At 36.4% G+C, this 141,617-nt stretch overlaps 11 protein-coding genes and 1 pseudogene across 15 annotated transcripts; 5 read left to right on the top strand and 7 right to left on the bottom strand.

The window, feature by feature from the left end:
• The first annotated feature begins 12,935 nt into the window (after nt 1-12,935).
• LOC132634174 (lysine histidine transporter 2-like) lies at nt 12,936-16,333 on the top strand. The gene is made up of 7 exons (XM_060350469.1): nt 12,936-13,221; nt 13,971-14,354; nt 14,889-15,282; nt 15,450-15,555; nt 15,645-15,736; nt 15,861-15,929; nt 16,025-16,333. The coding sequence occupies exons 1-7, from the start codon at nt 13,034-13,036 to the stop codon at nt 16,121-16,123; spliced, it is 1,332 nt and encodes a 443-aa protein (XP_060206452.1). The 5' UTR covers nt 12,936-13,033; the 3' UTR covers nt 16,124-16,333.
• Nucleotides 16,334-16,720: 387 nt separating this feature from the next.
• Nucleotides 16,721-22,051, bottom strand: LOC132632494 (uncharacterized). The gene is made up of 8 exons (XM_060348456.1): nt 21,299-22,051; nt 19,076-19,246; nt 18,791-18,889; nt 18,597-18,698; nt 18,433-18,507; nt 18,097-18,186; nt 17,648-17,992; nt 16,721-17,156 (listed from the first exon to the last, which is right to left on the bottom strand). The coding sequence occupies exons 1-8, from the start codon at nt 21,824-21,826 to the stop codon at nt 16,881-16,883; spliced, it is 1,686 nt and encodes a 561-aa protein (XP_060204439.1). The 5' UTR covers nt 21,827-22,051; the 3' UTR covers nt 16,721-16,880.
• Nucleotides 22,052-52,186: 30,135 nt separating this feature from the next.
• LOC132632493 (glyceraldehyde-3-phosphate dehydrogenase, cytosolic) lies at nt 52,187-55,241 on the bottom strand. The gene is made up of 11 exons (XM_060348455.1): nt 55,106-55,241; nt 54,967-54,990; nt 54,766-54,866; nt 54,569-54,684; nt 54,372-54,471; nt 53,650-53,796; nt 53,482-53,542; nt 53,146-53,386; nt 52,832-52,915; nt 52,600-52,689; nt 52,187-52,484 (listed from the first exon to the last, which is right to left on the bottom strand). Exons 1-11 carry the CDS (start codon nt 55,107-55,109, stop codon nt 52,439-52,441), a joined length of 1,014 nt encoding a protein of 337 aa, XP_060204438.1. The 5' UTR covers nt 55,110-55,241; the 3' UTR covers nt 52,187-52,438.
• Nucleotides 55,242-74,503: 19,262 nt separating this feature from the next.
• On the top strand, nt 74,504-77,431 carry LOC132632492 (uncharacterized). Its single transcript, XM_060348454.1, has 2 exons — nt 74,504-74,669; nt 76,829-77,431. The coding sequence occupies exons 1-2, from the start codon at nt 74,567-74,569 to the stop codon at nt 77,230-77,232; spliced, it is 507 nt and encodes a 168-aa protein (XP_060204437.1). The 5' UTR covers nt 74,504-74,566; the 3' UTR covers nt 77,233-77,431.
• A 5,765-nt stretch (nt 77,432-83,196) lies between these two features.
• On the top strand, nt 83,197-87,919 carry LOC132632489 (GDP-mannose transporter GONST3-like). Its single transcript, XM_060348451.1, has 3 exons — nt 83,197-83,747; nt 84,016-84,105; nt 86,320-87,919. Exon 3 carries the CDS (start codon nt 86,326-86,328, stop codon nt 87,457-87,459), a length of 1,134 nt encoding a protein of 377 aa, XP_060204434.1. The 5' UTR covers nt 83,197-83,747; nt 84,016-84,105; nt 86,320-86,325; the 3' UTR covers nt 87,460-87,919.
• Nucleotides 87,920-88,512: 593 nt separating this feature from the next.
• Nucleotides 88,513-92,398, bottom strand: LOC132632490 (nucleoside diphosphate kinase 2, chloroplastic-like). 2 transcript variants are annotated; one of them, XM_060348452.1, is made up of 7 exons: nt 92,114-92,395; nt 91,970-92,026; nt 91,749-91,835; nt 90,945-91,025; nt 90,689-90,801; nt 90,518-90,567; nt 88,513-88,782 (listed from the first exon to the last, which is right to left on the bottom strand). In XM_060348452.1, exons 1-7 carry the CDS (start codon nt 92,354-92,356, stop codon nt 88,715-88,717), a joined length of 699 nt encoding a protein of 232 aa, XP_060204435.1. In that variant the 5' UTR covers nt 92,357-92,395; the 3' UTR covers nt 88,513-88,714. The 2 variants fall into 2 exon arrangements, with proteins under 2 accessions (XP_060204435.1, XP_060204436.1); XM_060348453.1 differs by lacking the exon at nt 91,749-91,835 and having other exon boundaries at nt 92,114-92,398.
• Nucleotides 92,399-93,246: 848 nt separating this feature from the next.
• Nucleotides 93,247-95,091, bottom strand: LOC132631346 (GRAS family protein RAD1-like). The gene has a single exon (XM_060346928.1). The coding sequence runs from the start codon at nt 95,089-95,091 to the stop codon at nt 93,508-93,510; it is 1,584 nt and encodes a 527-aa protein (XP_060202911.1). The 3' UTR covers nt 93,247-93,507.
• A 98-nt stretch (nt 95,092-95,189) lies between these two features.
• LOC132631344 (F-box/FBD/LRR-repeat protein At2g04230-like) lies at nt 95,190-107,011 on the top strand (annotated as a pseudogene).
• A 619-nt stretch (nt 107,012-107,630) lies between these two features.
• LOC132631343 (F-box/LRR-repeat protein 13-like) lies at nt 107,631-109,990 on the bottom strand. Its single transcript, XM_060346927.1, has 3 exons — nt 109,962-109,990; nt 108,468-109,222; nt 107,631-108,050 (listed from the first exon to the last, which is right to left on the bottom strand). Exons 1-3 carry the CDS (start codon nt 109,988-109,990, stop codon nt 107,962-107,964), a joined length of 873 nt encoding a protein of 290 aa, XP_060202910.1. The 3' UTR covers nt 107,631-107,961.
• LOC132632487 (uncharacterized) lies at nt 109,657-119,551 on the bottom strand. Its single transcript, XM_060348447.1, has 12 exons — nt 119,075-119,551; nt 118,845-118,973; nt 117,855-118,049; nt 117,506-117,553; nt 117,308-117,436; nt 116,042-116,166; nt 114,111-114,221; nt 113,783-113,891; nt 113,556-113,674; nt 112,178-112,331; nt 110,429-110,573; nt 109,657-110,066 (listed from the first exon to the last, which is right to left on the bottom strand). Exons 1-12 carry the CDS (start codon nt 119,189-119,191, stop codon nt 110,008-110,010), a joined length of 1,440 nt encoding a protein of 479 aa, XP_060204430.1. The 5' UTR covers nt 119,192-119,551; the 3' UTR covers nt 109,657-110,007.
• Nucleotides 119,552-120,527: 976 nt separating this feature from the next.
• Nucleotides 120,528-126,242, bottom strand: LOC132632488 (small ribosomal subunit protein bS21c-like). Of its 3 annotated transcripts, none has more exons than XM_060348449.1 (2): nt 125,669-126,229; nt 120,528-120,960 (listed from the first exon to the last, which is right to left on the bottom strand). In XM_060348449.1, exons 1-2 carry the CDS (start codon nt 126,091-126,093, stop codon nt 120,846-120,848), a joined length of 540 nt encoding a protein of 179 aa, XP_060204432.1. In that variant the 5' UTR covers nt 126,094-126,229; the 3' UTR covers nt 120,528-120,845. The 3 variants fall into 3 exon arrangements, with proteins under 3 accessions (XP_060204432.1, XP_060204431.1, XP_060204433.1); XM_060348448.1 differs by lacking the exon at nt 120,528-120,960 and adding an exon at nt 120,969-121,698 and having other exon boundaries at nt 125,669-126,242; XM_060348450.1 differs by lacking the exon at nt 120,528-120,960 and adding an exon at nt 121,725-121,973 and having other exon boundaries at nt 125,669-126,232.
• A 9,276-nt stretch (nt 126,243-135,518) lies between these two features.
• On the top strand, nt 135,519-140,839 carry LOC132632485 (HVA22-like protein k). 2 transcript variants are annotated; one of them, XM_060348446.1, is made up of 9 exons: nt 135,519-135,631; nt 135,730-135,764; nt 137,523-137,581; nt 137,731-137,828; nt 138,578-138,629; nt 138,768-138,831; nt 139,626-139,721; nt 140,210-140,282; nt 140,490-140,839. In XM_060348446.1, the coding sequence occupies exons 2-9, from the start codon at nt 135,732-135,734 to the stop codon at nt 140,588-140,590; spliced, it is 576 nt and encodes a 191-aa protein (XP_060204429.1). In that variant the 5' UTR covers nt 135,519-135,631; nt 135,730-135,731; the 3' UTR covers nt 140,591-140,839. The 2 variants fall into 2 exon arrangements, with proteins under 2 accessions (XP_060204429.1, XP_060204428.1); XM_060348445.1 differs by having other exon boundaries at nt 135,624-135,764.
• Nucleotides 140,840-141,617: the final 778 nt, after the last annotated feature.

Here is a 141,617-nt window from a genome sequence, read left to right as displayed (position 1 = left end):
CACAAATAACTCTAGAGTTACAACAATCAACAATGTTAAATATATTTTAAAAAATAAAAGGGCATGAAGAGAATATGTATATTTCTTTCTTTTTCTTCACGCAATAAATGTTTCGAAATATATAAAACCAATAACGTACATAAAAATTATAAATACTATACTTATCAAAAGAAGAAAGAACTACAAATATATAATGGTAGTTTGGTATAAGACAAAAAATAACAAAGGTGATTCTAAGTTAACTGCAAATGTTATATATTCATACTTTGTAAGCAAAAATCATTATTGAAGTATGCGATGAGATAGTTCTTTCATAATAAATTAAAGATTTCGAATGTGAACCTTAAAATTAATGAATAAATCCCTAAAAGAAGCTAAATGGAAAAATATAACACCATAAAAAGTATTTAGAAAAAAACTTCAAGCCAAAAAAACACTTGAAATAAGCCATCTCAAACACCCTTTTATTAAGGTGACCATAGATTTTTTGGCAGTTTGCCCTATGCACTTTGCAATTGATGAGGAAGACAGAAAGAGCGGAATAGTGATTTTGTACATTGCAACTTACAATTTCACCTGCCTCAATAGGGTTTTAATCTCATTGAAGATCCTCCCTTCTTTCATTATTTCTGCCTAATATATATATGCAATACTTCAAGGAAACAAAATTAAAAAGAAACTAATGAACCGCGTCCCCGAAAATTATTTTCTTGTCCTTTTCGACAGTTCTCGAATCAATCCAGTATAATATATACCTAACAAAGGAGGATATGAAAATAAATGAACTATTTAAAGGGTAAACTGATATGAATTTGAAAAGAACCAACCCATCGATATAAACAACTACGCATTACAATAGTATCAACATATACTAAACAATTATAGGAGAAAAGGAAAAATAAAGATACGATAATCCATAGAATAATGTAAAGAACGTGAAGAGGTAGAAAAAGATATTGAAATACATTTCGGGACTTAATCAAGCTGGTAAAAAAATACTTACAAAAAAACTGTAGTCGGATCCAAATCACAATCAATGACGATAAACAAAAACAGAAAAGCAAAACCCCATTTTAGTTGATACCAAATTAACCTCTCATGGTTAGTAAAGCAAGTTAATTCAATGTATAATATGCTAGAACTCATTTGAGAATCAACTCCAAAATTGATATCATATATATTATTTTATTGAAAAATATACATATGAGCATTATGACGTAGAAAACAAACCTGAACATGATTATTGATGTGAATTGTGGCTGTTGCATCCTTTCACCCATTTATGCGAAGATAGAAATGAGAGAGGCCGATTTTACGAAGTTAATTTTTTTTTGAAATTAGCTAAGGTATAAGCAATAATTTTGTTATTCTCCAGACCATTTGAACATATTACATGAATAAATTATTTAACCACCATTATTAGACATCAAAAGAAAAACAAAAACCTCTTAGAAAATATACAAAATCTCAAGATTGTGCACGTTAAAATTCAAACAACAATGAACTGAAAATTACCTCTGCAGAAAGAAAAGAGAGGGACATTCTTAGTGTTGCTGATTGTGCTCATATTCTTAGGTCATATTTCAACGTTTTATGAAGTTTTATTTTAGTGCATAATTGATCAGTAATTGCAAAATTAATAGTAGCAGTGACTATCACTAATTGCAAAAGCAATGGCAGTGACTTTCGGACTTTGTAAACTGAAAAAAAGAAGAAGCAATTAATAGAATGTAATTAATTAAGAAATGAATTTCCTATTTTTAATATATCCTATAAATAGGAAAAAAGTCAAAAAGATGAGAAAAAAGATAAATATGAATGGTGGTCATAGAGAGGTGCCACATCACCTTGTCTATGCCTAGCTTTATAATATATATAGATGCTTCCCATGTATATTTTGATGTTGTCTCCTTTGTGTATTTCTAATTTATGATTTTGCCTCAATGTTGTTAGATATTTGAGAGAACATTTTAAAAGCATGCCTATCATTGTGTTCAACTATCCAAAAGGGATTAAAGCATTTTCATGAAGGTAATAGATAAGAAAATAGTTGACGTCATGGGTCTGCTTATACCATAAGTGGGCTTTTTGAATCTGCTTGAAGACACTTCAACAACACTCTTCCCTTTCTCGCCTTCTCTTCACTCTATTCTCTTCATTTTTTTTTATTTGACTAAATTTGTTTCTCTTGTAATATTCATAGTTTTTATATATGCTTCTTTTGTAATATTCATAACTCTTTATTTTCTACTCACTCAAATGGCATCAAATTTTGGTGTCCATTTAATTGTTTCTATTATCGCGTAGGCTCCTATTAGTTGGTGTGTATTCCTATCTTTCACTGCATTTATTTTGTATCTAAATATTTTGATGTCTTCTTTTTTCAGCCAGGGGTCTTTCGGAAACGACCTCTCTACCTCGTAAAGGTAGGGGTAAGGTCTGTGCCTCTCCGGATCTCATTTATGGGACTACACTGGGTATGTTGTTGTTGTTGTTGTTGTTTATCTTTGTACAAGCAACTCTTATGAGTTGAGGATATTTTGAGGCGTATCCATTGCATTTCAGTAAAACCATTCAATTGTATGATCTAAATTCTTTTGTTGCATATATCTTACTGTGTCATTAGCTTTTAGTAATGAGATATTATCTGATTGTATATTGGCTGCTATGATTTTGGGACTGCGCGAAGCGAGGACAATTTCACTAGTAGAGTATACAGAAGAGATAATAAAGGATCTTTAAAGGAGGGGAAGGGCAACTAGAAAAGAGAGAAAGAAAGGGTACAAAAACATAAACAGTGTTGTTGAATGTACAAATTCCAACCTAAAGAGTGTTGGGGAGAAAAAATTGAGAGGACAATTGGAGAAAATGGTCAGAGGGAAGAGAAGTAAAAGTTCTGAAACTAATTTAAAGAACAATTTTTTTCATTATAAGATACCAAATTTTAAGATGAAAAGTGATTGTGGCTACTGAATGCTAATTAATAACTACAAGTTGAGTTGTTTTATGTCATTCACGGGGTCATACTCTCATGCATTGCCAATATTTTTTTGTTTGTTGTACAATAGTTTTTTTAGAATTTATAGCAATTGAAATATGCTATGCTTTGAATATATTCCAAATAGAAAAAAAACGAGTTTAAAGTAAATGGGTCTTGAAAACAATGGCAAATCACCATTATTGCAAAATGGGTTTGTTAGATTTGTTGTTCTTTTGATAAATTGATGATTAGGGTTTGTTCTTAGTGATATATATATGAAACTTATGATTCAAATTTTTATTTGGAGTAGATTTTGATGTGAATTGTGTGTTGGATTGGTGAAGTTCGAAGAACAATAATAAAAAAAAAAAAGTGGCAAAAGAAATTCAGACCTACGTTACTGATATTTAAGCCAATTTTTACGTGTACAGTTAGTCATGTATCACTAAAGTGCAGGCACACGTGAAAAAATTAAACAGTGTTGTATGGGCTTGTTAGATTTGTTATTGTTCCAAAAGTTGCAAGAGTGAGGGAAGGTACCCGAGCTCATAAACAAATTACAGATGGCTAATTCAACCAAGCGTTGTAGTACGCCAGAACATAACAATGTCTCATGATGAGGAAGGGACATTGTGGTGTCATGCCATTCGTGTATGGCAAAGCGCCACAGTTCATGGTGCCATGTTGTCCAATCCATGCTCGGAACTACTCGTCCTAATCCTTTTCCCGATCCTCATGCCAATATTCCCATCATTTTTTATAAGTGTGTATATTATATATTAGTGACTAAACAGGATACACACTCATAACTCCATAAATTTATTTTAGTCTTTAACATACCTTTTTTTTCTTTGGTTTAGTTTGATTCATAGGTGAATGGTGGAAGAAGGATCTAAAAGAGATTGTACTTGAATATGTTGCCTCTGGCGGCAAGATCATGAATTCTGATGCTTTCACTATAAACGGTCAGCCTGGAGATTTTTATCCTTGCTCAACTAATGGTACATATAATTACGTAATACTAAGAAAAAACTTTGTTGTGATATTATTTACATTAAATCAAATTAATTTTTCTTATTGTTATTTAATGGACAGGAACTTTGAAGATAGTACTGGACATGGGAAGACTTATCTTCTCAGAATTGTGAACGCGGCAGTGGGTAAAACTCTTTACTTCGCGATCGTGGAGCACAAATTAACAGTAATCACTATGGATGGGTGCCTTATTGCATGCAAAGAGAAATACAAGCGACTACATCGAGTTAAGAGTACAACAATCGATCGACTGCATTTGGAGGCGAACCAACAATCAAATTATATTATATGGATGCCAACGAATAAGTCAGTACTATTAGTGTGCAATACAATAATACAACTACCACATCCGTTGTAGAATATCACTAGGACTAGGCAACAAAGATTACCCTTTCATGATAGCACAATTCACTCAACAACTCCTTTTCAACTGATCCACGTAGACACTTGGGGACCATATAACACTAGGACTTATAATAGGTTTCTGTATTTTTTGACTCTGGTAGATGATTACACAAGAATAACCTGGACTCACCTCCTTTCTTGCAAAAGCAATGCTCTTGCAGTTCTCAAAGCCTTTACCTCCATGGTTACTGTCCATTTCAAATCTAAAGTCCAGACCTTTAGGTCAGACAATGCTTATGAGCTTGGTAGTAGCACTGAAGCTGCTGCTTTCTTTTCCAGCAAAGGGATACTTCATCAAACTACCATTCCACACACCCCACAACAAAATGGGGTTGTAGAAAGGAAACACAAACATCTTCTTGAAGTGGCTAGAGCTTTACTTTTTCAATCAAACCTTCCTCTCAAATATTGGGGTGATTGTGTCCTTACTGCCACATACTTAATAAATAGAATGCCTTCCTCTGTGCTAAACCAGATCTCTCCCTTTGAAAAACTTCATCATCTTCCACCTACTTATGACCACCTTAGATCCTTTGGTTGTCTCTGTTTTGCCACCTCTCCTAAGGCTGGTAGAGATAAATTTCAACCTAGGGCAATCAAATCTCTCTTCTTAGGCTATCCTTGTGGTAAGAAAGGCTACAAACTTCTAAATCTCAACAATCACTCAATCTTCTACTCTAGAGATGTGATTTTTCATGAACATATCTTCCCTTACTCTTCCCCTTCTACATCTCTGTTCCCTCCACCACCTGCTCCTCTATTTGTGGATTCCCCACCCAAATCCTATGCTCCAGTTCACCCTCAAGCTCCTTTTTCACCTCCCACATCACAACCTCCAGCTTCTTCATCTCCTCCTACACAAACTACACCTGTTTTCCCTCCTGGATTTCCAGTTTTACCAACTCAACCTCCCATTGTTCCTCCTGTCCCTCCACCTAGGGCTTCTACCAGAACCAAGTCCCAACCATCTTACCTTTCTGATTATATATGCTCTTCAGTTTCTGGTCCATCCAAGGTTCCCGGTAATGCTCTTCATGTACATGAACCTCAGTTTTATCAACAGGCTGCCTCTCAGCCTGCTTGGCAAGAAGCTATGTTGAAAGAATTTCAGGCCCTAGATGCAAATCACACCTGGGATATTTTCCCTCTCCCCTCTTACAAAAAGGCCATCCCCTGTAAATGGGTTTACAAGATTAAGCAGAGGGCTGATGGTTCTATTGAAAGATACAAGACTCGCCTTGTCATTAGGGGGGACACACAAAAAGAGGGCATTGACTTCACTGAGACTTTTTCACCTGTCATCAAACTTACAACTATCAAATGCTTACTCACTCTTGCTGTTAAAAAGGGTTTGACTGTTTTCCAATTAGATGTGAATAATGCTTTCCTTTATGGTGATCTCCATGAAGAGGTTTATATGAAGATCCCACCTGGTCTTACTGTTTCTTCCTCCAACACTTCTACTGTCCCCTTGGCTTGCAAGCTTCGCAAATCATTATATAGTCTTAGACAGGCTTCTAGACAGTGGTTTTCCAAACTGTCCGAGGCCTTGATTTCACGAGGTTACACTTCTAGTTTGAATGATTATTCTTTATTTACAAAGCAGTCCTCTGGTTCCCTGATAGTGTTGGCCGTGTATGTTGATGACATTCTCCTGGCTGGGGATGATCTAGTTGAGCTTAATTCCTTGAAGCAATTTTTGGATGCTCAATTCAAAATCAAGGATTTGGGTAATGTGCATTACTTTCTTGGCCTGGAAATAACTCCTACTTCTGCTGGATATTTTATGAGTCAAACTAAGTATACCACTGATTTGTTACGCGAGTTCAACTGCCATCATTTTTCCCCAGTGATTACTCCCTTGGATCCTTCTACCAAGCTCAATTTGGACATAGGGGAACCTCTCTCTGATCCTAGTGTATATAGAAGGCTGGTTGGCAAGCTCAATTTTCTTCAACATACAAGGCCTGATATTGCCTTCTCTGTCCAACACTTAAGTCAGTTTCTCCAGCAGCCCCAAGTCCCACATATGATGGCTGCTTTGCATGTTCTTCGATATCTCTCCCACAGTCCAGATCAGGGTATTTTGCTTTCCAGTATCTCTGATTTTTCTCTTCAAGCATACTCAGATTCTGACTGGGCTGCTTGCTCCATCTCTCGCAAATCTGTTTCTGGTTACTTTATCAACTTGGGTGGCAGTCCTGTGTCTTGGAAAAGCAAGAAACAACCCACTATTTCCTTATCATCTGCCGAGGCTGAGTATAGAGCTCTTCGAAAAGTGGTTGCTGAACTTTCATGGCTTGTCAGGCTGCTGGCTGATCTTGGATTGCATATTCCTGATCCTGTTCCTATTTTTTGTGATAGTCAATCTGCCATACACATGGCCAAGAATCCAGTCTTCCATGAGCGTACCAAACACATCGAGATTGATTGCCACTATGTTCGTGAATGTTTGTCATCTGGATTGATCACCTTACACTACATCTCCACTGCTGATCAGTTGGCTGATATTATGACGAAACCTCTTCCTGGTGCAATCCATCATGGCATCTTATCCAAGTTGGGTGTGTCCCCACCCTCCAGCTTGAGGGGGGGGGGGGGGGTGTGAAGACCAACACAGAAGGCCCAATCACTTAAGCATGACCCGGCCCAATTATATTTCTTTACTGTGTTATTTTAATTCACTTTAGTCTCATATTTTGTATATACACAAATATTTTGGGAATGACAACAACAAGAAGTTCATTTCATTATCTGACTTTCTCTCTCTTCTCTAACCCGTTAGGGCTTCTCCTTATTTCTCCGCCATTGTTGTTTGATTAAGCTCGATTGAGCATCTCAACAGGAACTACTCGTCCTAATCCTTTTCCCGATCCTCATGCCAATATTCCCATCATTTTTTATAAGTGTGTATATTATATATTAGTGACTAAACAGGATACACACTCATAATTCCATAAATTAATTTTAGTCTTTAACATACCTTTTTTTCTTTGGTGTTGTTTGATTCATAGGTGAATGGTGGAAGAAGGATCTAAAGGAGATTGTACTTGAATATGTTGCCTCTGGCGGCAAGATCATGAATTCTGATGCTTTCACTATAAACGGTCAGCCTGGAGATTTTTATCCTTGTTCAACTAATGGTACATATAATTACGTAATACTAAGAAAAAACTTTGTTGTGGTATTATTTACATTAAATCAAATTAATTTTTCTTATTCTTATTTAATGGACAAGAACTTTGAAGATAGTACTGGACATGGGAAGACTTATCTTCTCAGAATTGTGAACGCGGTAGTGGGTAAAACTCTTTACTTCGCGATCGTGGAGCACAAATTAACAGTAATCACGATGGATGGGTGCCTTATTGCATGCAAAGAGAAATACAAGCGACTACATCGAGTTAAGAGTACAACAATCGATCGACTGCATTTGGAGGCGAACCAACAATCAAATTATATTATATGGATGCCAACGAATAAGTCAGTACTATTAGTGTGCAATACAATAATACAACTACCACATCCGTTGTAGAATATCAAGGAGATTATATATACTCTTCAGGGTGGCCTCAATACAGAAGCCACTAAGGGCTTTAGGCCCCTAAATTTTGGGGCCCATTTTTCAGTAGTTACTAAAAGTAAAGTTAGATAAATACAAATTTTTATATAAGAAAATATTAAATTAAATTAGAAAATAGTTCATAGTAGTAGTCTCTTATGCTCAATAAATTATCCAAAGAAACAATCGTCTCAAATTTAAAAAATGTCCAACAATTTTGAGTTTAACTATCAAGTCTGTTGAAATAGGATCGTTCTTCATCATTTTGAGCTGACACTAATTTCTGTTTTACTTATACCTCACACACATGTTTAACAATAATATATATGTGATTTTAAAATATTTTTACTAATTAACATGAGATGCACGTGGAGCGCAAGGGATGCACGTGCGACGCACGAGATGCACTTGTCTCGCACGCAAAAGCTAGTTAGATATATAAGCTTATGATGTGAATGGAAAAGACAAAGAATAACGTCGACGTACGAGTATTAAATATAGACAAGTGCTCATTTTCTGAAAAGTTTGACTAATTATTTTTAAGAGATTGTGTAACAAATAACAACCATCCTCTAATTAATTAGATTATAGGTCGCCAAGAAGTTTAAGAGACTTGACAAATAATCGCATCTAGTATGTAGTAATTAACCACCTTTTGATTAGATTATAAGTTGCGGCAAGTCGCTAAGAGACTTGATCGTAAATACTTAATATGTAGTAAATCCCTTCTTTCTTTCAAATGGCCTGCTCCGGAGTCCGGACTTGGCTCCCCTCTGTTAGGGGAGCTGTCCAGTTGCTCTATTATCCCTTTAAGATTATGACATTTGTCCTCTCAATAATTTAGTAGGTCAGATTTACTTTGTTAATTAAAAGAGTTTAATCACGGTATAACATTTTTCTCTTCTCACGTTTGCTTTAATTATTTCTTTCCTCCCAAATCTTTCTAGAATAATTATCAACTTCTTGGTTCAAATCTTTTTTGCTGCAGTAACAAAATCATCTTCAAACTTTTCGTCTACTAATTCTTCCATTTCTCTACATTCCTGATTGCTGCTCCTTTCATTCTTAATATGTAGAAGAATGCCTGCTGATCCTCTTCTTCATCATATTTTCTCACATTCACATATTCCTCTTATTTGACTCGATTTTACATTGAAAATAGACATAGAACATTTTGATATATAAATCTTGAATGATCCAGCGAAAAAGATGAAAGCGAGGTCGCCATTTACGAAAGAAGGCTTTCAAAGAAGCTAGATTTGGAAGATATCCATCACTGAAATTTGAAATGAAGAAAACTAATTACCCAAATCGTTTCATAAAATTTGAAAAGGCACCGTATAGAAAATCCAAACTAAATAAAAAAATTATTGTTTTCTTTCATGTTTGGTGGGTTCGTCGTGTATTCTTACATTCACTATCCTCCTTTTATTTTTAAAATTCCATTGCTTACATTCACATTTGGTTGCTCTATGGTGTATGTTTCTATATTTAATATTTTCAAATTCTTGCTTGATTTTAGGTCAATTGTATCAATTTACTTTGCATCTTTTATTTATTATGTTGTCCACTTTGTGAGACTCAATTAACCTTGAATTTCAATAACAAATTGTCGGATGACTCAAACTATGTTGCAATTTTTTTATTTATTACGATGTGTTTCTGCCTTTTTGGGTGTTTTGCCATTGAAATAAAGCATAAAGGTAGCTTATTCGATGATCAATTTTTATAAAATTCTAGTTAAATTTAAGCTGATTAATATAGTCTTTCACATGCTTATATCTTCGTAATACAACTTATCTTTTATCATACCAGGCCAGATTTTGACAATGGATTAAAAAAATTATAGATCATGCATAGCAAATTTCTTTGAATAATTTCAAGGTAAATTTTTATGTGCCACGTTTTAACAATTTTATTACTTTGGTGTTTAACATAATTATTACATTTATCTTTTGTTACAGGTGTAGCTTAAGAACCTGAGATCTCCATAGATGTGATGTATACGAAAATCTCACAAATGCGGATTGAATATTTTGAAAAATGAACAAGTATAACAAGGAACCAAATTATATTAAGGAGTTTTACCGGATCATTAATGCAAATATATTAATGTATCTAAAATATTATGTTATCACATTTATGCCTTGCATATTACATCGTTACAGATAGTTTTAAATGTCATCTTCTCCATAATGTTTCTTTGTTACAAACAATTCGCAAATCTATTTAAATGTATTACAGAAATAAAGAGGAGAGAGGAAAACGCTCATCTCCCTTCTTTCCTGGAAGTAAAACCTATCAAAGCGTTCTGTTTTTATTTTATTTTTTTCTGGTTGAGAGATAATAATTAAAAGTTAGAGTGATTTTTCTCAAAGAACATAATTTCGTCTCCACAAAAATGTTTCGACAAAGTCATTAAGCACTTCAAATACTTTCACTATTTGACATATGTCCATAGCATGTCAAAATGGTCAGGAAATCACACCCAACAACCTTAAAAATGGATGATCCTGTACTTTTGACTCCTGCTTGTCCCATAGACCATAGCCAGACCTTCAAGGTCAAAAGATAAAATTTAAATTTTTGTAGTCAACGTGTCACAAGCTTTGTCCTATTTTTTATTTTTTATTTTTTTGTGTGTGTGTGTTGTAAAAATGAAGAATTAAAGTCGAATTTTCTCTATTCACTACATCGATGAAGAATCAAATTTTCACTATATTTGTTCCTCCTCCTTCTTCTTCTTCCTGCAAGGTAATCCTAGGGGGTTGTGGATTCCATTGTACCAATTGGTGCTCCCCTTTCAACACCTCTATAGGGATGATCTACAGGCTTCATAACTATACTGGCGATTACCCAGCCAACACTTAGATTCGGCTCTACCAAAATTTTTTGGTTCACCCCAACATTTTCCACTTGTCTGACTGTTGGTGAGCAGTTTTTGTATATATAAAACGAACCACCCTATAAGGTAATTTTAACGTGGTCGATTTCTCCTCTTTTGCAATCACTTTCGTTACAACACGTCCACCCTTTTCAAGTGTGATTTCTATGTTATGTATAGTGGTGCCGCCTAGGGCAGATCAGTTAAATTAAATTCACCTGCAAGATTCTTGTAAATCATCTCTGCTTCTTAATATATAAAGATAATAGAGACTTATTTCGGAAAGCCACAAAGTAATGGGAATCAGCAAATTCCTGATGCAACGTCCAATTGATAGTTTAAACTACAAAAGAAAATATTGAAGAAGAAATTAATAATATGACAATGAAAACTATTGTTTTGACCCTCCTCGCCCATCCGTTTTTAGATTTCCCCTTTTACCCCGTCTGCCATCTCTGAATAAATTGTACGTAGTAAGTGATTAACTTTTCGGTGCATCTTTATTTTCTAGATATCTTATAGGAGTACTCAAGAAAGTTAACATCCTATTTTAATTCAAATGAAACTATTAGAAACTAGAACTAACTATGTTTGAGTGTTCTAATCATCCCACCATATTTTCCTTGGTAACAGTTAGATGATTTACTTAGTTCTGTGCTAATTCGTGTGGGGTTTCCAATGCGGCAATGCCATTTCCCTCGAGCAAGAAAACCTTGAGTTCTTATTCAATATGTTATGATCATGATTAAACTCTTATTGCCTACTATCTCATTCACCTGTCATATATAATTTTTACTCTTAAAGGATATTTCAGAAAAAGTGTTTGCGAAATTCATAAAACAAAAACAATACTATATTAAAGAGCGCAAATTAGTATATAACAATTTCTTAAAAAGTAATACTAAATAGGCTAAAATTTGTACAAGGAAATTATAATAAAGGAGTTAAGCGTAATATCATAAACTACAGAAGAGGTTTGTGTGGCGAAGCCAAACCTGAGAGTATGATGTCTCCGAAATTATAAAGTGTGTTGCTGATTTTATCCCTGTGGATAAGGTATTTTGGGAAGAATATATAGGGTGTATTGGTAGGTTCCGATTTTTATTTTATTTTTGTTTACTACTTGCCGCCAATATTATACGTCTTAAAATTTATAATAAATAATATACATAGGAAATTACTGATCTTATTTTTATCTAAATATAGATTTTCCATTAAGCGTGTTAGCTAGTTAATTCTAACCGTAATTATTTGCATGAAGCGTATTTTTTGGCAAAAAACAATAAAAATATTAAATTTATATACAGTCAAACCTCTCTATAACAGCATCGTTGGGTCCGAAATTTTTCAGTTGTTATACACCTATAACAGCATTGTCATTTAAATAATATTTAGCTGTTATAGGCAAAAAGGATACATAAAATATAATTTTCATTTTTAATTGCTAAATTCTAAGCTTAATCACACTTTGTATAACGAAGGAAAATCATTTAATGATGAAAATATATATATTCATATAATATTTTTTTGTTGTAATAGTGTATGAAATGATCAAATATTTTTTCAAAATCTCTACACTTATTATTGGTAATCATAGATATTCTATTTTTTTAAAGATGGTAAATATTATATTACCAAAAAAAGAAGATAGTTGTTATATGGGGGGTAATTTTACAAAGGGCGTACTGTTATAAAGTTGGTTGTTGCTGTTATAGGTGAAATACTGCTATAGAGAAGTAAAATATAACATAAAAAATCGGTTCCGAAAAAAGTTGACTCCTATAGAGAGGTGCTGTTATATGCCAGCGTTGTTATAGAGAGGTCGGAGTGTAGTATCCCACTCCGAGTATGAGCATCTTTATATGTCTAATCCAAAGTAATGAAAGCGGCAGAGTTTGGATAGAATGCGAACAACTTTTAATACTATCTTATAACAATAAAACAGAAACGCAAAAAGGTCATGCAATAATCCAGTTAGAATTCTAAAAGGAAACGAACTCTTTTTCCTTATTATAAAAAAAGAGGGGTCACACGCTCTTCCCACTTTCAAACTTATATATTCATGAGAACAACATCTTTTGCTCAATCGTCTAACAAGCTAAGGAAGTAATCAGAAAATTGAGATTGAGAAGAAGAAAACAAAAGGAAAAGATTGAGATCAATCAGTATGTCAGAACTGGGGAACAAGAGAGAATCATCGTCTCAGGAAGGAAGCAAAAATACTAGTATTAACGATTGGCTCCCCATCACATCATCAAGGAATGCAAAGTGGTATTATTCCGCTTTTCACAATGTCACGGCTATGGTTGGTGCTGGTGTTCTTGGCCTCCCTTATGCCATGTCTCAGTTGGGCTGGTATGTTACGTGTCTCTACTACTTTTTCACTCTATATGCCTAGAGGTCAGGATCGCATAGATATTATATTGTGCGTTCAACTTAATTCATTGTTTTCGATTCAAACTATGACGTTCAGTTTTGTTCCTTTTCCATGCAAGGGTTAATTACTTTGTTTGTTTGTTTGTAATAAACGGACAACATACATATATATGTATAGTACTATTTGATTTGGCGTGGCAGATAAAATTGAACATATCATCGTTTTGACACTTGTATATATTTGACAGCTTGTTTACTAATTTTATTCTCTGTGGTACTTAGCGTTCATATATATCGAGCAGATCATTAGATTCATATAAATTAAGTATAGCTTGTTTAATTTACTGATCTGATTCTTCAAGTGTTTTAACACTAACAATATATTAATCTAGCAGATACATAAAAATTTGGTGTAGCTTGTTTACTTACTAATTTGATTCTTCCAAGTGCATGTGTCATTAATTTTTACACTATACAGTGTACTTTATATCTGGCCTTGTGTATTTATCATATAATTTGTTATAATTAACTTATTATAAATTAAATATCTTACACCATAAACAGTAGACGCAAAAATACTTTCAATAAAGATGCACCTTTCTTTCCTTGTACTGTGTATGTACTTCTTTAGCATGAAGTGCTGCGCTGCTTATTGCTACTTCCAAATTGCTACATAAATATGTTTTCTAAGCGGAGTATTAATTTCTTATATACAATATTTATAACAGGGGTGCTGGAGCCACAGTAATGGTACTATCATGGGTGATAACACTATACACCTTATGGCAAATGGTGGAGATGCATGAGATGGTGCCAGGTAAAAGATTGGATAGATACCACGAGTTGGGCCAGGAGGCTTTTGGGGAAAAGCTCGGGCTGTGGATTGTGGTTCCTCAGCAACTCATGGTGGAAGTTGGAGTGAACATAGTGTACATGGTCACAGGTGGAAAATCTCTCCAGAAGATTTATGAGACTGCTTGTCCTGGTTGCAGGCCTTTGAAGACCACCTATTTCATCATGATGTTCAGCGCTGTTCAGTTCGTCCTTTCATTTTGTCCCAATTTCAACTCCATCGCTATAGTCTCCTTCCTTGCTGCTGTCATGTCTCTCAGGTTCTTTCACTTGACTGTTTTTTTTTTTTTTTTTTTTTTTAAGTTTCACTATAATTTCTATGAGTTTTATACTATTGGGTCATCTAACTAATGCGATGAGACTGATAGATAGTCTGAAAAATAGGTAAGATTTCAATGATAGTATACGAGTTCTTTACACTTTCAATATACATACAAACATAATTCTTTTAAGATTTTTATTCACTTGACAATAGAGGAAAAGAATAACAATTTGTTCCTACAGAATATCCAGTAGTAAAAGAATTTTTACACAACCAGATTATTGCCAAGATAATGACATGTAAATGTCAATAATAAGTGAGGTTATTAACCTTAAAAATAAGATGGATTACCTCATACAATATGGTATTCTAAGCAACCCTTAACTATATATGCATCTTATCATACATATATAGAAAAAGGAGATTTCTCAATGCAAGATCTAAAAACATCTCTGGGTGGCATTAAGTACGCTATAGTTTGGTGCTTTAGCAGGTCTACTAATAGAGATTGATTATTTTTTTCATTGTGCAGTTATTCAACCATAGGTTGGGGAGCATCAGTACACAAAGGAATAGCTCCAGAGGTTGATTACAGTCCAAGGGCTTCAACAAGCACAGGAAGAGTGTTTGGATTCTTGAGTGCTTTGGGGGATGTTGCTTTTGCATTTGCTGGCCACAATGTGGTCTTGGAAATTCAAGCCACTATGCCTTCAACTCCTGAGAAACCGTCCAAGAAACCCATGATGAAAGGAGTCATTATTGCTTACATCGTCGTGGCTATGTGTTACTTTCCTGTGGCTTTTGTTGGTTATGCAGTTTTTGGAAATAGCGTGCAGGACAACATCTTGATCTCCCTACAGAAACCTGCTTGGCTTATTATCATGGCTAACGCCTTTGTTGTCATTCATGTTATTGGAAGCTATCAGGTCAAACTTCATTAATTACCCTTGTACTTTTTAATCATTCGACATTTGAAATTCACTAGTCTGATTAATTCGGACACTCGCACTGTGTAGAGTCACTAAAAGGAGAATCGCCCTTTATCAAGTCTTTTTATCTCAAATCTGAGACTTTGTTTGCTTGATGTTTTTAGGTGTTTGCTATGGGCGTGTTTGACATGATTGAATCTTACTTGGTGAAGCAAAGGAACTTCAGTCCAACTAAACTGCTACGAGGAATTGTTCGGACTAGTTATGTTGGTATGTCACCATTATTCCACTATTTTTATGTTGATTACTTGCTCAATATATCCATCACTTATGTTTTTCTTATTTTGCGTGTTGTGCAGCCCTTACAATGTTCCTTGCAGTAACATTCCCATTCTTTGGTGGCTTACTTAGCTTCTTCGGAGGATTTGCATTTGCTCCTACTACCTACTTTGTAAGCCAAAGATCTTCGTGTTATTTTTACATAATCTCATGTAAAAAATGTCACATAACTAAAATAATATTTATGACGGGCTACAGAACCAAATATTTGACATGCCTTTTCTTGGTTGTTTCAGCTGCCTTGTATCATGTGGCTAGCCATCTACAAACCTAAAAGATTTGGGTTCTCTTGGTTCACAAATTGGGTATGTTACATAAATTTGCAAACTCCTTTGAGAAATTGGTAAACTTTATTGGTTGTATTGCTAAAACTATATTGTGTTTTCATTTTTTTACGCAGATATGCATCATACTTGGTGTTCTTCTTATGATTTTAGCTCCCATTGGTGCCTTGAGGCAAATCATACTGCAAGCCAAGGGTTACAAGTTCTATTCTTGATTGAAGGGTTCTCGTCACAAATTAAGTATTTGGCAGACGATATTTTAGATGTCTAGCTATATAGTTTTATTGCTGTATTAATATTTAGTTTAATACTCCATATCAGACCATCGTTCTTGGTGGAAATTTGATTGATATTTGGCTGTTACGTAAAACAGCTTCCATTTGTAGATACATATATGATTATTTAAGATCAACTATTTCAGCGACTTTGCGGCAACTTATATTCTTGGTTATTACACATTACATTTTGATTATTTTCTCTGTTGAGCGACTTTGCATCAGTTAAGATCAATGCCCATTGATTTCATATCCGGATGACATTGAAGGTTTAACTAATTGGGCAAGACTTTGAAGGTTTAATTCACATTGATATGAAGTTTAATATTAAGTTGTTTTCAAGAACCATTGGATTCTTCTGAATAACTACTCTTATTAGAATACACAACTTACAAAGAGGTCTCACTTGTATATGGAAGATTTTTTGGGGGGGTAATTTGCCCGTCATAAGTATGTTCTATATAAAAGCATTGATCAGAAAAAACATGAATCGGGAAGGATAATCTTCCAGAATTGCAAGGACAATGGACAGGATGCTCGTGGTTGGTGACTTGGCGTGTCCAATCATTATTAAGTTACCGACCAAAACCCAAGATGGAGTGTATTCCAACTCCAAGACTGACTACATGTAAATTTTTGGTACTCCGACTAAATTGCTCAAGTTATATACTTTACTAGCTGCAAATGAGTATCAGCACTAGAGAAAATGACCACAAAGTAAAAGACCACCTGAACTAATTCTATTTCGTTCTCTGTACCTTTCAAACAACAGCTCTTCATTTCGTTTAAGCTTGTTATATTCCGCCATATCAAATCCTGAACTTTGGCTACTTTCAAGTTCTCCGGATATGTTTCCCCCATCTTCAATCGTATAGATTGCTCTATTCTTCTGTTGACTCTGCAGAATTGCTGGGCTCCAACTCCCATGGCTGCTGATGGAATAACTACTATCATTCTGAGGGGAGGTGATGTCCTACAAAAAGGAAAGTTGGGGCCAAGTTACACTAGATATCATAAATAAGGGAAAAGAATGAGATTTCTAATACTAGAGAAGTACAACTTATATGGCTACCACACTACCAAAGTGCACATGTAAACGCAAAACTAATGGCACGGCGGGAAAAGCAACTTCCAGCCATTTGTGTTAAATAAAGGAATTCGTTTAATGTCTAGCCGTTTTAGGCAAAATGAGAGGTACTTCCTCAACGGACCAGAGTGAGCCAACATCCTCCTAGTTTGACCACTTAAAGCCAACCAAAGAAATTAATTCCTAAAAGATTCCAATCATCTGGCAAATATAGCTAAACCTAGTTCATAAACCTAATAAGTATCAGAGACGATGTTATCCAATCAAGAGCGCACTTGCTAGTATCCCATACCACAAGCAGCACCTAATTTTTTAGATGTCACAACACAAGCATGCAAAATTTAATTCTATTAGAGGAAAACAAAGTATCACTTTACCTGTCTTGCATCACATATTGACGTTTTCCTACTAACAGGAGTTTGCATTTCTTTTGTGGGAGTGAAAGAACCATCATTGCTTGTCTCCCACTGTAACCAGGGTAAGATAACCCCATCCGTTCCCACAGGATGACAATTAGATCCTGCTGGACTCTGATTAACAGCTTCCCCATAAGTTATACTATCCCTTGGCTTAGCTATTCCTCCTAATGTGGAACTAGCATCACTTCTTTCTCCATCAAATGAAGAAAAATCTGTATCTTCTATATTTGCAATGAAATCCTCAAAAAACTTCTCTGCCTCCTCATTCAATTGTGTTGATGTCCTGCTTCTATCATTGCTTCTCTGGAAATTTGTAAAAAGCTAGTTATAACGGATCTATTACAGAGGCGAATAAAAGCCAATCAAGAAAGTCATAAATTGATCGCTCAACTAAAAAAGGGAGGGACCTTTCTACGTGGTTGTTTCTGCCCAGCAGCAGAATTTTTTGTATCAGGAAGATCTTTGACAATCCGTCGATCCCTACCTCTCTGGTCTTCCTGCAGAATTTCATCAAGAAGATCTTGCTTACGCTTCTAACTTTAATATTAAAGAGAGTTAAGGCATTCAATTTCCGAGAATTAAATCACATAACATAGTGATTGCCAAAGAAGAATCAGAACCACGGTGCAAAAGGAGGCAAAAGTATTAGACTGAGAGAAAGACCGCATAAATAGTGATTACCAAAGAAGACTTCAACCCTATGTGCAACAAAACGGGAAAATGAAAGCATGGACAAAACTTACCTGCTCCAATTTCGTTACATAATTCTTTCTGGCCACATGACCTGACTTGGAGCCACTAGTTTTCTTCCCCATGGTCTGCATGAGTCAACATAAAATAGTAAGCTAGCTCATAAACTGTGCGGAAGTAAGTTTTTCTTATTTCATGGAACACATAAACCACACACTTGTTCAAGTTCAGTTTTGATTTCTTCAACAGCATGCCTGAGTTCTTTTCTCATTGCTTCGTACAGTTCACCATTCACAACATCCCCAGTTGGGTGCTCACCCTGAAGAACAATAATATAATGTGTAAAGAGTCAAACCGATAAGGCATAAGAAAAAGTCAGAGTGTACTACTTCAACAGAAAAACAAGTAAACCTTTTTCTGCGCATAAACTGCTCGAATGGTTTTCTCGATGCTATTTTTACCGGTACGAGCATCCTTTGTGTCATCATCAGTCAAGGCAGAAGAGTGACTCTAATATGATTGAAAGAGGTGCATAAATTAGTAACATTGCAAGAAGACATGTAATGATATACAAAAAAAGCAGAACATTATGACAACAACAGGCAAAAGCAACTATGATGTTTGTGAGAAATGATACATTAACCCAATAAGTTCCCTACAACTTAAAGGAAGCAACCATAAATTGTTGTGGCTTACAGAGTAGCCATCATGTGACAGTGACATGTCTTTTTGGCTAAAAGACCTCTTTAATTGTGGATTATTTACAGCTGTTGGCTTCAGTGATGAAGGAAAGTCACTAATTCTGTTGCTCTGGTTCTTCTTAATGTCCATTTGGCTGCTGGAATTTCGATAATGATCTGCATCACTCTGTCATAAAATAAAGAAAATTCTTGATCAAAAAGTGCCCTCACTGCACATTTTATTTGCTGATACCTTTGTCTTTATCTTATTTCTTATTTTTAAACAGTGATCTTAAGAACTCATTAATAATGAATACTTAAAACAACCCAAAGCTTTCTGGAAATACACCCATATAACATGTACATGTGCCAGGAGTTGCATTTCACTCTAGTGTCTTTTCAATCAGTATTGAAATTTTTATAACCTATTATGGTATGCCCCATCACTGTTTGGAGATAGAGACCTTTTCTTAGTAAAAGAAAGAACTGGGACATTTAAGTCGAGGTGAGATTTATCACAGAACTAATTGTGTCAGAGTCAGCTCCTCCTTTAAATTAATCAGAAACTTGAATAGTAAGAACTGAAATTATTAAAGATGGAGGACATCATGAATTAGTACGACTTTTATAGCCTAAAAGATTCATTAAGTCTGCAGAATAACACGAGAAACTAGGAGATGTTACACACCACATATAGTTTCACTTTTATACTCATCCAATCCAATAGGACAATAATACCACTCTCCGAATAGTGTATATAATTGCAATCCAATTTCAACACTTAAAACCACTGTTAACTCCCTCTTATTCTTTTCACAACAAAACGTAACGCTGAGTCACTGATAATTCGCCAGAGAGAACTTACATCAGAAGAAACAGCACTATAAACAGAGTAAGAGGAAAAACACTTTTTTTGGACGGTGATAGCTTGCTCACATGTCGATTACTCCACCGGCTACCTCCCACGGACACATGTAACGGATAACTCAATTCACCAAAACTTAACAAATTAAAAGAAGTCTCCTACTTTTTATGTCTCTATTGGAACCCAGTAACAAGAAAAACACTTCCGAAGGTGACAGAATACCATTTGAGAGATGCACGGCAAAGATAATGTATTGCTAGAAGTCAAGCATTTATTTTTTTGTTTTCAGCTATTTCTACCTTCCAAAGCACTTGCAATCCCAACTTCTTAACTGAAGTTATGAAAAGTTCAAAGTTTTTGGAAGAAAACATTACCCTCACAACTTTTTATTTAGTTAATGGTATTACACTCACACAATGGCAAACATCCTAAGTTGCATACACATCTGAGATTTAGGGTAGAAACTAATAAATAAATTAAAGGGGGTGACCGTTACCTTTGAAGAAATTTCCCCATAAAATAGGGTATAATGTACAAATATAGACCTAATAAATGACGGCATGCCAACTTAATTTAATTTTTCGTTATTTTTACAAGCACTAAAAATTCCATTTGTTAGTTTCTTGTTATAGGATTTCATGCACTGTTTCTCTTTCATGATACAGGGCAATTATACATTGAAGGAATTCACTCACGCTGTCTTTATCATTGATAAATTATAGTCTAACCCAGTAGCATGTACCCAACAAAAGCAGTTTTGGTGAATAAGGATCCTTCTTTCTTGGACTTCAGAAAGTGTATATGTCATAGCCAATTTGGTTTCATATATTTATGCGTTTATAGATTTGCATATTACATTTTCGTTCTTCTGAACAGTAAAAGAAAATTTATATACTACTATTACATAGTCCATTGGAGCTAAATTCATCACACACCCCCCTCCCCTCCCAACCCCCAAATCCACCCACACACAAAAACTAATAAAGCGAGCAAGAGAAGTGAAAGACATCCATATAAATAGTTTCCAAAGTTGAAATGCTCCTAGTTTAGCAGTTTACAACAACATACCCAATATAATCTCACCAAGCGGGGTATGGGGAGGGTAGAGTGTACGCAGACCTTAGCCCTACCTTGTAAAGGTAGGAAGGAGGCTGCTAGTTTAGCAGTCTTTTTGGAGAAATACATTGAAATGTTCATTCCCGAAAAATTTAATTAAGTGAAGTTCAGTAGTCAATTTACAATAACATAAACCTACATAAAATCCATAAGCTACAAGTCTCAGCTATCGGAAATTGCTTGAACCGTGTAGAGGTATACTCCAGTTCTACTCCCTAATCAAAGTTTTGAACGAACGAAAAGGTAAAGAAAAGTCACCTCGGAATCGCTAATCTGATATCGAACAGCAGAAACCGACCTCCTCCTTCTCGAACTAGCATCTGACGTGGCTACCTTACTCCGTGAACGATCAGCAGCAACGCTCTTCCTATCACCAGCAGTGACGCCTTTCGAACCCTGCCTCGATACTGACCTACCACGCCTCCTCGACGACGCCGTTTCACTCGCCCAATGCCCAATCGACGCACGCCTTCCTAAACTACTACGGTCACTGTTTTCTCTCTCCTCTTCCTGAGAGAAGAATTCAATAGCGAGATCATCAAGGCTGATTTCAGGAACTCCTGATCCTCTAGTCGTATTTACGAATTTGCCACGTGGACCTGCATTGTACCCTAAGTCAGCCGGTGTAGACTCCGGCTCCTCATAGCGCCGTGGACCGTGGGCAACTCGGCTGAGACTCCTGGAACGGCGATGAGCTTTGTTGTTACTGGAGTTGTTGCCGGAGGAGCCGTCACTTCCACCTAAGGTGGTTCTCCGAGTCGTCGATTTGAACGCTGATGACGCCATCAGTAATGAAGAACCATTCAAAAACGATTTTGGTAGAAAAATATCAATTGTTTAATAGTTAGGGTTTGAATTTGGGAGGGGATTTCTGGAGAATGGAGTTAAATGCTGTTGTATTGATGAAACAGCTCAGAGAGATGAGAGAGAGAGAGAGTAATGTGATTGGGAAGAATGAAGAAGAAGATTTGGCGGAGGTATCGAAATAGGAGAAAATTTGAAATGGAAACAGTTAGAATGACTTATTAGTCCACATTAAATAAGATATTGTGTCATTATTAATTTATTAATTCACAATAATTTACAATAAACAGACGGAAAACACGGAAAGGAGTAATATTTGAGAATCTAGTAATTAATTGAATTGCAATTATATTGTTATCCCACGTTTTTACACCTTTAAGTGTAATCTTATATCCTATTGTGATATTTGACCAACTAATATATAAGTTTGACCAAGAAATGTCAGTACTGAGTATTAGGCTTAATACCCAGATGGACCCTTAAACTTGGCATGTTTTGTAAGATAGGCATATAAACTTATAAGGTGACCAGATAGACACTTAAACTTACTCAAAGTGTATTTTTCAAGTTTTTCAATTGTTTTGAAAACAAAAACTATATTTTTCAAACACTCACAATTTTCATGGCCAAACAAGCCCTAAATATATCACAAAATATTTTTTTTAAAATGCAAAAATAAGGCAAACGCATATACATGAGACTATAAATGTGCACTTAAACCAATAAATACTCGCTAATCGCAATTTTGCAGCTTTCAATTAACTCGGATTTTTTTTTACACTTGAATAATTAAAAAACAATAACTTTAACCAATAAAAATCCTTAAAAAAAGAAATTTCAAATTAAGAAATTTCTTTTTTTTAAGGATTTTCTTCTCGGCTTTACAGTTTTCTTAATTTGAAATTTCTTTTACACTTGAAATACTGAACTTAGAAATTTCTTAATTTGAAATTTCTTTTTTTAAGGATTTTTATTGGTTAAAGTTATTGTTTTTTAATTATTCACGTGTAAAAAAAAAATCCGAGTTAATTGAAAGCTGCAAAATTGCGATTAGCGAGTATTTATTGGTTTAAGTGCACATTTATAGTCTCATGTATATGCGTTTGCCTTATTTTTGCATTTTAAAAAAAATATTTTGTGATATATTTAGGGCTTGTTTGGCCATGAAAATTATGAGTGTTTGAAAAATATAGTTTTTGTTTTCAAAATAACTGAAAAACTTGAAAAATACACTTTGAGTAAGTTTAAGTGTCTATCTGGTCACCTTATAAGTTTATATGCCTATCTTACAAAACATGTCAAGTTTAAGGGTCCATCTAGGTATTAAGCCTGAGTATTATTATTCCATATAATATAATTACATGTGTAAGCTACTTTAAACAAGATTTTTGGGGCGGGTGACGCGGGGGTGTGTGTGCGCGGGCGGGGTGACGGGGTGGGGGGGGGGGTGTTTCCTCAACAGTTAGAGAAGTGTTCTGGTCCAACAGGAAACTTAAATGTTCTCATTTTTCAAATTCGAAATTGAAATGGATCATGCTACGTATGAAAATTTATTTAAGAGATTTCTTGTTTTTTTCTACTGTTTCTGGTCCTATAGAAATATAATGTACTCCTCGTTCAAATTCGAAATTCAAATGGATTCCTCTGAAAATTATTTTGGAACTTCTTTTATTACAACTATTTAACTTAATATTGCCGTCAGAAAAGTTTTGGAGAATCAGCTATAGGACCATACATAATGAAGGAGTCCGCGACTTTTGTGGTACACAAAAAAAAAAAAAAAAAATGTTTCACGCACAAATTATATGCGTGAAAGGACCAAACTGTAAAGTTAAAACTTTGGTCCTTTCAGCCCCTTCTCCTTCCCCACCTAGGTCCCCCCATTTTTAAAAAAAAAAAAAAAAAAAAATCAAAACGCCATTAAAGGCGATTTTGTGGTCCCCTAAGTAGAGAAAATGTCATTTTCGTATTGTTTTTCAACCCGAAAATCAATATTCTTGGGATATTGAAGTGTAGGAACAAGTTTCTAAGGTTGGATTTCAGAATAGAGCGGCGTAGAACTCATTTCAAAAACTCAAAAAAAACTTCAGTCTAGTTATTTCACTACGAATTTTCTATTACATTGTTAAATATATTATTACCCTAAGCATGATTATTGTGTAATTGTTACGGATTTCAGAAAAAAAAAAAAAAAAAAACTTTTACGCAATTTTTTTTTTTGCGTTATTGGGGGCTGTTTGGACTGCCCAGTTTTTTCTTTTTCTTTTTTTATTTTTTTATTTGTTTATTTGTTGTTAATTATTTATTAATTGTTTATTTAGTACTCGTTAATTGTTAGATTAGCGACTTAAGTATTTGTTAATTGTTAGATTAGCTATTTCAATTGTTAGACGAGCTAATTATTTATTTAGTTTTTGTTAAGCCAATTGTTTATTTGTTAATAATTTGTTAATTGTTTGATTAGTTAGTTAATTGTTTATTTATTAATTATATGTTAATAATTTGTTAATTGTTTGATTAGTTAGTTAATTGTTTATTTATTAATTATATGTTAATTGTTTGCTAGCTAATTGTTAATTATTTGACTTATTAATTATTAATCTTTATATTTTAATTGTTAATTTATTTATTTTCTAATTAGAATTTGAACATCCGTGGTTTAGGATTGAAAACCCTTAGTTTAGGATTGATAACCCGTAGTTTAGGATTGAAAACCCTTATTTTAGGATTGAAACCCCTTAGTTTAGGATTGAAAACCCTTAATGTAATTTTCGATAAAAGATTACATAACTAATAATACTTGTTAATGATTGATTTAAAATGCGTAAAACAGATGGATCACCACAATCCTTAATATAATTTTCGATAAAAGATTACATAACTAATATTACTTGTTAAGGATTGAAAACCCTTATTTTAGGATTGATAACGCTTAGTTTAGGATTGATAACCTGTAGTTTAGGATTGAAAACTCTTAATATAATTTTCGATAAAAGATTACATAACTAATACTACTTGTTAATGATTGATTTAAAATGCGTAAAATAGATGGATCACCACAATCCTTAATATAATTTTCGATAAAAGATTATATAACTAATATTACTTGTTAATGATTGATTTAAAACGCGTAAAACAGATGGATCACTTCAATCCTTAATATAATTTTCGATAAAAGATTACATAACTAATATTACTTGTTAATGATTGATTTAAAACGTGTAAAACAGATGGATCACTTCAATTCTTAATATAATTTTCGATAAAAGATTATATAACTAATATTATTTGTTAATGATTGATTTAAAATGCGTAAAACAGATGGATCACCACCCTCTTGATCTGGGGCCCTTCGACCGAGAGGTACTATATCTTCAGCGGGAGCATAGGTCGCAGCATCTATGGACATCCGAGCTAGAAGCTGAGGCTCAGGTTTGTACCCTGTTGGGGGACTCAGCATGGGAGATCTTAACTGCTTACCCCCCACATCCTTGCGCCCTAGATATAATACGTCGGGGCAGTATCTACCGGTGCGTCGATGTTGGTCGGGTACAACACGATAGATCGCTAGTGATGGCCTTGATTGAGAGATAGCGACCAGAGACGCACATATTTCATCTCCGCACCGGTGAGGCTACCATTACCCTCCAACATGTGGAGGTCATTTATGGGCTACAGGTTGATGGACGCCCATTGTATATTGAGGAGCCCCAGGAGTTGTCGCCTTACCGGGATGAGTTGACTAGGCTCACCGGTTTCGAGGCTCAGGCTAATTATTTTTCGGGCCAGAGTCCGGTTTTGATGTCGGCCCTTCATGCTCACTTGCGCCTCATAGACATGGAGCATCCGATTAGAGTGGACACGCCTCAGGCTCATGTTAACTGACATGCGCGTCTATACCTACTCATCATATTCGGGGCATCCTATTCCCGAACACTTCGGGTTAACATGTGAGCTTGAGGTATCTTCGGTATATCGACGATCTCGCCAAGTTAGGATGTTATAGTTGGGGCGCTGCTGTGCTGGCCTACATGTATCGAGGATTCTACCGATGTTCTATGGGCACGAGGGTAGAGGTCCCTGCATTTTGTTCACTCCTTTAGGTAATATATTTAAGTGTGTGTAATTAAATACAAAATATATATTTTTTGAAACGACGACTGATAAAACATTTTTTTAATGACTATATCAAATATGGGTGTGGACTAGGTTGAGACCTTTTCAGCCCACACCTGCTCACTCTCCCGCTGACTATCTTACTGAGCTAATGCCATACGCGCAGAGATAGTCGCGAGGCATACACCGACTTGAAGAGACGCACCACAGCCTTCTCCCGTTTAGGGATCAGCTAGATCGCATGACGACGCAAACGGTATGTTCATATTTTGGATCCACACGCTAGACCACATAGCTATTATTTTAGTCTTCTATTGTTAACTAGTTCAATTCTTTTTACAGGCTTTTATATGGACGTCGTATGATCATATTTTGGATGAGCTGCGGGCATTTTATAGGGCTGGTCAGCACATGTGGATGCCGCGGTGTCCATTGATACATATGGATATCATTGAGTATCACGCGCCCGACCGCGTGTTACGGCAGTTTGGGTATGTACAGAATGTTATACCCCATTTTAACCCGGGAGTCGAAGCGGAGTACAAACATATTGGAGATTCCTATATTGCTTTGTTTTAAGGAGTCGCCACCTAATTAATTTAACGGTGAATTAGGACACCTAGAGGTTAACTAAGGCAAAGTTAAAAACTAAACCTCAATTGATAGTCTGCTTAACCAATGTGATTCCAGGTAAGGGCTCTATATTATCCTAAAGCGAAGGGATTAGGCATCCTTTAGAATCCGTTAACTTACGGTTATCCAACCAAACTTAGGTTAATCAATTAATGCTTAAATAAGATGCCTGAAAAAAAATGAGGCTAGGAAATGTTGTTAAGATTTTTAAGAAAATATAAGAATGTTGCTTAAGATAGGATTTACAAAGAATATAATAATCTGCATAAAAGAAAATTTTAAATGCCTTTTAAAAATAAGACTTATAAAAGTTGCTAGGGCTTTAAATAAAAATACTATTTAGAGTGGGATTTGTAGAAATTATAATAATTTGCATAAAACGAAACTTCAAATGCCATTTAAAATAAAGTTATAAATGTTGCGAAACTTTAGATAATAATGCTATTTAAAAAAAATATGATTGCTTAAAACATATAAGTAGAAAAAATGTGAATTTGTGCAATGTTTAATAAATATTTGAAATAACTGAAATGCCAGGATATTGATTAATTTTAGGAGTATAAAAATACGAAAATAGCTAATAAAAACTCTCTTTATCCTTTTCATTACTTCTTATTAACTGTGCTTCGCTAAAATTTTATGATTGATTCAAACTTGAAGAGCTATTTATAAAATATACTTGAATTCATGTTTACATATTAGTGACGTTTTGGAATTTTCTAGGATAATAAGAGTAAAAATATGATTCTCTTAACTCGAAATATAATGTCGTGCTATTTTGCAAATCAATCATTCCAAATAAAATAATATTAGACATTATAAATAGTCTTAACATAAAAAAAAAGACTTATGGAATTGATTGTTAATCTTCTTTAATCTAACTACCCATTGCTAAACTATCCATACTAATTTCCAATAATTCATCTAAGCCAAGGGACAACAGAATAAGGAAAAAAAAGTGTTAGTCAAATAATATACAAGTTGAAGGCATAAAATAAAGTAGAGGCATAAATAAAGTTAAATGGGCTCAGCCCATTTTTTAGGACTGCTGCTGTTGGGAATGGGCTCAGCCCATTTTAAAGCTGCTGCGAACTGTTCATGCTTATTGGGCTTTGGCCCAAAATTTCTTTTTCCGCTGTAGACTGTTGTTGTCGTATGGGCCTCGGCCCAACATTATTTTTTTATGCAACTGATGGGGCTGACTCGATAAAGAGCTTCGTTGGGCTTTAGCCCAACATTGAATACGGAAGAAGACGAGTCCGAGGGACTCGTATGCGATGGTCATGCACAAAAATGGAAAGAAAAGGATTAGTATAGTGAAAATATACGAGACATGTTAAAAAAAAAAGAGAAGAGAAAACAAGTAATCGAAATAAAATAAGCCATTCACATAAATAATAAGAGTAGAATCTTGACGTGCCAACATAATAGAGCAATCTCAATAGATAAGTGATTTAGATATATGCATAATGTATATACGTGTACGTAATAAAACACAACATGCTTGCAAATGCACAGACCTATATGAATTTAAACAAGGATGAACTCATCACAGTATTCATATAGATTTGAACTTTTATTCCTTCACTACTTAACACATTTTCAAGGTATCAGCAGCTAACAAATGAACCAGGCGATGACCACTTTTGTTTCAACAAATCGCACACTTAAAAGGACACGAAACATGTAGAAAACAAGTCATGTGCAACTGAGATTACAGGAGCCAAAGAGCAAACAAATCACTATCATTTCTTCTTAAATCATAAATGGTTTAACAAAGAGCAAACATTGCTTTTCATAGCTGCAAGGCAGCTAACTCCTAATGCTAACACAAGATTCAAGTGAGACCTTGCTTAGATGTTGCTTGAAGAGATGATGCTACACAAACAAGCCCTAAATCAAGGTAAACATACATGGATGGTAGAGAAGCAGGCCAGCAGTTAAGCAATTTGAGCAATGCGGGATATGATAAAATTAATTATCCACTACTCGTTTCATAAGAGTGCAAGGAAACTAAATCAACCATTTCAACACCTTAACTGTGAGATGCCAGCCAGGTAGTCTACAAGCAACGTAACAACAAAACTGACTCAGAAAGAAAGCCTTGAGACCAATTATCCAACAAATTTATATGCTGGACATAGATGGAACTTCATAAGCCTAATATGAACAAGAAACTGTCCTAACACCTATTAATACTAACAGCTATTAGACTAGTTTATCAGCTAACTAATCAAGTATATAAAACACATAGAACACATAGCATGAACAAAGATACTGGATCCACTGATAAATAAATAAAAGAAGAGATGTTTGCTGACAAGTTTGCTTAATATGCGACTAATCTTGCAAGGCAAACAGAGGGACCCTTAAGATAAGCAGACCTAGTTATATTAAGGTTCACTAAGGCTAAGCATGTGTGTAGCCAGAGAAATGTCCATCATTGAGGCATAGTTCACAGACTACAATTCTATGCCCAAAGACATGTATAGCTAAGGCCAATCAGTCACTAAACACTGAAATTCTAAACTAATCACATAACTAATTTTAGACATTTTACACATATAATTCAAATGGAATCTGGATGGCCCAAGCCTTGTTAACATGCAAGCATATAGGATCATGTTCACATCTTAACATATCATCTGTCGTTAACTACTTAACCAAACTTCAAGTTTCAGTTTAAATGAGACAAGAACATAGCACATTTTTTATCTAATTAGCGGAACTCTTTACAAACAGATCTTATACTAGTCATGCCATGGCTCAAGAACCCCTCTAAATGCTCTTTAAACACGACTAAACTTGGTAACTAGGACAATATAACCAAACGAGACTAAGACTTAACACATATCTGCCTAATTTGTACTAACGCTTATCCTGACCCCTCGATTTAGTACAGATAACAAGGAAAGAAATCATTAAAATACGAAAAAATATATGAAAGGAGAGAAGTATGCTGACCTTCTTCGGGTGCAGCGAAATGAGGTGCGGAGTCTCGATTCAACCTCGAAATAACACGAATCCCAAATTTGTTCACACTCGAATCCAAACGAGTATCAAGGGCAAACAGAACAAGAGAAAAAAAATGATGTAGATCTTTTGCTTCGAAATCAACAACACCGTTAAAGGAACTGATATTTTCCAAGAGGGGTTTCGTCTATTGAAGAACTTATTATCTTCAAAGGATTTTTTTGATTTCTTGATTTTTCTGGGGATTTTTGATTTTAAAGTTGAGATTCTTGTTCAGGGGATCTTTTTGGTACCTTTCTCTTCGTTCCCCCCCCCCCCCCCCCCCCCCCTTTCAACTCCGATTCTTCCTCCTTTTATAGGTTTTTGCTTGCTTTTTCTTTGTGCTTGTGCTTGAAGACAGAGTGAAGGAGAAGCGGAGGGAGACAAGGTTAAGTGGGGAACAGGGATGAGTGGAGGAAGCGGAGAAGAAGGAGGAAAAGGGGGGAAGTGGGAGCGGCGGCGAGGGAGCGGGAAAGGAGGAGAAGGGGAGAGGAAATGAAGAGCGGCGGAGGAGATGAGGAGATGAAGGGGAAACCCTAAAAAGGGTTTCCCTTATTTGGACGAAAAAAATGGATCGGACCCGGTCCATTTGTGGACCGGGTCAAATTTTAGACTAGGTATTAAAAAGATGGACTAGTGAATTTAAACGTGGACTGGTCTAAAATTGAGATAAAAAATATGGTCTAGTCCAAAAAATATTAGGAGTTAATTGGACTTTGATTTGGGGTCCGGTAAGTCAAAATACGGACCGAGTGCAAGAAATAGTTTGGCTTCTAAATTTGCATAAGAGGCCCATTTTGATTAACGATGTACTAAGGGTGCCAGAATATCACCTAATACGGAAATATGTAATTATAAAAGATCCGGATAATAAAATTATATGATGTTGCAATGACCGTGCAATAATATTTAATAACAAACGCTATCATTAAAATGTGCGAAATAAATGCGATGTGTATGCGCCAGTTGGCAGAACGTTGAGAAATGCAAGTTTCAATAATACTAGATAATAGCAGCAAATAAATAGCGGTAGTAATACTGCTAATAATGATAACAATAATGATAATGGTAATAATGATAATGCTGATGATAATGGTGATAAAAATAATAATAGATATAATAATAATAGTAGATAACAAATATTGATAATTAATAACAAATAACAATAAGAATAATGATAATAATTAATAGTAATAATAAATATGGTAGTAATTAATAATAAAAAAAAATGACAATTATTGATAATAACAAAAAATGATAATAAATTAATAATAATAACAGTAATAGTGTTAATAATAAAATAATAATGATAATAATAATAAGAAATAATAATGATGATAATAATAATAATAAATAACAATTATTGATAAAACAATGATAATAATTAATAATAATAAATAACAATTATTGATAAAACAATGATAATAATTAATAATAAAAAATAACGATGATAATGATGATTAGTAATTAATAATAATAATAACAATAATAATAATAATAATAATAATAATGGAAATAACAAGAATAATAATAATTAATGACAATTAGTAATAAAATGATAATTTAAGAATAATAATAACAATAATAATAATAATAATAGTAATAATAATAATAATAATTATTATTATTATTATTATTATAATAATAATAATAACTGCAGCGGAATAATAAAACGTGGGTGTTAATAAAAGACTAATAATTATAGTAAAATTTAAATGCATATTCTAATTTCTCAAAACACTAGAAGTATTAATAGGTATTTCGGGGGAGAGGCGGGACAAAATTGGGTGTCAACAACTTGTCCCTCTTTGCCTGATAATGATGAAAGAATTTTCGGGCAAAGACGTTGACTTAGTAGCCTATTTTGTCCCGGCTAGAGGATTATGAAGGACTAAGGGTAAATAAAATTACGGCCGAACTCTGGTTTCTGAATCGCCTACATATCTCGGGTTGCACGAGAATCAGGCCGTGTGTAGTTCTGGGAAGGCTACGACACCTATGACTGGCAACTCATGATTTGATGCGAATCTTCGCAAAAAATATTGTCCCAGTGTCGAATTATGATGACACTGGGTATTGTGATAGAACCCTAAAAATTGATTGTGCTGGAATGTGAACGGGAAATTTGAATTTGGAGCCGAGTGTTCGAGGTAGATCTTTGACCCTTGTCGAGAAGTCTGCTTGTCCTTCCCGACGTATTGCCCCAGTTCGCTGCCGAAGAAATAGTTCCACATTGCGCTAAAGCTCCTGCGAAACTAAAAACTAGATGAAAATGGTCAGTAAGAATAAATATTGAAATATAGCGACGCAAATGCGGTGCAATGTCCTTATGCTTTAATTTGAAAGGGCGGTGCATGGCCCATATAATGTATGAAAGGCGGTGCTAAGGGCGGTGCGCAGCCTATGCAGAAATTTACAAAGGGCGGTGCATGGCCCATGTAATAGATGAAAGCAATGCAAAGGGCGGTGCGCAGCCCATGCTGAAATTTAAAAGGGCGGTGCATGGCCCATGTAATGTATGAAAGGCGGTGCGAAGGGCGGTGCGCAGCCCATGCATCATATGAAAGGCGGTGCATGGCCTTATGCAGAAATTTAAAAGGGCGGTGCATGGCCCAGGCAATATATATGAAAGTGGTGCGAAGGGCGGTGCGCAGCCCATGCATCATATGAAAGGCGGTGCATGGCCTTATGCAGAAATTTAAAAGGGCGGTGCATGACCCAGGCAATATGAAAGCGATGCGAAGAGCGGTGCGCAGCTCATGCATCATACGAAAGGCGGTGCATGGCCTTATGCAGAAATTTAAAAGGGCGGTGCATGGCCCAGTAAATATGAAAGCGATGCGAAGAGCGGTGCGCAGCTCATGCATCATATGAAAGGCGGTGCATGGCCTTATGCAGAAATTTAAAAGGGCGGTGCATGGCCCAGGCAATATGAAAGCGATGCGAAGAGCGGTGCGCAGCTCATGCATCATATGAAAGGCGGTGCATGGCCTTATGCAGAAATTTAAAAGGGCGGTGCATGGCCCAAGCAATATGAAAGCGATGCGAAGAGCGGTGCGCAGCTCATGCATCATATGAAAGGCGGTGCATGGCCTTATGCAGAAATTTAAAAGGGCGGTGCATGACCCAGGCAATATGAAAGCGATGCGAAGAGCGGTGCGCAGCTCATGCATCATACGAAAGGCGGTGCATGGCCTTATGCAGAAATTTAAAAGGGCGGTGCATGGCCCAGTAAATATGAAAGCGATGCGAAGAGCGGTGCACAGCTCATGCATCATATGAAAGGCGGTGCATGGCCTTATGCAGAAATTTAAAAGGGCGGTGCATGGCCCAGTAAATATGTGAAAGCGATGCAAAGGGCGGTGCGCAGCCCATGCATCATATGAAAGGCGGTGCATGGCCTTATGCAGAAATTTAAAAGGGCGGTGCATGGCCCAGTAAATATGTGAAAGCGATGCAAAGGGCGGTGCGCAGCCCATGCATCATATGAAAGGGGGTGCATGGCCCAGTAAATATGTGAAAGCGATGCGAAGAGCGGTGCGCAGCTCATGCATCATATGAAAGGCGGTGCATGGCCTTATGCTGAAATTTAAAAGGGCGGTGCATGGCCCAGTAAATATGAAAGCGATGCGAAGGGCGGTGCGCAGCCCATGCATCATATGAAAAACGGTGATTAATGCAGGTGCAGCGCAATGCGGCTGTAAGCACACGCAGTGGCAAAAAATAAAAGCAATGTATTCGAAAGCAATACAAAATATTTGTGCGTTGATATATATTTGAAGAAAAATAATTTGCAAGATTAGCTTATGGTGATCGCCGAAAGTTATTTATATTTGAAGACATAATTGATAGAGGAATGCTCAAACCGTCTGACGCGCCATCATTTCAAGGTCGTGCCTATTTCGCTCCTACAACTTGGCAACCTGCATCCAAAGAAAATTTGTAAGTTTGGGGAGGGGGTTGATTCGCGTTGACTTGGGGATCTGGCTCTTGCGCTTCGTGCCTCCAGCTTCGTATGAACTTGTAACCTCCGCTCATTTTAAGTCTTGGCCGACTAGTAAACAGTCTGATTAGAATCACATTATTTCGAAAAAAAAAAAAAAAAAAAAAAAATAGACATAGTAAACTATATGTATGGTGATAAATGATTTTGCTGAACTCGGAACTGTGACACATTGTGAAACAAAGCGAATGCCCCTTTTCCGAAGTTTTCTTCTGCCCGAAGACTCTGTCGAACAATATTCTCCCGAGTCTGTCGATGTTGTCTTACGGTGATCCCTTTTTAAAAAAAAATTGTCCCAGTTTCTGGTGCAAGGGATGTTGATCTTTTCAAAATGGCGAGACCGAGCCTACATAGGCTGCCTACGTATCCCACTAGGGGAATCAGGTCGAGCGTAGTTCAAATTACAAGCGGAAATAAAATTGGAATTTTGAAGTGATTGACCGAGGCCTATGCGGGCCGCCTACGTATCCCCCATGGGAATCAGGTCAGGCGTAGTTCATATTACAAGAAAAAATAAAATTTGAGAGAAATTCTATCTTAAAGACCTAACCCGATATAGGTTTGTCATGCGTCCCGCTACGGGAGAGTAGTGCTATTACATGGAAAAGTGTTGAAGAATATTTCATGCAAATAAAAGAAGGTTTCTAAATATAATATCTCTTGACGGCATCTGCGTTGATAGCTTTCGGCCAAATTTCGCCATCCATTTCTGCTAGGATTAATGCTCCTCCAGTCAATACCCGATGAACCATATAAGGTCCCTGCCAGTTAGGTGCAAATTTTCCTTTGGCTTCATCTTGACATGGGAATATGCGTTTCAGTACCAATTGCCCTGTTTTGAATTGCCTCGGTCTTACCTTCTTGTTGAAAGCTTTGGCCATTCTATTCTGATAAAGCTGTCCATGACAAACGGCATTCAATCTCTTTCCGTCAATGAGCATCAATTGTTCGTATCGATTCTGCATCCACTTAGCGTCACTTAACTCAGCTTCTTGGATGATTCTCAAAGATGGTATTTCTACCTCAGCAGGTAACACCGCCTCTGTCCCATAGACCAAAAGATAAGGTGCTGCCCCCGTTGAAGTTCTCACAGTAGTGCGATAACCGAGGAGAGCTAACGGCAGTTTTTCGTGCCAATGCCTGTAATTATCGATCATCTTCCTCAGTATTCTTTTGATGTTTTTGTTCGCTGCTTCGACTGCCCCATTCATCTGAGGGCGATAAGGAGTGGAATTGCGATGAGTAATCTTAAATGTCTCGCAAATCTCCCGCATTAGATCACTGTTAAGATTAGCTCCATTATCTGTTATAATTGACTCTGCGATTCCGAATCGGCAAATAATGTTGCTCCGAACGAAATCTGCTACCACTTTCTTTGTTACCGACTTGTGCGAAGATGCTTCCACCCACTTTGTGAAATAATCAATGGCTACCAAAATGAACCTGTGTCCATTCGACGCGGCTGGCTCGATAGGACCAATGACATCCATACCCCAAGCTGCGAAAGGCCACGGAGAACTTGTCACATTTAATTCATTTGGCGGAACCCGAATCAAATCACCATGAATCTGACATCGATGACATTTCTGCACGAAACGGATACAATCTGATTCCATAGTCATCCAGAAATAGCCTGCGCGAAGGATTTTCTTGGCCAGATTAAAGCCATTCATATGAGGCCCACATGTACCGCCATGCACTTCTTCAATCAACCGAGCCGCTTCTTTAGCATCAACACATCTTAATAATCCTAAATCTGCAGTCCTCCTATACAGGATTTCTCCACTTAGGAAGAAATGGTTTGCTAATCTCCGAAGCGTTTTCTTCTGAACACTGGTTATGCCTTCCGGATAGTCTCTTGTCTTAAGATATTTGTTAATGTCATAGTACCAAGGTTCTCCATCAGGCTCTTCGTCCACATAGAAGCAATATGCCTGTTGATCGTGCACATTTATCTTGATAGGATCTATGCGATTCTTGTCCGGGTGCTGAATCATAGAGGACAGAGTGGCCAAAGCATCAGCGAACTCGTTCTGTGTCCTTGGAACGTGTTTGAATTCCACCCTGATGAATCTCTTACATAAATCTTTCACGCAATGCAAGTATGGCAGTATTTTCCCGTTCTTAGTGGTCCATTCGCCTCGCACTTGATGAACCAGTAAGTCTGAATCGCCTATAACCAAAAGTTCCTGTATATGCATATCAGCGGCCATTCTGAGGCCAAGAATACAAGCCTCATATTCTGCCATATTATTGGTACACGGGAACTTGATTTTGGCTGAAATGGGATAGTGCTGTCCTGACTCTGAAATCAAAACTGCTCCAATGCCGACCCCTTTAGCATTTGCCGCCCCATCGAAAAACAGTCTCCACCCTGGGTACTCTTCTGCGATATCTTCCCCGATGAACAACACTTCTTCATCCGGGAAATAGGTTTTAAGGGGTATGTATTCCTCGCCCACAAGATTTTCCGCAAGATGATCAGCTATCGCCTGCCCTTTGACAGCCTTCTGAGTAACATACACAATATCAAACTCGCTCAACAACATTTGCCACTTAGCTAGCTTCCCCGTAGGCATAGGCTTCTGGAAGATGTACTTGAGTGGGTCCATCCTTGAGATGAGGTAAGTAGTATATGCAGACAAATAATGTCTCAACTTCTGTGCAACCCAAGTCAAAGCACAACAGGTGCGTTCCAATAACGTATACCGTGCCTCGTAAGGTGTGAACTTTTTGCTCAAGTAATATATTGCTCGCTTTTTCCTTCCTGTTTTGTCATGTTGACCTAATACACATCCAAACGCGTTCTCCGATACGGACAAATACAATAGCAAAGGTCTTCCAGCTTCTGGAGGCACCAAAACAGGCGGGCTAGACAAATATTCTTTGATTTTGTCAAAGGCTCTTTGGCAATCTTCAGTCCATTTGGTAGGAGCGTCCTTCCTCAATAACTTAATTATCGGTTCGCATATCACCGTTGATTGCGCTATAAATCGATTGATGTAGTTGAGACGCCCGAGGAAACTCATCACATCTTTCCGACTCTTTGGGGCAGGCAAATCCTGAATGGCCTTTATCTTCGAGGGGTCTAACTCTATGCCCCTTCTGCTCACAATAAAACCCAACAACTTCCCTGCAGGAACACCGAATGCACATTTTGCGGGGTTCAACTTCAGATTGTATCGCCTCAACCTGTCGAAGAACTTTCTCAAATCCGTCAGATGGTCTGAGCTCTTTCGCGACTTGATGATGATATCATCCACATAGACTTCAATCTCTTTATGGATCATATCATGGAAGATGGTGGTCATGGCTCTCATGTACGTGGCCCCTGCGTTTTTGAGCCCGAAAGGCATCACCCGATAATAATACACCCCCCAAGGTGTGATGAATGCTGTTTTCTCTGCATCTTCCTCGTCCATCAGGATTTGGTGATATCCCGCGTAGCAGTCAACAAAAGACTGCAACTCATGCTTTGCACAATTATCAATGAGCATATGGATATTTGGAAGGGGAAAGTCATCTTTCGGACTGGCTCTGTTGAGATCCCGATAATCTACGCATACCCTAACCTTGCCATCCTTCTTTGGCACGGGAACGATATTGGCTAGCCAAGTGGGGTACATCGTAGTTCGAATGACCTTGGCATCAAACTGCTTGGAGATCTCTTCCTTGATTTTTAAGCTCAAGTCTGATTTAATGTTTCTTTTCTTTTGCTTTATCGGAGGACAGGATGGATCAAGAGACAACTTATGCGAAACAATGTCAGTGCTCAATCCGGGCATATCATCGTAAGACCAAGCGAACACATCTATATATTCCTTCAGGAGTTTGATCAATTCTTCTCTCTGCGACGGGGTCAAATGGACACTGATTCTCACTTCCATAATGATTTTTGAATTACTCAAATTTATAATTTCCGTTTCATCCAAATTTGGTTTCAGCTTATTTTCAAAATACTCAAAATCCTTAGTTAATCCCTCAGGTTGCATATCCCCTTCATATTCTTCAGAATCTTGCTCGGCATTTTCTACGGGCTTGCTTGTTTCATTATGTGTCACATTCACAGTATTGGCAGATTTGTTAATTTGATTGCTGAAAAATAAAAGAAAATTAATTAAGCAAAGACGGAAAAATATAAATAAAAGCATGGCTTGAAAATTGCATTTGAACTTCAAAGTTTAGAGGCAAAAAATAACAAAAGCATAGACACGATTCAGGCCTCAATTTCAAATCGTGTCTGTTTCATCAAATGCTGAATACAATTAGTCTACCAAGACTCCCGGAGAAACGGGGGCGGGTTACAAATCCAATTGTTCAAACGACATCCTGGCTCTGCATCCCGGATAGTCGGGTCTTCAGAATACCCATCCGAAACCATACTGCATTCAGTTTCTTCTTCGGTGATGAATAAGTGTTTAAAACTTTCCAGGAGTTTGTCTTCAAGCGTTTCCTCTGGTGCTTGGGCAGCGGAAGCCTTAAGAAATGACTGATTCAGGCAAGGAACAGGCTTTGGCAAGGGAATGTCACTTCTTCTTTTGAGACTAGCCGAAGCAATCTCTTCGGGGGTGGGCTCATATCCGAGACCGAAAGTATGCTTATGCCCGGGCAGTTGAATTGGTTAAACAATTCCATTCAAGTTCGGACCAAGGTCTTGACCGGGTCGGAAGCCATTCTTCAGCATCTCCCACGCCACCATCATAAGTACTTGTGGCAATTCCATTCTCTTCGCTTGAGCAGTGCACACATTCTCCTTAATATGAAAACACGATCCGTCTAGCCTTTCCACACTTTGAATAGGAGGAATTGAACATTCCGGGTATAAAGAATTGTTGCCTTCTCCGTGGATCACTATTTCTTGGTGATTCCACACAAACTTCAGGCTCTGATGCAAAGTGGAAGGAACCGCGCCAGCCATGTGGATCCATGGTCTCCCGATCAGCAGGTTGTAACAAGTAGATATGTCCATCACTTGGAACTTCACAATGAACTCCACAGGCCCAATCTCCAGAAACAAATCGATCTCTCCAACAACATCTCTTTGGGCTCCGTCAAATCCTTTGACACTGACTTGACTGTCACGGAGTTTCCCGACGTCTATCCCTAATGCTCGTAGAGTGGCAACAGGACATATATTCACAGCAGAGCCTCCGTCGACCAATACTTTGGAGATGAACTTATCCCTGCATTTGATGGTGATGTTCAATGCTTTGTTATGCCCCAAACCTTCAGGTGGCAACTCGTCGTTATGAAAAGAGACCCGGTGGGCCTCAAGGATCTCCCCTACCATAGCCGATAATTTCTCACTGGAAGTCTCGGCCGGAACGTAGGCTTCGTTCAGTATTTTCACTAGAGCGCTCCTATGAGCTTCAGAACTCATCAATAATGCGAATAAGGAAATCTGAGCTGGCGTTTTCTTCAATTGTTCTACAACAGAATATTCCTTCGTTGGCATTTTTCTCCAGAATTCTTCGACTTCAGCTTCTGTAACGGCCTTCTTCGGACCATTTTCCTTGCTTGACGCCCCTCGTGCTATCTCTTCGGGGGCATAGCACCGTCCAGACCTAGTCATTCCGGTGGCAACGGCTTCCACGACTACTCTTCCTTTCCCTTTGTCTCTTTCACCAGATTGATAATCCCAGGGGACTGCTTTGGTGTTGTGAGAAGGTGTTGGGGCAACGAAAGCTGTGATCCTGGGCCTTGGGGTGAGCACTTCGAATGGGGCCCTCTTTTGAACCGTGATTATTGGAGCAACACAAGCCGACGATTCAAACTCCTTCCTTTCTTTAATTGGCACGATAGTCCCCTCCAGATTGCAATCTTCATCAAGGGTGATCATGTGCACATTTGCATCGCCATGATTCGGCAGCGGATTGTTGTTTATGTTCGGGGGAGCTTCCTTAAGCTGTATGACCCCTTCCTTGATCAACGTCTCAACTCTATCCTTGAGAGCAAAACAGCTTCCGGTATCATGCCCTGCAATTCCTGAATGATATGCACAATGTTTAGTCCCGTCATACCATCCCGGGATGGGATCAGGAGTTCTTCCTTGAATCGGTTGGAGTATCCCTGCCATTTTCAGCCTCTCGTACAGTTGGGCTAAAGGTTCGGCTAATGGTGTGTAAGTTTTGGTTGGTCTTCTTTCGACATTTGGGCGTGGTCTAGGGGTGTTTTGTGGGTGGTTTGGTGAATGGTACTGGGGTTGCATTGCGTAGGTTGGACGGTGTTGTGGTGGGTTTTGGTAGGAAGGTGACCGGGGTGAGTAATATGTTGGTTGAGTATGATAGACCGGAAGGGGGGTAGGTGGGGGTTGGTAATAAGGCTGAGGTATTTGGGTGTACTGGCTGTAGTGCGAGGGCTGGGGTGAAGAATATTGGCGGGTTGATTTTGGGGTGGGTCTTTGATCTTGGATGGCCATGACCGGGGATACTCCGTCTCTCTTCTTCTTAGCAGGGTCTGCCTGAATGGCCTTACTTGTGGCCTGCAAGGCCGCAAGATTTGTAACTCTTCCTGTTTTTATCCCTTCTTCTATGAAGTCCCCCATCCTGATGACTTCAGCAAACTTCTGCCCAATGACACTTAACATTCTCTCATAATATGTAGGGTCCTTTAGAGATTGTACGAAAAGCATCGTCATTTCACTCTCTGCCATTGGAGGCTGGACTTTTGCTGCTTCTGCTCTCCAGCGCATAGCGTATTCCCGGAAAGTTTCTGTTGATTTTCTCTCCAGCTTCATCAAATAAAACCGGTCCGGGATAGTCTCAGTGTTGAACCTGAATCTGTCCATGAATTCCTGGGCCATATCTCCCCAACTGTGCCACCTCTGCGGGTCTTGGTATGTGTACCAATCGAGTGCCTCTCCAGTTAAGCTCCTTATAAACAGTTTCATTCTGATAGCTTGATTTTTACCCACTCCGACAAGTTTATCGCAATATGATCTCAAATGAGCCCGAGGGTTTCCCTTCCCGTCGAACATGTCAAACTTCGGCACCTTATATCCAGCAGGTAACTCAATGTCCGGGTGAATGCACAGATCTTCATATTCAAGTCCTTCACATCCCCTGTTGGTTTGGATGTTCCTGACTGCTTCCCTCAGACTGCGAAGCTCTTTTGCCACATCTTCGTCCGCTCTTGCCCTAGCTTCCCTTTCCAACTCTTCATAGGGGTCAACTTCTGGATGTTGCAAGGCCTGTGCCTCGGTAGTGAAAGGATGAGCTTCTGCCGCATACTGTGTGTTATGGCTGGCAATATGCGCCAATGGTGTATGGTGAACTGCTTGGTAGTTTTGGGTATGTGGGCTAATTTGGGTAACTGCAGGTTGAGAAATGTAAGGAGTAGCGAAAGGTTGTGAATTGGTTTGTTGGAAGTTAATTTGCTGGAGGTTGGCTTGTTGCTGGTCATTTGGTTGTGAAGTAGTTTGTTGTATGTTGGCTTGTTGCGGGATGGTTTGTCGTTGGATAGTTTGTTGCGGGATGGTTGGTTGCGGGTGGATCTGGTGTGGAATGGTTTGTTGTGGATTTGACTGTTGTGAGGCGGATTGTTGGTTAGTTTGTTGGGGGTTGGAGGTATTTGGATGGACTGCGTAAAGCGGAGGGTTTGAGGGAGAAGGTTGTGGTGCGGGTGAATCGACAGGCGAAAAGGATGGTGGAATTGTTGTGTTTGTTCTTTGCTCAGGGTGAGGGGCGTTCAAAGTGATGGACAGATTGGTGAGATTCCGCAGTCGCTCAATTTCGGTCTGCATATTGGCCATTTGCTGCAACAATTGGGCAATGAGTTCATCATTTCCCCCTCCTGAAGCCTCAGGTTCCTCTCTTGGAAGAGTGACGAGTCCCAAGCCAGTCTGTTCGGATGCCCCTGAATCATTCATATTACCGGACGTTCGTGCTTTTGATCTCGTGAAGTATGGGTGGTCCGCCAGTTCACAGTCAACGCGAATCAACCTCTGGGGGATAGTAAAAAAAATAAACCTTCTAAGAATGAAGAAAGCTGTGTTAGTATGGTCCGAATGATTGCTGTTTAAAATAATATGGAGATTTAGCAGATAATGTTGAAATAAGCACATGTTGCATAGCAAATAAGCACATATTGCGTAGCAAACATACATTGAATAGCAAACAAACATATTGCAAACAAACATATATTGAATAGCAAACAAAACATATTGGAAGGAAATCAATGCGTCCTATTATGCAAGGGACCTTTTGTGCCAAAGGTAGGCCTAGCGTGGATTTGAAGGATAACATATGTAGTCATGTGTCATTCCAGTGTGCTATTAATTGAAAGCCCAAAACGAATACAATCCCAATGCAAAAGAAATTATTACAATCGCTATTGAACAAGTTAACTAAAATGAAGATGGCCCTTCGTCGCTCTTGAACCTCTTGGTTGCCCGAATTGACTGATCGATCTTTCGGCGATTCTGGGCAAGGTATGACATAGCTAGAACACCCCCTGTTTTGATGCCTTCTTTGATACAAGTATCGCCCTGTTCAGCCAGAAGTGTATCCAACTCTTGCATACTTTGCTCGTAACTAAGTGCTTGCTGCTTCCAATTCTCTGCTTCCCTTTCCTTTTCCTTAAGTTGCGCATGATGCTCGGCTTCAGAAACAAGACTTTTCTTACGCAATTGTCGGAGTAATATGCATGCTTCGGCTTCCCCATCCTTAATCCGATCTTTCAAACTAACACTGGGTTTGATTGATTCCTCCAAATCAGCGGCCAGCCATTCCACATAGTTGTCCTCGCACCCAGCTTGGTATCTATTTGGCTCAACTGAATCTGTTTTTGTGGTCTCTTTCAATTTCCACATGCGAATAACCTCTTTTGCAAAAGGAATTTTCCCTTCTTTGTAGTCAACACGGTAATGACTCATATCTGCCACTAAAGGTATGTTTTGCTTCCTCCCTGATTGTCTCAAAACTCTCAGCGGGGCGTAAGGCTGCAAACCTCGAAGTCCTATCAAGACCAAAAATGGTACGATCTTCGTTCGAAACACCAAAACCTCAGACGGAAACCAACTGAACATCCATTGCATCGAGTCATCGTTCAAATGGCTAAGAAATTCTACCCACTCTTTCACACACTTTGGTTTCTCAAATGATTTTGCTGTCAAGATAGCGCCTGGAACATGACCCAGAATGTGATTCTCACCCGTCGGCTTCTGGAATGCTAGACCCCCGTTGACTTTCTGAAGATGTTCCATCAGCCAAATTTGCAGAAGTAAGTTGCATCCTTCAAAATGCTTATACCCGCGCTTACAACGCCCTAATGCTCGGTAGATATCTGCCACGACCATAGGGACCAGAGTGTAGTGTTTCCCGTCGATGCCACCAAAAAGAGCCTTAGTTACAATAACAAGATGGGTGTGAATGTCTTTTGTGGTTCCTTTAGGAAATACTATAGTCCCTAAAAAACATACTGCGAAAGCGAAGCACCGTTTCTGCTTCCAAGAGTCATATGAGAAGAATTCATCCTGATGATCGACGAAACTCCTTTGATAACCGAATCTGTGATACAAATACTCGAGTGGTATCATAGACTTCTGCAAACATTCCACCCCTTTACCCTCTCTGAACCCGAAGTTGTCAGCAAATTCTTTTGGTAAAGGTTGCCTCGGAATAATCATGCCACAATTTTGCCATTTTCTTGGTTTACGTAATAATGCCACATTTTCTATATAGCCTCCTATTTCCTCTAACAACGGAGTCATCTCAATGTTGCCAAATCTAAACACGACCCTCTTTTCATCCCAAAACACAGTTGCAGCCTCGATGATGTCTCTGCAGGGCTGGATATCCATCAAAGACGGTAAGTGTCCCAATGCTCCACGTACAACCCGCTGTCCGTAATCCCCCAAATCAACCCACCATGCTGTTAGTTGGGAAGGGACGCTCAAAACCATGCTGAATCTCGGGTAGGCATTGTGTTGACTCATGGTTACCTGTGTTCACAAATGGTTAGTTCTACCTAAATAGCACATGGTCCACATAACGCACATTCATCCTTCAAATTAATGCACATAACGTGATAACCGTCGCTCGGGGTCGTAGACCCACCTGGACATTTTGGAAGAGGTTGACTAATGGACTTAATACACCCTGGGTATTAAGCCTCCTAGGTTCGTGCATGCCCTTAAAGGGTTTTGGCTTAGCTCTATCTTAGGCTGACTAGGAGTTGTTTTCCTATGACGCAAGGCTCCCCCAAGCGGACAACTTGGGAGTGGAAAGTCCGTGGCCGTCGACTGCACCGCTGATCGACTAAATCCACTAGACCAATCCAACTAAAGGGGTAATTTAGTAGTGCACGGGCGCAAACTGCGAAGCCGCTTTAAGTGTGTGAATATGTGTGAGTTTTCCAGGAGTGGAAGAAATATGAGCGGAATGCCAATTTAAGGAAAGCGATAACATACATATTACATAGAAAATTTACATAATAAAACAATCACTTAAGAACATAAAAGAAAAAAATAAAGCAACAATAAAGGCAAAAATAAAGAAAACAACCAGACATCCAATAAATTTAATTATTAACCTAAGTTGTTATGATTAAGAACCTAAAGGTTTCCCCAGCAGAGTCGCCAAGCTGTTATACCCCATTTTAACCCGGGAGTCGAAGCGGAGTACAAACATATTGGAGATTCCTATATTGCTTTGTTTTAAGGAGTCGCCACCTAATTAATTTAACGGTGAATTAGGACACCTAGAGGTTAACTAAGGCAAAGTTAAAAACTAAACCTCAATTGATAGTCTGCTTAACCAATGTGATTCCAGGTAAGGGCTCTATATTATCCTAAAGCGAAGGGATTAGGCATCCTTTAGAATCCGTTAACTTACGGTTATCCAACCAAACTTAGGTTAATCAATTAATGCTTAAATAAGATGCCTGAAAAAAAAATGAGGCTAGGAAATGTTGTTAAGATTTTTAAGAAAATATAAGAATGTTGCTTAAGATAGGATTTACAAAGAATATAATAATCTGCATAAAAGAAAATTTTAAATGCCTTTTAAAAATAAGACTTATAAAAGTTGCTAGGGCTTTAAATAAAAATACTATTTAGAGTGGGATTTGTAGAAATTATAATAATTTGCATAAAACGAAACTTCAAATGCCATTTAAAATAAAGTTATAAATGTTGCGAAACTTTAGATAATAATGCTATTTAAAAAAAATATGATTGCTTAAAACATATAAGTAGAAAAAATGTGAATTTGTGCAATGTTTAATAAATATTTGAAATAACTGAAATGCCAGGATATTGATTAATTTTAGGAGTATAAAAATACGAAAATAGCTAATAAAAACTCTCTTTATCCTTTTCATTACTTCTTATTAACTGTGCTTCGCTAAAATTTTATGATTGATTCAAACTTGAAGAGCTATTTATAAAATATACTTGAATTCATGTTTACATATTAGTGACGTTTTGGAATTTTCTAGGATAATAAGAGTAAAAATATGATTCTCTTAACTCGAAATATAATGTCGTGCTATTTTGCAAATCAATCATTCCAAATAAAATAATATTAGACATTATAAATAGTCTTAACATAAAAAAAAGACTTATGGAATTGATTGTTAATCTTCTTTAATCTAACTACCCATTGCTAAACTATCCATACTAATTTCCAATAATTCATCTAAGCCAAGGGACAACAGAATAAGGAAAAAAAAGTGTTAGTCAAATAATATACAAGTTGAAGGCATAAAATAAAGTAGAGGCATAAATAAAGTTAAATGGGCTCAGCCCATTTTTTAGGACTGCTGCTGTTGGGAATGGGCTCAGCCCATTTTAAAGCTGCTGCGAACTGTTCATGCTTATTGGGCTTTGGCCCAAAATTTCTTTTTCCGCTGTAGACTGTTGTTGTCGTATGGGCCTCGGCCCAACATTATTTTTTTATGCAACTGATGGGGCTGACTCGATAAAGAGCTTCGTTGGGCTTTAGCCCAACATTGAATACGGAAGAAGACGAGTCCGAGGGACTCGTATGCGATGGTCATGCACAAAAATGGAAAGAAAAGGATTAGTATAGTGAAAATATACGAGACATGTTAAAAAAAAAAGAGAAGAGAAAACAAGTAATCGAAATAAAATAAGCCATTCACATAAATAATAAGAGTAGAATCTTGACGTGCCAACATAATAGAGCAATCTCAATAGATAAGTGATTTAGATATATGCATAATGTATATACGTGTACGTAATAAAACACAACATGCTTGCAAATGCACAGACCTATATGAATTTAAACAAGGATGAACTCATCACAGTATTCATATAGATTTGAACTTTTATTCCTTCACTACTTAACACATTTTCAAGGTATCAGCAGCTAACAAATGAACCAGGCGATGACCACTTTTGTTTCAACAAATCGCACACTTAAAAGGACACGAAACATGTAGAAAACAAGTTATGTGCAACTGAGATTACAGGAGCCAAAGAGCAAACAAATCACTATCATTTCTTCTTAAATCATAAATGGTTTAACAAAGAGCAAACATTGCTTTTCATAGCTGCAAGGCAGCTAACTCCTAATGCTAACACAAGATTCAAGTGAGACCTTGCTTAGATGTTGCTTGAAGAGATGATGCTACACAAACAAGCCCTAAATCAAGGTAAACATACATGGATGGTAGAGAAGCAGGCCAGCAGTTAAGCAATTTGAGCAATGCGGGATATGATAAAATTAATTATCCACTACTCGTTTCATAAGAGTGCAAGGAAACTAAATCAACCATTTCAACACCTTAACTGTGAGATGCCAGCCAGGTAGTCTACAAGCAACGTAACAACAAAACTGACTCAGAAAGAAAGCCTTGAGACCAATTATCCAACAAATTTATATGCTGGACATAGATGGAACTTCATAAGCCTAATATGAACAAGAAACTGTCCTAACACCTATTAATACTAACAGCTATTAGACTAGTTTATCAGCTAACTAATCAAGTATATAAAACACATAGAACACATAGCATGAACAAAGATACTGGATCCACTGATAAATAAATAAAAGAAGAGATGTTTGCTGACAAGTTTGCTTAATATGCGACTAATCTTGCAAGGCAAACAGAGGGACCCTTAAGATAAACAGACCTAGTTATATTAAGGTTCACTAAGGCTAAGCATATGTGTAGCCAGAGAAATGTCCATCATTGAGGCATAGTTCACAGACTACAATTCTATGCCCAAAGACATGTATAGCTAAGGCCAATCAGTCACTAAACACTGAAATTCTAAACTAATCACATAACTAATTTTAGACATTTTACACATATAATTCAAATGGAATCTGGATGGCCCAAGCCTTGTTAACATGCAAGCATATAGGATCATGTTCACAGCTTAACATATCATCTGTCGTTAACTACTTAACCAAACTTCAAGTTTCAGTTTAAATGAGACAAGAACATAGCACATTTTTTATCTAATTAGCGGAACTCTTTACAAACAGATCTTATACTAGTCATGCCATGGCTCAAGAACCCCTCTAAATGCTCTTTAAACACGACTAAACTTGGTAACTAGGACAATATAACCAAACGAGACTAAGACTTAACACATATCTGCCTAATTTGTACTAACGCTTATCCTGACCCCTCGATTTAGTACAGATAACAAGGAAAGAAATCATTAAAATACGAAAAAATATATGAAAGGAGAGAAGTATGCTGACCTTCTTCGGGTGCAGCGAAATGAGGTGCGGAGTCTCGATTCAACCTCGAAATAACACGAATCCCAAATTTGTTCACACTCGAATCCAAACGAGTATCAAGGGCAAACAGAACAAGAGAAAAAAAATGATGTAGATCTTTTGCTTCGAAATCAACAACACCGTTAAAGGAACTGATATTTTCCAAGAGGGGTTTCGTCTATTGAAGAACTTATTATCTTCAAAGGATTTTTTTGATTTCTTGATTTTTCTGGGGATTTTTGATTTTAAAGTTGAGATTCTTGTTCAGGGGATCTTTTTGGTACCTTTCTCTTCGTTCCCCCCCCCCCCCCCCCCCCCTTTCAACTCCGATTCTTCCTCCTTTTATAGGTTTTTGCTTGCTTTTTCTTTGTGCTTGTGCTTGAAGACAGAGTGAAGGAGAAGCGGAGGGAGACAAGGTTAAGTGGGGAACAGGGATGAGTGGAGGAAGCGGAGAAGAAGGAGGAAAAGGGGGGAAGTGGGAGCGGCGGCGAGGGAGCGGGAAAGGAGGAGAAGGGGAGAGGAAATGAAGAGCGGCGGAGGAGATGAGGAGATGAAGGGGAAACCCTAAAAAGGGTTTCCCTTATTTGGACGAAAAAAATGGATCGGACCCGGTCCATTTGTGGACCGGGTCAAATTTTAGACTAGGTATTAAAAAGATGGACTAGTGAATTTAAACGTGGACTGGTCTAAAATTGAGATAAAAAATATGGTCTAGTCCAAAAAATATTAGGAGTTAATTGGACTTTGATTTGGGGTCCGGTAAGTCAAAATACGGACCGAGTGCAAGAAATAGTTTGGCTTCTAAATTTGCATAAGAGGCCCATTTTGATTAACGATGTACTAAGGGTGCCAGAATATCACCTAATACGGAAATATGTAATTATAAAAGATCCGGATAATAAAATTATATGATGTTGCAATGACCGTGCAATAATATTTAATAACAAACGCTATCATTAAAATGTGCGAAATAAATGCGATGTGTATGCGCCAGTTGGCAGAACGTTGAGAAATGCAAGTTTCAATAATACTAGATAATAGCAGCAAATAAATAGCGGTAGTAATACTGCTAATAATGATAACAATAATGATAATGGTAATAATGATAATGCTTATGATAATGGTGATAAAAATAATAATAGATATAATAATAATAGTAGATAACAAATATTGATAATTAATAACAAATAACAATAAGAATAATGATAATAATTAATAGTAATAATAAATATGGTAGTAATTAATAATAAAAAAAAATGACAATTATTTATAATAACAAAAAATGATAATAAATTAATAATAATAACAGTAATAGTGTTAATAATAAAATAATAATGATAATAATAATAAGAAATAATAATGATGATAATAATAATAATAAATAACAATTATTGATAAAACAATGATAATAATTAATAATAATAAATAACAATTATTGATAAAACAATGATAATAATTAATAATAAAAAATAACGATGATAATGATGATTAGTAATTAATAATAATAATAATAACAATAATAATAATAATAATAATAATAATAATGGAAATAACAAGAATAATAATAATTAATGACAATTAGTAATAAAATGATAATTTAAGAATAATAATAACAATAATAATAATAATAATAATAATAGTAATAATAATAATTATTATTATTATTATTATTATTATTATAATAATAATAATAACTGCAGCGGAATAATAAAACGTGGGTGTTAATAAAAGACTAATAATTATAGTAAAATTTAAATGCATATTCTAATTTCTCAAAACACTAGAAGTATTAATAGGTATTTCGGGGGAGAGGCGGGACAAAATTGGGTGTCAACACAGAATATACCCGCGGCTACGGATTGGGAGCACGACCACTATGTGAGGGACGAGCGTTCGAGCGTCAATGATGCATGGTGGCTCCATATGCAGCAGCAGGTCCAGAGTTGGGATGTGAGGATGACGAGCCTAGCGGTGGTCGGACATGACACTCCGATCCATATGTACATGGAGTGGTACATGCGAATCACTGGCATCATTATTGGCAATCCCGCTAGGCGTCGTCCAGATGGCTTAGGATATGTAGCTCTCGCAGGAGCGTATGAGGCGCTGGTAAGTTTTATTGGTCTTAAACTTAATCCATCGTCTTATGTACTAATTACAAATTTATTCAATTGTTAATATTTGCAAACATAAGCAGGTACGGACCGTTCAGACGATGCACTATGAGAGCACTGCCCGTACGGAGGCCCCCGAGATAGCGAAGTATGAAGCACGGATGATTGAGCTTGCCGAGACTGGTATGCTACAGGCACATGACTTTGAGTGTCTCGGTGAGCGTGTTACCAGTGCCCCACCTCAGGCAGCGAGTGGTCGTGGTTGTGCTGGAGGTGGTGGTGGCCGAGAGGGTAGGGCCAGAGGAGTTGGTGGCCAAGGTGGTCGGGCTGGCAGAAGTGATGAGGCTCTGTCAGCTTCAGAGATCCCATCGACTTCTTCTTCCCGGCCGTCTACTTCACAGACACCTCTGTATACGCCGGACCCTTTGTTAGATTATGTGCCCTGGCCTTCATTTCCACATCCACCAGTTCGTGATCCACAAGGTGAGCGGCCGGTTCATGATCTACAAAGTGGCCTACATCTGAACTTCGACGCCATGTTTGATCTGGCACCATCTGCATCTCCTGCTCCGGGGGCCGCTCAGGAGCCCTCTCACTAGCCATCTCAAGAGGCCGTCGAAACACAGGTTTGATTTTTAGAATAAAATAATTTATTAATTATTTTTTTATATGTTATTTCATGTTTAGTTTAGAATAAATCCAAACTAAATTGTTTATATGTTATTTCAGGTTCATCCTTCTGCGCCTGTGGACCCATCTCCAGCTCCAGCTACAGCTCCGGGGCCCACTCAGGAGACCGTTGAGGAGCCAGCTGAGGAGCCCTCTCACCAACCATCTCAGGAGGCCGTCGACACACAAGTTTGATTTTTACAATAAAATAATTTATTAATTAATTGTTTATTTCATGTTTAGTTTAGAATAAATCTAAATTAAATTGTTTATATCTTATTTCAGGTTCATTCTTCTGCGCCTAAATTGTTTATATGTTATTTCAGGTTCATTCTTCTGCGCCTATGGACGGGTCTTCTAATGAGATTGACGAGTCTCCTAATGTTGTTGTCCCACTCCCACTGCCCACCGTCATCTCCCATAGGAAGCATGTTATGAACCAGGGTCCGGGTGGAAGGAAGGGAAGCAAGGATAATCATACCATAGAGCATGTACGGTTAAGCGGAAGAAGGGGAGTGGACATGATGGTGAGGGTGGTGGGGTTGGCCTTAGGCCTAGCAGTACTCTAAAGGCTCCGAGATGTGGGACCTGAGATTGTGTATTTGTAAATAAAGTGTACATTTTATGTAAATATTATATATATTTTTGTTTATTATTTTCTTAATGATAATAAGTTATCTTAGTCTTTATTGTCGATTAATAATAACTTGTGCGACGTCCTAAATTAATCAAAACCCTATAAAATATGACACTTAAATCTAAAGATAACAAGTTTCCAAACAAATACTTTGGGGCACTATAGAACCCCTAAAACGTCATCCAAACGTTTAGATGTACTTCATGTAATGAGCCGACATTATTGTATGCAAAAAAAGATATTAAATTCTATATAAAATATTGATATTCCGGCATTTTGAAATCTAACTAATCTTCAGTCAAAGTACGGAAAAAACATGAATTTAAAAAAAAATTGGCCAAAGAACAAAGGCAAGGGCAGGGGGGCAGTTTATGTTACCTCTTTCACGCACGAATTCTGTGCGTGAAAGGGCCAAGGTTTTAACTTTACAGTTTGGTCCTTTCACGCACGGAATTCGTGCATGAAACCTACTTTTTTTTTTTTTTTTTTTTGGCAACTGTAGCTAAATAGAGAGCCAGAAGAGCAACCAATATTTGCAAATCATTATTTGCAGATTAACTGTTAATGTTTGAACATCATTAACAGTGACTTTTTATTCCCTGAACGTCAACTTATTTTTTCAAGAGACGTTCATGTACAAATACAATTTCAACCTACAGTTTTGGAACCTTAGATAATCAGTAGACTAGAGTGATTTTTACGCAACGAAGCCTAAATAACGGCCAGGCTTCGTCCTTGTCCCTCAAAGCTACGCAGAACACGTGATTACGATCTGCTTGTTTAGAAAAAGAGAAAAAGAAAACCAACTTCCTCTGTAAAGAGAAAACCAATAAGACAGTAAGGAACCACTTCAACCGAAGGCTCCCAAACATTGGTTAAAGTGGACTGGTGGTTAAAGAGTCATGCTCGATTCAACAAAGTAATTAACACTTAACCACCAACTGCCGCGACAAAATGCGTGATAACAATTAATAGTATCATGAGAAAGATTATTCAGCTGTTTTTGGTAGAAATGCTCCCCCCAGCTATCCAAATGAACCCCACATCGATATCACGATGCACCTACCCCACAACTACTCTTCTACTAGTTGATTTGAAAGCACCAAGGCTCTCAACCAAAAGTCACCCAACATATTGACATTCTTGTGATCCCAAAGAAGAGCCAAACCAAATTCACATGACTAACCTACAGTCCTGCCTACTCGGCCTTCATTTATTTAACATGAGAAACTGAAAACACAACATGACAGACTCCACTATACTTAAGGAAGAAAGGGACACCGGAGCCTGCATGGGGATGTAATCAAGGAACATATTCCAAAAGAACAGAGAACCCCATGCTGAGGAAGAACTCATCTATTGACCCTATAGCAGCTTTGGTAAGGGCATCTGACGTGCCTTTTATACTTGAGACCTGTTAGCTAAGCACCAAGGGATAGTACAGACACGGGGAAGCAAAACCACTAAACAAGGTCCAACATTATTATACATTCATAACGGAACAAAACAAGAGAAACATATACCAGTCACTGAGACACATTCTCGGAATGTAAAGAGGACTCTAAACAAGAGTACAGCCCCAAAATCACATCAAACATCCGCTAATTTCTGGTCCGAGAGAACACTTTATTCTAAACTGTATTATCTAAGAACGCAGAACAGGATCGCCACGAGCAGTACCACCATGCGTTGCCACCAATGAGTGAACTGCCACTTCTACTGAACTGATGCCATGTGCTTAATCAAGTCCACCACTCGTGTGCTGCAATTCCATCAAGCATTACTATTAGCAGGAAGCCACAAACCATATAATACTCCTATGCAGTGAATTGAACTGATGATGAAAGAAATGTACACTAGATATTTCATGTTCTTACCTGTAACCCCACTCGTTGTCGTACCACGAAACAAGCTTGACAAAATTCTTGCTCAAAGCAATTCCAGCCTTGGCATCAAATATGCTTGATCTGCAAATTATTTCAGAAATACAGAGTCTGATTAGTAGAGCAACATAAAAGTGGATCAACACAGAAAGAACTTTAGTGTAGCAAATGAAACGCGAAATAGACAGAAATTTAATCATAAAACACTTCAAAATCCCAAACTCACCTATTGTCTCCCACAAAGTCCGTGGATACCACATCATCTTCAGTGTAACCTAGAATTCCCTTCAATTTTCCTTCAGACTCCTCCCTTCAGAAGATTTAACAATGCAAGTTAGCAGTCATGCCAAGACGCAGCTCAAGAAAACAAATGTGGAAGAACACAAACATTATTCCAAGACACTATTGATATGATAATAGATTCTTTAGGGAAAAAGGAAAATAACTTACGCATACTAATACACTTGTGGAAAACATACAAAGAACACAAACTTACATACTAATACACTTGTGGAAATCATACAAAGAACACAAACTTACTTCAAAGCAGCCTTGATTTCATCATAGGTAGCTTCTTTCTCCAACCTCACTGTGAGGTCAACCACGGACACATCAACAGTTGGGACTCGGAAAGCCATTCCGGTTAACTTTCCATTCAACGCTGGTAGCACTTTCCCGACAGCCTTAGCAGCTCCAGTGCTGCTGGGAATAATGTTGAATGAAGCAGCTCTTCCACCTCTCCAATCCTTGGATGATGGCCCATCAACAGTCTTCTGAGTGGCTAAAATATTATGGTCGTAGCCAATCCCAGTGAGCAAGCTACATATGAATTATACTCCTATTTTAAATAAAAGTAGAAGCAAGAGAGGCACTTACCTGTGATGGAGTGGACGGTGGTCATGAGACCCTCAACAATTCCAAATCTGTCATTTATAACCTGCAGATAGACACGAGAAATTGTGACATGACGTTTCATTCGCGCATCCCATTATGCAATGACACAATAGTTATTTTGAAGGAACGGGACGGGCAGAAAAGGAGAACCTTGGCCAAGGGAGCAAGGCAATTTGTGGTGCAGCTAGCGTTTGAAACAATGTTGAGTTCTGGCTTGTATTCCTTCTCATTGACACCGACAACAAACATAGGAGCATCCTTGCTAGGGGCAGAAATGATAACTTTCTTGGCACCACCCTGATGATTCACAAAAGTTGAACAAGATATTAGCTTCCTAGTATCACTGATAATAACTCAAACTAAGGTCGAAAAGAAAAATAATCAATTAATCCAACTATCATAGCATTAACAGGAACAAGCATAAAGAACCCGAGGTGAGTAGATACCACTATACCAATACCACTACACCAAGCTTGATTCATAGTTCTTAATTTAACTCAACAATGAGATATGCATGACTTAGTTGCATCAAGGCTTGAGATAAAACTTTCTACAAAAAATCAATGATCTTGGCAAGGAAATAATTATTATATCCACTAAAACATAGTTACTAGTGTGTTCACCCAAAACTCAGGTACAAATCCTCCGATCATCAAATATAATACGAACATCAAGCATCAATTAACATCACTAGTACAAATTTTGTAATGCTGTTTTCAGTATACCATCACAAATAAAGATACTCATCAAGCATCAATTAACATCACTAATACAGAGTAATCATGTGCATGTACATTAGAGCGAAACTTGATGATCATACACACACAATGCACAAAATTGTGGAACATATCTATTTACTTATGATCACAAACCTTCAAGTGAGCAGCAGCTTTGTCCTTATCGGTGAAAACACCGGTCGATTCCACGATATAATCAGCTCCAGTCTGTCCCCATGGAATCTCCTCTGGGTTCCTTCACATATACCAACAAAGTTCAATCAGAAATTCAAATCGACCCAATAAAATTATAAACCAATTTGTATGTGTTCAAGAGAAAAATAAATTATTACCTAAAGCCAAAAACAGTAACAGCCTTGTCACCAAAGAGGAGAGTCTTCTCATCCTTAACCTTAAGCTCATGGTGCTTCCACTGACCGTGTACACTATCATACTTGAACATATATGTCTGCAACACGACATACAGTAAACTTTCATAACATTAACAATAAAATTTATTCAATTTTTTATTTTTTTTTTGGGTATGTACCATGTATTCAACAGAGATGAAGGGGTCGTTAACAGCAACAAGCTCAACATCATCTCTTTGGAGAGCAACTCGGGCCACTAATCGACCAATTCTTCCAAATCCTTCATGCAAACAAGATTAATTTCAAAACCATAGAGTATACCAAACAAAGGTAAATTATAATTAATTAGATAAAATCACTTGAAGAGAACAGATGCTTACCGTTAATTCCAATCTTAATCTTGGCTGTGAGAGTTGAAACAATAAAAGAAAAGGAAAAAAATTAATCGAATTTAATGATCTGAAAAGAGAAAATCATGTTAAAAGCAGGAAAAATAAAAGGGAAAGAGAATCGACGTACCCATGATTTTTTTTAATTTTTTTTTTTTTTTTGTGTGTGTGTGAAATGAGAGGAGGAGCGAAGTTGGATGGGAGTGAGTGGTTGCAAGGTTTTGTCGAAGAGTGTAGTGGAGTGGATGTTAGTAGAAGGGTTCAATATTAACTAGCTGGTGACTGGAGACCGAGATATGCGGTGGATCGGGATTTTCAACTAATTTATTACTCCACTTAATTATGATTAAGCATTCTAATTTAGTACTATAAATATCGGTTACGAGTAAAATTTACTATCACAAGTATTAGGGGAAAAAACATCAATATCCATTATATGCAAAATAATTATCTTAACAGTAGCTTTGATAGGTAATTGTATATTGTCTCTTTTTCTTTTTTATTTCTCTACTTCTTATCTTCTTTTCTTTCTTTTCTTTTTCCTCCTTTTTTGTTCATTTATTTTTTACCCAAATTAAACTATATTTTATTTTCTTTTTCACTATAATCTGACTCCATATTTAATTCTAGCTTCTTTCTTTTCTTTTTTTTTCTATTTTTTAAATTTATTTATTTTGTTCCTTTTTAATTTCATTTATTTCTTTTCTTTTTTATCTCCATAATCTAATTTCATTCACTTTTTTTTTTTTGCTATTTTTATTTATTTTTATTTTTAAATTTCTGATGATTTTCATTTATTACTTTTTCCTCCTTTTCTAATTTCAATTTTACAAAATTATTTTTTCTTTATTTCCTTTTTTTCATAATCTAACTCTACACACCTTTTGGCTCCTTTATTTTTATTTTTTTATATCAATAAAAAGGATAACTGATATTTTTTTTCATATTTAAAAAAATAATTTATTCTAGCATATAGTATATCAAATCAGTAGCAGTTGAAGTATACTGTTGCAATATACTATGATACTCATATTATGGATGAATGACTTACGTGATATATTAGGGTATCACTCTAATATATTCATTCCTTAAAAAAAACACAACTCAATCCTTTATGATACCCGTATGGTATATATCATATACTTACAGGGTTTCATAAAGACTAATTCATTCTTATCAAATATAAAAAATATTTCTCAGTTCTTTATGATATTAAGCTGGTATATCTCATATACTGACAGAGTATCATAGATGACTGATTCATCACAATGTTACTCAGTGTACTATGATATACTAATAGGCTATCATAGAGGACTTTCATTTCTTAAAAAAAAAAAAAACACTCATCTATCTTTTATGATACCCACATGATATATATCATATATTATATACTGACAAGTTACAAAAAAAAAAAAAGAAAAAAAAAAGAAATTAAGAGAAAAAGAAACAAAAAGAAAAGAAAACAGAGGTGAGAAAGGAGTCAAGGACCTGTTTCATGCCGCAATTCACGGCTCAGTCCGTGTAAGGGGTGATCTGGTAAATATTTAATGCAAAAAAGGTATTGGCAGTAATTAGTTTAACTGGAGGCATAAACGCGTAATTATTTTAGGTTCTAGGGGTGTTTTGTGCTGTTTCCCCTAAGTATTACTCCCTTATTTTAAAAAAGAGTGTCCACGTAGCCTATTTATTTTGATGCAAAAAGAGTGTTCATTTATTAAATCACAAAATAATTATTCTTACTTTTTAAAATTTACCCTTATTAAATGTTAAAGTGACCAAAATATAATACCTATTTAATTTGAGATAATTTAATCAAATTACTTATTTTTTTTGAAGTTATTATTTTCTTAAAATGTGTGCAGATGGCTAAGTGAAAACTAGAGGGAGTACATTTTAGTTGAATGATTGATCCCGCTTTGCCGACTAGCATAAAGTCAAGAAGTTTTCCTCTTCCTCCTGCACGCGCAAGAGTAAGCCGCTCCACTTTGAAAAGAGATACAAATCATGAGTTTAGTTCTTCCTTTGAATCTAGGGCTGAACTTGAATAAATATTTATTATATCACTTTTGAGTCGAACGATCAATTACGTTTTTTTTTTTTTACAAGCTTAGAATTAAGAGCTTCACCTCTTCCTCTCAATCGAGCAAGAATCAGCTATTCTGCTTAGAGGTATAGATTACGGGTTTACTCCTTTCGAATTTGTGGTTGATTAGTCTTCAAAGAGAAAAGTTCAAATCTATAAATGATCGCTTCGAAGAACTATTGTCCCATTTGATTAGATTTTTTATTTAAATTAAAATTAGATTAATTTCATATCAATTTTTTAAGTTTAAATCAAATGAAGTCTATCTTATATATATTAAGTTATTTATAAAATATTTGATTGTAGATATTATATATTGATTTGAGGTTGTGATAAGAATTCATAATTTCAAATGTTAAATCTGCCACCATGTGAAAATTGTGTTAGGATGTCAACATAAATCATGGTTAGTTAATCACATCTTAAGTGGTACTGAAATTATTTAAATTACGAAATATTGACTAAAAGTTTGCTTCTTCAGCTTATAAATTTGTAATCATAAAGCCATTGTTCACACTAGCTTTTTGCTTATTTTCAAATGAATTTTAAGACGAAGCCTTTGAACGCCCTTTTTCAATAATTTTGATTTGATCATAAACTGGAAAACACGAAATTCCTTGAATATTGGACTGGAAACTGGGAGTCCAGGTGGTAGAGAGGTGGAGTTATCACCTTTTGATTTTAAAAATGATTTATCACGAAATTCCAATTGCCAATACAATAATAATGCTGTGAGTTGAAACGGACATTTTATGCCCCTTGATTTGCGTGAGTAGCAAGCGGACACGGGTTACTTGGCAAAAGTAGAGGGCACCTATTTTACACTTGTCGCTATTAAACTTACGTTGCGACAATTGGAGATAGTTCCAACTTTTGGAACTTGTAATTTCCAATCTTTTAATGTCGGCGTTTCTTTAGGAAAAATATAGAAAGAAAAAAAGATAAGGGAGGAAGTAGCTTTAAGGTTGTGATGCTGTACCCTCTTGTTCCATTGTAAGTATTTGGTTGAGAGACGAACGTAGAAATCAAAATTTCGTGGGATTCTATAAGTTGAGCTCAATACGTAGGTTTTTTTTGGATATTACTCTATCCTAAGTTCTAGATTAAGCCTATATAAAGAACATATATTCACTGTAAGAGACATCTTACGTATCCTATAAACTCATGGATATTCAAAAAGAGGTCAATATGTGGCTGAATATTTCTTGACAATCAAATACTTCAAGAAGATCCATAATATTCTTTCATGGAGATCAAATACATCCCAAGAAAGTTCACATATTCAAATCCAAATCATCCTACGATCGAGAAACAAACTATTAACGGCCCTCGAATTATGAAGAAATATTAGGAGAGAAGAATTAAGGGAGTAAACAGATCTTGTACCCGCAAATATTCATAAATAAAATCTTTGTTTCTTCATATTTTATTTGTGTTGTAATTTATTTCCGCATATTAAAATTTGTTGCAAACAAATTGGCACGCTCAGTGAGACAATTTTACCCTTCATCTCTTCCCTCAAAAAAAAAAAAAAAAAGCAAAATCGAATCACCGAGTGATTTCTCACCGAAGTTGCAAAATCGCAAAGACACACACGTGATCCGTGGCTACTCTGAAAGGTGATTGGTGAAATCAAGAGGACAAATTTATGGTGCAAATTGAAGTCTATTAAAATTAGATTTCTCTGGAAATTGAGTTTGAATTAAGCTGGTGTGCAAATTAAAGTCTGTTCAAATTTGTCCTACGTGGATTTGATACCACTCTTTAATGAAAAGGGATGGATTTCAATCCATGTCCAAAGTGGGTACAGTTAGTCTTACCAAGGCCAAAAGACACTGGAAAATAATAATGATCCAAGGGTATCTCTCAAACAAACAGTACTTGAGACGATTGTCATCTTTCATTATTGCTTCAAGTCTCGTCTTTGAGATTCGCCAAGTTTATACTCCGACAAGTTTTGGAGTAGGGGGCATTTGGAGACATCGAAATTTTGTGGGGCTCTACAAGTTGAGCTCAATAGGTGCTAGGGTTTCTTGGAGACTACTCTACCCTAAACCCTAGATTAAGCCTATAAAGACACATATTCACTTGAAAAGTCATCTCAGATATCCCATACACTCATAGGTATTCAAAAAGAGGTCAATATGTGGCTGGATATTTCTTGACAACCAAATACTTCAAAAAGATCCACAATATCCTTTCATGGAAATCAGATACATCCCACGAAAGTCCACATATCCAAATACAAATCATCCTACGTTCGAGAAACAAGCTACTAACGACCCTTGAATTACGGAGAAATATTAGGAGAGAAGAATCAAGGGAGTAAACAGATCTTGTACCCGCAATATTCATAAATAAAATCTCTGTTTCTTCATATTTTGTTTGTGATTGTAATTTATTTCCGCATATTAAAATTTATTGCAAACAACAGAATCAGGATTTAAAATTTATGGATTCAGAATTTAATTATTTTAAGTTATTGAGTTTTAAACTGAATAATTTGTACATGTTTAATAAATTTTCTGACAAATTTCGTGGTTTGGACTAAAACTACTAAGTTCGTCCGAAGCCGCACGCTCTAGGCATGTAGTTTAGACAATAAAAAAAAATGATCATAAGTATTTGGGTTTATAAATCATCATATTAGGTATAATACATATAATTGGTCGAAAGAAATTTTGCAAAATGATTTATAATTTCGCTAAATTATTTTGCTCGTCCCTGAATACGTGGGACAGAGAAGTGCTAATATATTGCGTAAAGATTTAATAATTGAGTTTCCATTCTGCTAGTTAACTTATATTTAGGTTTTTCTAAATTATTTAATAGACATATATATATATATATATTGTTGTAAGACAAAAAAATCTGGAGCTTGAATTTCAAATATGAAAGTAAGTTTAAATTAAGTGAAGGTTGGAAAAGCTTGAAGACATTGACCTATAAAAATAAAGACTATACACTCGTAAAGGTTGGCTGAGTTGGATGGGTGAGCAGTTTCCCACATGGAAGACCTGGGATCGATTTCCATCACCAGCAGCCTTCTCAGTAAGAGCTCGTCGCACCAGACTTGTCTAGTGCGGTTTACATCTCCTATGTGGTTTGCGAGCTATTGCACAGTAAGCTTACACAGTGCGCACCCAAAGAATAGCGGCTGCAAAAAAAATTTAAAAAAAAAAGAGAAAAAAGAAGATACAGACTGTATAAACTACCTTCAACTTGACATATTATTGATGTCTTTGAGTTTGAAGCCTCTTTTGACAATTTCAAACTTCAAACTCACACAATCTAAAGTTGATTTTGAAGTTGCTAAATTTATAAGAGGGGGGGTGGGGTGGGGGGAGGGGAATCCAGTGCACTAAACTCCCGCTATGTGCTGAATCCGACCGGAACTTAAAAATATCGTATACATTCTTATCCTACATTTCTATACCTTAAATAGAAATTATGAACCTCAGCTATACCTTAAGGGGTCGTTTGGTACGCGGACTAAATTATCTCGGGATTATAATTCCGGGGCTAATTTATCCCGTATGAGAGATGGGATAAAATAATCGCAAGGTTAATGGGATAAGGTGGGATATCCAATCCTTAAGATTGTGCTTCATTTTATACTCTGTTTAATAGAATGTGATAAATTTATATCTTCTACCAAATATGGTACAAAGTTAATACCAAAATTAGTGCGGAGATATCCCAGCTTATACCATGTGGCAAACGACTCCTAAATAGAAATCCTGAAATTGGCTATATGTGTACTTCTTGCTGAGTTTGGGCCTGTACAAAGATAATCTGGACCCAATTTAGACGGAAATTCCACCGAACATATCGACCATTTATGAGCCCAATAGCTTCTAACCTAATTAAAGCTAGCCCTTCCTTAACTATGACCTGGGCCGAGCCCCTGCAGTTATACTACATGGACACTTCTAGCATTTCTTCCACCAGAACAAACAACAACTGATAATTAACTTGCATTATTACATGTCATTTTGATTATTAGATTGAACTTGAAGAAGCTAGCTATTGTTGAAACAACCTACCTCACCACAATATTAGTTATGAGTTTTAAGTTCTCCAATAAGTGATAACAAGTTAATATCATTTTAATCATACGGTCAATAAATTTTGACATGTGATAGCAGGTTAGCTATCATTTTTATCAAATGATCAATTAATTTTCATCAAAAGATTTATTTGTAACTATGTAATAAGTGACTTAATTGCATAATTATTTCTTACACATTTAGTGGATATAACTCAAATTCAATTCTTCTAAATTACATAGTGTCATGCTCCTGTAGGGGCGGATCTAAGCCTGCCGAGGGTGTTCACATGAACACCCTTGGCAAAAAATTATACCGTATACATAAGGTATTTTTTATTTTTTTTATGTACATATATAGATTTTGAACACCCTGAAAAACAAGAGAATTGAAGAGGCTGGTTTAGTGGTTTAGGGCGTTCAAAATTCACCTTGAGGTTCCAAGTTCAAATTCCAGTCACTACTTTTTTATTTTTCGAACCTCCTCAGTGAAAATCCTAGATCTGTCACTAATACTCCATCCAAAGGTTCAAGTACATGATTGCTACTGTGTATTCCGACTAAATTCCTTTATACCAAATAAAATATTGGAAATTAAAGCGGAAACGGAATACCTTACCTTATATGAATTGAGAATGTTAAATTTTCGTAAAATACTTTGATAATAGGCTCTAATTAAGTATACATTGCTGGTTTAATTTTGTGAATGAGCTTCATATAGCTTAGATAAACCTTTTTTTTGGTTGGATATATAGCTAGATTAGCGCGCGCAGTAAAATAAAAGTACATGATGAAATCATGAAACTAGTCAAGCAATTAGATACTTCCACAGAATGATTTGAGGGATTAATTTATGTGTAGAACTTTTTTCAGGGAGAAAAAATATCTATGGAACTACTAGTAGTTCAATTTAAGGAATGTATTAAAAAATTATCCAGATAACATGTAATATAAACTTAAGAAAATATTTGCATTATAAAACTTTATATATGCTTTAAACATTGTGGGTTTGATGATAGTCCATAAGTAGTGGCGGATCCAGAATTTTAAGGTCATGGGTGCTGATATTATTTTACTGTAAAGTTGCTACCGTCTACCAGCCATACAATAGAAGTGCAAAATTATTTGAACACAATAATTAAAAAAATAACGAAAAACCATTAAGAAAAGTTAAAAACAAAACGTAAGAAATTATTGGAACACAATAATAAAATTAAAAAAAGTTGATGAAAAACCAATTTAAAAAAATTTAATAAAAAGTGAACAAAGAAAGTAAAAAAATAAAAGAATGAAGTAAAAAAAAAAAGAATATATACTTTGGAGAAATGAAGGAAAAATCAGTGGGAACAGCTAAATAAACATAAGAAAATTTTATGTTAAAACCAAGTGCTAGAAAAATAGGGGGAAACTCTTAAAAAATTGTGTTAACAAGACACAATAATTAAAAAAATAACGAAAAACTATTACGAAAAGTTAAAAACAAAACGTAAGAAATTATTGGAACACAATAATAAAATTAAAAAAAATTGATGAAAAATCAATTTAAATTTTTTTAATAAAAAGTGAACAAAGAAAGTAAAAAAATAAAAGAATATATACTTTGGAGAAATGAAGGAAAAGTCAGTGGGAACAGCTAAATAAACATAAGAAATTTTATGTTAAAACCAAGTGCTAGAAAAATAGGGGGAAACTCTTAAAAAATTGTGTTAACAGGATTCGAACCCTTACGCTTCACCGAGTGAGCCCCTTTAACTCAGGCTCAACCAAAGCACCCACCCCAACTTTTATACAGTGGGTGGGTGCTATTCTGCCAATATATCACAATTTTAGAGAATTTCTATATAAAAATATATAGTTCGCGCCCAGGTTAATGGGTGCTCGAGCACTCGGACCATTACATGCGGGTCCGCCCTTGTCCATAAGCATGAACCCAAATATAAATGTGATAATTGGTTATTAAGTCGTACACTTTATGTGGTTGGTGGTTTAGTGTGGCGGTGAGTGTAGCTAGGCAACCTGATGAGGCTAGCCTCAGCGGGTCCAAGGTCCCTTTCTAGCTTTAATAGAAATACTATATCAAAGTTACTTTACAATATTTGTTGTTTGATGATGCTATCATATTGCCAAATAATGGAATAGAAAGAAGAGTCTTTCATCAATTCACGATATGACACAAACAAGTATGCGATAATTCCCACTGATCTAAAATATCTATTATGTCCTAATATATTGATCCTGATTTTATTATGCAAATCTTCTTAGATGCAGAAGTCGGTATCACATTTGTAAGAGTGAGACCAGAATATTAATAGTTCTATGTTGTGAAAATGGCCAACAACCCATTTTATTTGAGCCATGGCCCCTTCATGCTAAGAATAATGGGTTCATTCACTTGAACCTCATTCCTTGTCCGTTTCAATATTGGCATTTGGCACCAAACATATGCTATAAATTTAGGGCTACATGCATCATGAAGTTGTCTTTCAAATATTCATGAGCCTATCTTGTATATATGCTTGTTAACTATCTATCTATATATATACCTTCTCCTTTTCTCTTAATTAAGATAGTTTAAGTGTTCCATAGCTCTTATTATAAGATCTAATACTATTTCTTCGTCTTATCATCTCGCTGTCTCTACTCATTTGATCATGCTGTATAAAAAGAGGTGTCAAATTTAACCAATAAATTTAGAATCAACCCAGCTTGATTAAATTTGAACGGATTGAGCTAGCTAGGCATATATTTATTGGTGATTAATTTGGGCATAACACAAGTTAAGTCACCTAAAAGCGAGCTTGTCAATTTGGGCAAACTAACGAAAACATGGAAAATAATTATTTCGAATTTGGTTGGTTATTAGATAGAGCCATGATAAATAAAAGAAAAGTTCTTGTCAGTTTGATTTGTTAATTAAACAAATTACTTTATATACAGAACAAATAAACAAACATAATAGATTTTAAGTTCGACATAGTTGGATTATGACTCATTATTTACCATGTTTATCCAAGTTATAAATTTTAAGAAATAGCACCCAGCCACCCACTGACCACTTTTCGACCATGTCTTTGTAAAATAGCCGTTAACCTGTAGCTTCAAATTCCATAAATGGGACTCCAAGACATTATTCGAGAGTTCTCCTTGTGAATTTTGAAACTCCAGAGCAATGATTATTTTTTAATTATAGGAGTTGAAATTCCATAAATGGATATAACCAAACTTATTTATTGGCTGAACCTGTTTTTGACGCGCCCATGTGAAGTAACACCTCACCTTCAAGTTGCTCCCAACTATTGATTGACTCAGGCTCTAAATTGATGTACCAATCAAAGGCATTTCCTTTCAATGAGCACACAAACTGCTTGACAAGGAGATTGCTGGCTCTTGGCCCAGACAACGTCCTAGGCGTAGGGGAGATCGGAGCCACCCCCCTTGTGCTACTTACCTTGAGAATATGTGCGGCTGCATGAACTTGCATGCAAATTGGAGTTCGTCCTCCGTACACTGTGTTAATAGAAGTCTTTCTGATCATTCTGATAATTTATATGGAGACTATTTTAACAAAAGACAGTACTTTGAATTGAGACTTGATTTAGATTTTAGACAACGGCTATACTGTTACAAACGATTATAATGCATAACTCAAAAAATGTGTGTTGAAAACTAAATGGGAGGAGATAACACTAGGCTTCAGGTAGGGGCGGAGCTACAGGGGTGCAAGGGGTGGCAATCGAACCCCCTTCGTCGGAAAATTGCACTATATATATATGGTGAATTTTTTTATTCATGTACAAATATTATTTTTGCATCCCCTTAACAAATGGAGATTTCGAATTAGTGGATGAGGCGCCTGTGATTGAGCCCACGGTCGCGGGTTCGATTCTCGGCAATGACACCTTTTTTTTTAACATTTTTCATCCAGTCCCTTTAAAAAAAAAAAAGAGATTAACAAAAACTTAGTGGTATAACAGTAAGAGGGATATTATTAATATTAAATAGCAAGTCCAACAAATAACAGTAAAGCAAAGACCCATCTAAACGATGTGGTCCAAATATAATCAACAAAAGCAAAAAGCAGCCGACCAAACATCACACCACTCCAACATTTAGGAAAGTTGTCGATCAGTCAACTTCGCCGGAGCAAAGCCATCGCACTTCCGCCTTCACTTCTTTGTCAACTCAATTGTGCTGCTGCCTTCGCCCATGGCTTCCAATTCCAAGGTTTTTTTTTTTTTTTCTCTTTTTTTTTTTTTTCACCATACTCAAAATCACAACAAACCCATTATTGTTTCTTGTTAGTTGTTAATCAACCCATTTTGTGAAATGGGTAGCTGACCCATTTTCCATCCATGAACCCCAAGCCTTGATTGTTTTAATTCTTAAATGTTGTTTGTTTGCAAAATTGGTCTTCCAGATCTTTATTTTTAGCTAATAAAAGAATCAAAGTGTAGATTTTTATTTAGTAATCAATTCCCTTTTATGTGTGCTGGATTGTGGTTAAGTTGTTTTCTTGCTTATTGAGACATTTGGTAGAGTTTTTTATGATATAGGATCATCTGTAGGCATTTGAAATGGGATATGCTCGCTTAAGGTTACTGTTTATTTTTTAATTTTCTTGAACCCCCTTATCAAATTTTCTGGCTCCGCCCCTGATTTCAGGTTCAAGTCTTCGCGAAACTAAAAATATGGAATAGGTGATTTTTCATCATTTGTTCAAGTCTTGACAAGTAAAGTCACCCCATATCTGTAACTCAGTGAAATAGTTGAAATGTGCACAAGCTGATCTGAATATAGACATAATACTGGAAATAAAAAAAGAAGGCCAATATGCGTTTTGTTTTCTTCCAATTTTTCTATTTCATAAAACATTCAAAATCGTAAAAAAGAAAAGGTTACGATACAAAGAAAAAAGAAAAATGGGTAAATATGTACGACTTATATATGAGAGTGACAAAGCATAACAAAACTGAAGGGTCAGTTCAGTTGGAACATGCTCACATGGCATTGCACATGGGAATTTCGTGATTTCGAACTTCAAGTACCTGTTGACCAAATATACAATTCCGAAAAAAAAAAAAAAACTTTTCTTCAATTACTAGAGTTTAGTTATAGTCCAAAGTAGTACTCCGTAATTATTTATCTACACTATTTAGGAATATATACGATAGGTACAATAATGCCGGATCTATAGCTGTGGTCTGCTCATAATTTGTTTTTCTGGTTATCTCTTTTCCCTACTTATTAACGAATCATCCAACGTTTACGAATCTAAAGTTTACTAGGCGTTTGGCCATGAAAACCAATTTTTTTTTGGAATTTTGAAATTGGAGTTGAAGATTGAGTTGTGTTTGGTTATCATTTTTGTAAAGAATATTTGATTGTTTGAATGTATTGAAAGTGAAAACAGGTTTTTAGGTATTTTTCAAATTTCAAATACAGCTTCAAATTGTTTTTGGAATTTTCATGGCCAAACACTGATTCCGGAAAAAAGTGAAAAAAAATTCCGAAAAAAAATGAAAAATTCTCGTGGCCAAATGGGTCCTTAGTGTTTTGCTAATATATATAAGCTAGATTATTATCAAACAAATACATTATTTAGTTGATTCTACCTAACTATGATTGAACTGTCAAGGAGAATCCAATGCTAAATGTGTCCAAAATATTCCAGCTGAGTTTATTCTAAATACTTGAATAAGTAGTATTTAGTTTTTAATAGTAATTAATTGCTCAAGAAATAATCCATTTAATTATTGCTGCATTAGGAACAACGAGACCATCAGCATTACATTCGGCATGTGCAAAAATAGTTGCCTACTTGAGTGTAGGTTTGGACTTGCAAATATTAATGGGTACATACTGTAGACCTATATGTACATATACTATTTAATTACTATAAAATAGACACACACACATGTTTACTGAAAGAAACGAAATCAATTTCTTCATTAAATTACTGGCTTAGGTAAACCACCTAATTGCTCTGAGTGAATTTAATTAATAATATGCTTAACACTTACTGTCCAAACCTTTTCTATTATATGATTGCTTGCACGTCTTTGAAACAAGGGTTAGGGGCATATATATATATGATCAAGCATGACTTCAGAGACCACCAAAAAATGTGGTGCAGTGGATGCGTCTGCTCCACCTTAATTACAGGTCTCGGGTTCAAGTTCTAGGTATCGAAAAGTCCTTGATAGGGAGCGCTTCTCCTGAATGAGCCCTACGCGACACGAATTTGAATTAGTCGGACATCCAATATCGATATCGAAGGAACCCCCCCCCCACCCCCCACCCCCCACCACCCACACACACAAAAAAAAAAAAAAAAAAAAAAAAGACATAACTTCAGAGAACAAAACAAGGTTGTTGACACTATGGCAAAAAATAAAATAAATAAAGTCATCACCTAATTTTCGTTGAAACATACTATTTTGGGATAGATTAAAATAGAAACTTTTTTTTTTGCACGGATTGCCCTTTATTTGGGGTGGTCTTTAATTTTTGCCCTTCAAATTAGTGGTCTTTAAATTTTACCCCTCGCTTAACACCCCAAGGTTGTGGGTTCGAACCCCAACTCAGTTAAAAAAAATAAAAAATCGCAAGACAGACTTTGCGCCTCAGGCAGAATTACAAAATTCTGCCTGAATGGCAAAATTTAAGAACCACCATTTTGAGGGATAAAAATTAAAGACAGCCCCCAGAAGGGCAATCTTGTAAATTGCCCAAATAGAAATAGCTAGTGTCCCTATAAGTATTTCTAGCTACTAGCCCATACGAGAAACTTAGAATACTACCGTTAGCAATAGCATCACTGATTTTGGTTAATATCTCTAATATATTAGATTGTGCTGAACACGAAAAAAAACACCTAAATTACTAAATATTTGAAGGAGATGGAAGAGTAAATTAAAGAAATGGTAGTTGGGTGTTGGTGATTCCTCCCTCCTTGTTAGGTTTGAATATGAAATAGGAGTACTATACAAATGGTAGGCAGGTGAAAAGATTATTAATGTTGCGACACATGAATAACCATAGGGGACATATTCACAGACTTTAACCTTTCTCTCAACCATCTTCTTCTACTTTTTTAATTGCAAGGCTGGCTTTTGATGGTATATATACAAGGTTTTGAAAATTGTGGGCTCTAAGATAAAGTTTCTGATTATGTGTACACTATTCCTGTGAAAGATTTGAAGTTGGATATATATAAACGGGAAAAGTCCTTAATTGCCTCGAGGGAATAAAATATAAAGAAACGAAAATTGTTACTTCAATAGTACTCTTCTCCTAAGTTGGTTGGTCGGGCAAGTTATTTTACCATGAATTGGTAGAGGCGGACGATTGATTTTATGTATATGAATTCTTAATTTATCATCGAATTCATAACTAGTTTTGGTTGTTGAGATTGCGATAAAATATTTATATATATTTAGTGGATTAATCTCATAATAAAAATATAAAATCTAAACAAAACATATTATGTTCGTCTGAACCTATACTTAATATTGCAGTTCCTTCCTTGTGAAATAGCCTAACCAGTTTACAACGTAATCGAAGTAGCTGATTAAAAATACGACCATTTAATGTTTGGATTTAACCAACAACAAATAATTTTTAAACTATTAGGAGTGGTATAAAATTTAATTTGGACAACACTTCTACTTTGAATACCGATATAACATTGGCAATTGACTGACGTGTCGGGTAAACTCTTAAGAAATCCCTTTCAAAATTTGAAATTATTGGGACCATTACAGTACGAATTATTCACATGGGAGTTTGGGAAAGGCCATATTCTGAGCATCTTTATGTCTTAAGTTATATGCATTATTTACCTTAAGATATTTTCCACTATTCAATCACTTTTATCATGGTAGCACATAATTTAACTTATTTTTAAGATTACAAATTTCACATTTAAGTAGATATTATATATTTTTTTATTAAGCATCGGGTGTCCGGGTCTCTTTGAGCCCCGACTAATCCCGGGGGTGCACAGGCCCTCGGCAAGGAGTTTCCAGCAAGTGCACAGACATTATATTTGTAGATATTCTTTGCATGATCGGCCCATATAACCAGTGACGGATCTAGTAAGAGCCCAGGGGTATCCGAACCCCCTTCGGCAAAAAATTACACTGTATATACAAGGTGAAAATTATTTTTTATGTATATATAGTAGACGTTGAACCCCTTAGCTTATTCATTTATGACTTCTTTATATTTTTGAACCCCCTTGGCATAAATCCTGGCTCCGCCACTGCATATAACATTAACGATGTATATAACTTAACTACTTAAGCTCATAAAATTATAAAATCATTTTGCAAAAATCATCTTTACTATTCTATCCACCTCTATTCATGTTACTCTGTCTTCGATAATTAAATAATTCAGGTCAGAGTCATGTGTTGGAGGATATATATAGAGAGAGCATCAACGTTTATTTTCATGCACATTTAATCTCTCACTCCTAAATACACATAAATATCATTCTCTTCACATCAGGAGAAAAAAGTTAAAAAATATTTAGAGAAAAATGGTTTCAAGAGTAGAAGCAGCAATGAAGATAAGGCAACAACAGAAGCAGCAAGCTGAGGTGAAACAGATGATAATGCAATGCAACAAAGGGAAAACAAACAAGTTCAAGAGGAGCAGTTCCAATGTTGAAGAAGATGGTGCTTCTGCTGCTATTCTCTTGCTCGCTTGTATTGCTTGCACTACCTCTTCCCACCTATAGAATTGTTATGATCGAAATAATCAGACGGCATCTTACCTATAAAATTATATTGTTAGCTTCATTTTCGTATCAACTTCCAGTGTAGCCATTAAGTTTCCAGATGCTATATATATATATTCTCTCATTTTTTTTTCCATATAATTCGAAGTACTGCGGAGTATGTAATAGTATTAGTTACCCTTTTAATTTCTGAGTACATACTCTTGCTAGCTCTTCCACTTCTCTTTAGATCAGCACTCCAGCAACTCATTAACCCATTCAAGAGTTGAAAATACTTACAATTAAATTTAATTCATGTTTGTGAGGCAGGATATTTAAAATGGCAGTAATATGACGTACAATAAAAAGCAGTGCAATGAGGACAAAGCTCCAAATAGTATGTGCAAAGGCCAAAGGGATCATGCATATGGGCAGAGCAACATGTGGGGGTTATGTATTTCAACTTGAGTCCAATTATTAGATGGATGTACTTCATTAGTCCCTATTCTGAATCTTATTAATGATCAGTAGATTGCTATTTCAATTTTCAGACTAGAGGAATTTAGAGCCACTTGGATTGGGGATGTTGAAAAACACCCGAATTGAAAGGAGCAGGGTAGTCTCTGTTTTGTAAAGAAATGAATCGTGACCGAACTCAACTCCAAAAACTAGCTTATGATGAGAACTCTTCAACATTCACCTCACGCTTAGGATTGAACATCTAGTGCGTGAACAATTTAATGCCCAACATCGAGTGAGATGAGTCATGCTCTGATACCTAGAGCTGTCAAAATGAGTTGGCCCGTAAGGTCAGCCCAACTTAACCCTTTATTTAAGTAGAGTTGGGCTAAGCTTTTTTAGTCCATTTAGAAGTGAGGCTCAATAGTCGAGTCTCTCTTGGCCTGCCAGCCTCAAGGGCTGGGCTGAGATCAGCCCTTGAGGCTAGAAAAATAAAATAATAAATTAGTTAATTTTAAATAAATTATGAGTAAATTAAACAAAAAGATAGAAATTAATGAAAAAGAAAGAAAGTATTAACTACTAAGCAGTAAATTAAATACTAGAGTTGTATTTTTTAGTCTCAGAAATCATATCATTTTTTTTTACGTGACTTGGATTAGTGAATAGATAGCAATTTATATTTGTTCTTTTGAATTTATTTTGTTTTTATAATGTGAGTTCGTGCAAGAATGGTATCGTAGAAACTTCTATTTTCAGATTGCAAAATATCTGTATTCAGATTTTACAAAAAATCACTTAGAGAATGCTATTTCGAAAGGAAAAAGAACTTAAAGGGCAAGCCCGCGGCCCGCATAGAGCTGCCATTTAAGAGGCCCTTCAGTAAAAAGGATCAGCCCGTCCTAACCCATTTAACTTTTTGCCCCTTTAGCAGGTTGGGTTGGCACTTCTACTGATACCATGTAAACAAATGACTATTAGGCCTAATTCAACCCAAAAAAGCTAGTATTCGCAGAATTGCCCTTCTTTTGGGGTGATCTTTAAATTTTGCCCCTCATATTTGTAATCTTTAAATTTTGCCCTTAGGCTAAAACCCATGGGTTCCAGGTTCGAACCCCCACTCAGTCAAAATTTTTTAAAAAAATCGTAAGGCAGAGTTTAAATTTCGCTATGCCCCCACCGGTAAAATAGAGTTTAAATTTCGCTATGCCCCCATCGGCAGAATTTTAGTTATGTTTAACCAAAAGTCTGCCGATGGGGGCAGACTTTGCCTTGAGGCATATATATATATATATATATATATATATATATATATTTTACTTTTCAAGGTAAACTTTTAGTTATGCCTTAACTAAAAGTGTGCCCCATAAGACATAACTAAAAGTATGCCCCATAAGGCAGAACTTTTCCTTAAGGAATAACTAAAGTTATGCCAAACCCGATATAACTATAAGTTCCGCCTTATAAGATAAAGTTTATGCCTTAGGAAAAGTTCTGCCTTAGGGCATACTTTTAGATAAGGCATAACTAAAAGTATGCCCCATAAGGCAGAATTTTTCCTTAAGGCATAACTAAAAGTTTGCCTTATAAGACAAAGTCTATGTCTTAAGGAAAAGTTATGCCTTATGGGGGCATACTTTTAGTTATGCCTTAACTAAAAGTCTGTCCCATAAGGTATAACTAGGAAAAGACTTTTAGTTAAGGCTTAACTAAAAGTCTACCCAAAAGTATGCCGGACCCGCCATACACTTGTTAAGGAATGACCAAAGTTATGCCGGACCCGGCACACTTATGCCAAGTTTGCCCATAAGGCATGAGCATGCCGGGTCCGGCATAACTTTGGTTATTCCTTAACAAGTGTATGTCGGGTTCGGCATACACGCGACCCAAACCTTGCCTTGCGATTTTTTTTTAAATTTATGCTTGAGCGGGGGTTCGAACCCAGAACCTCATGATTTCTGCGCGAAGCTTAGGGTTGCAACGCGAACGGCAAAAATTAAAGACCAGCAATAGAGGGGGCAAAATTTAAAGACCACAAATATGAGGGGCAAAATTTAAAGACCACCCCAAAAAAGGGCAATCAACGCAAAAAAATGGTTCATGCGAGGAGGATTGTCCAAGTCCATATGAAAAAACCACCCATCCCATTAACTATCCTCTTCAACAACTGCGATTATTTTGGCATTTTAATTTAAGTTTGTAAAATATCAAAAGAAACAAGTTTTAGATGAAAATAATACATAAAAAGCTGATTCAAGAAGTTGATAACTTGATTTGATAATATATTCTTGTTTGGTGCTTCAATATGCAAGAGATACAATGTATGGATTAGCTATTTTTGTGTTTCCCGAGCGCCAAATATTACAAAAAGGTATATAATAAATAGAACCATGAATTGGCACTATGTTTGCACATTTATCTAAGGATAATTTTTATTTTCCTAAAATGTGGTTGGACCAAATTAAAACTCTGAGCTAACAATTCAGGTTGGAGACATTTGCACAAATAAGCCATGTTTGTGCCACTATTTGAGCTTTAATTCCGTTTAAATAAGTTGTGCAAAAATGATTTCTGGGTCAGAACTTGGCCACAAAGTACTAAAGGATTGCCAAAAGTTCAGATGGAAGCAACTTATGGTGATAAATAGAAATTTCAAGTTATCTTGACGGGTCACCGAATATTTTTGATGAATGAGCTTGCGCAAATTCAGCGGATCACCAGGACTTTTGATACAAATTGTCTTATAGCTTTAGACACAAATTGTTCACAAGTATTGGCAGGTCACCAAAACTTACAGAGAAACTTCACTAACATGGTTTTGCTTCATAATCAATTCAAATTGGTGCAAATCAATAATTCCAGATGGCTCTAAATTTAATATCAACATTCCCTATTTCTCAACAGTTAGAATCAATCGCTTTGTCATCAACAATGACTCAATAAAATCTAACAAAGGTATTTTCAATCACAAATAAGCAATGTGTCTATACCTTTTTTACAACACAAATGAGGAAAATGGAGGAGGAGAAGGGAAAAAGAGGTTAAAATACAAATTAAACACTAGCTTTTATGGACACTCAGTTAAAATAAAATTCTTCTTTAGGTTGTGAGGAAATCAAGCAGGTTTCCTAAACATGGTGTGGTCAGATAAGATCAAGCATAGCCTTTTAGTAGAAACCTACGCCTAATGCCCTATGAATAAGATTTCGAGTTTATTAAGTTTTACTACAACGTGCCCAATGGACAAACTTTCAAATTCAAAAGTCAAAAGTATTGTCCACGAGGCAAAACTTAATAAACTCGAAATCTTATTCATAGGGCAAGCGGGATCAAAAGTTCAAAACCACCAATTTTTAAGGCCATTCTTGTAAATCACCCACCTTGGGATGTATTAAGAAGGAGTCACTAGTCCCAAACAGCGAGTTAAGTTCACAAATGGCCTCCATAAGGGGTGATCTTGATTTTTCGGCCCCACTTAACAAATTTTTTAAAAAATAGCTTTTGCTTTAAAAAGTTAGCTAGACAAAGCTTTTATTTCCCCTCGGGTATAGGTTGAGAAAAATAAATTAGTTTTGTATATAAGGCAGAAATTTATGTAGAAAGGAGTTACTAGCCCAAGATAGCGCATTCAAAGGCTCACGTAGGCCTAGACCATGTTTAGACCTTCGCCTAAAGCCTCAGAATTTCGGGTTCGAACCCCTGCTTAGGTGAAAACTAAAAAAGAAATTCCTAAGGCAGAGGTTGCCTACAAACTTTGCCCCATCGGGCATAGTTTGCCTGCAAAACTCTACCTTAAGGCAGAGTTTGCAGCAGATTATGCCTGATGGGGCAGAATTTAACTGCAAACTACGCCTTAAGGTAGAGTTTTATAGGCAAACTATGCCTTAACAAACTCACCCTTAAGGCAGAGTTTCGCAGGCAAAACTCTGCCTTGCGAGTCCAAGTTCTACCTGACGATTTTTTTAAATTTTTGATTGAGCGGGGGTTTAAACCCGAAACCTAAGAGTTTTAGGTGAAGGACAAAAATTAAAGACCAGCAATTTGAGGGACAAAAATTAAAGACCAGTGCATTTGAAGGACACTCCGCACAAAAAAATGTCTTGAAATCAGTATTGGGTCCTTCGCTGGCCCAAACAGTTTTAGGAAAGCATTTAAGCCCATGTCCTTTATTTTCACTTCCCGCTATTTTACATTTGTTTTTTGCCGCCAAGCAGATTTGGGTTTCTTATTTCAGAAGTTTCTCAAAGTCTAGAGAGAGAGAGAGAGAGAGAGAGAGAGAATGCTGGGAAGAGTAAGACGATGTACAATTAACTCGCTGGAGCAACTGGAGTTGGAGAGGCCATCGTCCAAGCTCATCAAAGCTGACTCTCTCTCCGTCTATGGTAACTTTTTCTTCTTCTTAATTCCGCCTTCTTTGCAAATTATTAAAATGATATTCATGGGTGGCTACATCAGAATTGAGGGGTAGATTTATGCCTACTGGTGGAATGTCTTGTCATTGTTGGAATTTGTTATATGAGTTAAGATTTTGTTGAGAGAAATATGCATTATCTTGTCAATTATTGATTGCCCAGAAGATAATAGTAGATCACTTTTAATTTGATTCTCCAGATTCCCAAATTTTCGTATTCAAATACCATAACCTGATATTCTGAGAAAAGAACTTCTAATTATTAGAGAGCAAAAAGCAACTAAAATTCAAGATTAGTCTGTTTGGCCAAGCTTCTAAAATCAATGTTCTTTTTTCAAAAGTACTTTTGGCTAAAATCAGTTTGTGTTTGACCAATTAATTTAAAAAGTGGTAATTAGTATTTGGCCAAGCTTTTAAAAATTGTTTCTAAGTGTATTTTTCTCAAAAATACTTTTTAAAAAAGTGCTTTTGGGCAAAAGCCATTATTTTTTTTAGCTTCTGAAAAATTACTTCTACTACTCCCCAAAAGCACTATTTTCTCCCAAAAGCTTGGCCAAACATCTCACTTTTTTTATTTTTATTTTTTGACAATGAACATCTCACTTTTTTAAAATAAGCACTTATTGAAAAAATAAGTACTTTTGTGGGAAAAATAAGTTTGGCCAAACAGGCTAATCGCTTTGAAGGCCAATGAGTACCTAAGATTCAAGAGAGATTTGCTTTAAAGGCCAGTGAGAAATTAATTAATTAATGTTTCAACTTTTAATGTTAGTTCATTAAAAGCCATGTAAAAGGAAAAAATTATTACTCCTTGTATTAGAAAGGGGAAGATCCCACGGTACACCATTAAAATTTTGAACCTGAGTATACTAGCTGTATGCTGTATTCACTGGTAGAAGTAGATACATGGAATTAATTCAAAACTCTAATGCTTCAACTCGATGAATGAGGATGACCCGAGAAGACTTTGATCATATGGTTGTACATCTATAACATGAGGAATTGAGGTCTAGTTTATCTTAGGTTACTACCTAAGCCCAGTACATAAAGTCTGAAACAACTGAAGTAGTGGTGATCTTGCCAATGAAATAGACAGTAGGGAATTGCGTCAGTATATTTATGAATCCTTGCAGGATAATCTGACAAAAGCTTAAAGGTTGGTATGATTAGATTTGCTAAGATTCCACCATAAAATATTATTCATGGTTTTGGGACACAAACATAATAAGTATGCAACCTAATCATCGTGCTCATTTCGTTGATAACTGAACTTAAACAGATGGTCCAGGTTGCTTCTGAGTTTTGGTAAGAGCATCTCAAATTCTCAATGGTCTAGATGATCATTTGATTTTCAGAACTACGAATTCAGTTCAGTCCCTTTGGCCCATATACAATTGCTTTAGCTGCAAATAGAATCAATCAATCAAGTAGCTGCAAATAAATTCTAAATTTTCCTGAAACTTTAAGTTTGAACTTTGGAAGTATATCTTAAGCTTCCCTAACAGATACTAGAACGCTTTTGTTTTTTCCGTTCTCAATGAAGCATTTTTTTTTCCAGAAGAACCAATAACTAACTTTGGCCACCACATACTCCTTGAGTCAACCTTAAACAATACATCTGACCTCTGATTGGTATCATTATAGTTAAGAATATGAATATCTATTTGGGAAGGAAAGATTTTTATGAAGGCTATCTACAAATAACTATAGACTTTCCCTTTGGTGCAAGCTTGTTTCATTGTCATGTTATCTTCCTCTTCCAGCTATTAGTTCTATGATGATCCTTTTTGTTGTGCCCTCAAAAGTAGTACAGCTTGTCAAGCTTCATATTTGATTGATGATGAGATAGCATTCAAGATAACTTTCAAGAAAGAAAGTGCAGTTTTAGCATATTCTAGGTATTCGTATAATCTGGCTATCCTCCAACTTTACTATTCATATCAGATCTATAGCACAAAACACATTGGTATTGGAACTATATCCTCCGTGTTTCCACCTCAAGTATTTATTATTGGAATGTGCCGTAAAGAGTAGATTTTTCTTGATGAAGTAGATAAAGTGCAGATATATTTCTAAAAGCTGAATAATTAGTTAGTATGTAGTTGATAAGCTTTTCCCCTTCTAATGCAGAGACAACTCTTATGAAGCTAAGAGAAGGCTCTCGACGTGATACAAGCTTTCCTACAGAGAGTTCAGTAGATGGAAGTATATGTTGCATTACTTCAGGTGGCTCACCCAAAGAGGAGGCATCAATAACCGATACTGATTCTTCCAGTGAATATCTTGAAGATACTACTAGTTGTCCGCCCACAGGCTCCTCAAGAGAAACAAAGAAGAGCAACTTGTCACTTGCTTACATGTTTTCCAGGTATAGAAGTTCTCAGTGTGCTGGAGGCACAAATGAGGAGGATGCAATGATCATAGAAGATGGTATCGGTTCTGCAAACACTTCACTTAGTCCCAATAATAATCAGTTGATGAGCAGCTCAGTACAATCCGTACGACAGGAACACATTTGTTCCCCTATGATTTGAGTATTATGACCCAAGTCTTCTGATAAATGCAGATTTAGTGGTTGTATTGCTATCATGTTCTCTATTGTCATCTTGTATTTTTTATTTATTGTTGTGCAAGAGTTGTTTATAAATGATGGATGAGTTGAGCCAATTCTTCCAATGTTGTAATTGTAGCTCTTCATGCTCATCTTAATTGACCAAAAAAGTGTGGGGTCCAGTCCCGTATCCCATATTTTAAGAAAGGAAGATTTTTCTTCCTTTGACAAATTATACATTGGCAACAATTGTGGACTTGGCTAACAAGCCAATTTCTTTGTTCACATTTTCATGATGTAAGCGCTTACCTCATCATAATCGTGATGTAAGCGCTTATCTCACCATAGGAAATTCATTCCTATAAATAGACAGCTTATGGTTCATTTGTAACACATCAAAATCTCAGACAATACATCTGAGTGAGAGCAAAAGTGAGGTATTCCATAGACTGTAAGAAAATAGTCTGTGAAGAAAAATAGAGTGTGAGTGATATTGTAGTGAGGTGGGAAAATCAAAAGAGTGTTATTTCTTTTGAGGGTGTAGTGGTCTTAGGAGTATTTGTACTCGTTACTACACAGTGTAAAATTCCTCTATAGTGATATCAGCTGCTCCTTTTGGCCGTGGTTTTTCCCTTATTCAGAAGGGTTTCCACATAAAATCTTGGTGTCATTATTGCTGCATTTTATTCTTGCTGATTTAACCGTAAGTTAGTGTTCCGCGTTTATCACTAATACCGTGAATATTATTTTTGCGGGTCTATTTTATTCCCATCAAGTGGTATCAGAGTCAAGGTTCTGTCTGAGTATGCTCTGTGGTTGCAGCACAGTTTGAACTTTCACATCAGAAAAGAATTACTTTGGTCTTCGAATAAAATAATATTTGTATTTGTGATAAACGATGGAAGCCAACACTAGTAGAATGGTTACTTTGAGTGGCGTAAATTATGCCATTTGGAAGGGCAAAATGGAAGATTTGCTCTATGTCAAGAATTTTCATCAACCTGTCTTTGGAAATAAAAAGCCTGATAATAAATCAGATGGAGAGTGGAATTTGTTGCATCGGCAGGTTTGCGGCTTTATTAGACAGTGGGTTGACGATAATGTGTTGAACCATATTTCTGGAGAGACACATGCTCGAACCCTATGGGAGCATCTTGAAAGTTTGTATGCTCGAAAAACTGGTAATAACAAGATGTTTCTGATAAAGCAAATGCTGGGTTTAAAATACCACGATGGTTCCGCAATGACAGATCATCTGAATATTTTTCAGGGGATCATGAACCAGTTATCTGCTATGGGTATTAATTTTGATGAAGAAATTCAAGGCTTATTTCTACTTGGTTCCCTACCAGATTCTTGGGAAATTATTAGAACTTCATTATCAAATTCTGCTCCGGATGGTGTGATCTCTATGGATCTTGCCAAGAGCAGTCTTTTAAATGAAGAGATGAGAAGAAAATCTTAAGGTTCCTCCTCATCAGATGTCTTGGTGACTGACACTAGGGGGAGAGGCAAGAATCGTGGTTCTCAAAATAGAGAACATCATAGAAGCAAATCCAGAAGCAAACTTAAAGATATTGACTGCTATCATTGCGGGAAAAAAGGGCACACAAAGAAGTTCTGCCGGATTTTGAAAAAAGAGAATAGAGAAAAGGAGGAAAAGAAAGAAGATGGCAATCGTGTTGCCGCTGTCACTACAGAAGATCTTGTTACTGTCCTTGATGCGGATATGATAAATATTGCTTGTGATGAGTCAAGCTGGGTTGTGGACAGTGGTGCCGCATCTCATGTGACATCAAGGAAGGAATTTTTCTCATCCTATACTCCGGGTGACTTTGGAACTTTGAGTATGGGTAATGAGACTGTATCCAGGGTGACTGGTGTTGGAACGATTTGTTTGAAAACTAGTATTGGAACTAAACTAGTTTTAAACAATGTAAAGCATGCACCTGATGCTCGTTTGCACTTGATCTCTGTTGGTGTTTTGGATGATGAGGGATATGTCAGTACCAATGGTGCTGGAAAGTGGAAGCTTACTAAAGGTTCCATGATTGTGGCTCGTGGCGAAAAGCGTCGTGGTCTATACTGGACTACGACCTCTACCTGTGTTGATATGGTGAATGCAGTTGAGAGCAATAGCTTTTCAACGTTATGGCATAAGAGGCTTAGCCACATTAGCGAGAAAGGACTAAATGTTCTGGCTAAAAAGAAATTATTGTCAAATTTCGAAAGTGCTAAATTAGAAAAGTGTGAGCACTGCTTGGCTGGAAAACAAAATAGAGTTTCTTTCAAGTCTCATCCTCCTTCAAGAAAGACAGAGTTGCTTGAGTTGATGCATTCAGATTTATGTGGTCCAATGAAGACAAGGACTTTGGGTGGTGCACTTTATTTTGCTACCTTTATTGATGATTGCTCAAGGAAACTTTGGGTCTACGTCTTAAAGACTAAAAACCAAGTGTTGGGTGTCTTTAAGCAGTTTCAGGCCTCAGTTGAAAGAGAAACTGGAAAGAAGCTGAAGTGTATTCGTACTGATAACGGTGGTGAATATTGTGGACCGTTTGACGAATACTGCAAGCAACAGGGTATCAGACACCAGAAGACTCCTCCTAAGACTCCTCAGCTTAATGGTTTAGCAGAGAGGATGAACAGGACCTTGATGGAAAGAGTCAGATGTTTGCTTTCTGAAGCAAAGTTGCCGAATTCCTTTTGGGGTGAGGCTTTATTGACCGCTGCACATGTTATTAATCTATCCCCTGCGGTTGCTTTGCAAAGTGATGTTCCAAACAGAGTTTGGTATGGAAAGGATGTTTCCTATGACCACTTGAAAGTGTTTGGTTGTAAAGCTTTTGTACATGTGCCTAAAGATGAAAGGTCGAAATTAACTGCCAAGACAAGGCAGTGCATCTTCATTGGTTATGGCCTTGATGAGTTTGGTTACAGGCTATATGATCCAATTAAGAAGAAGGTTGTGAGAAGCCGTGATGTTATCTTCATGGAGGATCAAACCATTGAAGATATTAACAAAGCGGAGAAGATAAAATATTCAAGTTCTGAAGGTTTAGTTAATCTTGATCAAGTTCCTCATACAAATGCTGATGAAGTTGGTGGGCTCGATGACGATGGTGATGCCCAGAATCATGTTCCAGATCAGCATGTTGATGATGATAACGATGCTGCTATTGATGAAGTAGATGCTCCTACTCATGAAGTCGTGGATGAGTCAGATATTCCACTTAGAAGGTCTACTAGACAGCATGTTCCTTCTTCCCGTTATTCACCTAATGAGTATGTATTACTCACTGATGGGGGAGAACCTGAATGTTATGACGAGGCCATGGAAGATGAGCACAAAGATCAATGGATTGAAGCCATGCAAGATGAGATGAAATCTCTGCGTGAGAACCATACTTATGAGTTGGTGAACTTGCCTAAGGGCATGAGAGCTTTGAAGAACAAGTGGGTGTTCAAAGTTAAAGCTGAAGAACACAGCTTGAAGCCCAGATACAAAGCTAGATTGGTTGTTAAGGGATTTGGTCAAAGGAAAGGTATTGACTTTGACGAAATATTTTCTCCTGTCGTGAAAATGTCCTCCATTCGGACAGTTCTTGGTTTGACTGCTAGTCTTGATTTGAAGATTGAGCAGATGGATGTGAAGACTGCTTTTCTTCATGGTGACTTAGAAGAGGAGATTTATATGGAACAACCTGAAGGCTTCAAGGCAAAAGGTAAAGAAAATCTTGTATGCAAACTCAAGAAGAGTCTCTATGGATTGAAGCAAGCTCCCAGACAGTGGTACAAGAAGTTTGAGTCTGTTATGGGGGAGCAAGGCTACAAGAAGACTTCTTCAGATCACTGTGTGTTTGTACAAAGATTTTCTGATGGTGACTTTATCATCCTTCTGCTATATGTGGATGATATGTTGATTGTAGGCAAAAATGCTTCCAGGATTGACGAGTTGAAGAAACAGTTGAGTAAGTCTTTTGCAATGAAAGACTTGGGTCATGCTAAGCAGATTTTGGGCATGAGAATTACTCGTTCGAGAGATGAAAAGAAGCTTTATTTGTCGCAGAAAAAGTACATAGAACATGTACTAGAGCGCTTCAATATGAAGAGTGCTAAGTGGGTTAGCACACCTCTTCCTGGTCATCTGAAATTGAGCAAAAAGATGTGTCCTACAACAACAGAGGAAAAACAGAGAATGGCCAAGATTCCTTATTCCTCTGCCGTCGGAAGTTTAATGTATGCAATGGTATGCACTCGACCAGATATTGCTCATGCAGTCGGTGTTGTTAGCAGATTTCTCGAAAATCCAGGGAAAGAGCATTGGGAAGCTGTGAAGTGGATACTCAGGTATCTAAGAGGAAGATCAGATGAATGCTTGTGTTTTGGAGGATCAAATCCAATTTTGAAGGGCTATACAGATTCTGATATGGCAGGTGACCTTGATAACAGAAAATCCACTACTGGATATTTGTTTACTTTTTCAGGGGGAGCTATATCATGGCAATCAAAGTTGCAGAAGTGTGTTGCACTATCTACAACGGAAGCGGAGTATATTGCGGCTACTGAAGCTGGCAAAGAGATGATATGGCTCAAGAGATTCCTTCAAGAACTTGGATTGCAGCAAATGGAGTATGTTGTCTATTGTGACAGTCAGAGTGCAATAGACTTGAGCAAGAACTCCATGTACCATGCGAGAACAAAACACATCGATGTCAGATATCATTGGATTCGTGAGCAATTGGAAAGCGAATTGTTCCAAGTCAAGAAGATTCACACGAATGAAAATCCTGCAGATATGCTGACCAAGGCGGTACCGAGAGACAAGTTCGAATCGTGCAAAGAACTTGTCGGCACTTGTCGGCATGCACTCAAATTAGAAGCCAGTGTACCCTCCTTCAGGTGAATGGGACTGGAGGGGGAGATTTGTGGGGTCCAGTCCCCTATCCCATATTTTAAGAAAGGAAGATTTTTCTTCCTTTGACAAATTATACATTGGCAACAATTGTGGACTTGGCTAACAAGCCAATTTCTTTGTTCACATTTTCATGATGTAAGCGCTTACCTCATCATAATCGTGATGTAAGCGCTTACCTCACCATAGGAAATTCATTCCTATAATTAGGCAGCTTATGGTTCATTTGTAACACACCAAAATCTCAGACAATACATCTGAGTGAGAGCAAAAGTGAGGTATTCCATAGACTGTAAGAAAATAGTCTGTGAAGAAAAATAGAGTGTGAGTGATATTGTAGTGAGGTGGGAAAATCAAAAGAGTGTTATTTCTTTTGAGGGTGTAGTGGTCTTAGGAGTATTTGTACTCGTTACTACACAGTGTAAAATTCCTCTATAGTGATATCAGCTGCTCCTCTTGGCCGTGGTTTTTCCCTTATTCAGAAGGGTTTCCACATAAAATCTTGGTGTCATTATTGCTGCATTTTATTCTTGCTGATTTAACCATAAGTTAGTGTTCCGCGTTTATCACTAATACCGTGAATATTATTTTTGCGGGTCTATTTTATTCACATAAAAAAGGAGGAACTTCCAGCAATGTTTGAGTTTGATAGTGTTCGATTTTCATGTACTCCATTTAAGAAGCAGAAGCATTTGCTGATCTGCAGTTACTTGGTTAATTGGACATGGTACTTGCTACCCACAAGGACTGACTTTCATATGTTTACATAGTCCAACTGTAGAGAATGAAGTGCGAAAAGTTAAAGAGACTAACAAGGTGAAACCACCAAGAAGGGAATGGGAGTGGGAGATCATAAATTACAAAATGGCATCTACTCTATTTTAACATTCCACATTTAACTTTAAATATTGTCATCGATATTATAAAAAAATTGTAGGAAGATGGGAAAAAAATATTACTCGTTTTAAAAATAATGGTACATATATAGTCATGCATTCATATGTTTTCTCATTTAAATGTTAAAATGAGGGAATTGTTTTGTGATGATGTCTTTCTGGAGGCAATTGTACCGAGGTAGACGGATGAAGCCATTAGCTAATGATACAAATAAGCTGTTGAATTATTTTTTCTTCTTGCATCACAAGAAATACTATCTTAAACTCTGCAAATGTGTGCCTAGTCAATTCCTTATTTCCTTAATCGAGTTGCTATCCCATCTTGATTATCTGATTCTCTGTAGTTTCGAATTTTTCAATAATACCATTCCATTCCATTCCCTTTTCCCGTTTTCTCATTCTATTTGATCATATTTTTATGTCTAATTTTGATATCAGATTAGGTTTGTTAGTAAACAAAGGAAAAAGGAAGAAAGAAGCTATTTTGTTAGCACCTATTAAACATGGAGGGCCTATGTATTCTATTTTGATACGTCTAGGATTTATTTGTAACATTTAAAAAGAAGCAAAGGGCTTAACAGCTAAGTTTTACTTCCATTCCGCTCTATATCTCACTCTCCAGCCACCGACGCTTCCGGCGGGTTCGTTAGCGGCCACCGTCTTCCTCCCATTGCTTGATCTTCAACGGTGAGTCCCTCCTCAAACCCTAATTTTCCAACGCAAAATGCTCTTACACTATCACGACCCATCTTCATTTCAATGCACCTGTCCAGGGCCTCCCCTCCCCTGTCGTCTTTTCTATTTCAGTACCCATCTTAAATTGACCTATGTATAATACTCCTGGGTCCAACCCCATCTGCATTGTAATTCCAACAATATGTGTACCAGTATTTGTGTTATAAACTGTTTTTTTTTTTTTAAACTGTTTTCTTCTGACTATGATACCTATTGGCAGAGTTTACTTCTGAAGAAACTAGTGGCTGCTAGTGATTTGGGAGGATTACTCTTCCGGGTCAGCTGTGCTCTGAAGCATTAAGGGATACTTGTAAGTTGTGCTGCTTCACGGTTATTATTGAATATTGTAATTTGATGTGTTTTCCAGCTTCTTATCTCTTTCTAGAGAGTTTGAGTGATCACTACTTTTTATGCAAATCTAGAATTAGTAGGTTGGATGCAGTATCTAGTGTTGATAGATCTAAAACAGAACCATATCAAATGTGGAAACCTCTTTATATCCAATTTGCTTAAATTGTAAAGAACGTCAAAGAATCGGCGCTCACAAGATACATTTTCAATTTTTTTTTTAAAGTAATAAATAGAAGCTTGGCTGAATGCTGCGATTTATTCTATGCTTTGATAAGTAAATATGGGAGGACATCAACCCTCAGGGGTTGGCCTGGTGGTAATTGGCTTGAGCCTTGGGGTGCTCCCTTTCAAGGTCTCAAGTTCGAAACCCACTGGGTGCAAACAATTTCTGAGGGCCATCGGACTGGGGTAAAACCCTGAATTACCCGTGGTGCACTTGCGGGAAACTCCTTGCCGAGGGCCTGTGCACCCCCGGGATTAGTCGGGGCTCAAAGAGACCCGGACACCCGGTGCTTAATCAAAAAAAAAAAAAAAAATATGGGAGGACATCACTATTCGAGTGTATTGGATTTTCTTTCAATGACCAATATTGCCTAGTTAGGTTAGAAATGAAGAGTAGTGCTCACTTGAATTATCGTTGGACTGAGAGCGGAAGTTTTAGTTCTTTTGAATCTTGTGCCTGTCCACTTTGGTTATTACATTAGAGAAATTCATACCTTGAATGTTATCAGGGCAAAGCAAATGTTATTTCATATTTCATTCAACAAAAAAAGTTCTTTTCACTTTATGGTACGTGGAATCCTCCCTCCTCCTGAAATTAAACGGGGCTGTTTCTATTAATGGCTTAAGAAACGGGAATGAAATTATTTTATACAGTCCATTTTTGGTTATAGAAAACAAGAAAATGGATAGAAACTTGAAGAAAAGCTAGTATAAAATTGTTAATTATTTTAATATTTAGGTTTGTGTGACAATATGATGATTGGATGTGATATTGAAAGAGGTACATTAAAATTCCAGGGAGGAAATTGTCTCAAAAAACCTACCATTTCTCGGAATCAATACGGTTGTAACTTAGAATAAACACAACGGAATAAAGGATCCATATAGATGATGCCATCGGTGTCCATGAGTAGCTTCTTTATTTTTGGTGAAGATACACATATGTCCATGTAGGGATAAGTGTGAAATTCAAAGAACCTGTAGTTTTCAAGAACTCTTAATTTGCGTTAATCACATACTATTATTTATGGGGAAATTTCAATAATGTACAATCCAACGTACAAAATTGCATTCAGGTAGCCATTTTTTTAATTCACATTCACATAGCCAATTTTTCACGGTATACAACATTATACACCTACTGTAGACAATGTATCAAACTTGTATAGAAGTGTATAATAATGTATAAGAGGTGTTTATACGCACTTTTACACTAGTACAATATTATACAAACTTATACAAGAGGTGTTTATACGTAAGAGGGGTTTATACATAATGTATAAGAGGTGTTTATACACACCGTACCCTAAATAACACCAACATAAACCCTAAACCAAACTAAAAACACTTCAAAACCAACAATTTTACCGGTGATTTTCTTCGAATAGGTCGCAAGTTAGTTGTCCGGAGGAAGGGTGATTCGACACTTGTCACCCAGAGAAACGAAGAAGTGACCGGAACTGGAGTTTAGAGAGTGCCGATTGGGAACCCGAATTTGATTAGCTCTTTGTGGGCCTCCGACAGTGTCGGGTTTAGATCCGGGTTGCGGATACAGGGATGATGAAGAGGAGAGAAATAATGGTGAAGATTACGAGGGTTCTTGCCGGCGGCCTCTCCGGCGGCTAAAGCGGGTAAAAAATAAAAAGGGGGCTAAACCGGGTAAATATTTTACCCTAGTTAACATAGAGCGTAAAATTCCCATTTGTATAACAAGATGTACTTAAAGAGAAGAATGGATAAAGAGGAGTCATACAGACAGTCCCGGCCAGTTCGAAATGGTTGATGCACATGACCAAAATGATTGTTGGTGAATAGTCTGGCAATTAACTTTAGCTTTACAAATTAGCAAGCTTAGATTCGGCAGATTCTTATAGTAAAAGAGAATATACTATTACTTTATCATAAAAAGCAAGAGACAATATACTAAAAACATGTATTTTTGTTATTTTAGATATAGATGTCAAATGATGTGGAAAATCCTAAAGATGGAGATGCCAGCAAGTCTTCGGATGCTTCTTCACCATCCCACAGTCTCCAATCGACTTGGTACGATGGCTTACTTCAGCAAGCATCAGTTTATGGAGTAGCTGTTGGATACTGTCTATCAGCATCATTACTCTCCATCATTAACAAGTGGGCCGTCATGAAATTTCCTTACCCAGGGGCACTAACTGCGTTGCAATATTTCACAAGTGCAGCTGGAGTCCTCATATGTGGGGGACTCAAGGTTATAGAACATGATAAGCTTGATCTTGTAACAATGTGGCGGTTCCTGCCGGCCGCAATTATATTTTACCTATCTCTTTTTACAAACAGTGAGCTTCTCCTCCATGCCAATGTTGATACTTTTATTGTCTTCAGATCAGCTGTCCCCATCTTTGTTGCAATAGGAGAGACCCTCTACTTGCACCAACCATGGCCAGCACTTAAAACATGGGCTTCACTGGGTACAATCTTTGCTGGTAGCGTGCTTTATGTCACTACTGATTACCAGTTTACACTCACAGCTTATAGCTGGGCATTGGCTTACTTAGTGAGCATGTCCATTGATTTTGTTTATATCAAGCATGTAGTTATGACAATTGGCTTAAACACATGGGGTCTCGTGCTATACAACAATCTTGAGGCTTTGATGCTTTTTCCTATCGAGTTGCTTATAATGGGCGAACTGAAGAAAATAAAGCATGAAATTCAGGATGAGTCAGATTGGTATGGTTTTCAAGTGGTGTTACCCGTAGCTCTGTCGTGTTTGTTTGGTTTAGCCATCTCTTTCTTTGGATTTTCTTGCCGTAGAGCAATATCTGCGACAGGCTTTACTGTTCTCGGCATAGTTAACAAACTATTGACTGTGGTGATAAATCTAGTTATTTGGGATAAACACTCGACTCTTGTTGGTACAGTGGGACTCTTGATCTGCATGTTTGGTGGTGTTATGTACCAGCAATCCACGAGCAGCAAGCCTAAGGCTACGAAAGATGTAAATCCACAAGCAGCTGATGAGGAGCAACATAAGCTTCTTGAAATGCAAAGCAGCATACAGAGCACTGAGAACGAGAAGCAAGCTACACAATCGGAAGATGAGAAACAATAACATATTCTTGGGAAGAGTTCCCTTTTCATTCTTGTATGTCAAAGATATTGTTGAAATTCAATTATACACTTGGTCGAAAACCCAGTGCTGTCTTAACTGCCAGATTGGGTATGTAGTCAGCTGCTAGTTACTTAGAAGCAACTTTCACGAGATGAAGGATAATGGATTGCTACATTTTTATTCACGGGTATGAAGTCAGGTACCTGCAATTTCACAAAAGTACATGTTACGCTTATCTTCTATAGTTTTGATTCGTATTCAGCTCCCGTATTTAGTAAGGTCTCTCCTCCCAATTTGAATAGTGGGTGGTGGTGGAGTAATATTTGTATGATGCATTTGTTTTACACTGTGACAGACTATTCCGATATGCTTTTCCACTACTGTACACAAACTAGTGACATGTTTCAAAGGGGCCAAAAGAGCACTTTGGCTAACTACTATGTGAGATCTTGCTGACATAAATTTCATAACCTTGTTCTCAAGAGAAAATCAGGGAATACAGGAGATTGTTCTTTTACTATCTGCAACCAGAAAAATGGAGAAGGTCACTTCTTTTTGTTATCTATTTCACTAATGATCAAAAACTTCCAAAACAGAAAAAATCTTCTTAGTAATTTCTGTACAATGGATGAAAATATCTTCTCTAAGTATTGGTTAATTACTCAAGTTTTGTGCATGAAAGAAGTCCTCTCAATTGGGAATTTGTATGTAAGTAGTTGTAGTGCAGACATCTTCTGTATAAAAAGATGTACTAGCTTGTTATTCATGTGTAGAGGAAAGACAATTTATCCTAGTATAATGACGCATTCACTTTTCATAGAGGCCTGTGCTAATACTAAACCACCCACATCTTTTGAAAAATAGAACACCCTCTTCGAAAATTAGTTGTTCTATTGTCTTTTTGAATTGTTTCAAAATTGCGTTGTCCAAAGCGAATCTTATTCTCCACAGATTCAATCGTTTTCGTATTCTACTATTCAAAACATGTAATGCATGCAATTTCATACAAAAAATTTCAAGCTCTTCTAAACTCAAGCAGTTTGACGCTGAATAAGAAACCAAGAAAACTCTTCCAATGAACCGTCAAATTGCTTGTGTTCAAGCAGTATGAACACAAATTTCTCTTTAAAGAAAAGTTTATTGCAATGGCAGAATGATAGTATTACAAAATTGAATTCATTCATCTCCTGCAGATTAGTGAAACTGAAACGTGAAACCTCCAAATCCTAGTGATGAGTCATATCTCCTTGAAACATTATTCCGTCAACCAAGGTTCTTGAGCTGGTGTCCATGAGCAGAGTTCACCTTCTTTAAACCAAAGAGCTGCAGAAAGGAAATGAAATGAATATAGAGATTACATCATTTAGAGCCTGTTTGGATTGGCTTATAAGTTGCTTATAAGCTGTTTTCAGCTTTTTTGAGTGTTTGGCTGGCCAGCTTAAAGTCATTTTGTGCTTAAAATAAGCTCAAAAAAATAATTGGGCCCATTTGACTTAGCTTATCTAAAGCAGTTTATAAGCTGAAAACAGCTTATAAGCTGAAAACAGCTTATAAGCCAAAAAAAATAAGTTAGACTACCCCAACTTATTTTTTTTTAGCTTATAAGCTGCAAACAGCTTAGTCATAAGCCCATCCAAACAGGCTCTTAATCAGAAGATGATCATGGCGCACTTTCTTTAAAGACAAAATCTAGAACAAGGGTTTGTGTATTATGCAATATTCACATTACGAACAAGGCATTCTGCTGGCAGAGATGGAATTATTTCTAAGGAATTACCTCCTTTTTTTCAGTTCAATCAGCATAAAAATCTAAAATTAGAGAGCACAACTACTCGATCATTAGTTACAGATGGTCTAAATTTCTTCTCAACACAAATCAACTGCTCAGTCAGTTTTCTTCAACAACAAATCACGGTTGTGAATGGGGTCCCTTTTAAGAATTTGAACAACTTATGTAGGTTGGTGGTGGATGAACAAGCAGAGTCAAAAAAACATCTATGTCAGGAATGAACAGGCAAGCACACATTTTGCAGTCTGTTTAAGCTTTACTGTCTCAAAAGTGGATAATAGGGAGGAAAAGGTGCAGGCCTCAAGGTGCAAGGTGACTTCTCTTTAGGTATACCATTCTGATTATGTTTCAAGCAATAAGATAAATAACTTAAAGAAAATGGGAATATTTTTCATAAAAAGAGTGACGGTATAGACATCCTCAACATAACTTCATTTCCGGGCTTTCTTCTTGATTTTCACCCTAATAATTTCATTGTCACCATAGATAAAGTTATAAGAGAAGAGGGAAGACAGAAGCACATTAGTAGAACAGAGATGAGACAGAGAGAGATTTAGGCAGTGAACTGGAGAATCATATATCAGCAAAACAATGTTCTTTTCCTACATTTATTCACATGACGAGTTAAATATGCATGGGCGGCCATTGTAACACCTAATAGTACATTTTAAGTACAAAATTAAGAATAGTGTCATTCCTGAATAGAAAAAGCATCTGGTAAAAGCACCCAGTGGTGATCTCAACACTGGGTGTGATTACCCCAAAGTGAAGGTGGACTATGGAGTTATCATCTTTTAACATTGTTGTGAGTTTGGGTTCTTATTAAATAAATATGCAGGCAAGCACCCAAGGGTGTGGTCTAGTGATCAATGAAGTGGGAGGAGAACCATGCGGTCTCAGGTTCAAATCACAGCAGAGACAAAAACACTAGGTGATTTCTTTCCATTTGTCTAAGCCTTGGCACAGAGTTACCTGTTGCTCGTGAGAGATAGCAGGTACCCCATGGAATTAGCCGAGGTGCGGGCAAGTTGGCCCGGACACCAGGGTTATCAAAAGAAAATATGCTGGCAAAATGGTGCTAATTAGGAGGTCAGCATCTAACAATCCACATAAGATTCCATATTTTACTTCTTCTCAAAGACGTAGAAACTGAAATCTTTACTTTTAGACATGAATGACTCTACCCAGTAAACAAACATAGCGCAGAAACCAGACTAAGCGATTCTCTTAGCCACTCAATTTCTGAAGTTGATTTAGCAAAAAATTTACCTATTTCACGCTTGCCATTGTCAGGGCTGTCACTTCCATGCACCACATTTCTGCGAACAGATTGTTACGGAGATCTAGTAAGTACTTGGCAATGTTGAAATTTCAAGTACAATGACTGCGTACTTATTGAATATAACAATCAAATGAAAACACTATATCTGTTGTCCCAACCTTCCAGTTTGAACAGCGAGGTCTCCTCTGATTGTTCCAGGCTCGGCATTAAGAGGATTAGTTGCTCCTATTAGCTTACGTGCAGATGCTACAACACCAATACCCTCCCAGGCCTTGCCAGAGATAGAATAAAATCCAAGATATTAGGAAGCTCAGCAGATTGCCAAAGATAATACATAATGTGAAACTTATTAGACTTTCATATAACTCATTGGTTTCGAGAATGATTGAAATGGGATAAAGGCAAGAAGTCTACCATACAGACAACAGGACCAGAAGTAATGTAGTCAATCAGCTTGGGGAAGAATGATTTCGACTGTAGGTCCTTGTAATGCTCCTGTTACAATTAAGACTTCCTGATCAACTATAACAAACATAATTAACAGGGAAGAAATGCCACAAATAAACTTGAGAAATGATTCATAACATCACATGGTGATAGGATTCCCTTTTTTTGATCGACAAAATAAACATAACAATACAATTCTCTAGTTTCAAAGTAATAAAGATTAAAAAAAATAGAGAACTCAATAAAATTTTAATAGTGTATATGGAATTAATTGTCAGACCATTCGCCACCGCTCTAAAATGATTCATTTGATTGATATGTGAAGTTTGTATTTCTCACTTTGTAGAGGACTATCCTTCTCTACTTCCCATTAGATTCATGCTTCCACTTATTTCTCATTAGTCCAACCTATATGAAAATGTGACATGAATGTTATTACATTTAAACTTATCCTACATTATCAAATTTTATCTTATGCTGGTTTCTGTAATTCAGTCAAATGCTATTGGTTCCTACTACCTCCCGTTACAATTTCAGAAGTGCAATTCTATGAATAAGTGAATTTGTACTAGAAAACATTGGGGCGAAGTGGCCTACAAAGCCCTTAGAATATCAGGTATTGAAAATGGTGGGGAACCAAGTAAAAGAGGTGGGGTTGGGGGGTTTTGGGGTGGGGGTGGGGGTGGGGGTATTAGGGCATATGTAGAAATGTCAAAACTATTGAAAATTTTGGGTAATTCACATCCAAGCTCAGTTCCAGAGAAGACGAACCTCTGCCAATTCTTTGGGGCATTGAAAAAGCTTTAATCCAGTTAGCTTAAATCCCTTTTTCTCAAATCTTGAAATAATCTCCCCAGCCTATAAACAAGAACATTAAACAAAAACTTAAACAAAAGCTAAAATAATGTTCATTTTTTCTTTATAAAAAAAGAATTGTTTTTTATTCTAACAATCCAAAGTCAAAACAAGGAAGAACATGCTGAAGAATATACCAGTCCTCTTTGAACACCATCAGGCTTAATCATAATGTATGTCTCCTCAACTTCTTCCTGAAACAAGAAATTCACCCCAACAATTAAATTTTTTAAAAATTAATCAATACAATACCGCATGCAAAAGTTCAACTAAATGCATACCATGGAAGCAACCAAGTGGGGAAGGAATATACGAGCTGTATGGTTCTTTTTGGAGGCACGGTGAAGAGATATGGTACTTGCAAAAAGATGAAATGATGGTTGAAATGCAGCTAAAGTGTGGTGATTCTTGATGGGGTTAAGGATAAGCCTGCAAGAAGGTGCGCAGGATAAGCTGCTGGTTTTGGAAGAAATTGCAGAAGAAGAAACACAAGGACTTGCTCTTACAACGCTAAGACCCTCCATCTCTTTCTCTCCTCACTTTCGCCTTAGGTTCTTGTTTGGCACTTAAATTGTGCCACTCCGGCAACTGAATTACCTGAATTACCCTCCGTGCCTTTAATTATTTATTTATTTGGTTCGTCTAGTTTCCAAAATTTATGGTGTTGTGAGTTTAACTCCCTTTTTACAATAGTTACTCATGGTTTGTGGTATGGATGAGACCCCTTAAACTTAATAAGATGTCTTAGTTTTGAGCCTTAGGAATAGAAAAACCTTTGGTCGGGAGCGCCTTTTCTTTTGATGTCATATGCAACGCGAATTTGAATTAGTCGGGCCGGTGAATATCGAGTAGCAAATATAACTCCTTTCTACAATATTTTTTCTAATCACTAGCATAGAGCCAATTCAAATTCAAATCTTTCCTAATTTAATTGCAACTCTAGTATGTGAATAAACGAAAACAACCTAAAAATGTTGTCTCATATGTGAAAACAAATAGAGAAGAGCTGACTCGGGCTTGGCTAGGCCCTAGTCTCGAATCGACTCAGTAATATAAAAAACTCGGTAGACTCGTAATTAATGTAGTAGGATCGGTTGGACTGAGCCCGAGCTTAGTAACCTTTTTTTTTTTTTGATAAGGTAAATAATTTTATTATCAATTGGGGAAAACCCCACATACAAGCCATATACCAAAATAATTTTATTAACCATAGTTTATTTTACTTCGAGACCTGCAAAAATCAGTTGCACCTTCATCAAACTTCATATGCTATATATGCAGCGGAACTCGCTGATGTCTTTTCTTTATGTATAGTCGCTAAAAATATCTATGCAGGAAAGTGTTCATTACATGTACATCTTTGACAGACAACTAGCAATTGTCTTTTTTCTTGGGATTGTGGGGAAGGAAAAATTGGAAACTAATTTAGTGTCAAGGAATTCAGAAAATGAAAGGAATGTCAAGCTATACATCGACAACTATTTTAATATGCAAAATAAAACGACTACCGAACTTTATTTCATAACGACTCTCCATCTGAGAAGATGACACTCAAATTATCAGATGTTCTTATTTTTTGAACTCCATACTCAAGAGTCCTCAAAAGCTGAAAATAGGCACACTAAAGTAATTCCCATGACACCATGCATGGAAACAGTGGCAAGGCTATGATTGATCAGCATTTCCAGCAAGAGGCAGCCACAATAGGCTTTGATTTCCATCCAAGAACCAAACAACCCTTCTCTTCTGTGATGGTGAATCCTTCATATGCATTCACTTTAGCTAACCATTGCTTGGCTTGCGACACCATCTTAATAGGCGCTGCCTGAAAACCTGCTCGGCTCATCCTCCTACGCCATTGGTCCACTCTCTCGTGCCTTTCCACCCTTGCTGGTCCTTCACAACTCACAATATTCTTAATCTCCTCTGCAAAGTAAAATTGCTCTATCTTCGCTCGCCTTGTGTCATACTTAGGCAGCATGGCATCAAGGGAGTCGAAAATAGCAGAATAATAATGCAGCGCTTCCATGAACCTCCCAAGAAAAAAGGGTCCGTTGTGGCTCGAGTCTTGCTCCACGAGTACTAGAATCTTGGGAGAAAGTTCATGAACAACCTGCAGAACGGAGTTGAGGGCCCCGCGGCTTTCCTTCACCACGCAATGGAGCTGAAGAATGCTGTTAACCACGAGGACCTCGCCATCATATACTTTAATGTCCTTTGGCTTAAGGTTTTCCAAATTGCTTTCCACAGCTGAGAACTCCAAATTGATACTAAAAGTTCTAGCATACGCCTCAAGCTCATCTCCAATTATTTCAAATTTCTCGATATTTTGTCCAACAGCAGTGATCCTAAGGCGATGTGGGGGTGGGCCGGGGCGATTAGCAAGATTCTGAATAAGACGACGCCATTGTTGACCATGAGGCAAACCAAGACTCATACCTAAATCAACCACATGAATGAAACTCTCTCCCTCAAAGGCTTCCAATATTGAGCAATTGGCCACAAAATGACCAAATTGAATATGCGGACATATCTCATATAACAGCCTCAAAGCTTCTTCTTTTTTCTCCAAGGCAATGTCTGTTTTATTCATAGCAGGGGTAGCAACATAACCGACTGTGCCACGTGGCTGTACGAGAGCCAGCCGGTCAGCTAGCCCCTGCATGAAACAGGACGCTACACGCTGGAAAGACGTACCAAATACTAAGGAACTGGCACGTAGCTCCGATAATAACACCGAGGCACGGGATTTGTCCCTACAAGCCACAGCTTCAGCACAGGTAATTAAAAGCTGGACTAATTTCATGCCTTCCCCATTTTCCTCCTCTTGATTAAGTATATCAGCTGCTGCCTCTTCAATAGCCTCAGCAGCAAGGTACCTTTGGTTTAACGCCCAAACATGATCGCGAAAATGAAGCTTCGATGGCAATGACAAGGTATTAACACTATTAGTGCTATCATTTCTTGGAATACTGCAATTGCTGCTACTGTTATCAGTACTATAAAAGCTGCTATTGCTTCCAAGAGATTCACCAAGACTTGGGGTTCTCCTCAGCCTTTTAAAATCACCACTTTGATTGGACAAAGTTGAAATCATCACGTTAGCAGCATTTCTCTTCAAAACAGATGTGTAAGGATTAAGAGAATAAGACAGTTGTTTGTGAGTCAGATAAAGGCCATTTTCCAAAGGGTCATACACAATTTGATCAACATTGCAAGGCTCAAGGGATAGGAAAACATTGGCCATATCATCAGTCATTATTATCTCTTAATTACAGTAGTAATATGAAGAGATTTATTTTGAAAGCTGCTTGAAAGAACCAATGAACAGGTGAAGAGGGGTTTATATATACATGCATGGCGTTGTTTCTTGTGCGGATTGATATTTTCGATAAATTTTGTCAGAATGCTATTGATTTTAGTGACAAGAGTAACTAATTTAACTAACAAAAGGACTTGACAGCGAGAGTTGGTCTGTGAAATAAACATTAAATAAAACATAGAGCAATCAATGTGAAATCTAAGGGCTATATTGGTTCCTGTGGACTAGGACTTTTATATCTGGTTCTTAGCCATTTTCCAGCCTGGTTGGTGAGTATATGTTCTCATTCAAAATATCATGACGCAAACTAACCTTAACCATCATTTTTTATAATAACCAGAAATTCCCTGTGAGTTAACTAACTCAACTCCAGCTGACCCATAGATTCAAAATTCAAGAGAGTAGGATTTTCAAAATGGGATTTGAAACATACACAAGTAAAAATATGAAGAAGCCAAAAAGATTCAACATGTACAAAAAAAATTATTTTGACCTCGTATATATAGCATAATTTTCTGGCGAAGGAGTTCGGATAAACTTCTTGCTCCCACCCCCAGCTCAACCCTTTGGTCTGCCTCTCTATCCTACTCCTACTTTACTTCGTGTCAGTGGTAAGTTTCAAACACGTAACGTGCTCCTGATTCACATATCTCATGTTACAACCTTATTACTGGATCAGAGGCCTCATGAGGCAAATATCACTCTTTTCAATTTTTAATAGTTTAACTTCAATACATGAAGAATGTAAAAGAATTTTTCTGTTACCCGATCACCCGATCACATAAATGACAATTATAAGTAGCCGTCCGAAAAGAGTGAGATTAGTAATCTTAAAAAATAAAATATGTTATCTGCTACAATTATAAGTGAAAATCCATTGATAGTGTTAACATTTCTTGCACTATCAGTGTATATAAATTAATCCAACTTTTTAAAAATCATTCTTAGTCTATGATCTTTTGGGTTCATGACGTTATTTTAGGGATGTGTTTGGTATGACGGAAAATTCTTTCTAAGAAAATATTTTCTCAAAAAATAAGTGATTTTTCTACTTATTTTCCTGTGTTTGGTACACAAGTTGGAAAATGTCTTGAAGATGCCTTGAGTGTTTTTATTGATCCGGAAAATGTTTTCCGTCAAATATTTAAGAAAAATATTTTAAGTATCATAGTTTGAGGAAAACATTTTTCAAAATACTTAGTGCAACCAAATAAGGAAAAAGAGGAAAACATTTTCCGTCACACCAGACACACCCTAGATTAACAATGATACCAAACAAAAACCAGAATTTCGGTGGTCTACCTCAATTCGGCTAGAGTATTCCATGAAAGCTATGCTAACTTTGTGGGCCACTTGAAGTTTACCGAGATGAGAAGAAAACTGGTTTCCAAACAACCAAAGCTACTAGGAGTAAGTTAAGTAATAGCATTTCAAACTACTCTATCTGGTTGGTTTATTTTTGGGTTTGTATACGGGTAAAACCGAGGATATGGACATGCTCAGTTTCCCGTTGTCATGGTTATGTTCGGGCAGAATACGACCGGCTTATCGAGGATAAGGGTCTAAGCTCGATTTGGAACGAGGCGCTAAAGCAGAGGCGGTTAACCACCATGAGGAGAAGACCGGAATATCCGTCCTCAAACGGATATTTCGGCATCAATCTCAGCAACAGCTGTCACCAGATTTCTTTTCCTTACTTAGAATTGTACTAGGGTTAGGACTCCTCTATTATATAAAGAGGAGGACCCCATTCATTGTAGGGGGTTTTGCGACGGAGAAAAAGAGAGAATTCATGTACTAAAGCAATAGAATCATCTGAGTTCATTCATATTTTCTAAGGTTGTCTTCATTATTCATTGTGTAAATACCTGGTAAAAGGGTTCGACCTCGGTTCTGATACCCGAGGCCAGTCATCATTGATATTTGGTCAGATCTGCATCTTTTATTTAGTTATTCATTTATTTTGTAATCTCATCTCGAATTGAATTAGACCACATATCTTTGGCATCACACATAAATTTAATTGTTCTCCATTTTAAGGTTAAACAGGGTTAAACATGAACTATTCTAATAGTAACTATGTTTCCTTTAGCAAAACTATAACTTAAATGTCTTTAGTAATTTTATTGGAGAATTCACTACTAAAAAAATGGGAAAAACCGACGGACTGCGTTGGTTTTTTCAATGAAACCGACGGGAAACCGACCCTTTACGGTCCGTCGGTTTACATAGCCTCGCTTTTTGAAAACCGACGGACCACGTCGGTTTTTTCCGACGGACTGCGTCGGTTACGTGGTCCGTCGGGTTTTATACAATAATTTAAAAAAAAAAAAAACCGATGGACAGAGTCGGTTCTTTTAATTTCTGATTTATTATGTTATATAAAAACAATATATCTTTTATGGAAAAACCGACGCAGTGCGTCGGTTTTTTATTTAAAATTTTTTATTTTAAATACAAAACCGACACAGTGCGTCGGTTTTTCATAAAATTTCAGAATTATTTTCCAGAAAACCGACGGACTGAGTCGGTTTTCCGTTGATTTTCTGGAAAATTTCCAAAATTAATTTCCAGAAAACCGACGGACTGCGTCGATTTTCTGGAAAATTTCCTGCATTCAATTCCTGCATTTTCTGCAGCCACACCTGCACAGAAACCAATACCAAAAGCAGCTCAAAACTAACATTAAAATGCTCCAAATCAATTCTAAAAGAGCTACAACACATAAAATCACCCTAAGTAATAATAAAACACATCAAACACTATCTAAACACATCAAATACGATCTAAATAGACCTTCAAAGTTCAGAAATATTTAAATGTCCAACCAAAAGTACCATTAACTAGTTTTAACACAATCTCTTTGCTTCATAGTAACTCTTAGGTATGTCGAATTTTGGACTAACTAGTTCCCCCACAAGCTTAATCATTGAGTCCATAGCAGCTTCAGCAACAGTCCAATCTGATTTGATGTTAATCATTCTAACTGCAACAGACAACTTAGAATGCTGACTCCCTACCTAAAGTGGACGACTAGCCTCTTCTAATTCTTGATAGAAACGCATTGCTTCTTCATTAGGAGGTTCTTCAAAATTTTGCCCAGGTTCAAACCCAGACTGTACGCCAAAAGCATCATTAACCATATCATTAACTCTATCATATTGGACATGACTATATTCCTGCGACACACTACTTTCACCGACAACCAATTCTAACTTTGAATTCTCAATAACAATTCTAACTTTAATAACTTATGGATTCTAACTTTAATTCTAAAAATTGAAAAGTAAATCTAGTCAAATAAAGTCTACATTTTAGTTTTGAGGTTATAGAAATATTATAACTTAATAATTCTAACATAACTTAATAATTCTAACTTTGAAAAGCACAATCTTCCAACCAATTCTAAAAATTGAAAAGTAAATCTAGAGAAATAAAATCTACATTTTAGTATTGAGGTTATAGAAATACTATAACTTAACAATTCTAACTTTGAAAAGCACAATCCCAACCAATTCTAACTTTGAATTCTCAATAACAATTCTAACTTTAATAACTTATGGATTCTAACTTTAATTTTAAAAATTGAAAAGTAAATCTAGTCAAATAAAGTCTACATTTTAGTTTTGAGGTTATAGAAATATTATAACTTAATAATTCTAACATAACTTAATAATTCTAACTTTGAAAAGCACAATATTCCAACCAATTCTAAAAATTGAAAAGTAAATCTAGAGAAATAAAATCTACATTTTAGTATTGAGGTTATAAAAATACTATAACTTAACAATTCTAACTTTGAAAAGCACAATCCCAACCAATTCTAACTTTGAATTCTCAATAACAATTCTAACTTTAATAACTTATGGATTCTAACTTTAATTCTAAAAATTGAAAAGTAAATCTAGTCAAATAAAGTCTACATTTTAGTTTTGAGGTTATAGAAATATTATAACTTAATAATTCTAACATAACTTAATAATTCTAACTTGTAAAAGCATAATTCCAACCAATTCTAAAAATTGAAAAGTAAATCTAGAGAAATAAAATCTACATTTTAGTATTGAGGTTATAGAAATACTATAACGTAACAATTCTAACTTTGAAAAGCACAATCTTAACCAATTCTAATTTGGAATGATCAATAACAATTCTAATAACTTATGGAATTCTAACAAAAAGCACACTCCAACAAAAAAAAAAAAAACTAGTCAAATAATTAAAGTATACATTTTTGCACATATTCAACATCAATAATATCACAAAGAATGATAACTAAGCTAACACAAATACATTGACAAAGAACATGAAATATAGCACAATCTCAAGCCAAAAAAAAAAATGACAACTAAACTAGTCAAATAAAATTTACTTTTTTTTTCACAAATTCAACATTAATAACATTGCAAATGATGTTTAACAAAGCTAAATAGATTAGCATTAGGCCTAAAATCTACAAATAAAACTAAAATTGAAAGAATTTTAAAAGCCCTAATTTAAGAGAAACTAACCTCAATTAATTAACTTCAAAACGGGTCTGGGGTTGGTGGGGACGGGCTGCGCAGGCGGCGGCGCTGGGCGGCGGGTAGCTAGGGTTTGAGGGGAATGGGAGTTTAATTGGGAAGAGGAGAAGAAATGGGTATGAAAACCTGTCTGGAATGTTTTTAAAGAAAACCGACGGACAAAACCGACCCTGTCCGTCGGTTTTTCCCGCACGTTTGACCATATTTGACCCAAAAATTAAAAAAAAAAAAAAACCGACCCTATCCGTCGGTTTCCTAAAAAAAATTGTTTATTATTTAAAAAAAAACAAATTGAATTGCATATTATTTAAAATATTTTTAAAAATAAAACCGACGTCGTCCGTCGGTTTTATATATATATTTTTTTTTTGGCGGATATATATTTTCAAAATTCTGCCAAAAAAACCGACGTCGTTCGTCGGTTTTCTAATTAAAATAATTAGAAATGTAAAAAAAACCGACGCAGGGAGTCGATTTTCCGTCGGTTTTTTAAACCGTCGCAGTGCGTCGGTTTTTTGTCCGTCGATTTTTGGCAGTTTTTTTGTAGTGATTATACACTTTATTTTACAACGACATAAGATCGTTCCTCCTCAGTCCTCTCATTAAAAGCTTCCAAATCGTCAATATATAATATTAGCAAATACAAGGTCAATAGCCAAGATATATCATTGAGAAGTGCAACATGTGTAGTCCGTTTACGAATCTTGTTTTACTTTTTAGCTAACTATGTCATGATAATTACTCCTATATATTTTTATTCAAACAAGAAAACAATGTCAAACCTTTTCTATTGGCCGCAAACATAACCGAAGCCGAGGAACTAGGTTAAAAATTAGAATTTAAATGCTAGTATATATGTATTGCAAAGAACAAACATGATGTATGACATGCCCTACTTTGCATGCTACTAATTTCACTTTTTATAGTAGTATGTAGTTATCTTTTAATTAAGTTAATAGTGTAAAAGATATATCTTTTAAATTGTCAATGTTTAGAAGTAAATTTGAGAAAATTAGGAATATTCTTATCTCTTTCTGATAGGAAAATAGATATTACATAGACCTAACTCAACTTTAAAGGTTCATGAGGTAAGGATTGACCAAAACTATATAAAGAGATCAATTTTTCTTCCAATAACCATCGTGGTCGCATACTTACTATTGAACAGAATTAGGAAGGGCCTAACTTTGATATTGTGACAAGAGAATGGACATCGGATTTAACTCAAATCCAAAAGCTCAAGAGGTGAGGACTGACAAAGATCATATAAAAACTCAATTCTCGCTCCCACAACCAATATGAGACTTCAACACCCTCACACGCTTAGAACTGAACATCTGGAGCGTGAACAATATAACATGGAGTCCAATATGAGTAAATCAAGAATCGTGATAAGCATGACTCAGATAATTCAACTTCAAAAGGTAAAAATTAATCAAGACCATATTTTCCTCCCAACTTATGTGGTATTTCAACTACTTCCCTCAGTGATATAGCTAACGTCAATCCACCGTTATCGTTGAAGAGTGAATCCCAAGGTCAGTGGAATCAAATACTACCGTTGACAATTAATTAGGAATTTACTTCTATTAGGGTAACATCAGCCGGCTAACATGGAAAAATTAAGTACGCAATTGATTTGATTTGTCAAAAGCACATTAAAAAAAAATGAAACGGCGCAGAGGTGCAGTTTATAATATTCCTTATTACTATGTGGACGTCATAAGAAAAAAAAAACACATTTTTAGCAATTTTTTTACTTTCATGAGTGGATTATTCTAGATTCATAGGCGGGCATATCTAAGCCTGTGCTTAACGCCAACAAGAAATATGCTTGCACGTATAAATTCTATTTTAAAATTATAATTAGGGGTAATAGAAGCTTCCTGGTACTTTTTTCTAAATCATCTCGTATTTGAAATTTACTGGCCCGATTAATCCAAGTTCGCCTGATCACATCGCGTAAAACTCATTAAGGAAGAAACCTTCTTACTAGGACTTTTTTCATTTTAGAACTCAAATGTAAGATCTCTGATTAAGGGTGAAGGAATCTCATTTATCTCACCGTATATAGATATCTCTATGTGATTTCCTTGAACTCACTAAATTAAGCAGTGCACAACATTGGCCAATCTAGAAAAACTTGCATTTTTTTTTGCTTACAAAGCTCGGATTAATTTACTATTAATTGGCACTATCAGTAGCCCACGCAAGCTTGAATTAGTTTACTATTATGTCTCTATTTTTGGGGAACTTTTTGCTGCCAAAGTAAGGTAATTGATTTTGACTTAATCATTATTAATATGAGTTCACGTCATGCTTAGGAAGAGGTGAAACTTAACCCGTATCAATTGATGGGAACTGATATTCTTTTAAATTGTTAAGTCAATGGTTGCTTTATTGCAACATTTTTTTTTAACTAAGGGTGGCCTGCAAGGAATAAGAGGCTGCTTTTAAAGGGGTATGTTTGGTATGAAAGAAAACATTTTCTTACTTATTGAGTTATTTCCTTACGATTAATATGATTAGATGCAACAAGTATACATCGTTGCAGAACAGAGGCACGTGAAAGAGATACGGTTAAAAGAAGAAGAGGGTGTACTGCGAATCGAACATGCAAAGCTATAGTTATATTTTTCTGTTCTCTTTCAAAATTTTCAAACCCTTTTGCTTTCCAGTTTCTACGATTCTTAGATTATTAAACCCATAATCTTGTTGCCAATTAATTGTTTTGTTGGTTGATGTATATACCAATATATGTAGAGTCATTGCATATCGAAATGTATTGAAGTACTTCCCAAATTTGGTATGGGACTTTGAAGGCTGGATAATTGAGTTTTTTTTTTTTTTTTTTTAAATTAAAAATAAAAACCAACTGAGCATTTTATTCATCTTTCAGCAAAATGTTACACGATGATTTGAGGGAGAGTTGTACACTTTACAAAGCTCCCTAGTCACAGAAGATTTGACTAGTTCTAAACTAGTAAGATAAATAGAGTGCTATTGGTACACTTCAAAATACCAAAGCTCCTAGCATTTGAGGCAGAAGGAACTTCTATGTTAGACAGTATCTCACTCGTGGAGGATCAAAATGAATTAAAGACTTCTTCAGTTTGTAGACTAGACTCTTGTTGATGGCATACCCCACTTATCAGTGTTCATCAGCAGGGGCGGAGCCACGTTAGATCCAAACCACGTCGGCGAAAAATTACAGTGTATTTTCAAAGTTAAAATTATTTTATTATGTATATATAATAGATGTTGAACCCCTGACTTCTTCGTGTATTTACCTTTTAGAATTTTTGAACCCCTAGATGAAAATCCTGGCTCCGCCACTGTTCATCAGTCCTTTAACTTCTTTTGGCAGGTCATTGAAATTATGAAATATTTGAGCGTGAGAGCATTCATGTCCAAAATTGACCAATTTGTCAGCAACTTGATTACCTTCCCTAAACACTTGTTTGAGGACAAAACCATTTTCCTCCATTCCTTTCCTTAGCTCAGTAATTTCATCATAAATGTTCCATGGGGTGTTATTAAAACCATTAACACAGTCTACCAAGAGCTTAGAATCATTCTCAGCTCCTATGTAATGAAATTCATTCTCTAAGCACCATTTGATACCATGCAAAATTGAAGCGGCCTCAGCCCAATTACTAGTTCCTACTCCCAGATTAAGAGTAGGATAATGGAGTTACAACTTACAAGCTTAAAATGATGAAAAACAAGACTCCCTCCGTCCCAATTTATGTGATACTTTTCGCTTTTCGAGAGTCAATTTAACTAAACTTTAAAAGCTAAATTTGATTAGATTAACTCAATATTTTAATATTAAAATTTATATATTTGAAAACTTCATGAAAAGTACTATAAAGTGCAACTTTCTCATATCAATTTGGTGAAAAAATACATCTTAAAATATTGGTCAATGTTCATACAGTTTGAATCTCGAGAAGCAAAAAGTGCCACATAATTTGGGACAGAGGGAGCAATAATTTTTCCCAATATTTTCAAATTAATGGGATTCTCCATCACGAGTACTACTCAATTGGTTCTGTGAGAGAACTTTGAAATCAAGATTCCATCTACCGGACTAGTTTTATATCGTCTTTGTGATCTGGTCTAAGATCGATTTAAATCTCTTGCTCGAAAAAGTTTTTCTAAGACTGGCCCCTCCTCAGTACGAAGAAGGGTGGGTTCCATAGAGGATTGTGCCAACCAAAGCTTTGGCTCTGAAAGTGAGAGTTGCCATCAATTTCATGCCTTGTCATCGGATAAAAAAGTGAATTTCGCCTCAGAAGTTTTGAACGTCGCGTAACATCATCTTCAACCATCTTCCTCCGTACTTTTGGTGTGACAACTAAAGAATTGCTTATACACTAAAGAGTTGCTTATATATGTTTACTAAAAGACTGACTTTCATTCATTATCATTAGTCCAACGTGAAACTAAGTCTAATGTAGTTCATATTTAGCCTTAGACGGAACTTTTGATTGCAATGTGTATTTTTAGCCCCTTCACATACAAAATATGCTAAATTTAACCATTGATAGAATTATATTACCTTTTAAATACAAAGTGACAATATAAATTTAACATAACATATGAGTAATTAAGAGGTGAAATAATTATGAGTATAAATTTGTGAATGTTCAAAATAAAATTAAAATTTATAACGGGACTAAAAGTGTTACTAATACACACACAAAAAAAAAAAAAAAAAAAACAAATTGTTGGTTGAAGAGAGGATTCCAATTTCCAAATCCTTTTTGTCTCCCAAAATGATGGCTTCCCTCTAGTAATTTGTCGAAGAAACAAAAATTAACCCTAGAGGACCGTATCAGTGAGTTGCCAGACTCGCTCATTGTTCAAATTCTATCTCTTCTGCCAACGAAGGATGCATTCACAACATGCATTCTCTCTAAAAGGTGGCACCATCTCTGTATTTCAGTATATAACTTTAATTTCATATATACAAGTTTCCGTAATGCAAAACACTTCATATCCTTTGTTGACTATGTACTTGCTCATTCCATTTCTCCCAACATAAAAATATTGGAGCTCAACTGCGATCGCCTGAACGAATATAAGTGGCAAACCAGGCGATGGCTTAATATTGCTGTTGACAAAAAAAGTGGAAAATGTGGTGTTCTCGTCAAATGATTTCTCGGATTACACATTGCATGGATCATGGGCCTCCAAGTCCATATAAGGAGACCATTCATCTCATTAACCACCGATGAGGGACTTTTTTCATTCTCCAACACCCCACTTCACGCTCAGGACTGGACATCTGTGTCCTGCTCTGATACCATGTAAAATTGGGCATTGGGCCTAACTCACACCCCAAAAGCTAACTCATGAGGGGAGGATTGCCCAGGTCTATATAAGGAGACCATCCATCTCATTAACCACCGATGACCGACTTTTTTCATTCTCCAACAACTTTGATCATGATGAGATCATAGAGTGGAAGTTTCTAAAGAGCATAAAGGTAGATTCTATAATGTTATGGGATGACGATATTGTGAAATTACTATCGGGCTGTCCTGCTTTGGAAACTATGGAATTATCTTTCTTTCTTGGTTTTGGTCGCCTGGAAATTAATTCTTTAAATTTTGAAAAGACTCATGTTGAAAAGTTATTATCTGTTTGGTGTTGGAAATCATTCGTTGGAAATTATTGCCCCATATCTTCAGCATTTGGAGATTTCAGGAGATTTTCATGATCTCAAGTGTAAGCTTGTAGAGGGTCCTCTGTGTTTAATGCTAGGCTTACTTTCAACAATGCTTGTATCAAAGACCTCACGGGTGAAGAAATTGATGATGAGCAAGACAACTGTCGTGACTATCATCACGTTTTTAGGACCCTCGTCCAGGATTATCTTCAAAAGTTGAGTTGTGCAACCAAGCTAACAATCGGAACTTGGTTCACAGAGATTTGTTTTTTTAACTCAGATGTCCTTACTTAAAGTGATTATATCTTTAGCACACAGTTGCAGAATGTAAAGATTATAAATTGAGTAACTCTGCACAAATTTCACAAAGGCAACTGGATTTACATATGTGTGCTTATGCAATCTTCTGCCAAATTTTCAATGTCGGGTATCTCTTTTATCATACTGGCAAAAGATAGATCTAGAAACAAGGAATCTTGTACATTGATGTTGCTTAGAGTGTTTAGATGGTTTGATTTGTCAGAGCACTATCACTATGCTGAGGAGTACTTTCTTTTTGTTGTTTATTGTTTTTTTCCGTTCTTAGTAGTTTGGTTGGGATTACTGCACCAGGTTCTCTGCATGTTGCAGTTCAAAGAGATGCCGATTTCAGAATTGAAATGCAAATATCTAACACTAGAGTTGCATCTAAACAAGTTTAGTATGGAGCCTCGCCTCACGTGGAGATACTCAACATAGACATGACATCTACGCTTGTATCTTTCTGGAACTCTTTCTCCTCTTTTTACTTCTATTCATTTTATGAATTTTTAACCCCCCCCCCCCCCCCCCCCCCCTCTTCTCCGGGGAAGTTGCTAAAGGAAATGCAAATATATCCTTAAACATCACTAAGAATCTTGCTTATGTCACTGTAAAGCTTCACGTTATTATGGTTGGTACTGTTTACTTGGTGCACATACGCTATGAATCTTTATGATAGAAAAGCCGACATAATCAGTTTCCAGGTACCATTAAGGTTCATCGGTTGTGAAATTTTTCCGTACTAGGCACTTCTACTGTAAAATTATTTGTTGTCACATTTATGCAATTTCATTAGGCCAGCCTGCATTTGGTACTGATTATATTTTCTGTCTCCAATCAGGTACGTCCCTTTGGCGGTTCGAGTTAAGATATTTGGCCAAAGGAGATAGTATTGATTTGCAGAGTTGGATTTCCAGCTTCGTGTTTCCCAACCTCAAGAAAGTTAAGATTGTTATCTCCTCAGGGGTGTGTTTGAAAAATCATTTCAAGTGGGGCTTTGAAAAGCTTTTCAAACTTTCAGAATTTCTGTTAAAGAGTGCACCAGTTTTGGTGAAGTTTGTTATCATGTCAAAGAGAAGGACGTGCAAGATATGTTCAACGAACTGTGTATCCCGATATTCATCTCTACTGGCTGAGAAATTCTTAGGTTGCCCCAGATCTTCCAACAATTTCGTGACCATCTTCCATGAGTGAGCTTTCCGTAACTTGACTGCAACTCTGCAAGTAGTTTTGTCTCAGGATATGAGAAATGTCGCCTTATATTGCATTTTTGATGTTCATGCAATCAATCTTTAACCTCTCTACGAGACTAATTACTTTTCTTTTGAACTTATATTGCATACCAAATGTTATGTTAGCTTGGTTGCTTGTGAAGTTTTTTTTTTTTTTTTTTTGCATTTTAGATGTTGTGCATGTGCATTAAGATTTTCTTGAAACTCTTGGTTTCCTGGAAACTATTATGGTGAACAGATATGCAAGCCACATTTTGTATGATAAGTAGCCTCATGAAATATTCTGTTTTGATACCTTGCTTTGTCAATAACATAAAGGACTATGATTACGACATGGTTCCCTTTTTGGGTTTTTTCTTGGAAGAAAGAGGTCTGCAGTATTTGTTTACCTCAAATAATTGTTAACAGTTGCATTTGAGGCTCACAATGCTGTTGAATCTTTTTATTTGAAGTTAAGGACGTAATAAGGATGTTTGATTAGATTTATCTGTGTGACTCGCCTGAAATCTCTATTCGTCAGGCAGATTTTAGTTGGTTGGGAAGGCTTACAAGGGGTTGTGAAAATTGTTCTTGAACAACAGGTATCTTGGTAAATGTCATGAATATTAGTTTTGTTTCTGTTCCCCCGTCTTAATAGAACTACCATGTTGCGTTTGGTTGAACCTTATATATAGTAGTAGATAATTCATTGAGAATGATAAGGGACCAACTCAGTGAAGTTTGCAGAAGCGTGAGTATTGGAAATTGTAATCAAAGTACAGTTCTGCTGTAGATAAAAAAGTAAAAAAGAGGTTTAATTTGTCACTATTCCCGTTTACCAGATAGAAAACAACTAGCTTGACAAATTGATTTAAAGCTTTAAAGTGCCGAGATTCTTAATGATAAAGATATATTTCCACCCTCCTTAAGAAAATCTTTGGACTGGTGAGGTTTGGGGTGGAGAGGACTTAAAACCTATAAATCGAAGATGTTAAAATCAAAGCATAAATTGAGAGAAATTACGCCCCAGCTCAAGTGTATGTTGAGTGTCTCCAAAAGAGGCGAGCTCTGCAAAAGGCTATCTACTCCATACAAATTATACTTTGTCACATAAATCCCTAAAGTCAGACATTTGCATCTCAATTTTGATAGCGACACTCCTTTGAGTTGCAACATGAACAGGCCCTAGTGAAATAATTCCGAAGAAATTAGTAAAGGACAGAAAAAAGTAACAAGAAAGAAAAAGTAATCCACAACAAACAAACAAAAAAGATTGCTATGACAAATCTAGCCATTTTAATGAACAGCAATGCAAAATATGCTAGTTTCTAAAATAATGATTGCCAGTATAAAAAATTATCCAACTTCATAGAGTAGAAAGGAAGATCATAAAAGGCACAAAAGGCGGAGACAAGATTATTCTATATGGATAAAAAAAATCAATAATTCAACCAAAAATAATTTTTTCACTGAAAATCTCATGTATAAAAAAGTTCATAATTTTATTAGATTCTGAAGGATATCCTGTTTCACAAGTTTACACACAACAATTCTTCAATAAAAATCGAATAGTGAATAAAGTCTTTTGATATGAAAACAAACCTCTGCTAACCAACGTCCAGTTGCTAGCTAATTCATAACTCAATTTCACCACAACCGCCATCCTCAGCATTAAGATCAACCCCCACGATGTCAGTGATGTAATGTTAAAAATGAGTCTGGCAGTAACCAAAGAGGAGACATCTACATTTACTAGCCTACACTTGAGATATTCAAGGTCTCCTAAAATCTCCAAATGCTGAAGATACGATGCAATAATTTCCAAAGAATCCTCAACTCTGCCATAAAACCACCAGTGGTGCACTAACGTTCGTCTCTTTAAATTTGAAGAAGTGATTTCTAAACGATGAAAACCCTCAAATGAAGACAACTCTGGAGTTTCCAAAGCACGACAACCTAAAAGTATCTTCGCGAGATCATCATTATCTATAAAAATATAGTTCAACTTCCACTCTATGACCGATTCTTTATCAACCACGCAACAACTCCAATCCAAAGTAATCAATGAGGAACAAGTCCAGATAGATATAGGCAATTCGAAAGTGACATCTTCGTCATATGAACACAAGACAACATCTTTCACTTCTCTTTCCACAAAAAAACTAATCCATTGGCTGATATTCAAATCAAAATTCCACTCAAAATTGTTAGGTAAATCGAGTTCGAATTTTTTTATTTTGGAAAAAGCGCAATGAGTCAAAACGTGATCCACAAGAGATACAAAATTTTCTACTTTGTTGTAGTAATTACTACCAGAAAAATGGAAATTATGAATTGAATTCCAAAGATAACGCCACCTTTTTTAGAAAACACATGATATGACGGCATCTTTCGTTGTCTTTCGTTGGTAAAAGAGAAAATTTGTACGAGAACTGCGTCTGGCATCCTGAACTAGGCATCTTTCAGTATTTAGGATCTAAGTCGGTTCGGCACAGATCATGTCGTCCTTTCTTTTGGTTGAAACAAATTAAAGATAACAAAAAATGGAACAAATATACGCATCATATAGACAGATGTACATCTAGAGATATAGATCAATGTTAACCATATCAGAAGGCTTTATTTAACTTCAAAAGACTTGGCTGCTAGAATTTTATACTTCAGAGTTAAGACCAGTAAGGTTGCAGGACTATTCCAAGATCAAGATGTTAAAACTGCAATGATATAAAGCCACCGGATATAAGCGTATCTGTCAAGGAAAGAAAAGCATTAAAGACGGGGGAAAAAAAGGTAAATGCATGAGCCAATCCTGAGCAAACTCTACATTTCAAAAGCTTCTCAAAAGCCACAAGGTAAAACACATCTGCGAACATAAACCAAAATTGCTGAGTTGAGACCATTTCAAGACTCAAATATAAAATTAAGATACAACCTAACAATTTTCCAGAAATGGGACAACTGTTAGTAGTCAATGTATTAACGATACTTTATTTCTATGCGAATACAAATCTCAGAAGGAAAAATCTGTAATAGAATTATCTCCGACAACGATGCAACTAAGGGATCAACTCGATTAGGATAAATTACAAAAAATACCATATTCCAGGTATGCTCATCCTGATCATTTCCGTACATCAAACACTTATCTCCAAAATCTTCTTCTAGAAGCTCCACGTCTACGTAGTTGCTTTCGATCTTTAGCTGCAAGTAAATGAGCAATATCAGAGAAGGACTACCAAACCAAATAAGAATAATTGGTTAGTTTGTGCTACGGGAACTAGTTACCAACAGAAAATCATCTTATCATATTAAAGAAAAATGGCCTACTTGGAGAAAGAAGAAACTGCAGACGTAAAATTGCTGTATGCAGCAGAGCATCCCGACCAGGGAACAAAAATATTTAAACAAAAGTTGAAATGTAACACTATTCTGGATCACAAATTAGCAGGGATTAAATGTCCACTTCTTTTCCAGGCCCACAAAGTCAAATGCGTAAAACAAGGAAATGCCATTTGGCCCATGGAACAGTCATGTTTGAAGAGGTATTCTATAAGTGAAGATACCTGTAAGTCTTCCTGCAACATACAGAACTTCTTCAGCAATGGGTCTCCACTGCTCGGCGCATGAAAAATTCATTCCCAGACCAACACTAAGCCCTCTCAGGAGATGCACTGTACGGAGAACAGAAAACAGTTCCTCCGGAAAGGCCTATCATCAAAGCAAACAATTTTCAGAAAAGTTTACAGTATATGCATATTTTAATTCGCCAATTGGTTTAGCTGGCAACTGTTATCACCACGTAAGGGAAACCAATGTTGTTCACTGCAAATTTTGCTATTGTTTCCAAAGGTGGGATTTATGGTAAACAATAGGAAATCTAATGAAGTTAACTTGGTAAAAGACATTATGTGTGGTTTTGAAATATCTTACAAGTAAAATTATAGACAGGGATATTGACTGCAGCAAATTTTTTGAAAATAAACTCGGTTGAAAATCTAACAAGCAAAGATACGTTCTCGAAAGGTTGAAGGACCAAATACTCAGCACAGATCAGAGCGACATCAACATATCTTGAGTAAAGTTACTAACCATGTGACATCCAGAAAAAACAAGTGAAATCTGTGTCTATTCTTTTGAGACCATCGTATTCACATAGAACACCTCATTAGTGCTATTCCTTTTTTTTTTTTTTTAATGATCTATTGGTGCTATTCTCCAAGAAAACATCTCCCTTTACCTCAAACACTTGCTACATTGCTTTAACCTAAATTAGATGGCATATACATCACTCTCATTCTCTTTTCCCTGTGACATATGTCTACACATAACGACAAACGAAGCTACAAGGTGAAAATAGTAGCAGTTATAGTCCAACTGTATACCACCCCGAAGAAGAACTGGGGGGAGGTGATTCAGCAGGACATGGCGCACCTCCAACTTACTTACGACATGACTCTAGATAGGTAGGTTTGGAGGTCGAGGATTAGGGCAGAAGGCTAGTAGGGAGGCGAGGGATGTAGCATCTTTATGAGGGAGTATTACTATTTAGTACTTGCGTAGTATCTTTTACTTTGTTTTCATCGAGACCTGTTGCTTCATTGGTTTTATCTATCTTGCTACCTTGCTGCTATTTTTTATTTTTTTTCCTTTTCTAGCCTGTTTTGGTTTTGCAGTGATGTGCCGAGGGTCAATCGGAAACAGCCTCTCTACTTCACAAAGGTAGGGGTAAGGTCTGCGTACATCCTACCCTCCTCAGACCCCACTTGTGGGACTACACTGAGTATGTTGTTTTTGTTGTTGTTATATCCAGACAACATAATATCATGTAAAGCAATCTAAGAAGTAATACAAGAGTATGTTTAGGATTCATTCTTCACGAAAGTTTCTTATGGACTGATAGGAAAATGGGAAAAATCAACATGGTTGAAGCCCTAATTTGGCAAGAAACATGCGTTGAAAAAGGAATTATCATTCTATCAGTCTCATATTATGCTTCGGGAAACATTAAGGATGAATTGGTCACATGATGAATACATGGTTCATGCACTTATCAAAGTATTTGATACTGCAAGCAAATATCAGTCTTCATCTCTAAATTTTTCACTGCCAAAGTCCTATTTACAGTATATATAGTGCTCACGCAGGCACAAGGATCCATTGGTTCACAGAATTGGGATAGGGTAGATCTGAAATCCAATCCTTTGATTTGGAGAAGTTTGTATATTTTTTCCAATGAATATTAAAGAAGTCTAGTAGACCCAACTCTCAGCAAATAACTGTATATTCATTAACCAAGGAACTTAAAGACATACCTTAACAGCAATTTTTTTTATTGAAGATTCTTCTGAGAAAGGTTGCAGCATCGTAACTCCAGGCGGTAATTTTGTGTCAAACATTGTTTGTGCCAGCCTAAGCATTTCTTTTTGTTCATTCTCGCATTTACTCAACGTCTCAATACCAAGATCCCTGAGATATATAGAAGACATCTTACCAAGGAAACAGAAAAATTGGTAATGAGCATGAATACCTTTTTTTTTTTTTTTTTTGGATAAGGTAAATAATTTTATTGACAATTGGGGGAACAACCCCGTACACAAGCCGTATACCAAAATAGAGAACCCACATCAAAATAAGATTCTCTAAAGAAGAGTCTCATGGAAACGCCAAAAGGAAACTAGAAACAAAAGACTGACTATTTTGCAACTTTACAACATCTTGTTCAACCCCTTCAAACGCTCTCCTATTCCTCTCTCTCTGAGTCACCCACATAATTGCTAAAGGTGCAACATTCCATGCCCTAGTACTTCTATTCCCCCTTCTGATACCCCAGCTATGCAATGCCTCCTTCACTGTACTCGGCATCACCCATCGCACCCCAAACCAATTAAGAACCATCCTCCACAACCGGTTAGCCACTTGACAATGTAGTAGGAGATGATCTACATCTTCACCCGAACTTTTGCACATGAAACACCAACTAACATGAGTGATCTTCTTCCTTCTCAGATTTTCCGCTGTCAATATCACACCCCTCGCTGCCAACCACGCAAAAAAAAAAAAACACCTTCCTCTGAGCCCTGGGTACCCAAATAGCATAGTTAGGGGAAACACATACATCTCTGCTTAATAACTTCTCGTAAAAAGACTTATCAGAGAATAATCCAACTCTGCTCTCCCGCCATCTCCAAAAATTCGACCTATCTACCAGCATATCCTGCCCATACAGTAACTCAACCAAATTATGAAATTCTTCCAACTCCCAATCCTGTAGATTACTCCTGAACCTCAAATCCCAATGTACTACCCCCTCATGAGACCTAAAGATGTGTTGGACTGTCATCTCTCTTTGGCAAGACATTGTATAAATGTTAGGAAAAATTTCCCTCAGCTCATTCTCCCCAGAAACTCACCCTGCTACCATCCCCAACCCTAAAGGAAATGCGTCTACTAAAGTCTCTCCACCTCCCCCCCCCCCCCCCCCCCCAAAAAAAAAAAAAAAAAACCTCTCGTCTGTGTATGTGCATAACAACTGGCAAAACACGACCCGCTTCCCAAACAAAGGAAAGTAACTGATATCTCCGATTCATTGCCACAGAGTAACAGACACCGCATAAATTGTCTTCTGGTGTAAAAGCAGAAAGAGGAAAAATATAAATTTACAACAAAAACTTTCAAGGCAAATTATAGCACCTGTAGCTCTCTGATGCCCTTAAAGGGTCATTATCGGCAATCGCAAGAACCAACTTAGCATATCCAAGCCTCAGCTCATCAGGTAGATCCTTCACTTGCCCATAATCAAGCAATGCAACCTGAAAGGAATAATGTAAATAACAGTCTCCATTTTATATTAATTGCGAGAATTATGATTTTAAATGCTTAGTTCAGAGATAAGTTTAGGTATTCCAATGTGCACTTGCCTCAGAACCTTTACAGATCAGAATGTTTCCCGGATGAGGATCTGCATGGAAGAAACCACTCTTGAGTATCATTTGTCCATAAGCAAGTGACAAATTTTTAAGGATATTCCTGCATTTTAAGAATGAAAAAGGGGACCTTCACTATAAACATCTTCAAAAAAGAGCACCATACAGGAGTTCCACATGGTTCAAATATACACAGACAAGACAAAAGACCACTTCAAAGGAGAACAAAGGCAGAAGACTTTCTATACATCGCGGAAAAGTGTCTATGTATGACATGCAGGCAGGTTCAGAAAAACATTTTATGGGATATTCAGGGACTTACTGTTTTGCAGCTGCCGCTAATTTGCCATCAGGTTGTATGCCTCTCTTTGCCATTTCATCTCCTAGCTTCAAAATGGGTATGCCGTCAATGTATTCCATCCCTAGAACCCTCCTAGTAGCAGCATAAAGAAAGTGATTGCTCAGGTGGTGAACATGGGAAGAATATCAACAGAAATAAACCAAAATTCATGCGAGAAATAGTTATTCCCATCATTATCAATCAACTAACTAAAATTAGCCCCAAAAATCAAACAAATGAGGAGAAATATAAGATAAAATGAGGGGAACTTATGGAGCTGCAAGGATAAGCATATGGAAATGCACCTTTGACATCTTTAGAAGCATATCTAAGGGGGTAGAAGTAGAGTTGTCGAACTAAACATACAACACAAAAGGTAACCTTAAGTGGTGGATTACGTAAATTTGTGTTTCAAGGTGCCTGCTACAGGATCTAATTCTGCAACAGATAGGCCAAGCATACGTCTTTTTGTGGTTCTTTCAAAAGTATTTCATGTCGTCACTCCACCTATCCTTTACTATTTGTTAACTATTACTCCCTGTATCCCAATTTATGTGGTACACTTTCCTTTTCAATCCGTCCCAAAAAGAATGATACATTTTCTTATTTGGCAACAATTTAACTTTAAACTTTACCATTTACGCTTAACGAGATGATTTATAACCACGCAAATATCTTTGGCTTGTTTTAGACCACAAGATTCAAAAGTCTTCCTTTATTTCTTAAACTGCGTGCCCAGTCAAACTATATCACATAAATTGGGACGGAGGGAGTACTTTTTTGTAGAACTAGTCTTGTGCATACCCCCTGCATCCGCTCCCATATAATCCGATATGTTGAAGACATAATTAAGCAAATGCTCTCTCTGACAACTTAAACTTTTAGATGAGATGGTCACCCACTTCAAAAAGAATTTCCACGCACTTGGCCATGAAAAAAAAAAAAACATGTGAAGGGGCATGTAGAAGATATAATTAAGTAAATAGAAGTATGCTCTCTCTAATAGCTTAAGCATTTAGATGAGGTGGTCACACACTTCAATATGATACATACACCTCCCCCACCCCACCCCCCACACATCTCTTTCTATGTAGGAGTTCATATTTAATTGACCTTTGTGATAACTATGTGTGAAAGATACTAAAATACATATTCACGTCATCCAATCAATGCATCAATATTCTTTATAAAAAGAAAAACATCAGACCACTTGTAAAACTCAATTTCCCTGAAGCAAACTTATCTGAAGAATATATAACATTAAGAAAAATATAGAACCAGGGAAAATAGACTTGATAAGGTATCATTAAAATTAACTGATCCTGCTAGAAAAATCTTGAGACAGCGATGGTGAACCAATCTCACATTCAAGTCCCATCACATGTGGGCTTTAGTAGAGTGCACATGTGTCGCCCAGTGTATGAGGATTAATTCCATGAGTAGGTTGTCAAAAGTAATATTCCTTTCAGGAAAAAACAGGACGACAGAAAAAACTATATCAATCCATGATACATGCAAACAAAGATTTGATTGTCTTGCAGAGTAAAATGAAATACTTATACCCAGTATCAGGAAGACTATAAAGCTTATATTAAAGCGAGAATGAAACGAACTGCAAATTACAAAAGTGATCCACGTGTATCAAAGATTAGGTGTTACAAATAACAGTGCGTCCAGCCAGAACTGAGGAAAAGCCTCGCGTACGGATTTGACATGCACATAATATGGACTGAGCATCACAGTGGAGAAACTAGTCGACTTTATCAATCAATGAAAAAGTCTTAACAAAGTCAAACACATTAATAGAAACACAATGTAATTAAAATCACCAAAAGAGGAGCAAAAATAAACAGCCTCATCTTAGTTTTCATTATGCAGGTCGGACAAAGCAAATTTTCTTCACCTGAGCATACCTGCTGACCATGTCTCCTATCAAACGAGGTACCCGAACAGGGGACTTTTTGTTATTCTGGCAAAGGAAATGCCGAATTCTTGCCATAGCTTCAGCCTCCCTCACAAAGTTGAATTCATAGCTAATCTTGAATGAACAAGTTAAAACCAGATTACTTCAAAGATGCAAAAGTCAACAAATATAATCTATAAATCTACTAGACTCACTTAATCAAGTAATAAAATTCAGGTAAGAGGATCTAGCTGCATGCAAATACCAACAGATAATTGATGCATATTCACTGATTTTGAAATATTTAGAGTCTTGTAAGCAAACAATAGTGCCTCATACAAACATTCGAGAAGTCAAAGTACCACTTTAGAAAGCAAAACCAACACATTAAAAAAGAGCGAATTAGACCATCTTCTAGGTAATAACGTTTTGCACAGAATAAAATGCAAGAACTCTATATCATAGGAGAAGGAAACAACAATGGCAGCCCTACTATAGATTAGAATGCTCCCAAGAGAAATGCAAAATGAGAAGAGAAACAAGCAGGGTTTAAGAATTCTATCACACAAAAAAAGGTGGGTTTGGTTTATGGATCACTCAGTATATACAGTTAAGTTCAAAATCCATAATTAATAACATTAACCATTAGCTAATTCAGATTATAGAAGAAAAACAACTAGTCTTGCATGATACTACTTCTATTTTTTCATTCTTCAGCAATGAAAAAACTTACTAAGCAATGATCTAGATTGAATGGAATAATGAAGATTTTCTTATAAGCTGCTCTAACGAGCATTTCCAAGTGCTTGAACAAATTGCTGTCACAGGCACTTAAGATAGGCCGATTTCGCATATGCTCAAAAGAATGAAAGAAAATGGGCATGAAAGTGTAAAGGCGTACTAGGTCAACAGATGATAATCAAATTAGAAAAACAGACTATCTAAATCTTTTGCTTCAAGCAGTTGAGACATGGCATACCATCCTATGGAAGAACTTTAATTGTAGCAGTACAGAGTATCACCCATAACACAACAACAAACTTGTTAAGTCCAAGGGATCTGAGATAATCATAGGAAGGATCGAGAATACTCCCAGTTTCATTTCCTTCCCTTTTCTGGAATCAAGTCAACTACAATTAATTGCTCCACTAGGAGAAGCTCAGCATATAGGAAGCATTAAAGTAAGAAATATCAAATAGGAATAAGGATATGAAAAGGAAAGAAATAGAAAGTCTGAAAGTACAAGACATATTGCAAATTCATGAATGTTATGCACCTGTTTCTCCATTTCCTTGGTAACGGAGAACAGATCAAACTTGACATCTGTCTTTTGAATATATAAAGCAAAGGCTTGCAAGTTGCGGATATCAGTCATCATCAATTCCTGAACTCCAGGATGTTGGACCTATAGCATTACGACAATTAGAACCTCACAATTATACCATTATTGCAATATGACACTCAAAATTCTTACCTTGACGACAACATCATTCTTGTCACCTTTGAGTCTTGCTCGATGAACCTGAAAAAGCCATACATATTAAAGATAACTTTTGCAGCAAGCATTAAACTAAATAATGACAAGATAGTGTTTTAGATTTGAACATGAATTAAATACTATGATTAAATTTTAAATCCATACACTTTCTTATCAGTTTGAGCTTAAAGAAATAAAGACTACTCAAACGGAACACTTAATAGAACACTTGGCAGGTTTTCCTATTTTTCATCCCATGATTTCCATCTTTTCTTGCAAAGAAATGTGTTTTTTTGAGCATCCTACAAGTTAGCAAGAATGAGAAAGAGTGCAGGAAAGTAGATACCTGAGCAATTGAAGCAGAGCCTAGTGGATCCTTGTCAAAATATTCAAACAATTCGTCAATACTTTGACCCAACTCCTTCTCAAGCACTGCCCTAATCACATTGTATGGTGTAGCTGGTGCTTGATCACATAGAGTAACAAGCCTTTTGACCCATGCAGCTGGCGCCAAGTCTGGCTTCCCAACTATTTGGGCAACCTAACATCATTAATCACAGCAAATAGGGGTACTATTATGATACAACATAAATTTTAAAAATAACTAAATAAAATATGGATCTTCACACACATAGCTGGTCGGATTCACTATTTACTTTTCTTAGCCGGTATACATATATCCACTCACTATACACGGTTATACACATTACACATGGATTATACATATATCATATATTTTATATCCGCCGGCTATTTTTAGTTTAAGCATATGAATGGCAGCAATTTAGGTTAATTCTTCAATAAAATACGAAGAGAGCAGTTTGATAACACAGTAACTCGTTAGTAATGAAAACCCCACAATAAAGTTGGTCACTTCTTTTACTCCCAAAGTAATGTGCAACTTCTGAAGCATAAGGAATGACAATCATTTGACTTCCTCATTCGGGTGGAAGCGCCCCCGAGATTAGTACTCCCTCTATTCCAATTTATGTGATACTCTTTCCTTTTTTTAGTCAGTCACAGAAAGAATGGCACCATTCCATTCGTAGTAATAATTTAAATTCTTATTTCCTATGTTACCCTTAATGAAATGATTTATAGAGCAACAGAAATTTCTATGTCTTTTTAAGATCACAAGTTTTAAAACTCTTCTTTTTCCTCTTAAACTCTCTGCTCATTCAAACACGACGGAAGGACTACTTGTTAATCATAAAGATCATAGGAATTTGATGAAAAGGTGAAGAAACCAAATTAGATCACACTCTAACAGTTGAAGATTTAGAAGACAAACTCATTATAGACAAAGATACTTTATTTTGGCAATCGAAACAAGTACCTTGAGGAAAAACCCACCAAGCTCAGAACACATGCTATATATCTTGTCAGCAGCAACTTCATGCTGCTTCTCCCACATTACCTCCTGTTTCTGCACATCCTTCTCCAGACTTGCTCTTACCTGAAATACCTACCAAACCCACAAAAAGAACCCCAAACATAAATTCAATCGAACAATATAAATAGGCTATGTATAAACCAATAGTAAGAGAAAGAAGGAAAAGGAGTTACTTTATAACCAGTATAAATATCAGCAGCGCGAACCCAGAACTGAAAAGAGCGTTGCCAAGGTCGGAGCTGAGTGGAGACCTTTTCTTGAAATTCTTTCAGATCAAAATGGAAAAGCATGGTGATGTTACTCTACTTGAGAGCAATAATTACTTTTTTTTTATTTGATAACTGATTAGTAATTGTAAATGGGTGTCTGAAAAGATGAAGTTTTGGGCATTTGTGTTGCTTAAAAGGTGTGAATTACTTGCATGGCTGAGATTGAATGAAGTTCAGCATCAACTGTATCTCTGTGAAGGATTGGAAAATGAGGATTTAGAGTGTACGGAGGTGAAATTTGTAATAATTTGAAGAATGTAAAAGAGAGTTTTAGCGTGGCAGCATTCGACAAGGGGTCTCCGCAAGCCACAATTATATAGATACATACAATGGCAATTATTTTCCTCTTCGGGTTAATTTTTGGTACGAAAGAAAATGTTTTGTTGAAAGCATATTTTTATTTATTCAAAAAAAATATTTGCTTATATAAGAATTATTATGGCGATGAGGTGGGGGCATTGGGGTGCGGGTGTGGCGCCTTGTAGGGTGGGAGGAGTTAATCATCATTAAATGCCACTTATACAATACGTTGCAGGAATTTGTTTTTTTTGAGAAAAATATTTTTTAAAATTTTAATCAACCAAATATAGAAATTTGTAAGTTCTTTTTTATTTTTCCTATTAAATAATCAGTTCTAAGTATTTATCTTTTCATCAGAAAAAGATGAGCCTTGAGTTAGAAGTAAAAGGAGAGAGCTCCATTTGTGATTTGCTCCACTTGTCAGAAAATGTATATTATATTAACATACGACTGAAGTTTTTTTTTTTTTAAAGAAAAAGTACATAAGAAGTAAACGAAGAAATCGAGGTTAAAGTGTAGGCCTACTCTGAATTAGCTGTCGAGTTTGGTTTCACGCAACCTCCATACCTTGATTGGCCTATAAAATTCCCATCCCTTTCGCGTGCTAAGAATTAGTCCCTTTGTCTGAAAGACTTGCGTTTTGTATGTGAAAAACAAGACTGGTCCCAATGTGTGCTAAGCTTTCTTAGCCTCGCAAGTCAGAATCAGTGTTTGCTTCCCAAAATTATACTTACCCCATCCTCTTTAATTTTTATTGTTGAAAAAAAAAAATTGACTATCGCCCCATCCTTCAGTTACTAAGGCCCTTTTCACTTGAGGTTGACAATATATAACAGTGGAGATTTTTGTAGTCACTTTCTTCTACAGATCATAAGATAAGAGATCATTTTCTCGTTTCAGATTTACGGATTCTCCCCCATTACTAAATATAGGGTGGAAAAGGGGTCAAAAGCCCACATGAAACAAACAACGTTATCTATGTTTTTTTTTTTTTTTTTTTTTACTTTTACAGGCCCACTTATTGAGTCTCAATCCTTAGACTAGTTGAAACAACAAATGAATGGCAGAAATTGAACAACAAATGTTGGGGTTCACCAATATCCTTAGGAACAAAACAATCACCACATATTGCAAAATCAGGAAATCTAAAATTCAGATGTACAGAAACCTTTCTTTAATTTTTAAGATGAACTTGGAAAAACATTAGGGTACCCGTTATGTCATTTCAGGGGAATATATTCCTCAAACTGCAGATGTAGCCAGGTTCTTTAGCAAAATCAGCGAGAACTATGCAGCAGCTCTTTGTACTTCAAGAAAATCTGACAAATGAAACCTTAGTTCCCAAGCCATTTCCTTTTCACATTGCTCATTAAGGTCAAGTATAGGGTGGTTCTACATCAATGAGGTCCCACTTATCTTCATCAGATTTATACCCCTCATCCTTCAAAGTTTCCAGTGTATCCCCTAGTAGAACTTTTGGTAGAGGCCTTCTGCATATACGCAGGAAAAGCTTGATTAACCATCATTAACAATTGTTAGTCGTATCCATGTTATTCATTAGGAACAATTAAAAAAAGCTATCCAGAATGAAGGCAAAAGCGAGCAATGACAGGCACAAGAACTGAAGTGGTCAAAATCTGATAAATCTGATGATGAGTTAAAATGTAGGTTGCCATTCCAAGAGGCCCATTTAATATCACGGTCCTTACTACCCTCGGATGGGCCTAATCTTACACTCCTATTACTTCCCAAGATCAATATGATGAAAGGCAACCTATCTTTTGCTGACCACAAATTCAGCAAAACCATCCATATCATTTTAGGAACCTGCGCTTAATAAACCAGTACATTTTCATAGAAAGGATGTCAACAGTCAGTGGTCGATAGTAAAGAAGAGGGAATCAAATAGGACATGATACAATTAAGCACCAAAGTCAAAGCACAACCATAAATGTGAATTCAATTATATTCCTCAAATGTTAGCACCGTTGGATTAAATTGTGTGTCATCATTTGGAAGTTTTGTAAGGGCTGCCTTCATCATTCTCATTCCTCTCCTGTACAGGAGACAGGGTAAGAGAAAGAGGCAGCTTAATGCTATGAACTATGCTCGTCCAATCCCCTATTTTTAAAGTTTTGTCCATGCAGTCTGTTTCCAGGTTAAAGGTACCACTGGCGTCCTCCTCTGCTACTTTTGCAACAAGAGGTCCAACATCTTCAAAATGATTTCTACTGAATATTAAGAAAGAAGTAACTATTGTATAAAATTTCAACAGAACAAAAGAAAGCTAACTTGGAGGCTAGAATATTTGTGATCTCTATTCTCAGCTAATCATGTAAAAAGGTATAAACACCCTCATGCAGGTATAACAGTGTTCAAAAATACTGATCACATTTTCAATATTACCTGAAAAGACCTTCCTTTAGAGGTCTATTCTAAGTGCTGTGCACATTAAATCCATTCCTTTGTTCTTTGTGATGAAAAATATTATGCTTCTCCCATCCTGCTTTATGTGATATCATTTGATTAGAGATGGAGTTCTCTACTGGTTCAAACACTTTACCTATGTGAGAGGGATCGAGAAAGGGGAAACAACAAAGATTTCACAAATTTCTTTTACCAATCTGATCTATTTGTACTTTTCATTCAATGAGAAAAAATGGTCAATGGTCGAGTTTTACAAGATCAAACCTAAGAGACTTAAGGAATGATATACGATATTAAAAATTTGGCTTAGTGTGGTCTAAATCCATGAATTAGCTAATATATAAAAGACTGTTCCCCAAGTTGTATTGATCACAACTCATGCAGAGTACAACAACAACAACAACAACAACCCAGTGAAATCCCACATCGTAGGGTCTGGGGAGGGTAGAGTGTACGCAGACCTGACTCCTACCAAGGTAGGACGGCTGTTTCCGAAAGACCCCCGGCTCAATAAAAGCATAAAAAAAAGTCAGATACGGTTAGATAAGGTTAAGAGATTCGGATAAGAGATTTAAAGCGATATGGAAATGAAATAATGCAAGCGACACAGATAATACAGGATAATCAGAGCACAGAAAATAACCGATAATAGCAGAAATCAGAGCAGATGACACAGGATAACCAAAGCACAGGAAATAACACATAATAACAGATAATAGCAGAAATCGGAGCACAAGAAATTATATTGCAATAATGCGACTACTAATAAGAACGGATAACGCGACTATCTACTAGCCTTCTACCCTAATTTGGGTCCTCCAAACCCTCCTATCTAAGGTCATGTCCTCGGTAAGCTGTAATTGCACCATGTCGTGTCTAATTACCTCTCCCCAATACTTCTTCGGCCTACCCCTACCTCGTCTGAAACCATCCATGGCCAACCTCTCACACCTCCGCACTGGGGCATCTGTATCTCTCCTCTTCACATGCCCAAACCATCTCAATCTCGCTTCTCGCATCTTGTCTTCCACCGAGGCCACCCCCACCTTATCCCGAATATCCTCATTCCTAATCCTGTTACTCCTGGTGTGGCCACACATCCATCTCAACATTCTCATCTCGGCAACTTTCATCTTTACTTTCATCTTTTGAACGTGAGAGATCTTAACTGGCCAACACTCCGCCCCATACAGCATAGTCGGTCTAACCACCACTTTGTAGAACTTGCCCTTAAGTTTTGGTGGCACCTTTTTGTCACATAGCACTCCGGAAGCAAGCCTCCATTTCATCCACCCTGCCCCAATACGATGTGTGACATCATCGTCAATCTCCCCGCTGCCTTGCACAATAGACCCAAGGTACTTGAAACTACTTTTCTTCTGGATGGCCTGGGTACCAAGCCTTACTTCCAAGTCAGCCTCCTGAGTTGCTTCACTGAACTTACACTCCAAGTACTCTGTCTTGGTCCTACTCAGCGTAAACCCTTTAGACTCCAGAGTATGTCTCCAACACTCCAGCTTAGCGTTAACTCCGCTACGAGTCTCGTCAATCAGGACTATGTCGTCCGCGAAAAGCATACACCATGGCACCTCACCTTGAATTTGCCGTGTCAATCCATCCATCACCAAGGCAAATAAAAACGGACTAAGAGCTGATCCTTGATGCAACCCCATCACAACTGGAAAGTGCTCTGAGTCTCCTCCTACTGTCCTCACCCTGGTTTTGGCTCCCTCATACATGTCCTTGATCACCCTAATGTACGCCACAGGTACACTTTTAGCCTCCAAGCATTTCCATAGGATCTGTCTTGGAACTTTGTCATAAGCCTTTTCTAGGTCGATGAATACCATGTGTAAGTCCCTCTTCCTCTCCCTATACTGCTCCACCAACCTTCTCATCTCTAGCAAATATACTTGCTATATATTTGGTAAGCTGTCTACAAACAATGTACAACATCTTGTTCTCCTTTGGGATAAAAAAGAAATGAATTATCTTAACGATTCAGTTTTTCTTTTTAGTCTTGGGCAACCAACAATTAAGCAAATTATTTTCTCCTGATGTCAATGGCAATGTCAAATCCTTAGGAGAATTCCAAAAGACACTCTGCAGAGAAGGAAATGACAGAGACAAACAACACCTGATGGATTCCAAACAAGTTTTAGAAATCAGTAAATGTTGGTTTATCATAAGCATCAAAAAACTTGACGAACTAAAATCACTCATTGTTGGGAAACAGCTAGGCGTCAAAGGAGGCATCATCTCAGTGCATTTAAATTAACGAGTTAATGCATTCAATTGTGGCTCCTGGGGAAAGATAAAACTAAAATGCTTCTTCCTTAAAAAATTTCCAGGATTCACGTGTCTATCTGAGAAAATTAACACTGACAGTTAACGGTTAACACCCGATCCCAAACATTCAAAAGAGCAAAAAGGAAATGCAAGCATCCACTAGTTGATTTCTTCTTACAGTAAGTTAGTATACCATCTACTTACACAAGGGTCAGCTAGTTGGAATGCTGGAGTCAGGACATTTCCAGCATGCTGCATTTTCCAGAGCTGGGCATGAGTCATGACCATGACTGAACTGTGAAAACTTTTAGAGAAAGGCATGTCCAGTATGTATTCACCAAAGGATAAAAATAAGCTTGAGTAACACTTTTCAAGCTCTCACTCAAAAGGTTCGTTTGGAATGGAAGAAAATTCAGAAGTAGGAAAAGTAAGTAATTGCCCCCAGCACATAATGACATACTTCGAAATGTATGGAAACAAACATTGAACTAACATCAGCAGATTCCAAAATGACATACTGTATGGAAACAAACTTTGAATTAATATTTGCAGATCTTACTAAAGAAAACTCTGAACTCAAAGTGGTTTAACTGATAAATATAACTTTGTAGCATCAAATAATTTTAGGCAGAACTGGATTCAACATTAGGCATGTGCGCATAAATATGAATGTAGTACTTCACTCCAAAGAACAAGAGAAGAAAAACTTCTTATGCGAGCCAGATAAATTATCTCTTATGCTCGGCAGGGAGGGTCTCTTAGGGTGTGTTCGGTGTGGAGGAAAACATTAGAATGTTTTCCAATTTTCTCATGTTTGGTTGGTCAAAATTTTTGGAAAACATTTTCCCTAGGAAAACAAGTTACTTAAAAATGAGGAAATGACTTCCCTAATGGAAAACAAGTTCCACAAGTGGCACTCCACATTAATAGTCTCTTCCCCACCGCCACCTACACCCACTTCCCCACCCCCACTCGCCCACCCCCCAACCAAACCCACTCTAACCGCCTCATAGTATTTGTCTAGATTATTTGCTTACGTACCGAACACAATAAGCAAGAAATCCACTTATTTTCCTAGAAAACATTTTCCAACACACCCATTAGGGAATGCCACTTGTGGAACTTGTTTTCCCTACTTTACAAGTTCTCGTCTTAGTTATTTTACAAATTCTTTAACCGTATTTGATCATGCTTCTTTCTAGAGCTAAGTCAACACTGAAAAATACAATACAATACGATAAAGCTAAGTGGAACTGAGTTAGCTAACTTCTCCTCGTCCTGTACAAGAAAGCTCAGTGCACTCAATAATCTCATTGTTCTTATCCCCCCAAAAGGCAAAAAAGAAACCGCAACATGTATCTCCACACCATTAAAAGGTAAACTTTCATCTTTTTTATGTAAGAACAAGGCTGATAGTATCTATAAGACACCCAACAAACTAACAAATAAAACGAAATGGAAAATGCAAAATTGGAGGCAAACCTTTTGCGGTTTCGTCTGGCAGCATCACGAGACTTTCTTTTCTTTTTTTCCTGAGTTGATTCAAAGAACCTTCGGCGCTTACTTTCCTGGATAACTCCAGCCCTGAGAACCTCTCTACGAAAGCGGCCAATGAGCTTCTCTTCAGGCTCATTTTCCCCAGTTATAACCTGAACATTATATGCTGATTTAAAGAAGAGAATATTGGAAAATGAAAGTGAAGGGAACAGATGGTTGTAAGAGTGATCAGACTTGTCTTTGTCGAGTTTTGGTGTTGGGGTTACAGGTGACACTGTAATCGAGAGAGATGGAACACAGAAAGGGACGGTTGAAACAGTATTGAGTTGCACAGGTTTGGGAAGGGAGTTTGTACGATGTTGGTTGTTTAGCCAAGGGTCGAACAAGGATGCTGACAGAGAAAGGGCCATTTGATGTATGACCTTCCAGGGTTTAACGCTTAAAGCTTTGGGTTTTACATTTCCATTGAGTTAAGAGTTGAGCAAAATCCATTCGATTAGGGCAACTCATTAATTTAGTTTTGATTTACGTATACAAAGAAAGTCGTCGTATGCACCAAAATTACGTAGTTATACTTTCTTTTTGGTGCTTAGTTATGTGTGGCAACTGTGTGAGAACTGTGTAGAACCGTTCGAAGCTAAACTTATTACTCCGTCGATTTAAAATAATTGTCCAATTAACTTTTTACACATTAAAAAAACCAACTTTTTCTGGCTAAATTACTTTTAAATAAATACTGCCTAATAAATATAATTTTTGGATTACATAAAAACTCACTTATTGAGATAGGATAAATTTTGAAGAAAAATAATTAATTCCTTCTTAATTATGTAAGTGTACACTTACTTTGAATCAAAATAAAAAAGCTTAGTAAATGCTTATTATGAATCGGAGAAAGTAATACTTCCCTCCGTTCCAAAATAAGTGTCATCTTAACAGAATTCAAACTCTTTAAGAAATTAATAAATATAATGTGGAGTTTACTAAACTAATATTTATTAGATATTTTCTGAGAAATGCTAAAGGCATATTTGGAAACACTTGTCAATTTTTGTCTTGCATTTCTGAGGTGACACTTATTTTGGGGCTTTTTTTTTTTTGGCTAAGATACATTTATTTTGGGACAGAAGGAGTACTAGACTTAATACTCCGTCCGTCCATATTTTTACTTGTCCTATATACTAAAAATAGTTGTCATTTTTTTACTTGTCTAGTTTGAAAAAACAAGAGCTAATTTACCATTTTGTTCCAATTTTACTCTTATTATTAATTATTGGGTTGGAAACTTCAAGAAATTGTTGGTGTTTACACAAATTTTAAAGTACGTTTGATTGATTTCAACATTAGATGACTTACTAATAGTTATGGTTGATACTGTAAAATTGACATTTTATTTTTGGCTCCTTAATAAGCGTGTCAAGTTAATACATGATAAGTAAAAATGGACGGAAGAGTACAAGATAAAATAAAGGTTTAACACATAATTTAGCTTATACACAATAACAACCTGTCTAGTTTTTTTTCATAAGTGGAGATGTACGCAGTCCTATCTTTTGAAATAGAGAGGTTATTTCCAATTGACCTTCGGCTTAAAAAAAAATCACGGCAATATTTGAAAGAAAAATAACAACAACAAAAGGCAAAATAAACAAAACAAATGAAGCAACAATAGTTGTAAAATTTAAGCTTATAGTGAAATTCCTTTTACGTACCCCTTCTTCATGAAAAATATTTTACACATCAAATTTATTTCTTGTCATGTTTACTACACATCACTTTGGCTATGCGATGTGCTCGTGAAATAATGATAAAGTTTTAAAATAGATACTATAAGTGAAATAAATATAAAGTTTCAATATATGTATTATGGGTGAATAATGATAAAATATAGTATAAATTTTAAAATAGAAATCATGAGTTAAATAAATACATAAGCGTGGATTTTTTTTTTCTAAAACATTGAGTTAGAACTATTCTCTAATTTATCCTCTAGCATAACGTGATGCAGTTTCACTTGTAAAAGTTTCAAACTCTAGCACATAATAATTGGCACATTACAGAGATAGACATCTTAAATTGGTCTCGACAAACAACTGAACACTCTAACTTTGAGAATGCATATCTGGACACCTCAACTAGTCCTCACTGTTGATATGAACCTAAATGGCACAAATGGCACAAGGATGCTTAGAAGGACGTGGGACGTTTGGATGATAGCATGGGAAGAGATTGTGGAGGCCTCTACACCAAGTGGCTAAAAGCGCAAAGGGCTAAAAGTGCAAATTGTGGCTATAAGATGCAAATCATGGCCAAGATCCCAAATTCAAGGCTAGGGATGTAATTTGGGCTACAATTGCAAGACAATTGGTGTTCGGAAGATGAAGATCCCATGTTGGGCTATTTTCACAAAGAGCCACTTTAGGGCCTTTGTTGTAAGAGCTTTTAGTATAAATAAGACATTTAGTACGCGTTTGGCCATAGAAACCAAAAACTTTTTTACTTTTTTTGGAATTTTGGAGTTGGAGTTGTGTTTGGCCATAGTTTTTGCAAATAGTATTTTTTTTTTGTTGAAATGTACTTGTTTTGGTTGTGAAAAAAGTGAAAAACTTGAAAAACAAGTTTGGAATTTTCATGGCCAAACACTAATTTTTGAAAAAAGTGAAAAAAAAAATCCGCAAAAAAGTGAATAATTCTTATCGCCAAGCGGGTCCTTAGTCTTTCATTTCTTCCTTAGCTTATGCATTATGAGAAGATGAATACTCATGTTGAGTAATAGTTTGTTTAGCTAGATAGCTATAGTTTTAGTGATAGACAATGGTGGATTCTATTATTGGTTTGTGAACCTCATTTCCATTGATTTTATGAAGAGTTGTTCATATATAGATTCAATTGAATTTCATTTGTCTTGACTTCAAGCAGTATAGGTTCTCTTGATTTAATCCAATTGAAAGGGTCCAGGTTTGATATATCTAGGTTTGTCCATAGATTCATTATCATTAGGGTCTAGCTTTTATCCTTCTTACCCCATCCCCTTTTCTTCAATTATCATCCCAATTTCTTGTTATCCTTTAATTCCGCATTTTAGGTATTGATTTAGTCTTTCCCCCAAATCGATCCTTATCATTTGGTATCAGAGCTTAGGCTAGAGTGTTGTTTCTACAATCCTCAATCCTAGGTTCTTCATATTTTGGAAAAAATGAAATTTTCAAAATTAAAAAGAAAATTGTTGTGGTGTTGTGTTTTGTGTGTATTTGAGGTTAGATTTGAGTTCCTTGATATCAAATCTAGCTAGATTTTGAATTTGAGAGTGTTTGGAGGTGTTTTGAAGAAATCACTATTGAAGGACCTTCAAACCTTAAAGAACACAAAGTGGGTTGGTTGATTGGAGGCTTAATTGAGTTCAATTTGGAGTGGGCTTTGTTCTCCTAGTCGAGAGGAGGTTAGATCTGAAATTTGAAGCTAATCCAAGTTGAAATTGGAGTGCATTGAATTTTGGGTGTTCTTAGTGTTCTTGAGCATCTTCATAAATTCACAAGGAAGAAGACACTCAAAGAAGCCTTTTGATCCAAAATTTCAAGTACAAAAATTAAAAAAGTGTTTGTTGGGCCAAATTTAGCAAAACATATGATATAGTGGGCTCAAGGTATCTCAAATACAAGGAATATTCAGAAAAATCCAGCCCAAAGATCAAGGTACGAAATATAATACGTCATCACTGAAGGATTTTTATGAAGACAATTACGGACCGTAAATTAAGGCGTGAATTGGTTCCAAAATTTGAGCTCACTGTTACCGTTTTACGGTCACAAAATACGAACCGTAAAACTTACTCCTCAAATGCATTTTATGCTTCTGCTTGTATGGTCCCATTTTACAGATCGCAGATCAAAGACGATCCGTCAAATTGACCCAAAAAACTTGTCTACTGTTGCTGATTTATGGTCACAAAATATGGACCACAAAGTGCACTCCTCAAATGCATTTTATGCTTCCGTTTGTGGGCCCGCAACGACCCTTTACAGGGTTATATTACATGCCATTAGCAACCCATATGAAAAGCCATAACCCCTAGATATGGGTGAATTTACCCGAAATTGCATAGTTTGTTCTTCAACCTGGTTTCACTTCATTTTAAGTTCTAAGTTTCGTTAGGTATTTGTTCATCCTTTCTTGATCTTCCAAGCTAATTAACACTAGTAATTGACCTTACTTAGTTGTTGATTAGTTCTTGAGTCCCATTTCTTTTTGTGCTAATACTTTTTCAAGCTTTTATCATTTTAACCTCGTTGAAACTTCTTTGGCTCAAGTCCTTTAGTTTAATCGAGTCGTCCATCTTTCAATTAACAAGAATATACTCTTTCACAAAGATTAGCAACCTTGTGAATTGATTTGGATAAAGGGTTCTTGACCAACTTTGGAAGAAGTTTTAGGTTGAGTGGTAAGCTTGAGTGCAAATACGAGTGACGTGAGGAACTTTAGTACTAATCTTGTTTGCTCGTTTTGTAGGTACAAGAAGGAAAGTCATAAGGAGAGGAGATATAAGGATGTCATCCATAGCTTCGAAATATTGTGGTGATGATTTAAAGAGTTATGCCTCTAGCAATGGAGGGTAGTCCTGACTATGATAGTGAAGGAGGCAATGGGAGAGATGATGTGACCTATGACAATGGTCGATATGAGGGTATAGAGTACTACTCCGGAGGTGAATATGAGACAAGTGGATCTCATGGGCCTTATGAAGACGATGAAGGAGTAGGGGAACTTAATGAAGACTCCTATGGTGAAGACGAGAGTTATGAAGAGACTCATGCTACACACCATGGATATGGAGGCGACTTGAGGTATATTCCTTCCTCACACTTACGATATGAAATAATTGGTGGAAACTTGCATGAATTAAGAAGTTGTGATGAATATGAGTCTTATGGTTATGCGCTTTGTGGTGACTATGTCTATGAAGATAGCAATGTTGAACATGATAATTCTGAAGAATCTTCCAGTGGCTATTCACGTACATTGAATTGTGATACCTCCTATTCTAAGGGAAGTGGTATAAATGTGTGGGTTGGACGAAGTAGGAGTCGTCCTAGAAAGAGTAGAGAGAATACATTTGTTACTTCAAGAAATACAATGAATCATATTTCTTAGCCTAATACAAAGGTATCATGTTCTCAATATAGTTATGATGTCGAAGGAAGGAGGAGGGAAGTATTGATATGTGATGGAAGAAATGCAAGGTCTCAAGTGCGAAATGAACCGAAGAGGTGAATTCTTGAGACAAAGGTGAACTTTACTTGGTAGTGTGGGGTATGTCCTTCTATTGGATTCATTGTAGCCACGGCAACTACCTTGCCCCTCAAGTGGTTGAGACATTGGGTATAAAGTTTTTGATGAAATGAGACCCTTACTATGATAAAAAAGGGTACTTAGTTGATAGGAGCGCAAGGGTGTTCTTTACCCACGGCAAATACCAAAAAGAGGTTTGGTGTGATGTACTTCCACTAGACAATTGTCATTTGTGTTTGGGGAATCCTTGGTTCCAAGGCAATAAGGTTTCATATGGGCAAGAATGGTACAAGTATGTAGTGGACAAACAATGGAGACTTCTCTTTCCACCCGTACTTCCTAAAGATGAAGCAATTGCAAGTGAACCCTGTCCTATGGAGAGTGGTCCCGAAATCCCACAATGGGCAAAGAAGAATTTAGAAAAGATTCACCTAATGATGGAATGCTTACGCAAGGAACAACAAATGAAGGTGAAGAAATCTAAGTCTTGCGAAGCGAAATATAAGAGCAAAGTGGAGGGTTCCCTTAACCTTTGTAAAGAAGTACTTGACACTTGTTCCAACTCCCATGAAATTGAGAGAGAAAATATTGAGGGGAGTGAAAAGTGACAACTCTATAGTGGAAAAAAGAGAGGTTGTAAGGAGTGATGTGAGGGAGTTGTCACAACCCTATTCTAATTCATATAACTTTGCTTTCTTAGTTATCTTAATGATGGTGCAGGTATTTTTGGAAGCAAACCAAATGATGAACTTCAAACTTTGAAATTTCATGAGGTAGTTGAAAGCTTCCCGAAGGAGCTAATGGACTCCAAGGTTGAAAACTGAGGTAAAGAGAACGTTCTATGAGAATTTCAAGGTAAAATAGCTAATCTTAATACTCCAAATGATGTGAGTAACCATGATGCTAAAATGAGTGTGAATGATAACTTATCCTTACTTGAGCTTAATGAGCCTTTACCTTGTGATGATCTTAGTGAGTCTTCATTGGTTGTTGGCAATATAGTTGATATGGTTGATCCAACACTAGTTGATTTATTGATGACCATCTTGATTCTTCTTGTGAGATCAATTTGTGTCCACCTAGTGTTGATCCTTATGATTTGCATGTTAATACATTATCATATGATTTGTTAGTTCACCCACTAGTTGATCCTAGCGATGACCGAGTTGATTCTTATTGCAAGATCGATTTGCCTTCAACTAGTGTGGATAATTGTGTTGATCAATTTGATTGCTATGATAGTCCACTAATTGAGAATTTTTGTGATGTGCTTAATGAGCCTTAATTTAGTGGGGTTGTCGATATAATTGATCATTTGGCTAGTCATGAAAATGAAAATGCTTTGAAAGGTGACATTTGTCTTTTTGAGAGTGAAATTGCATGTTTTGATTTGCCGTTGTTCATGGAATCTTCTCTCTTAATCTATGTCTTATTCAATGATAACATGACTAGTGAGGGTGATGTGCATAGTGGATTGTATTGTCATGATGAACATGTAGCCACATTTGGGGTTATAGTGTGTTTTGTGAGTCACTATGTGATGATGATTAGCTTGGTCATGATGAAAAACATGGGGTGGACCAACTTGTTGACACCATCCTCATTGATGAAAAGTCCTTCTTGAGGGTTTGTTACCTACTTGATGGACCCACGTCGAATTTAGGAAAGACCTCTGAAAGTGATGGGCGCCCTTTAAAGAAGGGGAATGTCGAAAAAGAAAGTGATACTTGCCTACAAATTGCTAATTCTTCATTGCATGTTCAAAATCTTAGTGGCTCAATGCATGATATTGTTCTTGAACCTAGTGAGGCTACATTGTAGGATGACATAGGTGAAGAAGTTATTTTGCGTGACACCTTTCTTTATTACTTATTTGCATATGATGACGCTCTTGTGTGTGATAGGGGTGCATCTTATGCTCAAAGGAGTCTTTATGGGTTAGATGATTTTGCTCTTAACCGAGATATGTGTATACTCTTCCCTTTTGATCCCGGTGATACCTTGTGCGATTTAGTCTTGACACTATCTTGGAGGAATTAATTTCTTGATGCTCATATGTGGAACTTTTGTTTTTGGTAGTGGTTAATGTGTAGTTGCACCACAAGTTTTCCCTCATTGGGGTGAAATTATGATTATTGCCTTTTGTGCCAACCCTCATGCGTTGAGGAATATGTCTTCGTATGTCTTCCCTTGGATTTTGCTAAGTTCGGATTCGAGTATGAATCTTTTTGAAGAAAGGGAAGATGATATGATCCTAAATGGAACAAGAATGCTTAGAAGGACGTGAGATGTTTGGATGATAGCATGGGAAGAGATCGTGGAGGCTTCTACACCAATTGGCTAAAAGCGCAAAGGGCTAAAGTGCAAATTATGGCTATAAGATGTAAATCATGGCCAAGATCCCAAATTCAAGGATAGAGATGTAATTTGGGCTACAATTGCAAGACAATTGGTGTTTGGAAGATGAAGATCCCATGTTGGGATATTTTTGCAAAGAGCCACTTTAGGGTCTTTGTTGTAAGAGCTTTTAGTATAAATAAGACACTTAGTCTTTCATTTATTCCTTAGAAGATGAATACTCTTGTTGAGTATAGTTTGTTTAGCTAGGTAGCTATAGTTTTAGTGATAGACAATGGTGGATTCCAATGTTGGCTTGTGACCCTCATTTCCATTGATTTCATGAAGAGTTGTTCATTTATGGATTCAATTGAATTTCTCTTGCCTTGATTTCAAGTAGTATAAGTTCTCTTGATTGAATCCAATTGGAAGGGTCTAAGTTAGATATATCTAGGTTTGTCCATAGATTCATTATCATTAGGGTTTAGCTTTTATTCCTATTTTCTCATCCCCTTTTCTTCAATTCTCATCCTAATTTCTTATTATCCTTTAATTCCGCATTTTAGGTATTGATTTGGCCTTTCCCCCAAATCGATCCTTATCAACTGTGTCTCATGGATAACCGATGACATGACACATAAATTTTAAACGTGTCTAGATGATCATTTTATAAAGTCGGAGTGTTCAACTGACACCATGGAAATGAGTTAGAGATGTTTAGATGATCATTTTATAAGTTGGAATGTTCAACTAATAGTAGAGGTAAAATTAAGTGTTTATATTCTACTATATATTCTCCATACTAAAAATTTTTTAGATAAGAGCCCATTTGGCTTAGCTGATTTAAAATAGTTGATAAGCATTGAGCGCTCATAATCATTTTTTGGTGCTGAAACTGGTTTAAAAAATAAGCAATTACGTGTTTGGATAAAAGTGTTGAAACTAATAATAAGAAGTTGAAGTGTTTGATAAAAAAATGTTGATAAGCAATTTTTTTGTGTTAACATGACCTAAATATCCTTGAAGCCGTTTATACTAATAGGACATGATTATTACAATATTTCAATTTTTTTTTGTGTTAACATGACCTAAATATACTTGAAGTTGTTTATACTAATAGGACATGATTATTACAATATTTCAAATTCCAGATTGATAGTTGTCCTCTTCGAATGATTCATAAAATAAAATAAAATAAAATAAAAAATTGTTTGATTCAAATACAAAATGATTTATGTCTCAATTTAGGTTTAGTTCAAAATTGATTAGATAACATTATTCTTAATAAATATTAAATTAAAGGGTTTCATGTTTTCAGTTTACTTCTTTTTTGAATTCTCATATTTTGTATTTATCAATAATATTTATTTTTATGTTTTGATTAGCTTTTGAAACCAATAACGAATCTCCTAGAATGTAGAGTAATAAGATCGAGTTCCATGCTTTATAAAACCTACAAATCAGCGGTCATTGACGTCGAGTTGGTAGAAGGGAATTGGTAGCAAACTGGAGATCCAAAAAATTTAAAAATTAGAAAATACATCATAATGTAGCTTTATGTAATATGCAAATTAAAAACGTAAAAGGGAATTTTCTCACCCAAATAATACCAAGAAGAATTTGTAGAATAGAGTTGTTGACGTTGAAGAGGTTACAGAAGTCATAGATTCGAAGAACTGGTGAAGGATTAAAATCACGAGGAGGGTTCGACTTTTGTTTTTAAAGAAGGGTTTTTTAGGAATTATAAAAAATAATTAGGGATAGAATAGTAAAATTATTGGCCAACCTAAAAGTGCTTTTAAGCTAAAATATTATAAGGTGGGGTGACCGGCTTATGACTTATACTTATAAGCACTTTTAATATTTATCAACCGTGTAGATAAGCTAAAAATTGCTTATAAGCTTAGCCAAACACCTCAAGGATATTCTAGAGTCTGTTTGGATGGGCTTATTTTAAGTGGCTTAAAAAAAAAATTGAGGTAACCCAACTTATTTTTTTTTGGGCTTATAAGCTGTTTTCAGCTTATAAGCTGCTTTAGATAAGTTAAGTCAAATGACCCAAATTATTTTTTTGAGCTTATTTTAAGCACAAAATGACTTTAAGCTGATCAGCCAAACACTAAAAAAAAATGAAAACAGGTTATAAGCAACTTATAAGTGAATCCAAATGGGCTCCTAGTCTAGTATTTTTTCCATTGATAACATGGCTAAAATTTGATTAGCGGTAAAAAAAGTGTGCTATTTTCCCAATTATACAGAGGAAGAGGGCGGTTAGATCAACAAATTAGGAAAGAGGAGCGGAGTGAATTTTCATAAAGTGAAGAGGTGATATGTAATTTCACAAAAAAAAGTCTATAGATTGCAGTATTGATGCTCAAATTCCCAAGAAACTGAAAAAAGATTCTCTCTCTGTTAAATGGCAGGAATGGCTATGTTTGCCTCAAATCTCTCCAGCGAGGTATCCTCTCTCCAATATTTACTATTCCTAAACACTGATCTTACTGCCACTGCCTCTAATGACAACCCTTTTTAATTCCAGTTCTGTGGTCCATACTAAATTTCATATGCAAATCAGGGTGTCTTTTTATTTAACTGGGATTTGTTGTAGCATCATTAGCAATTAAGGGTTTAGGCTATGCCTGTTGTTTCGATTTAGCGGGATAATTATCGCCTGTATATTCTCCCTGTTACGAGCAGCGTCTTCTTTTTCTTTTTTTTTTATAAGTAAAGTGGTGATATATTCATTCAAACGGCACCAAGAATCAGGTATTTGTCTTAAAAATTCATTGACTAAGTATATATTACTATTAATTTAGAACTCAGTAACTTAAAGAAAAAAATTAGAATCTAAAATCGATAAACTTCAACTCCTGGCTCTGTCTTTGCCAAGAAGGTGCCAAGATCAAGTGTTACATGCAAACGTTTTGGTCCCTAACAAATGATGCAGGTGTCCAGCAACATCTAATCGTTTACAGTTGTAAAATTACATAAAACTGTTAAAAGAAGAATGTGTTAGACAGTAGAGAGTTTAATCTTCACTTCTGATCACTCTCTTGCCACATAACACATATAGTAGAAGTCTTTCAGACCATTACATGTCTTTTTTCTGAATTTTCTTCCACTTTTAGCAAAACCAAAAATGTCTCGTAGATTTAAGCATGACCCATTGTATCCCAGAGGGACTCAGAAACATACACCAGATTCCAGAAGCAGCAACTGGGGAGTGTAATATTCAGATGATTTACACTTTCGACTTCGCAATTACATGTAACAACTGTTGCATATTGTAAATCTCTCTTTCCTTAAATGGTTTCTCATTCTTAAGACAGAATTGTTAATGAGTTCTTGGTGGATTTTAGTGATTACCTCTCCGATCGAACAACGTTCTCTGAAATACTAGATTGAGGGATCGTGGTATATCAGTCCTTATATTAGGGAAAGGGGTATCCAATCCTTCCGGATTAGATTGGACAACGGAAATAGCATGTCGATTAAATTTCTATGTCATGTCTGGCATGAAGGATAATGTACCAGACAAACACTGATTGCCTTTTTCATTTCCGATATGCCTCGAATTGACGTTAAAAAATTTCACTTAAAAGTCATATGAAGGGCCAAAGACACATCAGGATAATTTCTTATATTAGAGGATCATTTTTGTCATTTGGCTTATTCCACATTGGATGAAACAATGAGGGTTTTCCAGATGGGCCTTCCAAAGGTGTGATGAGACTAGATAAAATTATCTCAACCAATCGGTCTCAAATTCCTCATTGCTAAACGACCCAAATATATAAATACTTTAGTATAAAATAATAAACCAATTAATCAGATTGTTGGAAGCATAAATAGAGTATCGTCGTTTTTGTAATGCTGTAATGTTCTGAGGACATGTCGAAACAGACAATGATCTGTTAGATCTTCTTGCCAGTTATGGTTGCTTGACAAGTCGGTAACATTTGTAAGTATCCTATACTCCTTCCTCCAGTCTTAAGAGTGTTTGAACTGGCTGACCACTCACGTTGTGCAATCCTTGAGGTCCATCTTACATGTTTTACTTTTCAAGCTTCACTAAAACTTCTCTTCTATTACTGGTAATCCTTGTGCTTACAACTTTCTTTCATCCTCGTGCTTACAACTTTCATTCATGTCATGCATTTAGAAGGTACAGTCTTTTTCTTCTTTTCAGGTCTCACATCACTTTCTTTTGATGCAGATTGGGTTAAAATTGCTTCTTAGCCCTCTTAATACTAATGTTGTTGTCCGCACTGCATGGTGAGCTCTTATTCGAGTCTGGAGATTTTTCTTTTCATGATCCCAATTGACTTTTCCCATTATTACTTTTAAGTTTTCACTCTATTTATTTAGCTGCATCTTGTTTGGCCAAGTGGAGGATTCTAATTAAACTTCAAAGTTATTTGCAGCTGTTCTGTGGCGATTGTTTTGCCTGTTTATTCTACCTTCAAAGCAATTGAGATGAGGGATAAAAAGGAGCAACAGAAATGGCTTATGTACTGGGCAGGTGGTGATGGTTTTCAAAATGTTACAAATATTGTTTTGCTTTGCAAATCTTGAAGTTCCACTTTTCTCCACTAGATACTGATTGATGTTCTCACCACAAAGTATCTATGTTAGGTTCTATTATGTGTCCTCCTATTTCCCTAATACCGTGTGAAATTAATCTATGGGGTTTCACTTGAAAGCAATAAAAAGAAGCTGGTCTACAGAACAAGAAAATACAACAAGAATTTAAGTTAGATCCTCCTTTAAATCATCTCATTTTTTTAAGAATGGCGTTTCTATACTTGTAATATCTGAATTACTTGCTATATCAATTGATATACAAATCCATAGAAAGTAGGCAATCGGTACAGGTTGGTGTTTGTTTTTCTCTTCCACTTCCTTCTGGTTTTGGATCCTATAACGATACTGACTTCATCTTTTTGAAGGCAATTAAGAATTTGTATGCGGCATGATGATATGTTTTTTGAAGAAGTAAATAATTTTATAATAGCTGTCACTGACCCGCTACCCCCCCAAAAAAAATAAAAAATGGAAACCCCCACTCCCGCTGAATACTTTTGCTTTCCTGGTGAGTTGTGACCTGTGCTTAACCTATTCAAGGTCTAATCACCATCGATTGAATGCCGCACAGTAACTAGCTTTACTTTTATGTGATTGCAATTATCTTGCCCATGTCTCTTTTAAATCAACCATAAGTAACTCTGTCTCTCTCTCTCTACATATATATACACTATATATTACTTGCAGTATATGGATCTTTCAGTATCGTCGAAGCATTCACGGATAAATTTCTCTACTGGTACTGAACTGCTTTCCTTTCCGTTTCTAATTTTTTTATAGCCACTCTCATGTGGTTCCATGGGGTTATTAGTTTGGGAATACCAACTTTTTCTAGCCTTGCTCTTGTAACACGGAAGAGCTTTGTCTTATTTTATAGGTTCCCACTATACTATCATGTGAAGTTCGCATTTCTTGTTTGGCTTCAACTTCCATCTTCTGATGTGAGTTCAACTTTTATTTTTGTTTCTTGACCTTTATCTTTTTCTTTCCTTTCCATTTTGCTTATTCTGCTTGGGGGAGGATGCGTGCAAAATACAATTCACTATCATGGATTATATCTCCTGAATATATCCCCTTCTCATTTCGTAAGATAAGTGTTTGGGAAATATAGCCAGTACCTCTTTTCCATTAGGAAGACCATGACTTTCGGAGCTAACAACTTTAACTGGATACTCTTCCCATAAGAGAGACTTGTGGTTCTGCTGGTGAAGAGAAAACCAAGGAACAGTAGAAGAATAACACATTTGGAACGAGAAGATAGATGAAGCGATTTACAGGGATGAAAAGGAGAGAGAGAAGGCAAGTAGGTGGAGCCCAGGTCTCAAATAAGAGAAAAGGAATGTGGAGCTTACGTTTTAAGCAAGAGACAAGGAAGGGGAGTCTAAAAGAGGATGGTTTAGGGATGGTGGGTGAGGTGAAGCTAGTGAATTTGGTTGACAGTGGAAAAAAAGAGAATGGTGAGGATAGTGAACTGGCTTTAAAAATTAGAATAATCACTGGGGCCTTCTGTGACTTCTTTTTTGTCAATTAAAATTAGAAAATGCCCTAATCTCTACATACTTGCGAGTGTGTCAGGCCAAACCTCCTGGAAAGAAAAACATATCTCGCTGCTTTTGAGGTGAATTCGGCTGAACTGCTTAATTAGAGTTAAGGATGTAGCTTTAGCTTGAAGTTTATACTTTTTCACTAAAAATGGATTTTTGGAAAGTCATGCACTCTTTTTGGTGTTACACAGGGTGCTAAGCAATTGTACACGAACCATCTGCGCCCTTTCCTCATGAGACATCAAGCAAGACTGGATCATATTTTGGAGTTATCTCATGGAGAATTGGTAAAAGTTATCTATTATCATATGTTATATATTTGCCTATCATATGTGTAGATGCACTTGCCAATTTATTGAAGGTTATGTAAAGTGTCATCTAGTTCACTTTACTAGGATCATTGTTGTTTCTTGATGCTTTAGCAGAGGGCTGGATGCAACATTGTGTTACCGGGTTCATCTGAACCCAATACTTTTGACGCGGAGCACAAATTTATATAGAAAAATCCACTAAATTGCAACAAGTAGTATATCTGAACCCATAACTTACAGGTTGAACCTAAAGTTGAAATCCTAAATTCGCCTCTGCTTTTGCCTTCTTGCAAAGATTGTCGGAAATTTCAGTGTGAGGTTGGAAGAAACTGTTTTTGTGCATGTAGTCTCATAGGACTGCTTAAGATTCTAGTTCAATAGTTTCCCTCTTACGTGTATATGTACAGCTTCTTAAGGATTTTTGAATCGTTATTCTGATTGTCTTATACAAATAAAATATGCAGGATAAATTTATTAGCACCCACCAATCAGAAATCCAATTTGCAAAGGAGCTTCTTGGCAAAACTTTATTATCAGGTAGTTCTTTTATATGACGGATCTCCATGATATATATTTTGACGGGAAACATCTTATGTTAGCTTCCACGAGCTATTTCATGGTGAACATCAATATTTATCCGTCATATAATTACAGAAGAAAAGTACTTTCATATTTTTGTTTGGAATACGTACCTACATCAGAATGTGATAGGCTTAACCCATTAAATTTCCTTTTTTTATTTAGTTGGGAGTATACTGCAACAACCAACGCAAGGACGAGTTGTTGGTACAATTGAAGGGCCAGCAGACCAAGTCGAGACTTCAGAGTCAGAAGATGAATCATGATGCCTTTTTCAAAATCAGATTAAGTGCCTTCTCTCTGTCGTATTCATATCTACTAGTTTAGCTTTCGTTCATTTTCTCACTGCATCTTTGATGTAAAAAGAGATAGAAGTGATCAGTGTATACATAATTTTCTAAGGAGTCAATCTTGTTATGGGTTTGTTGGTTTCCTTGTTAGTTTTCCTGTAAATATTAATCGACAAAAAGTGCTGATTCTGTTCAATCTCATGGGGCATTATAAGGTTTGCTTTTTATGCATTCTGAAACACTTCCATTTACTGGGTTGAGTTGCCCATCCTACTTATTAGACGCACTATTTGTTTATGATGGAGGATATGTCCTTTTATGCAAATGAATTAATTAAGGCCTAGAAATTTCTTTTCAAATTCTATATGCAAATTATTGGTCAGTATTTGCTTGTCGAAAGTCGAAACCCACTCTGCTGACATGTTTTCAAGACTAAAGAGTGCATATATGAAAGCATAAACGTGAATTATGAAGTGTAATAAGTAGTTCTTTAGATGGTGTAGCTGTTTGCCATTAAAGCAAATATTTGACATGTTGAACTTTGAAGGCTTGCGAACGGGGCTTGGAGTTGCAACTTGCACCCATTACGCCATGCACCAGTGAGGTGCAGCGTTATAATTACCAACAGACCCCTACTTCTATTTTTTCAATGACGTCGGTGCGAATCAAATTCCCGTACACCTCGACTAATTCTGTCGAATATGTGTTACCCTCCTACCAGTAACCTTGCCCATTGAGATTTTAAAAGTTGAGAAAAAAAACACCTAATATTGTTTCCGTCGAGATTTATCTGTAATCTCACGACTAAATACCTATATGCTATTCTTAAAATATCACCATGCATTTCTTTTTCTTTTGAAGATTATTTAATTTATTTAATTTGCTAATTAAGTAAATCCTAATTAGCATTCAACTTTACTAAACAATGTCTAAATACGAGTTGGACTTAACTAGATTTTCAATCAAGACCCGAATAATTTATTCGCAATCTCAAAATTGTGTA

This window comes from Lycium barbarum, chromosome 3, assembly GCF_019175385.1.
Source record: "Lycium barbarum isolate Lr01 chromosome 3, ASM1917538v2, whole genome shotgun sequence".
NCBI classification, from domain to species: domain Eukaryota; kingdom Viridiplantae; phylum Streptophyta; class Magnoliopsida; order Solanales; family Solanaceae; genus Lycium; species Lycium barbarum.
The sequence above is the reverse complement of the archived record's forward strand: the minus strand, read 5'-3'. Positions and strand labels throughout refer to the sequence as shown.

Coding starts and splice junctions, on each gene's coding strand:
- LOC132631343 (XM_060346927.1), bottom strand. CDS start 109,990: ATGATCAGGATGAGCATACCTGGAATATG. Junction 109,223..109,961: donor ATGAGCATACCTGGAATATG/GTATTTTTTGTA, acceptor TTTCTAAAAAAG/GTGGCGTTATCTTTGGAATT. Junction 108,051..108,467: donor CTGGACGTTGGTTAGCAGAG/GTTTGTTTTCAT, acceptor TTATTTCACTAG/GGCCTGTTCATGTTGCAACT.
- LOC132632490 (XM_060348452.1), bottom strand. CDS start 92,356: ATGGAGGGTCTTAGCGTTGTAAGAGCAAGTCCTTGTGTTTCTTCTTCT. Junction 91,026..91,748: donor GCCCCAAAGAATTGGCAGAG/GTTCGTCTTCTC, acceptor TAATTGTAACAG/GAGCATTACAAGGACCTACA. Junction 90,568..90,688: donor CTCGCTGTTCAAACTGGAAG/GTTGGGACAACA, acceptor ATCTGTTCGCAG/AAATGTGGTGCATGGAAGTG.
- LOC132632493 (XM_060348455.1), bottom strand. Junction 54,685..54,765: donor TCATCTCTGTTGAATACATG/GTACATACCCAA, acceptor GTCGTGTTGCAG/ACATATATGTTCAAGTATGA. Junction 53,387..53,481: donor CACCGTCCACTCCATCACAG/GTAAGTGCCTCT, acceptor ATAATATTTTAG/CCACTCAGAAGACTGTTGAT.
- LOC132632492 (XM_060348454.1), top strand. CDS start 74,567: ATGCTGGGAAGAGTAAGACGATGTACAATTAACTCGCTGGAGCAACTG. Junction 74,670..76,828: donor TGACTCTCTCTCCGTCTATG/GTAACTTTTTCT, acceptor CTTCTAATGCAG/AGACAACTCTTATGAAGCTA.
- LOC132632485 (XM_060348445.1), top strand. CDS start 135,723: ATGGCAGGAATGGCTATGTTTGCCTCAAATCTCTCCAGCGAG. Junction 135,765..137,522: donor CCTCAAATCTCTCCAGCGAG/GTATCCTCTCTC, acceptor CTTTTGATGCAG/ATTGGGTTAAAATTGCTTCT. Junction 139,722..140,209: donor AGTTATCTCATGGAGAATTG/GTAAAAGTTATC, acceptor TAAAATATGCAG/GATAAATTTATTAGCACCCA.
- LOC132632489 (XM_060348451.1), top strand. CDS start 86,326: ATGTCAAATGATGTGGAAAATCCTAAAGATGGAGATGCCAGCAAGTCT.
- LOC132631346 (XM_060346928.1), bottom strand. CDS start 95,091: ATGACTGATGATATGGCCAATGTTTTCCTATCCCTTGAGCCTTGCAAT.
- LOC132634174 (XM_060350469.1), top strand. CDS start 13,034: ATGTCAGAACTGGGGAACAAGAGAGAATCATCGTCTCAGGAAGGAAGC. Junction 15,737..15,860: donor TTGCTCCTACTACCTACTTT/GTAAGCCAAAGA, acceptor TGGTTGTTTCAG/CTGCCTTGTATCATGTGGCT. Junction 15,930..16,024: donor TCTCTTGGTTCACAAATTGG/GTATGTTACATA, acceptor TTTTTTACGCAG/ATATGCATCATACTTGGTGT.
- LOC132632488 (XM_060348448.1), bottom strand. CDS start 126,093: ATGGCCCTTTCTCTGTCAGCATCCTTGTTCGACCCTTGGCTAAACAAC. Junction 121,699..125,668: donor GCCAGACGAAACCGCAAAAG/GTTTGCCTCCAA, acceptor AATATTCAGTAG/AAATCATTTTGAAGATGTTG.
- LOC132632487 (XM_060348447.1), bottom strand. CDS start 119,191: ATGCTTTTCCATTTTGATCTGAAAGAATTTCAAGAAAAGGTCTCCACT. Junction 117,554..117,854: donor GCTCTGCTTCAATTGCTCAG/GTATCTACTTTC, acceptor TGGCTTTTTCAG/GTTCATCGAGCAAGACTCAA. Junction 114,222..116,041: donor ATAGGAGACATGGTCAGCAG/GTATGCTCAGGT, acceptor TGCTGCTACTAG/GAGGGTTCTAGGGATGGAAT.
- LOC132632494 (XM_060348456.1), bottom strand. CDS start 21,826: ATGGCGTCATCAGCGTTCAAATCGACGACTCGGAGAACCACCTTAGGT. Junction 19,247..21,298: donor ATCAGATTAGCGATTCCGAG/GTGACTTTTCTT, acceptor ATTTTATGACAG/AGTGATGCAGATCATTATCG. Junction 17,993..18,096: donor AGAAACAACCACGTAGAAAG/GTCCCTCCCTTT, acceptor ACAAATTTCCAG/AGAAGCAATGATAGAAGCAG.